General features: G+C 46.1%; 2 protein-coding genes across 3 annotated transcripts; one reads left to right on the plus strand and one right to left on the minus strand.

Annotated features, from left to right (window-relative positions):
* Positions 1–20347: 20347 nt before the first annotated feature.
* Positions 20348–47936, minus strand: PFDN5 (prefoldin subunit 5). The gene is made up of 6 exons (XM_073546199.1): positions 47808–47936; positions 32117–32219; positions 32005–32036; positions 24865–24939; positions 24574–24679; positions 20348–20868 (listed from the first exon to the last, which is right to left on the minus strand). The coding sequence occupies exons 1-6, from the start codon at positions 47877–47879 to the stop codon at positions 20798–20800; spliced, it is 459 nt and encodes a 152-aa protein (XP_073402300.1). The 5' UTR covers positions 47880–47936; the 3' UTR covers positions 20348–20797.
* LOC141049614 (protein kinase C delta type-like) lies at positions 47923–95859 on the plus strand. 2 transcript variants are annotated; one of them, XM_073546197.1, is made up of 8 exons: positions 47923–48126; positions 93746–93837; positions 93951–94013; positions 94166–94304; positions 94393–94587; positions 94700–94828; positions 94922–95109; positions 95339–95859. In XM_073546197.1, the coding sequence occupies exons 1-8, from the start codon at positions 48094–48096 to the stop codon at positions 95403–95405; spliced, it is 906 nt and encodes a 301-aa protein (XP_073402298.1). In that variant the 5' UTR covers positions 47923–48093; the 3' UTR covers positions 95406–95859. The 2 variants fall into 2 exon arrangements, with proteins under 2 accessions (XP_073402298.1, XP_073402297.1); XM_073546196.1 differs by lacking the exon at positions 47923–48126 and adding an exon at positions 49231–49449.
* Positions 95860–132043: the final 36184 nt, after the last annotated feature.

Raw genomic sequence — 132043 nt, forward strand, 5'->3', positions numbered from 1 at the left:
TAGTTTCCAGGTTCCCTTTTACACCCCTTTTTGAATATTGGTACCACATTTGCTTGCCGCCAATCAAAAGGAACAGACCCTGTTTCTATAGAGTCTTTAAATATAAGGAATAGAGGCCTGTCTATCACATTACTTAACTCCCTTAATACCCGAGGGTGAATGCCATCAGGGCCTGGTGATTTGTCAATTTTAATCTTACTAAGGCGGTTCTGCACTTCTTCCTGGGTTAGGCAGGTAATACTTAATGGGGAGTTTACATTATCACTCTGCATTTCCCCTGGCAAATCCTTTTCCTGTGTGAACACTGTTGATAAAAAAGTATTTAAAACATTTGCTTTTCCCACATCGCTATGATTTCACCCTCATTGTTCTTTAAAGGGCCGACACCATCAATTTTAATCTTTTTATTGTTTATATAATTAAAGAATAGTTTGGGGGTTGTTTTACTTTCCTTAGCAATGAGTCTCTCATTTTCCACTTTTGCTAAATGTATTTGTTTTTTGCACATTTTATTTTTTTCTCTATAACTTTTTAACACTTCTTCATTGCCTTCTTGTTTTAGCTTCTTAAATGCCTTGTTCTTGCTATTTATTGCCCTTTTTACATCCTTATTTAGCCACATTGGTGTTCTCCTGTTCCTAGCCCTTTTATTTCTGTACGGTATGGCTAGCTCGCAGTGGGTGGGTAAAACTGATTTAAATATTTCCCATTAATTTTCTGTGCTCCTATTTTTGAGGACATTGTCCCAATCAATTCGGCGAAGGTCCTCTCTAAGCTGATCAAACTTTGCTTACCTGAAATTCAGCGTTTTCGTAACCCCCTTTCAGGGCACCTTACTGAAGGACAAGTGGAATTGTATTATATTGTGGTCACTGTTCCCTAGGTGCCCATCGACTCGTGCTTCTGTTATTCTATCTGGCCTGTTGCTTAAAATTAAATCCAGGAGGGCTGTCCCTCTAGTTGGGCCCTGCACAAGTTGTGACAGATAATTATCTTTGGTCACTGACAGAAATTGGTTTCCTTTCTGAGATACGCAGGTTTCAGTTTCCCAGTCTATGTCGGGGTAGTTGAAGTCCCCCATAATAATCACCTCATTGTGATTTGCTGCTTTGTCTATTTGTTTCAATAATACATTTTCAGTGGTTTCTGTTATATTTGGTGTCTTATAACAAACCCCTATGAGGATTTTATTACTTTTCTCTCCTTGTATCTCCACCCATAGAGACTCCACCTCTTCATTTCCCTCTTGTATATCTTCTCTTAGTGTGGGCTTTAAAGTGGACTTTATATATAGACAGACTCCACCCCCTTTCCTTTTTTTACGATCCCTCCTAAACAAATCATATCCTTGCAAGTTAGCCGCCCAGTCATAGCTGTCGTCTAACCATTGGTGTAAATTACGCCAGAAAAGTATTCCTGTCCTGAGTGGAGTAGTATTACTGGAATAGAATTAGGCGCCTCTTTTTCCATTGTTCCCTTCATTACACAGAATATCCGAAACGTTGTGAAAACAAACGTGCCTAAACACCAACAGTCAGGTATTTGCCACCTGCCTGCCTGCTGTGCACAGAGCGGTGACAGACTGCTCCTGCCCTAGATTCGGCTGCCTCTGCTGACAGCACGTCGACAGAGCGGCGGCTTCTTTTCCGCACTTCTTTGTTGATGGGTGAAATTGCCTACGTCATGCTGATTGCCAGCCAGCGCCCCAGTTAGGCAGCGGAGATCCAGCTGTCAATCAGCATGACGTCGACACTCCTGCCCTGTCGATAGAGCAGGGTGGAAAAGGAGCCGACACTCTGTCGATGTGACTTCAGCAAAGGCAGATAAATCGCCAGCAGGAGCGGTTGGTGACAGCTCTGTGCCAGCAAAAAACGGCGCCGAGCACAACAGGCAGGTAGGTAGCAATTATCTACCTGTTAGTGATTACACACATTTTTTTTTATATACAAGTCCCGGATATGCCCTTGAAGGTTGGCGTCATACAAGCGTATGTTGACTCATGCGACAGAATCAGGCCCGATAATGCAAGTGACACTCAGCTCAAATTGTCAGAGTCTGATTTCAGTGTTAGTGCTCTGATGGTCTCACATGCAAGAATCGCAGCAAAGGTGGGGAGGAGACATTTCGCCATCTACGCCATTCCCGATGTCCGTGGGCATCGAACTGCAATCGGATGACATCCGAGTGCAGTCCGATATTTCACATTCACCCATAGACTTGTATAGGTGAGTGAAATCCGATTCTCAGATGCAATCGCAGCATGCTCCGATTATTTTCTCATGCCAATTCAACCTGAGAAAATAGTCGCAGATGTGAGAGCCCAATAGAATAACATTGGGCCCAGTGCTATCTGATAAGACATTGCATAGCACTCGGCTGTGTTATACTTTAGTGTGAGCGAGCCCTTAGATTGGTGCACAAAACACCAATCTTATTGAACAGGCACAAGATGTCTCGAATGACTAGTGCAAGAAGAGGCAGGTGCCCAGTGACTTCTCCCACACCAGGTGGGTGACAGATCTATCCCTAAATGTATGCCTAAGAGGAGACCTGTCTGTTAGGCCTCATTCACACATCCATATCTAAACGCACTTGGCTTCAGAAGGCTTCTGTGAAACCGAAACGTTGCAATTTGGCCTTAATAAAGTTCACACTTTTTTGCGTATATTTTGGAGCTCTGCCTCTCTTTTTCATATTTTATATACCACAAAAATTGGATATCTGGAGACTTTGCACCTGCTGCATATAATTGTGGCGCTGTTCTATTTTTTTTCTCGCACGCGTATTTAAACACATGTGGAAAAATGGTACCATCACTGTTTTGCATTACTGTACATTCTGTGTGTTTGTTATTACCATCAGTGTCATCCGTGGTTTTCACATATAGATAAAGAAGTAGATAAGTTACAAACTTCTCCTATACATTGCAGTATTAAATATGGGCAGTACACGGACGGCACCTGTGTGCTGTACATGTTATTCACTGACCCATAGACTCGTATTGGCCCTTGTCATCTGTGATACAGAAAAAAAACTGACATTTTCCGTTTTTGGCACAAACACATGGTCTGTGAAAAAACACGGACATGGGATATAACACGTATGTGCAACACAGATGTCTAAATGAGGCCTTAGGAGCGAGTGGGGGAGAAACCACCGGGCATCTGCGTCTGACTAGTCACGAAAAACACAAAATCGCTAGCCCGCACTCCAAGGGTATGTTTTCCCTAAAACGCCTTAGAATTTCAGCGTAAGATGTGTACGGCTCCAATAATGCAGATAATGTTGGCTTCATGTTGCCAGTGGTTTCACCAGCATGAATAACGGAAAAGAGAAGTGAGGAATATTGTTGTTTGTTATTTTAATTCTCTTGCAGATGACAATGGCATCACTGGAATGGGTGATGCAGTAAGTATGGTTTAATTAAGATTTATTAAAGGAGTCTGTGTCATTATTTCAATTAAAGAACTTTATTCTGGGTGTGTTTTTATACAATATGAATTTAGGTTTAGGTTTAATAATGGGACGTCTTATATATGCCTCTCCATTACTAACCTCGGGACTTGATGTCACCTGACAATACAAAGGTGACATCAACCCCCCCAACCATCATCCCACTTGACATGGCATCAGGGCAAGTGGAAAGAGAGAGCACTTCTTATAGATGCGTCTTTTCTGGGGCTGCTGAGAGCTGATGTTTTTAGCCTGGGTGGGGCACCAGTATCCAATGCTCCTAGCCTTTGCTGGTCATTAATTTCTAGGGAGACCTTACATCTTTTTTAATAGCCAGTAAAGGCTAAGTATACAGTTGTGAACTGATATTAATAGCCTGGAAAGCTACATGGGTATTAACACCTTCCTAGGCTATAGACATCTGCCCCCAGTCATCTGCTTTCATTATGCTGGTCAAGAAAGTTACGCAGGAGCCCACGCCATTTTTTTCCAGAATAATCTTTTAATAATGAAATACATGTACAGAAGGCAGCATATGCGCGGTATTAATTGTATATGTCACTGACATCTGTACAGTGAAGAAAAAAATTATTTGATCCCTTGCTGATTTTGTAAGTTTGCCCACTGACAAAGATATGAACAGTCTATAATTTTAAGGGTAGTTTAATTTTAACATTGAGAGATAGAAAAACTAAAATAAAATCCAGAAAATCGCATTGTTTAAATTATATATATTTATTTGCATTTTACAGTGAGAAATAAGTATTTGATCCCTCTGGCAAACAAGATGTACGGTTAATACTTGATGGCAAAACCCTTGTTGGCAGGCACAGCAGTCAGACGTTTTTTGTAGTTGATGATGAGGTTTGCGCACATGTCAAGAGGAATTTTGATCCACTCCTCTTTGCAGATCATCTCTAAATCATTAAGATTTAGAGGCTGTCGCTTGGCAGCTCGGAGCTTCAATTCCCTCCATAAGTTTTCTATGAGATTAAGGTCTGGAGACTAGCTAGACCACTCCATGACCTTAATGTGCTTATTTTTGAGCCACTCCTTGTTGCCTTGGATGTGTGTTTTGGGTCATTGTCTTGCTAGAAGACCCAGTCACGACCTCATTTTTAATGTCCTGGCGGAGGGAAGGAAGTTGTCACTCAGAATTTTAGGGTACATGGCTCCATCCATTCTCCCATTGATACAGTGAAGTAGTCCTGTGACCTTAACAGAGAAACATCCCCAAAACATGTTTCCACCTCCATGCTTGACAGTGGGGATGGTGTTCTTTAGGTAATAGGCAGGATTTCTCTTCCTCCAAACACGGCGAGTTCAGTTAATGCCATAGAGATCAATTATTGTCTCATTTGACCACAGCACCTTCTCCCAATCACTCACAGAATCATCCAGTTGTTCATTGGCAAACTTCATACGGACCTGCTCATGTGCCTTCTTGAGCAGGGGGACCTTGCGGGCACTGCAGGATTTTAAAACTTTACAGCATAATGCGTTGCCAATGGTTTTCTTGGTGACTGTTGTGCCAGTTGCCTGGAGATCATTAATAAGTTCCCCCTGCATAGTTTTAGGCTGATCTCTCACCTTCCTCATGATCAAGGATACCCCACGAAGTGAGATTTTGCATGGTGCCCCAGATCGATATCGATTGACAGTCATTTTGTATTTCTTCCATTTTCTTACTATTGCACCAACATTTGTCTCCTTGTCACCCGTCCTACTTATGGTTTTATAGCCCATTCCAGCTTTGTGCAGGTCTATGATCTTGTCCCTGACATCCTTGTAAAGCTCTTTGGTCTTGCCCATGTTGTAGAGATTAGAGTCTGACTGATTAATTGAGTCTGTGGACAGGAGTCTTTTATAAAGGTAACTATGTAAGACAGCTGTCTTTAATGCAGGTAACGAGTTGATTAGGAGCATCTAACTGGTCTGTAAGAGCCTGAACTCTTAATGGTTAATAGGGGATCAAATACTTATTTCTCACTGCAAAATGCAAATAAATTTATATAATTTATACAATATTATTTTCTGAATTTTATTTTTGATATTCTATCTCTCAATGTTAAAATTAACCTACCCTTAAAATTATAGACTGTTCATGTCTTTGTCAGTGGTCAAACTTACAAAATCAGCAAGGGATCAAATATTTTTTGCCTTCAATGTATATCTATTCTGTGTATATACTGCATGTATTCCATCTATTTTATCCTGCTGGTTAAACTGATTTTACTGTACGCAGCTGCTGAATTGCCGGCTTTTCATCTCTATCTATTCTATATACACACACGTAATCAAAATTGTTGGTACCCCTCGTTTAATGACAGAAAAACCCACAATGGCCACAGAAATAACTTGAATCTGACAAAAGTAATAATAAATAAAAAATCTATGAAAATGACAAATGACAGTCAGACATAGCTTTTCAACCATGATTCCATAGAATCTTTAAAAAAACAAAACTCATGAAATAGGCCAGGACAGAAATTATGGTACCCTTAACTTAACATTTTGTTGCACAACCTTTTGAGGCAATCATTGCAATCAAACGATTCCTGTAACTGTCAATGAGACTTCTGCACCTCTCGACAGGCATTTTGGCCCACTGCTCAAGAGCAAATTGCTCCAGTTGTCTCGTGTTTAAAGGTTGCCTTTTTCAGACGGCATGTTTCAGCTCTTTCCAAAGATGCTCAATAGGATTTAGGTCAGGCTCATAGAAGGCCACTTCAGAATAGTCCAATGTTTTCCTCTTAGGGTACCGTTACACCTAGCGATGCACCAGCGATCCCGACAAGCGATATGACGCGGTCAGGATCGCTGGTGCATCGCTAGGTGGTCGCTAGTGAGCTGCCACACAGGCAGATCTCACCAGCGACATCGCTGGGGATGGGGATCGCTACTTACCTGTCAGACGCGGCGATCCTGCGTCCTCCCGCCCGGCTCCACGCCTCGCTCGCCGGCGCCACAGGAAGCGCCGCAGGAAGTGACCGACGAGGAATGGTCCAGGAGCTTCTCGCGTAATCAGCGATAACCAGCGGGGAGCCGGTCGGAGGTAAGTATCACATGCAGCGATATCGCTAGCAATATCGCTGCAACGTCACAAAATCGGTGACTTTACAGCGATATTGCTAGCGATATCGCAGTGTGTAACGGGGGCTTTAGCCATTCTTGGGTGTTTTTAGCTGTGTGTTTAGGGTCATTATTCTGTTGCAAGACCCATGACCTGTGACTGAGAACAAACTTTCTGTTAGGCGTTGCATTTCTGCGTTTACTCTGCAGGGATCCAGACCCTCACATTCTGCAGTCTCCTGCTGTTTTTCTACTGCAGAGGAGATTGCCTTGCAGCAAATTTCTCCTGAGGCTAAAGGTACTGTCACACTTAGCCATGTACCAGCGATCCCGACCAGCGATATGACGCGGTCAGGATCGCTGGTGCATCGCTAAGTGGTCGCTAGTGAGCTGCCACATAGGCAGATCTCACTAGCGACATCGCTGGGGACGGGGGTCGCTACTTACCTGTCACACCAGGCGATCCTGCGTCCTCCCGCCCGGCTCCACGCGTCGCTCGTCCTCACAGCAGGAAGCGCCGCAGGAAGCTGACGACGAGAAGCGGTCCTGAACGTTCTCGCGCGATCAGCGATAACCAGCGGGGGAGCCGGTCGTAGGTAAGTATCAGACACAGATATATCGCTAGCAATATCGCTATAACGTCACTAGTTATAGCGATATTGCTAGCGATATCTCTTAGTGTGACATGCCCTTAAGTCCTTCTGTCCTCCTACTGAGCATGCTCATGGGACGATCTCCCATTGGAAATCGGGAGTCATGTGCTCAGGTCCCGCTCCAGATCTCATTAGTCCATCTCAGAGATCTGGAAGCCTAAAGAAGGTCCCAGCTGCTATAAAAGGCGCGCATGGCTGTTCCGCCTTGCGCTAGTATAGAATTACTTGCTGCTGTGTGTATGAGGACGGATGTATGATTCTGGTGAATGACTCATTATAAAACCCCTTCCCTCTAATATTACGTATGTGGTTAGGTTAGTTTAGAATCACGCCAGCGCTCCTCTGCTGCAACATCCACAGCTGCTAGCGTCCGACATTGCGCTTGCGCCTTAGCCTTGTTGTTTAGCAGCAGTGTCCACGCCGCGCTGCAGTAGCAGCCCTCCTTGCGTCCGCAGCTGCGACGCTGCGCACACAGTAGGTCTAGACGGACGTAGTGCCGCCGTCTCCGGCTACTCCTGTGACCTGATACCGTGTGTGCGTTTTTACTGAGTACTGTGACTTCAACAGGCTCAGTCTTTTGTATTCGTACTTGTTTGGCATCTCTGTGAATTAATTGAGGTTGCTCTGCGCACCTGGGTGAAGGTTAACCCTGTGCGCATTTCCGCCATATTGCTCCTGCCACCACTTAGCAGCGGTTATATCACCTACTGCACGGTGGACCCCAAGCGGCGAACGCACTTTGTTATTTTTATTTAGTGCATTCCGCCGTTCCTAACATTATACTAGCGCCACGGTCTGGCTAGTGATGGCAGAACAGCAGCAACTGTTACAGTGTATTCGGAAGCTTGAGGGCCGGTTGGCCAATCTTGAGAGGGCTCTCTCAGTTGCACAATCCACCTGTCAAGAGCGTCAGCTTACGCTGAGTCGTTTTCCTTTTGAGTGGACCCTCTGGGCCGTGGCACCCACCCACCTAGGACAAGCTGACCTAGTGAGAACCCACCCCCTATACAGGGAGTGTCAGGGGCAAGACCAAGGGGGTGAGCCACCACAGCAGCTGGACCAGACGGCCGGGTCAGGGGACACTATTGAGTGTCTGGCAACAGAACGGACAGGATACGAAACATAAAGCGAAGTCACAGGGTTTCTTCAGCAAACGTGGTCACACACTTAATTCAGGTGCAAGGCACAAACAGGGAACCAGGCGCAGGGCACAAACGGTGAAACACGGCAAGGTGCGTGCAAGGGCACGCCAAATGTTCCAGACATAACACGTGCTGAAAACATACCAGGGTCCAGGGCAGGGTATGTGTTAGGGTTCACACCAGAGTTCCTAGGAAGGATGTGTGCTAGGACACACTAGAGTCCAAGACAAGGTGCGTGCTAGGAGACACGCCAGAGTCCAAGGCAGAGTGCGTGCAAGGAGACACATCAAGGTCCAAGACATGGTGCATGCAGGATGGTAGGCAAAGGCAAGCTGGCATCGGACTCCGGACATCTGGCAACGATCAACATGATCAGGGCATCAGGCTGCGGACATCAGCTCCGGACATCAGGCCGCAGTCATCAGGCTTACGATCTCTGGCAGCGATCGGCAGGTTCCGGGCATCCGGCAGACAAACCAGGGTTCGATGCAAGGAGACAAGACAAGTTAGAGACACGATGCGTGTTAAGGAACACGCCAGTCCAGGGTCAGGCGAGACAGAGTCCGGCGCGTGCAGAGGGGCACGCCAGGGTCAGGCGAGGCAGAGTCCTGCGTGTGCAGAGAGGCACGCCAGGGTCAGGCGAGGCAGAGTCCTGCGCGTGCAGAGAGGCACGCCAGGGTCAGGCGAGGCAGAGTCCTGCGCGTGCAGAGAGGCACGCCAGGGTCAGGCGAGGCAGAGTCCTGCGCGTGCAGAGAGGCACGCCAGGGTCAGGCGAGGCAGAGTCCTGCGTGTGCAGAGAGGCATGCCAGGGTCAGACGAGGCAGAGTCCTGCGCGTGCAGAGAGGCACGCCAGGGTCAGGCGAGGCAGAGTCCTGCGCGTGCAGAGAGGCACATCAGGGTTCAAGGACAGGGTTAGGACCTGTGCGTGCAAGAGGGCACGACAGGGTACATGGCAAGACCTGCGCGTACTTTTACAGAAGCACGGGGAGGTATGCCAAGGAGCAGGCGAGGGCCTGCGCGTGCTTTAGAGAGCACGTAGAGCGCAGTGCAGAAACAGCGTGAGGTGCAAGGAAGCACAGAGAGCACGGCTGGGGCACTGGCTAGCTGATCGGGCTGCGGCACTGACAGACGGGCAAGACTCCAGCAAACCCGGCTGAGGCATGGCAGGCGACACAGCTGTCACTGACCGACGAGCACGGCTGAGGCTCAAGCAGGCGGGCACGGCTAGGGCGGGAACGGCTGAGGCACAAGCAAGAGGCTAGGAAGGCCAGGCGCATGCAAAGGGCACACGAAGAAACAAACAAGAAACACAGAATACACGCACACCAAGGGTCAGACATACCAGAATAACAGTATAGCTGACAGAGAACCCTGGTAAAGAGTGAGTATAAATACCCCTCCCAGATCCAGAAAGAGGCCACGAACACTTAACCCTGTGAGTGCAGGGCAAGAACCCTGTTCAAACCATGATACCACCGAAGCTGCTGTAAAGGCAATCACAGACGCGGTTTCCCGTAAGTCCACGTCCTCCCCCGCGCCGACAGTTACCCACCTCCTGTTGCTCGATAAATTTTCTGGGGATGGCTCCTCCTGTAGGGGTTTCATCAGTCAGTGCTCTATCCAGCTGGAGCTACTGGCTGCGCGATTCCCTACGGAATGGTCCAAGGTGGGGTTTATTGTTTCCCTTCTGTTGGGCAAGGCGTTGGAGTGGGCTACGCCATTATGGGAGCGTGGTGACTCAGAGGTTCGGACTGCTGCTCAGTTTCTAACAGCTATTAAGCAGGTCTTCCTCGGTCCACGGGTTACGCACGACATCTCTCTTCGGCTTCTTGCTTTGACTCAGGGTTCTCTCTCAGTTAGTCAGTATGCCGTCCGTTTTCGGACACTGGCTTCCGAGCTGGAGTGGTCCGATAAAGCCCTCATCCCTGTGTTTTGGAGAGGTTTGGCGGAGCATGTTAAAGATGCTCTCTCTACCGGAGAGGTTCCTGCAAGTTTGGAAGAGCTGATTGTCATTTCCACCCTCATTGACCTCCATTTTTCGGAGCGCTGTTTGGAGCGTGCTCAATCCAAACGGGTTACCTCGGCTCCCAATTTTTTTGAGCCTCTGGAACTACCCGAGCCAGAGGTTCCACCCCCAGAGCCCATGGAGGTGTCTCGCGGCGTTCTCCAGGCGTGTCCGGCACAAGACTCCAGTTGCGGTTATATTTGTCAACACGCTGGTTCTCAGATCAACAGTGCCCCGCCACAGCCAAATTCTGTGCCGTCGGGCAAGACCCTTGTTCCTCCCCTCCTTCGGCCGAAGGTTCTCGCGTGGGCACATGCATCCAGGAGAGGTGGTCACTGTGGCTATATGCAGACCACAAAACTCCTGGCAGGGTCTTACTGGTGGCCGCACAGGGCTTGGGATGTTAAAAAATATATTCGGGCCTGCGCCTTTTTTGCTCGGAATAGCCTCCTTAAACGAAGGGTGGAGACGCCTGCCGGCACACGGTGGCGTTCCACTGTAACTTCTGCTCCCGTTGTCTCCCACGGGTCCCTTCTGAAACCTGGCGACCTTGCCGCCCCTGATGCCTTCCACTTGTCCCGGGTCTCCTTGTCACCTACCAGGACATCATACTTGCCTTCGGACGAGTCTGAGGCCTATATCTCTGATGGGCACAAGTGGGTGGATCAGAAGGCTCAGGGAGGAGGGGACGCTAGGAGGGGGGTAATGTTAGGCATCGGATTTCTGCGTTTACTCTGCAGGGATCCAGACCCTCACAGTCTGCAGTCTCCTGCTGTTTATCTACTGCAGAGGAAATTGCCGTGCAGCAAATCTCTCCTGAGGCTAAGTCCTTCTGTTCTCCTACTGAGCATGCTCATGGGACGATCTCCCATTGGAGATCCGGAGTCATGTGCTCAGGTCCCGCTCCAGATCTCATTGGTCCATCTCAGAGATCTGGAAGCCTGCGGAAGGTCCCGGCTGCTATAAAAGGTGCGCATGGCTGTTCCGCCATGCGCTAGTATAGACTTGCTGCTGTGTGTATGAGGACGGATGTATGATTCTGGTGAATGACTCATTATAAAACCCCTTCCCTCTGATATTACATATGTGGTTAGGGACTGAGTTTAGAATCAGCGCCAGCGCTCCTCTGTTGCAGCATCCACAGCTGTTAGCATCCGACATTGCGCTTGCGCCTTAGCCTTGTCGTTTAGCGGCAGTGTCCACGCCACGCTGCAGTAGCAGCCCTCCTTGCGTCTGCAGCTGCGACGCTGCGCACGCGGTAGGTCTAGACGGACGTAGTGCCGCCGTCTCGGGCTACTCCTGTGACCTGATACCGTGTGTGTGTTTTTACTGAGTACTGTGACTTCAACAGGCTCAGTCTTTTACATTCGTACTTGTTTGGCATCTCTGTGAATTAACTGAGGTTGCTCTGCGCACCTGGGTGAAGTTTAATCCTGTGCTCATTTCCGCCATATTGCTCCTGCCACCACTTAGCAGCGGTTATATCACCTACTGCACGGTGGACCCCAAGCGGCGAACGCACTTTGTTATTATTTTTATTTAGTGCGTTCCGCCGTTCCTAACTCTTTCTGACACTGGACAGCACATTTCTTTCTAGAATCCCTTGATAGTCTTAAGATTTCATTGCACCCTGCACAGATTCTAGACACCCAGTGCCAGATGCAGCAAAGCAACCCCAGAACATAACAGAGCTTCCTCTATGTTTCACAGTAGGGACAGTGTTCTTTTCTCGATATGATTCATTTTTCCGTCTGTGAATATAGAGCTGATGTGCCTTGTCAAAAAGTTCCATTTTTGTCCCATCTGTCCATAGGACATTCTCCCAGAAGCTTTGTGGCTTGTCAACATGTAGTTTGGCAAATTCCAGTCTGGCTTTGATTTTTTTTTCATCAATGGTGTCCTCCTTGGTCATCTCCCATGAAGTCCACTGTGGCTCATACAACGACGGATGGTGCGGTCTGACACTGATGTTCCTTGAGCTCGAAGTTCACCTTTAATATGTTTAGGTTTTCTGGGCTCTTTTGTTACCATTCGTATTATCCGTCATCAATTTTCCTCCTGCGGCCACATCCAGGGAGGTTGGCTACAGTCCCATGAATCTTAAATTTCTGAGTAATATGTGCAACTGTAGTCACAGAAACATCAAGCTGCTTGGAGATGGTCTTATAACTTTTACTTTTAACATGTTTGTCTATAATTTTCTTTCTAATCTCATGAGACAACTCTTTCCTTCTCTTCCTCTGGTCCATGTTGAGTGTGATACACACCATGTCACCAAACAGCACAGTGAGTATCTGTAGCCCTCTTTACAGGCCCATTCACCGATTCCAAGATTGTAGACACTTGTGATGTTAATTAGTGGACGCACCGTGATTTAACATGTCCCTTTTGTCACATTATTTTCAGGGGTACCATCATTATTATTATTATATTTATATAGCGCCATTTATTCCATGGCGCTTTACACGTGAAAAGGGGAAATATTGACAAGTACAATAAACGTGTAAGACAAGGGACACACAAGTACAGAAGGAGAGAGGACCCTGCCCACGAGGGCTCAGTCTATAGAGATGGGTGAGGGTACACTAGGAGAGGGTAGAGCTGGTTGTGTGGTGGCTCAGTAGACTGAGGATCATTGCAGACTGTAGGCTTGTGGAACAGATGGGTCTTCAGGTTCTTCTTGAAGGTTTCTGTTGTTGATGAGAGTCTGATGTGTTGCGGCAGAGAGTTCCAGAGTATGGGGGAAGCACGGGAGAAGTCTTGTATGCGGTTGTGGGAAGAAGAGATGAGGGGGGAGTAGAGAAGGAGATCTTAAGAGGATCGCAGGTTGCGTGCGGGTAGGTACCGGGAGACCATGTCACAGATGTATGGAGGAGACAGGTTGTGGATGGCTTTGTCATGGTTAGGGTTTTGAACTGGAGCCTCTGGGCATAGGGGGGAGCCTGGGGAATAGCGGGGGACAGGTGGATTAGTCGGGCAGCAGAGTGTAGGATGGACTGGAGTGGTGCCAGAGTGCTGGAGGGGAGGCCAGAGAGTAGGAGGTTGCAGTAGTCGAGGCGGGAGATAAGGACGTGCACTAGTGTTTTTGTGGTATCATGGTTGAGGAATGCGCGGATCCAGGAATTTTTTTTTGAGTTTGAGGTGGCAGGAGAAGGCAAGGGCTTGGATATGTGATTTGAAAGAGAGGGCAGAGTCGAGGATCACCCCAAGGCACCGAGCGTGCGAGACTGGGGAGAGCGAGCAGACATTGATGGATAGGTCTGGTGGAGGGTAGAGTGAGATGGGGGAAAGATGATGAATTCTGTTTTGTCCTTGTTCAGATTGAGAAACCGAGCAGAAAAGAAGGTTGAAATAGCAGACAGACATTGTGGAATTTTGGTCAGTAAAGAGGTGAGGTCAGGTCCAGATAGGTACAGTAGATCTGCGTGTCATCGGCGTAGAGGTGATACTGCAAGCCGTGGGATTCTATTAGCTGTCCCAGGCTGAAGGTGTAGATGGAGAAGAGTAGGGGGTCCTAGGACTGAGTCTTGTGGAACACCGACAGACGGGGCGAGGTGAGGAGGTGGTGTGTGAGAGGGAGACACTAAATGTTCGGTCTGTTAGGTATGAGATCCAGGATAGGACCAAGTCTGTGATGCCAAGAGATGAGAGAATCTGTAGCGGGAGGGAATGGTCCACGGTGTCGAAGGCAGAAGACAGTTCCAGGAGGAGGAGGACAGTAGTGTCGCTTGCTCTTGGTGGTTAGTAGGTCGTTAGCGACTTTAGTTAGGGCAGTTTCAGTTGAGTGATGCTGTCGGAAGCCAGATTGTAACCAGTCAAAGAGGGAACAGGAGGAGAGGTGGGAGGACAGTTCAAGATATACATGCTGTTCCAGTAGTTTTGAGGTGTAAGGGACAAGAGATATCGGGCGATAGACAGAGGCTGGGTCGAGGGAGGGCTTTTTGAGGATGGGTGTGATTGAGGCATGTTTGAAAGATGAGGGAAAGACACCATTTGTAAGTGAAAGGTTGAAGAGGTGGGTTAGGGTTGGGATGAAGACTGGCAAAGTTAGGGATGAGGTGGGACGGGAGCGAGTCAAGCGCGCAAGTGGTGAGGTGTGATCTTGACAGGAGGGTGGAGAGCTGATCTGTCATGGTAGAGAAGCTGGTTTTGGAAGAGGGCTGAGCGGCTAAGAGGGGCATTGGGGGCTGCGGGTCAAAGCTTTCTCTGATCGTATCGATCTTCTGCTTAAAGAAGGAGGCAAAGTCTTCAGCAGAAATGAGAGGAGAGGTAGGAGGTGCTGTGGGATGGAGTAGAGAATCGAAAGTGTTGAAAAGCTGTTTAGGGTTGTGAGACAGGGAGGATATGACAGATGCAAAGTAAGTTTGTTTTGCGGCAGAGAGTGTGTACTTGAAGCTGGCAAGGGACTGCTTGTATGCGTTGAAGTGCTCGGTAGAACGGGTTCTCTTCCATCTCCGCTCAGTGGCCCTGGAAACCCGTCTCAGTTCTTTGGTCAGGCTGGTCAGCCAGGGCTGCCTGTTGATTGTACGAGTTTTGCTCTGCGTGAGGGGACGGCTGAATCAAGTGTTGCTGTTATTGTGGTTATAAAAAGTGGCAGCAGCATCTGTGTCATGAAGGGAAGCTATGTCTGTGAGAGGGAGAAGGGACTCAGAGTGATTGTAAATTGAGGTGTTTGAGATTTCTGCGAGAGTAAGCGAGTTTGTGGAGTGGGGGTTACGCAGTAGGACAGGGAAGAGAATGTCAGTAGGTTGTGGTCAGACAGGGGGAGGGGTGAGATAGTGAGGGAACAGAGACGGGTGAAGATAAGGTCCAGCGTGTGACCATCTTTGTGAGTGGCCGCAGAGGACCATTGAGGGAGTCCAAAGTAGGCAGTCAGTGATAAAAGTTTAGAGGCAGCTGAGGTGGAAGTGTCAATGGGGATGTTGAAATCGCTCATGATGATGGTGGGGATGTCAGCAGAGAGGAAGGAGTAGCCAGGTGGTGAAGTGGTCAAGAAAGGTGGAGATGACTAGTTCTGGGAGGCGGTAGATGACAGCCAATTAGAGGTTGGAGGGGGAATAGATGCAGATGGAGTGCACCTCGAACGAGGGAAGAATAGCGGAGGGTGGAGGTTGAATTGGGGTAAAGGAGCACATATCAGACAGGAGCAAGCCAACTCCTCCACCACGTTTGTTGCAGGGGCGAGGGGCATGAGAGAGATGGAATCCGCCATAGGAGAGCGCAGCTGGAGAGGCTGTGTCAGAGGGAGTGAGCCAGGTTTCAGTGATGGCAAGGAATGAGAGTTTGTTAGTGATAAAGAGGTCAAGCATAAATGACAGCTTGTTGCAGACAGAGCGTGCGTTCCATAGAGCTCCAGGTAAGGGGGCTGGATGAATGGGTATGAGGTTATCATGGTTGCGAAAAAGTGTAGAGGATTGCGGCAGGATGTTAGAAATGAGTGTGGGGATGTGTTGGGGAGGGCCAGGATTTGGGGATACGTCGCCAGCAATGAGGAGTAGCAGACAGAGCGTTAGAAGGTGGAAATAGGATAGAAAATGATATGGCCTTGTGTGTCTGGAGAAAAAGGATTTTATGTGGAGGAACAGTTCTGAGGTGGAGGTGAAATGGCTGGGGAGGATGGAGGGGGAAATGTCTAGTTCCTTACTAGGTGGGGGGATTACAGGAGTTAGAGAAAAATAAAGTAGTATGGGGGTGATAGTAAAAAGGAGCCGAAACATTGTAGTGGTATTATAGTCGGTTACCTTACAGTTAAATTCCAGTCTAATTCACAGTAGTGTAATTAGAAATCTGTAATTTGAAATAGATGGAGCAGACTTCGTCTGGGCACACCCATGGGTCTGAATATACAGTGGGGCAAAAAAGTATTTAGTCAGTCAGCAATAGTGCAAGTTCCACCACTTAAAAAGATGAGAGGCGTCTGTAATTTACATCATAGGTAGACCTCAACTATGGGAGACAAACTGAGAAAAAAAAATCCAGAAAATCACATTGTCTGTTTTTTTTTCATTTTATTTGCATATTATGGTGGAAAATAAGTATTTGGTCAGAAACAAGCAATCAAGATTTCTGGCTCTCACAGACCTGTAACTTCTTCTTTAAGAGTCTCCTCTTTCCTCCACTCATTACCTGTAGTAATGGCACTTGTTTAAACTTGTTATCAGTATAAAAAGACACCTGTGCACACCCTCAAACAGTCTGACTCCAAACTCCACTATGGTGAAGACCAAAGAGCTGTCAAAGGACACCAGAAACAAAATTGTAGCCCTGCACCAGGCTGGGAAGACTGAATCTGCAATAGCCAACCAGCTTGGAGTGAAGAAATCAACTGTGGGAGCAATAATTAGAAAATGGAAGACATACAAGACCACTGATAATCTCCCTCGATCTGGTGCTCCACGCAAAATCCCACCCCGTGGGGTCAGAATGATCACAAGAACGGTGAGCAAAAGTCCCAGAACCATGCGGGGGGACCTAGTGAATGAACTGCAGAGAGCTGGAACCAATGTAACAAGGCCTACCATAAGTAACACACTACGCCACCATGGACTCAGATCCTGCAGTGCCAGACGTGTCCCACTGCTTAAGCCTGTACATGTCCGGGCCCGTCTGAAGTTTGCTAGAGAGCATTTGGATGATCCAGAGGAGTTTTGGGAGAATGTCCTATGGTCTGATGAAACCAAACTGGAACTGTTTGGTAGAAACACAACTTGTCGTGTTTGGAGGAAAAAGAATACTGAGTTGCATCCATCAAACACCATACCTACTGTAAAGCATGGTGGTGGAAACATCATGCTTTGGGGCTGTTTCTCTGCAAAGGGGCCAGGACGACTGATCCGGGTACATGAAAGAATGAATGGGGCCATGTATCGTGAGATTTTGAGTGCAAACCTCCTTCCATCAGCAAGGGCATTGAATATGAAACGTGGCTGGGTCTTTCAACATGACAATGATCCAAAGCACACCGCCAGGGCAACGAAGGAGTGGCTTCGTAAGAAGCATTTCAAGGTCCTGGAGTGGCCTAGCCAGTCTCCAGGTCTCAACCCTATAGAAAACCTTTGGAGGGAGTTGAAAGTCCGTGTTGCCAAGCGAAAAGCCAAAAACATCACTGCTCTAGAGGAGATTTGCATGGAGGAATGGGCCAACATACCAACAACAGTGTGTGGCAACCTTGTGAAGACTTACAGAAAACGTTTGACCTCTTTCATTGCCAACAAAGGATAGATCACAAAGTATTGAGATGAAATTTTGTTTCTGACCAAATACTTATTTTCCACCATAATATGCAAATAAAATGAAAAAAAAACCAGACAATGTGATTTTCTGGATTTTTTTTTCTCAGTTTGTCTCCCATAGTTGAGGTCTACCTATGATGTAAATTACAGACGCCTCTCATCTTTTTAAGTGGTGGAACTTGCACAATTGCTGACTGACTAAATACTTTTTTGCCCCACTGTATGTGCTGCTAAGGACAATCAGGTGTGAGTTAAGCTAAGGTCATTTCTGTCCAGACCTATTTCAGGAGTTTTATTTTTTTAAAAATCTGTGGAAGCATAGTTGAAAAGCAATGTCTGACTTTCATTTGTTCATTTTCATAGATTTTTTATTATTACTTTTGTTAGATTCAAGTGATTTCTGTGACACATTCAGCATCTCCCACTCCCACACTACTTGCTCATACCACCCTCTCTCTGTTGGCGTCCCCCAAGGCTCTGTTCTAGGACCCCTACTCTTCTCAATCTATACATTTGGCCTGGGGCAACTCAAAGTCCCACGGATTCCAGTACCACCTTTATGCCGATGATACTCAGATATACATCTCTGGCCCAGACGTCACCTCTCTGCTCACCATAATCCCGTAGTGTCTATCAGCCATATCCTCCTCCTTCTCCTCCCGCCTCCTCAAACTGAATGTGGACAAATCTGAACTGATCATCTTTCCCCCATCTCACAGATCTTCCTTACCCAATCTTTCTATAACAATTGACGACATCACGCTTTCCCCCGTGGAGAGGTCCGCTGCCTCGGAGTAACCCTTGACTCTGCCCTGTCCTTCAAACTGCACATCCAAGCTCTCTCCACCTCCTGCCGCCTCCAGCTCAATAATATTTCCAGAATCCGTCCCATCCTCAACCCTCTACTAAAATGCTTGTGCATGCCCTCATCATCTCCCGTCTCGACTACTGCAACATCCTTTTCTGTGGCCTCCCTAACACCCTCACACCTCTCCAGTCCATCCTTAACTCTGCTGCCCGACTAATTCATCTATCTACTCGCTACTGCTCCGCTTCTCCCCTCTGCAAATCTCTTCACTGGCTCCCACTCCCTCAGCGTATCCAATTCAAATTACTAATACTGACCTACAAGGCCATCTATAACCTGTCTCCTCCATATGTCTCTGAACTAATCTCCTGAGATCTTCCCTCACGTAATCTCTGATCCTCCCAAGACCTCCTTCTCTCCTCCACACTTATTCGCTCCTCACCCAACCGCCTCCAAGACTTCTCCCGAATAGCCCCCGTCCTCTGGAATTCTTTGCCCCAACTCGTCCGGCTATCAACCACACTCGGATCCTTCAGACGGAACCTGAAAAACCCATCTCTTCAGGAAAGCTTACAGCCTGCAATGATCCCCGCTGCTTCCTCACCACTACTGGAGCTACCTCCTCACCATCAATGGAGCTGCTACAACCCCCCAACCTACTATCTCCTTCCCCACCATCCTGTAGAATGTAAGCCCGAAAGGGCAGGGTCCTCTCCCCTCTATATCAGTTTGTGATTGTTAGTTTGTTTACTGTAAGTGATATCAGTAATTTGTATGTAACCCCTTCTCATGTACAGCACCATGGAATCAATGGCGCTATATAAATAAATAATAATAATAAATGACAGAGAAGTGCTCTATGTAAAAGCTCATGTTAAAATGGCATTGCAATCGAATAGCAATCGCACTGCATTCGGATGTAAATCAAATGCTAAGTGTGAAAAATCAGATTGTTTTCGCATATAAAACGCATGACACATGCATTACACTTGTGCGACCAATTTTTTTATACTTTTAGTGTGAAATCTGCCTTAGAAGCATAGTGCACAAGTGCAAAGTTAAGGAACACCAGCTACACAAACTGGATGTGGCACAATAGGAAACCATCACATATTGCCACCAGATTCCTAAGGAGGCAGCTGGTCAAAAACTCTCAAGTGACTGCAAACAATCTAAACTTTGAATGTCTCTATGTCCGAACTCCATGCTATTGACCACTACTGACTAAAAAGTACAAGACTAGTCAGCTCCAGTATGCTCAAAACTTTATAAAGAATCCACAGAAATTTTGTTATTCTGCACTGAGTAGCAATGAAGCAAAACAAACTTTTCAGGCGTCTGGATCAGTGAGGATGACAAAGAAGTAAGCCTATGCTGAAAAGAACACCCTGCCTACATTAAAGCAGGGTGGTGGCTTGGTGATGCCTATAATAAATTATAATGGCAGCATGGTGATGCTCTGATGTCACTTTATTGCTGTGCACTTGATACTTACCTTTTTGTGGGGGGACATATGGATTCAATTAAATTTGAGGAAACCTTAGGAGAAACGTAATGTCTTTGGTGAGGAAGCTGAATATTGGCCGTTATTGGACCTTCTAAAAACACAATTATTCCAAGTTTACCTCAGAGTTCACCTTCGTTTTAGAAGTAAGTACTTTATGATTCTGGAATGGAAGTCACAGTTGAGACTTGAACCCATAGAAAATCTTTGGATTTGAAGGCAGTTGCAGAATCTAAACCCAAAAATATTATTGAAGTAGAGGCAGTTGCTCATGAATAATGAGCAAACATTCCTCAGGAATGCAGCCAGAAGCCGAGGTGTGACTATCACGTTTGCAACAGGTTGTAAAAGCCAAAAGTGCTCTACTATGTACTCAAGACAATTGTCAGAAAGAGAGTGAATATGTCTCGAGACTGCAGCAGTCCGTAAAAGTGGCATTTTGTGTTGAACCACTTGTTTTATTAGTTAAACTGAGCGATTTAAATGATTGTTTGATCTGTTTATTGCAAACTTCAAAACAATCAGGGGGACCAGCACATCTGCAATAATATTCAGCTTGATCTAGATTGCTGTGGAATGAACTTTTTTCCCTACAAAAGTTGATTGCAACAATAAACAAAATAAAAAAAAGACTAAGGACTCACTGAAGCATAAAAAGACTTGAATCATCTTTTTTCGTTGGATGCCTTTATATCGTTCAAATACAAAAGAAAACAAAAAAATAAGAATAAATTAACCCCTTGGTAGAGGAAACAGTAGATCTGTGTCACACAGTCTCTGAGACGATACTTGGCTGGTGTCGGTGGAGGAGGGGTTTACTGCATTGGCAGATATGACCAGAGATGCTAGTGATCAGCCTTCACTGCAGGAAGATGTTGCAGCATCTTCTGGGATTACTATCTGTAGGGGGCGCTCTCTGTAGACTGGGCTAAGCCTTGGATGTCCCAGCTTGAGCTGCTGTCAACTGCTGGATCTTTATACTCATCATTTCCATTACCGCTGTAGAGAAAGATATAAATGGGATCAAAAACTGTACATAAAGAATGATAGTAATACAAGTGCTTCTCACAAAATTAGAATATCATCAAAAAGTTAATTTCAGTTCTTCAATACAAAAAGTGAAAGTCATATTATATAGAGTCATTACATAGTGATCTATTTCAAGTGTTTTTTCTGTTAAATGTTGATGATTATGGGTTACAACCAATGAAAACCCAAGTCATTATCTCAGTAAATTAGAATAATTAACAAAAAACACCTGCAAAGGCTTCCTAAGCATTTAAAAAGGTCCCTTAAGGTACTGTCACACTTAGCGATGTACCAGCGATCCCGACCAGCGATATGACGCGGTTAGGATCGCTGGTACATCGCTAAGTGGTCGCTAGTGAGCTGCCACATAGGCAGATCTCACTAGCGACATCGCTGGGGACGGGGGTCGCTACTTACCTGTCACACCAGGCGATCCTGCGTCCTCCCGCCCGGCTCCACGCGTCGCTCGTCCTCACAGCAGGAAGCGCCGCAGGAAGTGACCGACGAGAAACAGTCCAGGAAGTTCTCGCGCGATCAGCGATAACCAGCGGGGGAGCCGGTCGTAGGTAAGTATCAGACACAGCGATATCGCTAGCAATATCGCTATAACGTCACTAGTTATAGTGATATTGCTAGCGATATCTCTTAGTGTGACATGCCCTTTAGTCTGTTTCAGTAGGCTCCACAATCGTGGAGAAGACTGCTGACTTGACAGGTGTCCAGAAGGCAGTCACTGACACACTCCACAAGAAGGGTAAGCCACAAAAGTTCATTCCTAAAGAAGCTGGCTGACACAGAGTGCTGTATCCAAGCATATATTAATGGACAGCTGAGTGGAAGGAAAAAGTGTGGTAGAAAAAGGTTCACAAGCAACCGGGATAACCGCAGCCTTGAAAAGATTGTTAAGAAAAGGCCATTCAAAAATTCTGGGGAGATTCACAAGGAGTGGACTGCTGCTGGAGTCATTGCTTCAAGAGCCACCACACACAGACGTATCCAGAACATGGACTACAAGTGTCGCATTCCTTGTGTCAAGCCACTCATGACCAATAGACAACAAGAAGCATCTTACCTGGGCCAAGGAGAAAAGAACTGGACTGTTGCTCAACTGTCCAAGGTTTTGTTTTCAGATTAAAGTAAATTTTGCATTTCATTTGGAAATCCAGGTCCCAGAGTCTTAATGAAGAGTGGAGAGGCCACAATACAAGCTGCTGGAGGTCTAGTGTGTAGTTTCCACAATCAGTGATGGTTTGGGGAGCCATGTCATCTGCTGGTGTAGGTCCACTGTGTTTTATCAAGACCAAAGTCAGCGCAGTCATCTACCAGGAAATTTTAGAGCACTTCATGCTTCCCTCTGCTGACAAGCTTTTTGGAGATGGAAATGTCATTCTCCAGCAGGACATGGCCCCTGTCCACACTGCCAAAAGTACCAATACCTGGATTAAAGACAACAGTATCACTGTGCTTGATTGGACAGCAAATTCGCCTGACCTTAACCCCACAGAGAATCTTGGGGTATTGTCAAGAGGAAGGCGAGAAACACGAGACACAACAATGCAGACGACCTGAAGGCAGCTATCAAAGTAACCTGGGCTTCCATAACCCCTCAGCAGTGCCACAGGCTGATTGGTTCCATGCCACGCCACAATGATGCAAAAGGAGCCCTGACCAAGTATTGAGTGCATTTACCGAACATACATTTCAGTAGGCCAACATTTTGGATTTTAAAATAATTTTTCAAGCTGGTGTTATAAAGTATTCTAATTTACTGAGATAATGACTTGTGGGTTTTCATTGGCTGTAAGCCATAATCATCAACATTAACAGAAATAATCACTTGAAATAGATCACTCTGTAATGACTACATATATGAGTTTCACTTTTTGTATTGAATAACTGAAATAAATTACCTTTTGGTGATGTTCTAATTTTGCGAGACGCACCTGTATATCTGATTTATCAATGCTCACATCCTGTTATGCCCACATACACTATATGTACCGTTTTTTCACCCCCAAACTATTAGCACTGGGTAAGCACCCATTTGGAAAAAAGAAAAAAGAGACAAATTGATCAAACCTAGAGATCAGCGTTTAAATCAAAGAAGTACATTAAAATATTTAAAGTGGACCTCATGTCCAAAATAGTGTACTGATGTATTTCAGAACAATGGGCAGCACAGTGGCTCAGAGGTTAGTTTCTATGTTCTCCACGTGTTTGTGTGGGTTTCCTCTGGGTATTCTGGTTTCATTCCACACTTCAAAGACAAACTGATAGGGAAAATAGATTGTGAGCCCCAATGGGATCAGTGCCGATAAAGTCTGTAAAGCGTTGTGGAATTAATGGCACCATAAGAGTGACCAAAATAAATATTACCAGTGGTTACACTGCACTTAACTCCCTTTCTATTCACATAGCCATTTAAAGAGAACATTTCACCAATTTTTTCATGTTGAACTGGACGCATTATGGAATAATGGCAGCAGAGCAGACCATTTTTTTTATTTTTATTTCACCTCTATGTTTCGGAGATATTAGCAGTCAAACTGTTTGGCACCTAATGAGTTAACATTTCTCAAATCCAAGTGGGCGTTAGTAGCTTTCAATTGCGACCTGTACTTCTCACTGTATGACCAATCACGAGCAAGCAACATACAGGGGAATAAAGAACACGCCCCCACAATAGCTTAGAGCTGGTTTCTCCTGTGTGAGACTTGTGATGACAGTGTACTCTCACTGTGGAGCGGTGTGTGATTACAAAGTGCCAGAAGTAGAGAAGAGATGAGTGTGATTACAAACAACTTTCATTTCACAGCAGTCAGTAAATTAATAGTTTATTTTTTACACTTCTATTTATCACATTGCAGCACTTGTGTTTCTACACCTGCCTACTACTTTTGCACAAAACTGTATGAAATAATATGGTTTACAGATATTTGCAATGTATTTGAGACATAGTGAGATCAAGTTTCAGATGTCGTAACATCTGTTCTGTCATTGTTCTCCCACAGGATCATGTCCATGGGGTGGTTAGGCCTGTTTCACACTTCCGTTTTTGTGTCCGCCAAACGGATCCGTTTCCGTTTTTTTGACGGAAACTGATGCAAACGGATCCGTTTTTTTAAAAACGGATCCGTTTTTTTGACGGATCCGCGGTAACCGTAATGGAAGTCTATGGGACAAAAAAAACGGATCCTGCAAAAAATGGCGGATCCGTTTTTTTACGGAAAACAACGGATTTTGACGGATTTGAAAAAACGGAAGTGTGAAACAGGCCTTATGGAACCTTTAAGTCCTGGGGCCAATGATCCTGAAGTAGCAGCGCATGTTCGCTGTATCCAAACCGCTGCTGTCTATTGAACGCAGGCGAATCCACATATGTTCACTGAACCGTGCGGATTCACAGAGTTCAATACATTCTATGGCTGAAATTGACATGCTGCGGTCTGGATAGACAAGCACATCAGTGTCCGCGGGTGTCTGTGGAGGCATAGCGGACATGGGATTTCTTCAAATAAGTAAACAGCGTCAAACCCACAGCAATTGCTGATTGTTTGCACATACCTTAAAGTTTGTACCTTCTTGTCAGCCTTATGTAGCCAAGCATATTCACATGCTTAGTCTACGGTATTTTGGGAAATCGTTAACCTAGCACAATATAAAGCATGGCATCACCTTGTTTCATGGCATGTTTTTCCTGTAGTGCTGGCTTGATCTTGTCAATTTGTTTCGTAAGGAAATCAATCTTTCTCTTGAAGAAATCTTTGGCATCATCCGCAGTCTGGACAAACATTGAAAATAAGAAGATGTGACAAAGACATCACAGAAAACAGAAGAGACAGAGAGGGTACAAGAGATGTTGGTATATTCTATTCAGCGACATGGAGATAAACATCTCAGCCTGGCCCTGTCTGGTCTCTGACAAATATCCAGTCCCCAGAATCTACAGAGACTGTAATGACTTACCTTCTCAGCATAATACCCAGTACCCACATCTATGAGCACATTGGACACATCGCTAAGTGTACCAGGTACATACATCTGCAGGAATAATTGGTTAAGAAACATATACTAACTGATTGGCTTTTTAAAAAAAATAATATAATATATATTTTTGTTACAGCTCCAGAGCTGAAATCATAGTGTAGCTGTAATCAGAGCATGCAGGTTACTGTATACAATGCAGGGCATGGCAGGTACACCCAAAGACTTACTTTGGTAGGGCACCTGACTTATTTTGCAGTGTTTTTTTTTTTGACTAGCTGCACTTTTTTACCATTTAAAGGGGTTTTCCGGAAATAGAACAAAAAATCATTATAGATTACAAAAACACCATTAATCAGCAAATCACTCTTAGTTTTGTCACGACAGTACATTAAAATGACCGCCCCCTTGTTACAGTGCTAGAATGTTGGAGGGGTATTCCAACACCGCTTACTTTTGCATCAGAGACAGGTGGTGCAGGAGATGTCACATGCATGACACACCCACAATCACCTGGAATTGTGCCAGTGTCCTATTCTAATGAATAGCCAGGTGTATATCGATGTGATGCTAACAGAGCTGTACACCTTTGATGCGGAAGTGAGGAATTCCAGACTGTAGGATAGGAGTAGTACGTAGCACTGCCTTCCTCCCTACATGTTAAGGAACATGTGCTTTCTGTGGAGCTCCCTGTGATTTCTGAGGTAAAAAGAGGCTGCTCACACTGCTGTCCACCCTTTCTAGCTGATCTCATACTGGAGATAACAGAGGTAAGAGGAGGCTGCTCACACTACTGTCCACCTTGTTACTCTGATCTAAAACTGGCGATATCAGAGGAGCTGAGGCAAAAGGCTGTCACACTGCTAGCCACCCTTTCTAGCTGATATCATACTGGAGATAACAGAGGTAAGAGGAGGCTGCTCACACTATTGTCCACCCTGTTACTCTGATCTAATTCTGGAGATACCAGAGGAGCTGAGGCAAGAAGAGGCTGCTCACACTACTGGCCAGGGCTGTGGAGTCGGAGTCGTGGAGTCGGAGCTCATTTTGGTGGAGTCGGAGTTGGTATAAAGTGGTCCGACTCCGACTCCTAAAATATATAATAAATTGGGTACAGTAGTTCAATGCAGAATGTGCTGAATATTTTTTCATAGGAATTTGGGAAAGTTATGAAATGTCCTATAAATGGCTGTTCTATTCCGGATCTAAGGCTACATTCACACACAGCGTTTTTTGAGGATACGTTTTTCAGCTGCAAAAGCAGATCAGCTTTTTAAAAAACCGCATCACCTGAAAGGTTTTTGAGCTCATGGATTATGTTTTCAATAGCAAAAGCAGATTAGAAATCTGCTCTATCTATCCATTTATCCATATCTGTCTATCCATATCTTAGGCCGGTTTCACACTAGCGCATTTTCAACGCGCGCACGGCCGGGGGTAGCTCCGCCCCCGATCCGGCTCTCTGCCCGGCGTGCCCGCCCCTTCCTTGTAGCGCCGCCTCCTAGCGGACAGCGGCGCCTGCGATCGGCGCACCCTATCTTTAGCATAGGGTGCGCCGATCGTGCGCAGGCCGTGCGCTAGTTGCGCTTTGACCTGCGCTGCGCACTTTTGACGGTGCGCCGTGCGCGCCAAAATCAAACTTTTCGGATTTTGGCGCGCACGGCGCACCGTCAAAAGTGCGCAGCGCAGGTCAAAGCGCAACTAGCGCACGGCCTGCGCACGATCGGCGCACCCTATGCTAAAGATAGGGTGCGCCGATCGCAGGCGCCGCTGTCCGATAGGAGGCGGCGCTACAAGGAAGGGGCGGGCACGCCGGGCAGAGAGCCGGCTCGGGGGCGGAGCTACCCCCGGCCGTGCGCGCGCTGAAAATGCGCTAGTGTGAAACCGGCCTTATCTGTACCAAAAAGAATGAAAGCCGGGTAGCACACAGACTAACACTCCTTTTTTTTAGCACCAGTCAGGTACACCTAACAGCTGCCCAAAAGGACGCCCAGGACAGGCATTGCTTGTCTTCAGTAACACATCAACATCAATTGATAGTTGGAATAAATAGACTGCATTCACCACATCTTAAAGTGCAGGCTTTATTTTCAAGTGTAGGGGTGTGCAGTATAAGGTTCTGCAGCAGCTGAGGTGTGCAGCATGAGATTCTGCGGAACAGTATGAGGTTCTGCGCCCCCCTAGTTTTGATCCTGGCTAAAACCGTTTCTTATAGATATGGCGAACCCTCAGGTAACCCTAGATGAAAGTCAATGGACAAGTGGCTGAATTGAAGGAATTGCTTAATCACCTATTTACCGTGACTAAAAAATTACAAGCTGAGGATTTAACTCCTGGCATTTTCATAAGGGAGTGGAAGAACTTGCTATTTTGCCTATCCCAAAGAGATTTAATCGCAGATGGCATTTCTGCTTCAATGAAACGGAGAGAGACACAGCTATTGGAAAATAAAATTTTTCTGGCAGCTGTTTATGTGAATCCGAGTCATCGTATATAGCTTGATGATCAACAGTTTACTATAGGAAAAGAAGCTCTGACTGAGGTAGCAGTTAGGATGAGTGGCCTACAGGAGGACTGCCAGGCGCAAAAGGACTTGGGTCCTGACAGTGCTACTGCTGCCATATCTTCATCCTCATCAGATGAGGAGTTTGATCTTGACAAGTATTTGGATGATATGGAGCAGGCAAAGCGTTGCTGCAAGGAAAAAGATTTCACTCCGTCTCCTATAGCAAGCAGATTGACCATATTTCAGCAAAATGTTTCACTTGCTCTCAAAAAAAAAGAAAAATTCAACCGTTCATCAAAACTGACTGTGCATGAGGCAATTCCTTTATACCCGTAAATTGTTAGAGATGCTGCCCATGTGGTTACGGCTTTGCCTCCAACCCAAGTTAGTGTAGAGAGGTTGTTCTCTGGCCTTAAAATTATTAGGTCAGATTTGAGGTCATCTATGAAGGAGGATCTGATGGAGGCAATTTTATTTCTTAGAACAAATTTATAGACTGCACAAATGTTATTTAGTATGTTTTTGTTGAAAACTGTTTTTTGCCACTTACATAGTTTATTACATAGTGTTATATATATATACTGTATATATATATGTAATCGATATTACATAGTGTATTACATATTTACAATTTATTACAGTTTTGTGTTCTAAAGTTGTATTCCAATAAATATATATTATGTTCTATCTCAATATCTTGATTATTGTATCATAAAAATGATTACATGTCTGATGTTCACATTGTACTACAATACATTTTTCACTTAAATATAAGCAATATACAGTGGGGCAAAAAAGTATTTAGTCAGTCAGCAATAGTGCAAGTTCCACCACTTAAAAAGATGAGAGGCGTCTGTAATTTACATCATAGGTAGACCTCAACTATGGGAGACAAACTGAGAAAAAAAAATCCAGAAAATCACATTGTCTGTTTTTTTTTCCATTTTATTTGCATATTATGGTGGAAAATAAGTATTTGGTCAGAAACAAGCAATCAAGATTTCTGGCTCTCACAGACCTGTAACTTCTTCTTTAAGAGTCTCCTCTTTCCTCCACTCATTACCTGTAGTAATGTCACCTGTTTAAACTTGTTATCAGTATAAAAAGACACCTGTGCACACCCTCAAACAGTCTGACTCCAAACTCCACTATGGTGAAGACCAAAGAGCTGTCAAAGGACACCAGAAACAAAATTGTAGCCCTGCACCAGGCTGGGAAGACTGAATCTGCAATAGCCAACCAGCTTGGAGTGAAGAAATCAACTGTGGGAGCAATAATTAGAAAATGGAAGACATACAAGACCACTGATAATCTCCCTCGATCTGGTGCTCCACGCAAAATCCCACCCCGTGGGGTCAGAATGATCACAAGAACGGTGAGCAAAAATCCCAGAACCACGCGGGGGGACCTAGTGAATGAACTGCAGAGAGCTGGGACCAATGAAACAAGGCCTACCATAAGTAACACACTACGCCACCATGGACTCAGATCCTGCAGTGCCAGACGTGTCCCACTGCTTAAGCCTGTACATGTCCGGGCCCGTCTGAAGTTTGCTAGAGAGCATTTGGATGATCCAGAGGAGTTTTGGGAGAATGTCCTATGGTCTGATGAAACCAAACTGGAACTGTTTGGTAGAAACACAACTTGTCGTGTTTGGAGGAAAAAGAATACTGAGTTGCATCCATCAAACACCATACCTACTGTAAAGCATGGTGGTGGAAACATCATGCTTTGGGGCTGTTTCTCTGCAAAGGGGCCAGGACGACTGATCCGGGTACATGAAAGAATGAATGGGGCCATGTATCGTGAGATTTTGAGTGCAAACCTCCTTCCATCAGCAAGGGCATTGAATATGAAACGTGGCTGGGTCTTTCAACATGACAATGATCCAAAGCACACCGCCAGGGCAACGAAGGAGTGGCTTCGTAAGAAGCATTTCAAGGTCCTGGAGTGGCCTAGCTAGTCTCCAGATCTCAACCCTATAGAAAACCTTTGGAGGGAGTTGAAAGTCCGTGTTGCCAAGCGAAAAGCCAAAAACATCACTGCTCTAGAGGAGATCTGCATGGAGGAATGGGCCAACATACCAACAACAGTGTGTGGCAACCTTGTGAAGACTTACAGAAAACGTTTGACCTCTGTCATTGCCAACAAAGGATATATCACAAAGTATTGAGATGAAATTTTGTTTCTGACCAAATACTTATTTTCCACCATAATATGCAAATAAAATGAAAAAAAAACAGACAATGTGATTTTCTGGATTTTTTTTTCTCAGTTTGTCTCCCATAGTTGAGGTCTACCTATGATGTAAATTACAGACGCCTCTCATCTTTTTAAGTGGTGGAACTTGCACTATTGCTGACTGACTAAATACTTTTTTGCCCCACTGTATGTTGGAGTCGGAATTGTGGAGTTGGTGGAAGGGAAATTGAGGAGACTGAGTCGCAGGTTTGGCTTATCGACTCCACAGCCCTGCTGCTGGCCACCCTTTCTAGCTGATCTCATATTGGAGATACCAGAGGAGCTGAGGCAAGAGCAGTGTCAGGAACACCACACTGCACTTGCTCACTGAGCCAGTGCGTGTGTCCTGAGTAAGTGAAACTGTGCCCTAAGATACCTGTGGAAGCGGGGCAGCAGCAGTGAAGATGCGTGCTAGACCAACAGGACCTGAAGCACGTGACTGCAGGGGGCGTGGCCTAAACTCCAGAGAGCTAGGAGCGGCAGGAAAACTCCTAGAAGGTTAACTATGGGACGAAGTTACCAAGGGGCATAGACAGAGACATAAACAGATCAGGCCGGGGTCAAAGCACGAGACCGCACGACAGTACCAAAGGATTAGACAGAACGGATAGTCAGGATGTAGCCAAGGAGTCAGAAACCAGATATACAGTACAGAATCAACAGGCAAACTCACGTCGGGGGACAGAACCGGGTCAGAAACATATAAGCAAGCTAGAAGACAATCACAAGGCACAGGCACACAGGGGTCACCACACTCGGCCAAAGGCAAAGGTATAACTGACGGGGATTGGAGTTTCCCAGGGCTATAAGAAGCTCTCCCCGAACCAAAGAGAGGCCACAATAATTAACCCCAGGCATGCAGATCAAAGCCTGCACTTGGCTCAAGACATTAACCCCTGACGTGCAGGTCAAAACCTGCACTGGGACCATGATAAGCAGGTTGTTCACACTACTGGCCACCTTGTCTTTCTAAATTTTGGGTGGCTGCAGTGACTTGGAGATAATCTATACCACCTATACCATATGCTGTCAATCTTCAGGATACAGCAATGAAATTCCTATTGCACATGCTCACAAGGACTTGTCCTATTATCACTCTTGAGCCACGTTCACATGTTCTGTACTTGGTGAGTATTTTATATCAGTATTTTTAAGCCAAAACCAGGAATGGATCAATCAGAGGAAAAGTATAAGCACTTAAACAGACGGTCGCATTTCTCGAGCGAGGATCGCATTGCAGTGCACAAACTGGCCAGGTACCGCTCCTGACCTGAATGAGACTGTATGAAGTCTTTCTATGTAGCTGTCATGCTCAGGTCAGAAGTGTCAACGGTCAGTCCGAGGATTCCGATGAGATCCTCGAACGAGAAATATGGCCGTCTACCTGCCCCTTAATAGAAATACGTCCCCACTTCTGGATTTATCACCCACTCCTGGTTTTGGCTTACAAATACTGAGGTAAAATACTGACCAAATACTGAATGTGTGAATGTGACCTAAGACTGGTTTTTGTCAGAGTAACAAGACAGAAGCCATTTTCGTGCACTATAGTGATTACCTCCCTATACCAATCAAGCGTGATTAGCCAATTAACCACTTAAAACTCCATGACTGACATGCGTAATCTATGGTATGAACGGATATGCGGATTTATCATTGACAACAATGGGAGATGGTTTGTAGACGTCTTCAAGCAGATTTTTAGTAGAATAACGAAAAGAAGTATTGTCAGCTCACCATTCTGGACAACAGAATTCCTCCTGCGCACCGAAGCCGTGAGCCAGGAAGACAAGTGGAGAATGAGATAACCCAGCATCAGGGCAGCTCTGGTCTTTCTGAAAACATTCTGCTGGAGGAAAAGCCCATGGATGCTGGGTCCTGTTTTTCCAAGTGGATTTTGTCACAGAATATGTGCTGAAGGTCCCATTCAGACGTCCATTTTTCATGATTGTGTTCAATACGTTTTTTTTTTTTTTAAGGACAGAACATGTATCCCTTATGGTCAGGGGCTGTTCACATATCCATATTGTTTGTGAACTGAATATATATTAAAAAAAAAAAAGAAGACAGTCCATTTTTGACCCCAGGCACAGATCAAACTTGCACATCCAGTTTGTGAAAAACTTGGACAGAACGTGGATGCCATCAGTGGGTTATCCAAGCGCTGTCCTCTTTTTTTTTTTTTTTAACCTTTTTTTGTATACAAGTAAAACAGATGTCATACTGATTGTGAAAACAGATGAAGATGACCCAGCGACTTGCTGTACATTTATGTTAAAGTGAGAGACGTGGCTGAGGATTGCCCCTTACAGCAGTGCGACAAGTTGTCTCGGACACATCACTCCAAGCTCACTGTCAACCAGTGAAAAGGATACAGAATTGGTCAGAGGTACAAGCACTTGTTTTCCTGTCCAAAACAAAAGGATTAACGTTATTCAGTTTAAATAGCCAAAACCAACGTCCGGCTACGACGTGCACCGCACCCACCTTCATTACTCTTATGCAGCACGCTGAGGCTTTCCTTGGCTTCTACATACTTGGTCTGCACCACTTTCAGCTGAGCAATGGAGGAAGACAGGAACTCTACCTCCTACGGAGTAAAAACAGGATCAATAAGGTAAATTGCAGCATTGAAGGGGTATTCCCAATTTTGTTTTGGTTTTTTTTAACCCCTTTACTCCCAAGGGTGGTTTGCATGTTAATGACCGGGTCAATTTTTACAATTCTGACCACTGTCCCTTTATGAAGTAATAACTCTGGAACGCTTCCATGGATCTCGGTGATTCTGACATTGTTTTCTCGTGACATATTGTACTTCATGTTAGGGCAGTTTCACAAGTCCAGATAATTCCGGTACCGGAGCTATCCGTGTCCGTGTGCATACGGAGGTCATCCGTGTGCTATCCGTATGTCCGTGTGTACCATCCGTGTGCTGTCCGTGTTTTTGAAAAATTATTTTTAATCTTAACCCTTTGACTTTTAAAAATGCACACGGATCGCACACGGACAGCATCCGTGTGCGGTACGTGTTTACACGGACCCATTGACTTGTATGGGTCCGTGTGATCCGTGCTGTTGCACAAAAACAGACATGTCAGCGTATTTTGCACATGGACACACGGTCCGTGAAAACACGCTGACATCTGCATAGACACATTCCTGAGAATGTGTCTACGTGTGTCAGTGTCTCCGGTACGTGAGAAAACTGTCACTACCCGTACCAGAGACACTGATGTGTGAAACTGCCCTTAGTGGTAAGATTTCATTCATATAACTTGCGTTTATTTGTGAAAAAAATGGAAATTTGGCGAAAATTTTGAAAATATCGCAATTTTCCAACTTTGAATTTTTATGCTCTTAAATCACAGAGATATGGTACACAAAAAACTTAATAAGTAACATTTCCCACATGTTTACTTTACATCAGCACAATTTGGGAACCACATTTTTTGTTAGGAAGTTATAAGGGTTAAAAATTGACCAGCGATTTCTCATTTTTACAACACCATTTTATTTTTAGGGACCACATCACATTTGAAGTCACTTTGAGGGGTCTATATGATAGAAAATAACCAAAAGAGACACCATTCTAAAAACTGCACCCCTCAAGGTGCGCAAAACCACATTCAAGAAGTTTATTAACCCTTCAGGTGCTTCACTGGAATTTTTGAATGTATAAAAAAAAAAATGAACATTTAACTTTTTTTCACAAAAAAAATTACTTCAGGTTCAATTTTTTTATTTTACCAAGGGTAACAGGAGAAATTAGACGGGAAAAGTTATTGTGCAATTTGTCCTGAGTACGCTGATACCTGATATGTGGGGGGGAACCACTGTTTAGGCGCATGGCAGAGCTCAGAAGGGAAGGAGCGCCGTTTGACTTTTTCAATGCAAAATTGGCTGGAATTCAGATCGTATACCATGTCACGTTTGGACTGGAGAGCTCCTGATGTACCTAAACAGTAGAAACCCCCCACAAGTGACCCCATTTTGGAAACTAGACCCCCCACGGAACTTATCTAGATGTGTGGTGAGCACTTTGAACCCCCAAGGGCTTCACAGAAGTTTATAACGTACAGCCGTACAATTAAAAAATCATATTTTTTCCACAAAAATGATCTTTTCACCCCCAATTTTTATTTTCCCAAGGGTAACAGGACCCCAAAAGTTATTGTGCAATTTTTCCTGAGTACGCCGATACCCCATATGTGGGGGTAAACCACTATTTGGGCGCATGGCAGAGCTTGGAAGGGAAGCAGTGCCATTTGACTTTTTTGGCTGGAATGGAGATTGGACGCCATGTAGCGTTTGGAAAGCCCCTGATGTGCCAAAACAGTGGAAACCCCCCAATTCTAACTCCAGCCCTAACCCTAATGGGAAAATGGAAATAAATACATTTTTTTTATTTTATTATTTTTCCCTAACTAAGGGGGTGATAACGGGGGTTTTATTTACTATTTATAGCGGGTTTTTATATTTGGCAGCTGTCAGACGCTAAAAGACGCTTTTTATTGTAAAAATAATTTTTGCATCCCCACATCTTGAGAGCTATAATTTTTCCATATTTTGACCCACTGAGTCATGTGAGGTCTTGTTTTTTGCGAGACGAGTTGACGTTTCTATTGGTATCATTTTCGGGCACGTGACATTTTTTGATCGCTTTTCATTCCGATTTTTGGGACACAGAATGAACAAAAACCAGCGTTTCATGAATTTCTTTTGGGGGTGCGTTTACAACGTTCCGCGTGTGGTAAAATTTATAAGGTGGTTTTATTCTTCTGGTCAGTACGATTACAGCGATACCTCATTTATATCGTTTTTTGTGTTTTGGCGCTTTTATGCAATGAAAACAATTTTATATAAAAAATAATTATTTTTGCATCGCTTTATTGTGCGAGCTATAACTTTTCTATTTTTTCGCTGATGATGCAGTGTGGCGGCTTGTTTTTTGCAGGACAAGATGACATTTTTAGAGATACCATGGTTATTTATATCCGTCTTTCGCGTTATTGCACTTTTTGTGCAGTATGATGATAAAGCATTATTTTTTGCTTCGTTTTCTATTTTTTAAGGGGATCAATAAAGGGGTTAACTAGTGGGACAGTTTATAGGGCAGGTCGTTTCGGATGCGGCTATACCAAATATGTGTACTTTTGTTTTTTTTTAAAAAATGAATTTATTAGGGAATATTTTTTTTTAAATTTATTTAGCAATTTTTTATAAATTATTTTTACATATTTTTTTTTTTTTTTTTTTTTAACTTTATTACAATGTCCCAGGGGGGACATCACTGTCATGTGACAGATCGCTGATCTGACACATCACAGAGCGCTGTGACAGATCAGCGATCAGACACAGGCACTGCTGCACAAGGCTTCCTCATGCCTGCGCTCTGCAGGCAGTGAGGAAGCCGGCTCCCTGTAGGCCCCCGCCGCCATATTGGATCCGGGGACCTCCAGGGAAGGAGGCCCCCAGAGCAGTGCAGCACATCACGCTGCTCCAGGGGTCTCAGGGAAGCACGGAGGGAGCCCCCTCCCTGCCGATGCTTCCCTAAACCCCCGGTACACTGCGATCATGTTTGATTGCAGTGTTCCAGGGGGTAACGTGCTGGGGCGGTCCGTGACCGCCCCTGACACATAGTGTCGGGTGTCAGCTATGACGTACTATTCCGTCCTTGGGACTTAGGTCCCAGGTCACATGGACGGAATAGTACGTTGAATATAGGAAAGGGGTTAAATTACCATTGAAAAGCTTTCCTCCTACAAGAAGCTAACATTACCACCGGAATCCACTCCCAGCAATGTCGCATCTAGACTCTGCAGCGGACCGGAACAGATGGCTTTACTAACCCTACAGCCAATCAGTGGCCTCAGCAGTGAGGTGACCGCTGATTGTGACATCATCACTTGTGGTCTATCGGAGATCTTTGCAGCAGCACTAGAGCAGAGTATTTTAGAAGGTGCGCCATGCGCGCCGAAATGCAACATGCTGCGTTCGGCGCGCACAGGCGCACCTTAAAAAGTGCGCAGCGCACCCTATGCTAAAGATAGGGTGCGCAGATCGCAAGCGTCCATGTGCGATAGTAGGCAGCGATGACCGGATGGGGCGGGCAGAAAACCGGCAGGGGGCGGGGCTTAGCGGCGCCGTGCGCTGCGTGGAATAAACGCTAGTGTGAAACTAGCCTTAGGCTGGTTTCACATTTGCGCTTTTGTGCGCAGCGCATCGTGCGCACCTATGTTTAACATGGCGTGCGCATGCGGTTTTTTGTCTTTCGCGCCAGACACAACATGTTGCATTTTTTGGTCCACCCTGTCTCGTCAAAAAAACGCATGCGCACGCTTGCGCAAAAACAACACACTGAAGTCTATGGGAGGTAAACAAGTCTGGAATGTGGTCTAGACCAGGGGTCCCCAACCGCCGGTCCGCGGCCCAGCACCGGGCTGCTGCAGTGCCCTTGCCGGTCCGCGGACACAAGGGGAGCCAGGGGCGGTCAGTGGCGTAGCGGGGGCTGGGGCGGCGCGCAGCAATTCTTAAACTGCGTGTAGCGGCGGGCAGGGAGCGATCAAGCAGCTCCGCTGCCTGCAAGAGGGAATAGCAGGAGCGGAGCTGCAAGGACCCGTCCAGCTTCCTGCCCGCCGCCCGCACTTCCAGTCTCTAACTGACACAGAGATGAGCGCGCCGCTGCTGTGTCAGAGCGAGGAAGCGCGGGCGATGCTGCGGACAGGTGAGAGGTGGTGTGTGTATATATGTGTGTGTACATGTATGTGTGTGTGTGTTTGTCTGTGTTTGTGTAGGTGGAGCCTGGCCCTGGAGGAGACCATGATGGGGAGAGAAGGCCATGAGGGGGTAATGGGAGAAGGCCATGATGCCTGGGGTGATGGGAGAAGGCCATGAGGGGGGTAATGGGAGAAGGCCATGAGGGGGTAATGGGAGAAGGCCATGATGCCTGGGGTGATGGGAGAAGGCCATGATGCCTGGGGTGATGGGAGAAGGCCATGATGCCTGGGGTGATGGGAGAAGGCCATGATGCCTGGGGTGATGGGAGAAGGCCATGAGGGGGTAATGGGAGAAGGCCATGATGGGGGTGATGGAGAGACGTCAGTGATGGGGTGAAGGCAATGATGGGGAGAAGGGAGTGATGGGGTAAAGGCAATGATGGAGAGACGGCAGTGATGGGGAGAAGGGAATGATGGGGTGATGGAGCAGGCAAGAATGGGGTGATGGAGCACTCATTCAAAACCTATGGTGAGTTGAGTCACATTATAAATGTTATTTAATTATAAGTATGCACTGCTACACTACAACCGCGTCCACAGCCCCGCCCCCTTATGACCAAAGCCCCACCCCTGCCACACCTCCATCCCCGCCCTGCCGGGCCATGGAAGAATGGTCTTGCTTGAAACCGGTCCCTGGTGCAAAAAAGGTTGGGGACCACTGGTCTAGACAATGGAAAACCACTCCCAAAAACCAAGGTGATAAAAGATTGTGTGGGCACTGGAATTCCCCAATACTCTACAGACTGCTGCAAGACTGAAAACAGCAAAATTGTGAAAATGTGAAATGTCACACCTAAAAACGCATGTGCATAAAAAATGCAAACGCATGCAAAAACACATGTAAACCGCAAGCAACGCTGCGTTTTTTTTGACACATCAGCGTACACATGACGTTAAAAAAACGCGCTTTTGTTTTGTGTTTTTCTTTGCGTTTTTCATGTGCACGATGCGCTGCGCAAAAAAACGCTAATGTGAAACTAGCCTTACATGTACGCGGCACGCTCCCCGCGCACATACGCGGCACACACATACGCGGCACGCTCTCCGCGCACACATTACACGTACGCGGCACGCTCTCCGCACACACATTACACGTACGCGGCACGCTCTCCGCACACACATTACACGTACGCGGCACGCTCTCCGCACACACATTACACGTACGCGGCACGCTCTCCGCACACACATTACACGTACGCGGCACGCTCCCCGAGCACACATTACACGTACGCGGCACGCTCCCCGAGCACACATTACACGTACGCGGCACGCTTTCCGCGCACATATTACACGTACGCGGCACGCTCCCCGCGCACACATTACACGTACGCGGCACGCTCCCCGCGCACACATTACACGTACGCGGCACGCTCCCCGCGCACACATTACACGTACGCGGCACGCTCCCCGCGCACACATTACACGTACGCGGCACGCTCCCCGAGCACACATTACACGTACGCGGCACGCTCCCCGAGCACACATTACACGTACGCGGCACGCTCCCCGAGCACACATTACACGTACGCGGCACGCTTTCCGCGCACACATTACACGTACGCGGCACGCTCCCCGCGCACACATTACACGTACGCGGCACGCTCCCCGCGCACACATTACACGTACGCGGCACGCTCTCCGCGCACACATTACACGTACACGGCACGCTCTCCGCACACACATTGCACGTACGTGGCACGCTCACGGAGCACACATTACACGTACGCGGCACGCTCCCCGAGCACACATTACACGTATGCGGCACGCTCCCCGAGCACACATTACACGTACGCGGCACGCTCCCCGAGCACACATTACACGTACGCGGCACGCTTTCCGCGCACACATTACACGTACGCGGCACGCTCCCCGCGCACACATTAGGCTGGTTTCACATTAGCGCTTTTGTGCGCAGCGCATCGGGCACACCAGTGCGCATGCGCACTGCGCACCTATATTTTACATGATGTGCGCATGGTCTTGCGCATATTTGCGCTTTCGTGCGCATGCGTTTTTTTGTCTTTCGCGCCAGGCGCGTCAGACGCAACATGTTGCATTTTTGGTTCCGCCCTGTCTCGTTAAAACAACGCATGCGCACGGAATGCGCACGGAATGCGCAAAAACACCACATTGGAGCCTATGGGAGCGCAATACTTGCGCATGGTCTTGCGCACGCTTGCGTTTTTATGCGCATGCGTTTTTTAAATAAACATGACTGAAATTTGGTCTAGACAGTAAAAAAAAAAAAAAAAACCAAGGTGATAAAATGGTGTGGGCACTGGGATTCCACAATACTTTAAGGATTGCTCACTAGTGGACACACAGCACAAGCTGCACCAATGTAAGTATGAAAAACCTAATGTCTGGCTGAAATTTCAATACATTTCTATGTACTTATGTCTCTTTTTTTTTTTATTGCAGCATGTCTTCATCTGGTGAAGAATATGTCCCCGGGACAGGGCAAGAGGCAGAAGAAGTGAGTACTATGCTTCCGTATGGATTTGAAAAAATAAAACACATGTGATTAATTTTTTCTGTTTAATTTTCAGACCTCATCCTCCATCACGCCACCACCACCGGAGGAACGGCAGGAGCAGCAAGGCCAAGTGCGGGCGGGTAGACGTGATGTAAGTACAGACGGACTGTTTTTTTTTTTTTTTTTACTTATTTTCTAGTCTGGTTTATTTATTTTTTTTTTTTTTGGTATTTTTTTTTTTTTTTTTTAAATTTTCATGGTTGTTTTTTTCGATGTTTGTTGCTTTTTTTGCATTTATTTTCATTTAAAACAAATAATTTTTTCATGGCTTGTTTATCAATATCTAAAGCTCAAAGTGTGTATGTGTGTGTGTGTGTGTGTGTGTGTGTGTGTGTATGTTTGTTTGTTTGGGTATATGGGCACGGGACTATGGGATGGAGGATATATATGATGGGTATATGGGCATGGGATAGAGGATATGTATGATGGTATATGGGCACGGGACTATGGGATGGCGAATATGTATGATGTGTATATGGGCACAGGCATATGAGATGGCGAATATGTATGATGGGTATATGGGCACAGGACTATGGGATGGAGGATATGTATGATGGAATATGGGCACGGGACTATGGGATGGAGGATATATATGATGGGTATATGGGCATGGGATGGAGGATATGTATGATGGTATATGGGCACGGGACTATGGGATGGCGAATATGTATGATGGGTATATGGGCACAGGCATATGGGATAGCGAATATGTATGATGGGTATATGGGCACAGGACTATGGGATGGAGGATATGTATGATGGAATATGGGCACGGGACTATGGGATGGAGGATAATTTTAAATTTCTATAACTAACCACAGTAGTTACTATGCCCGCGCAGCGCCGGGCTCTTCAGCTAGTTTTCGATATTTTTTATTTTAAAATCTTTCAAAGATTAATGTTTGTCTTTCTTTTCTAGGCTCCACAGCGGGAGGAGGACCTCGCCCTGGACAACGACGAGCTCATCCGTCTAGTCCAGGAGCGAGTCCCGTTGTGGGACACCCGTCACCAACTGCACTCGGACAACGTGGTGATCCGGCGGCTCTGGAACGAGGTGGCCGCATCGCTGATGGATGGCTGGGACAACGCCTCTCCCCGGGTCCGCAAGGATTTTCGTAAGTATTTAAATGCAGTGTGATGCAGCAGTGATCTTGGCCGGGATCACCCAACTGTGTGTGATGCTATTAACTCCATGGAGTTTCTATCATCACACACAGTTGGATGATCACAGCCTCCAGTGCATAGTCTTACTTTTTTTCTTTTTTTTTTTTCCATCACAGTGAACAAAGTCAGAACCCGTTGGCGCTCGATGAAGGACCGCTTCAACAGGGATATCCGTCAGGAGAATAAGGTTCGCAGTGGTGCTGCGGCAAGGACCGGCACGAAGTACCGATACCATCGTGCCTTGGCATTTTTAAGACCGGTCCTTGCCTCCCGAACGTAAGTATTTTCTAGTTGTAATGTGTTTTATTCTGTGCTTTTCTATTCCACAGGAGTTGGCGATTGTTAATTTATGGTAGTAATTTCTTTCTTTTCTTTTCACAGCACCTGGAGCAGCACCCTGCAACCTGGTCCCGAAGCGGTCCTTCATCAAGCTGCCCCGGACCCCTCCCAGCCATCCATCAGCGAGGAAGCACCTTGCAGGTCTGCACCACAGTCATCTGGAGACCAGGAAGCTGGTCGCTCAGGTGTTCCCCTGTCCCAGGTCTCTGCCACTGGTTTTGCGGGCACTTCCCGCCAGCAGCGGCAGAGGACCTTGGACAGGCCTCTCATGCCCGAGTTCGTTGAATTGAGCTCGGTCTTTCAGAGTAGCCTCAAGGCACTCTCCGATAGACTTGAGAGTGGTTTCCTCCTTTTGGACCAACGCTACAAGTCTATCGAGGGTCGCCTTGAGCGCCTGGAAGTCGACCTCGCCAGACCAGCGCATCATTTTTATACCCAAATAGCTCGGGACACGGAGGAACACCTTACCCCTGACCTCCAGTTGACTGTCATGCAGGCCTGCAACAATGCTTTTATGCAGGCTATGCAGCAGAGTAGGATTATGCAGCAGTCAGTGGTGGCATTTCCACCGGTGCCACCACTGACTCGTTTTACAGCATTACCTACTTCTGCTGCATATCACTGCACAGCCACCACACTTCCAAGCCTCGCCGGACACCAATATACCGCCACAAGTCCGAGTGCAGCTGGACACTTACCCGCCAACACCATGCCAAGCGCTGCTCCTGCCTGGCCCACCACTGCTGCCGCCACCACCACTGGATGGCCCGTCGTCACCACCCCTGCCTGTAGCGCCGCCACCACCACCACCAGCGGGAGGACCACCCCGGTATGGACCGCCACAGCCACCACGCCTGCATGGCCCGCCACCACCACCACCACCACCACCACCTCGGAGCAGCATCAGCTGGGGGACCCGCATTCAATATTTACGGCCCCTGCCAGGACATCCACCACCACCAGCATGCCACAGCTGGAACAAGATCCTGGCAGGCGGTCCACAAGCGCCAGGCGGTCCCCCAGCTCCAGCCAGTCCACAGCCTCCAGGCGTTCCAGAGGCTCAAGGCGGTCCAGAGGCTCAAGGCGGTCCCCGGGGTCTAGCCAGTCCTCAGGCTCAAGCGAGGACAGCAGGAAGACGACGGGCCACCGTCCTAAAAAAACAAAGAGGAGGACTCTTACCCTCCCTCCTCCCTCACTTCACAACTTTCCTTGCCTCGGCTCCCTTCCCCCACTTCTTTGGTTCCTCCTTCCCCTAGAACCCCTTACTCCACCCAAAGCCGTTCCTCATCCCTCCACACCCCCCAGTTTCCAGCAACTAAAAAATAAGTTAAATAAATGTTATATTTTTTTTCCAAAATAATGTTTTGTTATTGTGTCTTTCGCCGCCTGCACACACTGCGCCCTACACTATGGTTTGTTTTTCTTTACTTTATACCGGATGGTCAGCCATCCAACTCTGAAAGGGATACTATATTTCATTTTTTTATATATATATATATATATATATATATATATATATATATATATATATATATATATATATAAATAAAAAAAAATGAAATATAGTATCCCTTTCAGAGTTGGATGGCTGACCATCCGGTATAAAGTAAAGAAAGGGAAACCACCAAAAAAAAAAAAAAAATTTATATATATATATATATATATATATATATATATATATATATATATATACAGTGCCTACAAGTAGTATTCAACCCCCTGCAGATTTAGCAGGTTTGATAAGATGCAAATAAGTTAGAGCCTTCAAACTTCACACAAGAGCAGGATTTATTAACAGATGCATAAATCTTACAAACCAAAAAGTTATGTTGCTCAGTTAAATTTTAATAAATTTTAAACATAAAAGTGTGGGTCAATTATTATTCAACCCCTAGGTTTAATATTTTGTGGAATAACCCTTGTTTGCAATTACAGCTAATAATCGTCTTTTATAAGACCTGATCAGGCCGGCACAGGTCTCTGGAGTTATCTTGGCCCACTCCTCCATGCAGATCTTCTCCAAGTTATCTAGGTTCTTTGGGTGTCTCATGTGGACTTTAATCTTGAGCTCCTTCCACAAGTTTTCAATTGGGTTAAGGTCAGGAGACTGACTAGGCCACTCCAACACCTTGATTTTTTGCCTCTTGAACCAGGCCGTGGTTTTCTTGGCTGTGTGCTTTGGGTCGTTGTCTTGTTGGAAGATGAAATGACGACCCATCTTAAGATCCTTGATGGAGGAGCGGAGGTTCTTGGCCAAAATCTCCAGGTAGGCCGTGCTATCCATCTTCCCATGGATGCGGACCAGATGGCCAGGCCCCTTGGCTGAGAAACAGCCCCACAGCATGATGCTGCCACCACCATGCTTGACTGTAGGGATGGTATTCTTGGGGTCGTATGCAGTGCCATCCAGTCTCCAAACGTCACGTGTGTGGTTGGCACCAAAGATCTCGATCTTGGTCTCATCAGAACAGAGAACCTTGAACCAGTCTGTCTCAGAGTCCTCCAAGTGATCATGAGCAAACTGTAGACGAGCCTTGACATGACGCTTTGAAAGTAAAGGTACCTTATGGGCTCGTCTGGAACGGAGACCATTGCGGTGGAGTACGTTACTTATGGTATTGACTGAAACCAATGTCCCCACTGCCATGAGATCTTCCCGGAGCTCCTTCCTTGTTGTCCTTGGGTTAGCCTTGACTCTTCGAACAAGCCTGGCCTCGGCACGGGAGGAAACTTTCAAAGGCGGTCCAGGCCGTGGAAGGCTAACAGTAGTTCCATAAGCCTTCCACTTACGGATGATGCTCCCAACAGTGGAGACAGGTAGGCCCAACTCCTTGGAAAGGGTTTTGTACCCCTTGCCAGCCTTGTGACCCTCCACGATCTTGTCTCTGATGGCCTTGGAATGCTCCTTTGTCTTTCCCATGTTGACCATGTATGAGTGCTGTTCACAAGTTTGGGGAGGGTCTTAAATAGTCAGAAAAGGCTGGAAAAAGAGATAATTAATCCAAACATGTGAAGCTCATTGTTCTTTGTGCCTGAAATACTTCTTAATACTTTAGGGGAACCAAACAGAATTCTGGTGGTTTGAGGGGTTGAATAATAAATGACCCTCTCAATAAACTTTTTACAATTTAAAAAAAAATTAAACAAAGAAATAACATTCTTTTTTGCTGCAGTGCATTTCACACTTCCAGGCTGATCTACAGTCCAAATGTCACAATGCCAAGTTAATTCCGAATGTGTAAACCTGCTAAATCTGCAGGGGGTTGAATACTACTTGTAGGCACTGTATATATATATATTTATTCTTTTTATGGTGGTTTCCCTTTCTTCAATTTAACCTGGGCAGATGAGTAGTGGAGTTTATTAAGACACAGTACACTGGGTACAGGTAGAAAAAACCATGTATTTTATTTTTAACAAACAACAAAACTATTAAACCATTTGATCCTGCCATGCTACACGACCAACATCGGATAAAAAGTAGTCCGCAAATTGGTCCCTCATTTTGGCAACTTCGACTGAGGACCGAAGAGGGTGCTGAGTAAAATCTGGCAAAGGGTTGGCAGCAGGCTCATCCATGTCAAAGTTCGGCCGCTCCTTTGCCATAACAAAATTGTGGAGAACCACGCATGCCTTCACCACCTCATCTACTGTTTCCATTTTGAGATTGATGGCGGTGCTGAGAATTCGCCATCTGGACACTAGAATGCCAAAGGCGCACTCTACAGTCCTGCGAGCCCTCGTAAGCCTGTAGTTGAAAATTTTCTTGCGGTGGTCCAAGTCACGGCTGGAGTATGGCTTCAGCAGGTTTGGGCACATCTGAAATGCCTCATCCCCATCCACTACAAATGGCAGTGGTGGAGTTTGGGTTTGGGGAAGAGGCCGTGCCAGTGGAAAATTGAAATGGTTGCCGTACAACCTCCAGCCCATATCAGAGTTCTTAAAAGTCTGGGAATCGTTGCCCCGTCCGAATGCCCCTATGTCCACCGCCACAAACCGGCAGTCTGCATCCGCAATGGCCATTAGGACTGTGGAAAAGTACTTCTTGTAGTTGTAGTACTCGGAGCCACTTCTTGCGGGTTTTGTGATGCGGATGTGCTTCCCGTCCACCGCTCCTAGGCAGTTCGGGAAATTGCAGACTGCCCAGAATTTCTCCGATATTTGAAGCCACTTTTCGGCAGTGGGCAATGGCAGAAACTCCGGACACAGAACATCCCACAGAGCCCTGCAGGTGTCGGCAACAATCCCGGATAAAGTAGAGATTCCCAGCCGGTACTGGAAATGCAGGGATGAAAGACTCTCTCCAGTTGCCAGGAACCTGCCAAACATAAAAAGAAAAAATAATTGTATTTCTGTCTTGGGTATTACTAAAAACACTGAAAATAAAAAAGTACATGGCCTAACTATTTTGCATGTTTTTTTAATACAACATAGCAAAAAAACATTTTATAAAGGCTTGGGATTAGTACATGACAGAAGAAAAACCATTATGCAAAAAAGCAATTTCCCAAAAATAATGTTCAAATTCAATAGCCAAAAAAAACCAAATTTTTTGGACAAAAAAAAAAAAAAAAAAGAAAAAAGCCAAAAAAATTATGCAAACATAACAACATACATACCGTAAGGTGACAAGGAGCCTTTCTTCGGGAGGAATGGCACGCCGGAGCTGAGTGTCCCTTCTCCGGATGTTTCCTTCAACCATACCCAGCAAGTCAAGGAAGCTTTCCTGGGACATCCGTGTATAGTCAGCAAATTTCTCCGGGTTTTTTCCTGTAGCTCGCTGTACAGCGTGTGATATGCTCCACGGCTTGCCCGGAGTTCGATGATTGGATGCCTCCAAAACCGACGCCGCTGCCGTCTCTGCTGTCTCTCCCTCTCCCTTTCTTGCTGGCAACAAAAGACATACGCCTGAGACAGCGCAATGTCAAGATCCAGCTTGAAGCGGAAATTATCCAGACGCAGGTCCATCTTGACACCGGAAACAGCAGCAAAATCTGATGAATTCAGCAGTACAGGGTCTATAAAACATTCCAATGACACGCCCACTGGTGACCCATTGGTGGTCAAGGATTTTTCTATTGTGAAATGTCACACCTAAAAACGCATGCGCATAAAAAACGCAACCGCATGCAAAAACGCATGTAAAACGCAAGTAACACTGCGTTATTTTGACGCATCAGCGTGCGCATGAAGAAAAAAAAACGCACATTTGTTTTGCGTTTTTCTTTGCGTTTTTTATGCGCACGATGCGCTGCGCAAAAAAACGCTAATGTGAAACTAGCCTTACACGTACGCTGCACGCTCCCCGCGCACACATTACACGTACGCGGCACGCTCCCCGAGCACACATTACACGTACGTGGCACGCTCCCCGAGCACACATTACACGTACGTGGCACGCTCCCCGAGCACACATTACACGTACGTGGCACGCTCCCCGAGCACACATTACACGTACGCGGCACGCTTTCCGCGCACACATTACACGTACGCGGCACGCTCCCCGCACACACATTGCACGTACGTGGCATGCTCACGGAGCACACATTACACGTACGCGGCACGCTCCCCGAGCACACATTACACGTACGCGGCACGCTCCCCGAGCACACATTACACGTACGCGGCACGCTCCCCGAGCACACATTACACGTACGCGGCACGCTCCCCGAGCACACATTACACGTACGCGGCACGCTCTCCGCACACACATTACACGTACACGGCACGCTCTCCGCGCACACATTACACGTACACGGCACGCTCTCCGCGCACACATTACACGTACGCGGCACGCTCCCCGCGCACACATTACACGTACGCGGCACGCTCTCCGCACACACATTACACGTACGCGGTACGCTCTCCGCACACACATTACACGTACGCGGCACGCTCCCCGAGCACACATTACACCTACGCAGCACGCTCTCCGCACACACATTGCACGTACGCGGCACGCTCACGGAGCACACATTACACGTACGCAGCACGCACCCATTACACGTACACGGCACGCTCTCCGCGCACACATTACACGTACGCGGCACGCTCCCCGCGCACACATTACACGTACGCGGCACGCTCCCCGCACACACATTGCACGTACGCGGTACGCTCACGGAGCACACATTACACGTACGCAGCACGCACCCCGCGCACACATTACACGTACGCGGCACGCTCCCCGCACACACATTGCACGTACGCGGTACGCTCACGGAGCACACATTACACGTACGCGGCACGCTCCCCGCACACACATTGCACGTACGCGGTACGCTCACGGAGCACACATTACACGTACGCAGCACGCACCCCGTGCACACATTACACGTACGCGGCACGCTCCCCGCGCACACTTTGGCTAGCTTCACATTAGCGTTTTTTTGCGCAGCGCATCGGGCGCATAAAAAACGCAAAGAAAAACGCAAAACAAACGCGCGTTTTTTTAACGTCATGCACACACTGATGCGTCAAAAAAACGCAGCGTTTGCGTTTTTGCATGCGTTTGCGTTTTTTATGCACATGCGTTTTTAGGTGTGTCATTTTTTCCATTGTCTAGAGAACATTCTAGACTTGTTTAACTCAAAAACGCATGCGCAAAAAAAACGCAACCGTGCGCAAGACCATGCGCACGCATGCGTTCCCATAGACTTCAGTGTGTTGTTTTTGCGCATTCTGTGCGCAAGCGTGCGCATGCATTTTTTTGCCGACACAGGGCGCACCAAAAAATGCAACATGTTGTGTCTGGCGCGCCTGGCGCAAAAGACAAAAAAACGCATGCGCACAAAAACGCTAGTGTACGCAAGACCATGCGCACGTCATGTTAAACATAGGTGCGCAGTGCGCACAATGTGCTGCGCACAAAAGCGCTAATGTGAAACCAGCCTTACATGTACATACACCCTATTTTGGTATCTGGGGCGCTGTCTGCTGACTCCTATCACTGATTGCTGCAAACACTCAGGTCACAGGTGTGAGGCACGTGGTGCAGATAAGCCCCGCCCCATGACTGGCGGTTCCCCCTGTAGCTCCTCCTCTTCCTGCCCTGATCTCCGCGTCTCCTCTCTCCGCCGCATCGCTAGGAAACAAGACAGCAAAGGCGAAGTGAGGGCGGCGCCTCCTCCGCTGCACGTTGTGCCGTCCATACACCCTATAGAACTACAACTCCCAGCATGTCGGGAGGTGCAGACTACTGCTGGGGTATAATGAGTAGCGGGTGCGGCCGAGCTATACATGGACACAGTGCAACTCGTGCTGGAGGAACTAGAAGTCTCAGGCTGCAGGGCACGTCCGCCCCCACAGGAGCTGTGAGGGAGGCGGCCGGGAGCCGTTCACCGCTCGGCAGCAGCGCCTCTACCTGGTCCAGCTGACTTTTCAATCCCTCGAGCTGCTGCAGAGACAGATCCGTGATGTTCACCGTCTGCGCCATCTTGGGGGAGGAGCTAGAAGGAGGCGTGACGTCAGCGGTCACGTGATTGCACTTTCTTCTATAAGTTGGTTACCGGGCAGTGTGAGGAGAGGAGACCGGGAGCGAGGGCGGCGGCTGACAGGTCACAGTGTGACTGCTGGCCTGTGTACAGACACAGCCTCAGGAGGAGCAGAAAGCACCGTGTCACACAGGAAGAAGCCCCGTGTAACAAATTATGTCATTTCGGAAAATATACACTCAGTATTTGGTGAGTGTCTCCATAATGGCCACACTGAAATAAGTTCTCTCACACTGATTGCTTTGAAAAATAACGACAAGTTTGCTGGTTCTGATAATCCCGCCTGAAAAAAATAAAATGAGTTGTTTGTGCCTCCCATGCCACAGCCTTAGTCGCTGCACGCGGGGGCTCCGCTCTTCACAGACACTCGTCCACTCACCTGTCTCAATGGGGCTGGTGATGGCCGCAGATTATTGGCGGCCCGGCGCTGTGATACCGCATCCCCATTGTGCCATGTGAGGTCCCTGGTTTGGCCCGGAGACGTCCAGTCTACTTTAGGGGCCGTTATATTAGCGCTAGTGATGGGCAGTCCGCCTCTTTTTTTGTAATCTGACTTTTCTGGTTCCGCTCACCAAAAAGAGACTGCTCTTTTGGATTCTAAATGGATCCCTATTAAATATGTGTTCACAATAGATCTACACATACCGTGTTTCCCTGAAAGTAAGACCCTGTCTTACATTAATTTTACCCCAAAGAGTCCCACCCTGTCTTACTTTCGGGGGAGGTCTTACATTAGCCGAAAAAAAATGACAATTTCTTTTTAACCAATAAATTAACATTTATTAACATGCTGTTATACCCCATAACAGTGCCGTATCCCACTGCACACAGCCCCACACCCCATAACAGTGCCGTATCCCACTGCACACAGCCCCACACCGCATAACAGTGCCGTATCCCACTGCACACAGCCCCACACCCCATAACAGTGCCGTATCCCACTGCACACAGCCCCACACCCCATAACAGTGCCGTATCCCACTGCACACAGCCCCATACCCCATAACAGTGCCGTATCCCACTGCACACAGCCCCACACCCCATAACAGTGCCGTATCCCACTGCACACAGCCCCACACCCCATAACAGTGCCGTATCCCACTGCACACAGCCCCACACCCCATAACAGTGCCGTATCCCACTGCACACAGCCCCATACCCTATACAGTACATGTTTCCCTACTTGGTTTTTAAATGCTGGACGTTTTCCTCTGCGGTGCGGCTGTGGGTGCGGAAGGCCTGTGCTGCAGGGAACGCTGTGCCAATCAGCAGGGAAACAGCGGTGACGTGGGGCTGGGGCGGCCAATTACAGCCCGAGCTGCTGGACCAATCAGTGCTCGAGCCGGGGGCCGGCGGTGACGTGGGGAACAGGGGTGGCCAATGAGCTGTTGAGCTGGGCGGATTGCGGGGTTAACACGGCGAGTTAACCCCATGAGCGCTGGACCCGCCCAGCTGCACCTGAGGACACCTCTGGAGCCTGGGGACCCAATGGGGGACAGCGGCGGCCCAAAGGTAAGGGCCTTACATTTCACAGCGGCCCCCAACCCTGCCTTACATTCGGGGGAGGCCTTACATTGAAGGACCCCCCCGTAACCCCCACCCTGTCTTACTTTCGGGGGGGTCCTACTTTCGGGGAAACATGGTATTTAAGCTGATGTTATTGCGGCCAAAATTCCACCTACTTGCTCGTAACCAATTAAATTGGTTACGCCGGTGAGAGCCATTCGGAATACTTAGTGGCTCTCACTGGGGTACTCGCTCTTTGTACCAGATTGTTCCTGAATGACCCATCACTAATTAGCTCCTCTTTGTGTTACGTTCCTGCCCCTGCACAGGAGGAATCCCGAGCCTCGCCTTCTGCAATTCCTCTCTGGCCGCAGAGGAGCCTGCTCAGAAAAGATGCCGTTCTCAGCGTCTTGCTTGGTTACTGCTGCTAATAAGGGTTCAGCTATAGTAACCTGCAATAGCCAGCAGCTCCTGGGACTTTCTATCTGTCGGCCCACTGAGCATGCCCGTGGGAAGTCGTCTGAGGTCACATGCTCAGGTCCTATTGCTGCTCCCATTGGACCACTAGGAAGGTCCTGGAAGGACGCTGCTACAAAAGAGTCATATTGCCGCATGGCCATGTGATAGTATAGACAGTAATTGGTAGTGATGTGTGTGATGGATGCTTGTGAACAGCTGAATGACTCATTATGAAACCCCTTCCCTTTGATACGCATGTTGGTAGGGTTTAGAGTTCAGAGTCGGTGCCGAGTTGTGGCGCTGTCTAGCGCCGCAGTGCTCCCAGCACCTCACACATGCTAGCGCCTGTGTGCGCCAATCTACCTAAGGCACTACGCTACCGCAGATACTTCAGCATCAGTTAGTGCAGCGCTGTGCATGTCCTATGCGCTTTCCAGCCCTGCGTTTAGGCTGGTTAGTGGCGTCCGCCAGAGCTGCGCTGTACGGTAAGCAACGTTCAGCTACACCCTGTGACTTCTAACAGGGCACAGCATCCTATGGGTGTCTGTTCAGGCATCGCGGTTGCGGTGCTGAGCGCTAGAGGGGCTCTAACCCTGACTCCTTGGGGCAGAGTCCTGTGTCTTAGCACTTAAGCTCTCTTGCCGAGTCCTGTGAGGATAAACAGGCTCTGGCACTTGTTCCAGCGGCTCTGTGAGGTAACAGAGTTTGCTCCTGTACACACCGGTTCAGCGGTTATCCCCTGGTGTTTAGTGCTCCGCCATTACTGAGCAGCAGTTTCCATCTCTGCACAGTGGACCCCGGGTTGCGATTGGACTTCCTTATATTTTATATTTAGTGCGATCCGCAACCCTAACACATTGCTAGTGAAGAAACACATGCGAGTGCTGTCCGAATTTTACACACCGGTGTCCTTTGAAAAGCCAGCAATTTGTGTGTGGCTACTGTAAAATCACACTGACAGGTTAAAATAGAACAGATAGAATACATATATATACTAGCTGAAGAGCCCGGCGTTGCGCGGGCATAGTAACTAACAGTTATTAAAAATTCTAATTTTTCCTCCATCCCATAGTCCAGTGCCCATATACTCATCATACACATCCTCCATCCCATAGTCCCATGCCCATATACCCATCATACATATCCTCCATCCCACAGTCCAGTGCCCATATACCCATCACACATCCTCTATCCCCTAGTCCTGTGCCCATACACCCATCATACATATCCTCCATTCCATAGTCCCGAGCTGGATGGTGCTGAGCAGGAAGTTCCTGGAGATGTGCTGTTATGTAATTTGGCAGTCTGTCTCTGTGTTCGGCCACTGATGATGCGATTTTCTACGCCAGTAACAATGGAGCACGGCAGTAATGGAGGAGGGGGGTGATACATTTCTGTCATGTGCTCTCTGCTCCTTTCTGGGGGGCAGACAATGGCTGGGAGCTTATGTTCCCGGGGATGCTAGATTTCTCCCACCAGCCCGACAGTGTCTGCCGAGGTGTGTGGAGTGGGAAAACTGTTGCTCATAGCAACCAATCATAGCTCAGCTTTCATCATTTAAACAACTCTGGTGAAATGAAAGATGCTTAGTGATTGGTTGCTATGGGCAACACAAGTAGTGTAACCTGTTGTGGTCAAGAAGATGTGCCTATGAAATAGATATATTTCACAGCGGGTCAGGCTGTGAGGCAACTCAGCATCAGTGACCCGCGCTGAACTCTTGAGCTTGGGAAAATGTCAGTTCATTCTCCTATGCTGCAGAGTTCAGCGCGGGTCAGGCTGGCAGGGAGGGCAGACTCAGTGACGTCAGCGTGTATCTCTGAAGCAAGCGCTGACATCATCTCATTCATTCAGCAGTAGTTTACAGCCGGGACTGTCACGTTTAGCACTGCTCCTGGTTGTAAACTGTATATGGCCCAGATATGGATTACGGCGTGGGACAGGTAAAGTAGCTGCAGTTAATAGATGGCAGCTCATATTCCTGACATATATCGTTCAGCTATAGGGAATTGAGTGAAAATATTGTGATGGGTCCTGTAACCGCACAGAGTGGAAAGTACAGCATCTCCTACCCCCACTAATCCTATATAGGAGCCAGCATTGACACAGCCATAGTCACTAACTCTGCTCCACTTTTGCATTCTCATTGTCACATTGTCAGACAGGATTACTTTCACACTCCCCCAAACTGTGATGTACACACTCCCATCGCTGCTGTTTAACCCCATAAATGCAGCTATTAATCTATGACAACAACATTTAAGAGTTGTGATTCCAGTGGAGAACAATTCACGTGCTTATTGCCCATAGTCCAAAGTGTTGCTACAGGGGCTGATCGATTGTCCTGGAGGCGCCGCCATCTTGGTTCTCCTGTGAAGACCACCCAGAAGCCCAAGGCATCACGGTGGCTCAGTGATTAGAACTGTAGTGCTGAGGTTCTGGGTTCAAATCCCACCAAGGACAACATCTGCAAGGAGTTTGTATGTTCTCTCCATGTTTGCGTGGGTTTCCTTAGATTCATTGGTGTACTCACAATCTCCAAAGACCTACTGATTGGGAGATTAGATTGTGAGCCCCAATGGGGACAGTGATGATGATATCTGTAAAGCACTGTGAAATATGATGGCGCTATATAAGCAAAGCATACTAGAAGCCCATCATTTGCACACAATTCTTCAGTACTGATGCACTGCTTTATATAAATCAAGAGTTCTAACAATTAAAGACTAAAAAATAAAGTAAGAAATAAAAAAAATTGTGCTTTCAAAAATATAAAAGAATTAAAAAAAGTTCTCAGGTTAAAAGTAAAGAAATGAAAAACATAAAGAAGTATATTTGATATTGATAGGTCCATGAAACTCCAATGCAGCAACATTTAAAATTAATGGAAAACTAGAAAAAAGTTGTGGTTGTTGTAAGAGGGGGAGGGGAATGTAAAGTGCAAAAACAAAAAAAATCACCCAGTCATGACCTCAAAATACTGTATGTGATTTCTAAAAGAGCTGATACCGTATCCTGCAGCTCATAGAGGTAGCCGTGGTGCCCACCACCCACATGACTACCCGGGGGCTCCATGTGTCCCCCCTACTCCTGCTATACTGCACATGTATGTAATGATGTGAGTAGATCCATTCTCCATACACCACTGCGTCAAGTCCATAAAGTCAGCCGATACATACAGTGGGGAAAAAAAGTATTTAGTCAGTCAGCAATAGTGCAAGTTCCACCACTTAAAAAGATGAGAGGCGTCTGTAATTTACATCATAGGTAGACCTCAACTATGGGAGACAAACTGAGAAAAAAAAATCCAGAAAATCACATTGTCTGTTTTTTTTTCATTTTATTTGCATATTATGGTGGAAAATAAGTATTTGGTCAGAAACAAGCAATCAAGATTTCTGGCTCTCACAGACCTGTAACTTCTTCTTTAAGAGTCTCCTCTTTCCTCCACTCATTACCTGTAGTAATGGCACCTGTTTAAACTTGTTATCAGTATAAAAAGACACCTGTGCACACCCTCAAACAGTCTGACTCCAAACTCCACTATGGTGAAGACCAAAGAGCTGTCAAAGGACACCAGAAACAAAATTGTAGCCCTGCACCAGGCTGGGAAGACTGAATCTGCAATAGCCAACCAGCTTGGAGTGAAGAAATCAACTGTGGGAGCAATAATTAGAAAATGGAAGACATACAAGACCACTGATAATCTCCCTCGATCTGGTGCTCCACACAAAATCCCACCCTGTGGGGTCAGAATGATCACAAGAACGGTGAGCAAAAATCCCAGAACCACGCGGGGGGACCTAGTGAATGAACTGCAGAGAGCTGGGACCAATGTAACAAGGCCTACCATAAGTAACACACTACGCCACCATGGAGTCAGATCCTGCAGTGCCAGACGTGTCCCACTGCTTAAGCCTGTACATGTCCGGGCCCGTCTGAAGTTTGCTAGAGAGCATTTGGATGATCCAGAGGAGTTTTGGGAGAATGTCCTATGGTCTGATGAAACCAAACTGGAACTGTTTGGTAGAAACACAACTTGTCGTTTTTGGAGGAAAAAGAATACTGAGTTGCATCCATCAAACACCATACCTACTGTAAAGCATGGTGGTGGAAACATCATGCTTTGGGGCTGTTTCTCTGCAAAGGGGCCAGGACGACTGATCCGGGTACATGAAAGAATGAATGGGGCCATGTATCGTGAGATTTTGAGTGCAAACCTCCTTCCATCAGCAAGGGCATTGAAGATGAAACGTGGCTGGGTCTTTCAACATGACAATGATCCAAAGCACACCGCCAGGGCAACGAAGGAGTGGCTTCGTAAGAAGCATTTCAAGGTCCTGGAGTGGCCTAGCCAGTCTCCAGATCTCAACCCTATAGAAAACCTTTGGAGGGAGTTGAAAGTCCGTGTTGCCAAGCGAAAAGCCAAAAACATCACTGCTCTAGAGGAGATCTGCATGGAGGAATGGGCCAACATACCAACAACAGTGTGTGGCAACCTTGAGAAGACTTACAGAAAACGTTTGACCTCTGTCATTGCCAACAAAGGATATATCACAAAGTATTGAGATGAAATTTTGTTTCTGACCAAATACTTATTTTCCACGATAATATGCAAATAAAATGAAAAAAAAACAGACAATGTGATTTTCTGGATTTTTTTTTCTCAGTTTGTCTCCCATAGTTGAGGTCTACCTATGATGTAAATTACAGACGCCTCTCATCTTTTTAAGTGGTGGAACTTGCACTATTGCTGACTGACTAAATACTTTTTTTCCCCACTGTATAACAGACGGACCAGTATGAAGCACACCGTGCAGCTGTGGACTCTCCATCCACTCACTGGGGATTTCTCCATTTCCATTTAGTGTTTCACAATGTTACCTAAAGGTGAAATATCACAAGATGTAACAACCATTGACGGCAATGTGCAGGGGGTCATTGTATTACAACATTCAGTATAGTCTCTATATTATTATGCAGCTTGTCCAATTGGTTCTGATTTACTACTGCAGGGGCCACGTCTGGCATTGAGCGGCAGTGAGCGGTCATTTAAGGGGTTTTAAAGGCTAAGAAAATTCAGTTTTAAGACCACTAATCTGTCCAGTCCGACAATGATCTCTATTTCTTCATGCATCGATGATTTCCCAACCCAGAGACCTCCCACTATGGATTATATAACCCAGGAGTGCCCCTTTATGTATTTGCGTTGTCCATGACATCTCTTTTATACTCTCCCACAATTATTACTGCTCTCATGTGATTCTATCATAACTGTTTTCCTTCGGATTATGAAATTATTGATTTCCTTGATTGTATAATGAAGGTGCATGGTGGGCTTACTGCTCTCCCTCCATTAATAATTTAGTTCTATATTTACGGTCTATTTCTAGAAAGAGCGCCACACTTGTCCCTTGGCCGTGACTTGTATAGCAGCATTTACTTGAATAGCGCTGAGAGATAATACAAGACATAACCCATGGACACGAGTGGTGCTGTTTTTGGAAAAATTTGCTGACTTTTATACAATTTTTTAAAAGGGTTATCCGGGACTATTTTATTTTTTCATATTAGCCTAAGATCTTGCAAACAGGTAATGTTCTGCTAGGTGCTGGCTGAGATTGGTCACGGACCTCTCCTGCCAGTGATTCTTCTGCTTCTATTCCTCTTCTGCTCTGCTCTGTGGACAAGGAGTCACTGCCGACATCATGCTGATTCTAGCAAGACGTCTGCAGTCACGTCCTGTCAACAGAGCAGAGCAGTAAAGGAATAGCTGCTTTATTGACATGAAGTCACCGGAAGGCGCACAATTGCCGGCAGGCACGGTCCATGACTGCTCTCAACCGGCACAGATTAGCGCTGGGCAGAAGTACCTGCCTGTAAGTTGTTAGGCCAATAAGAAAAAAAATAGTCCCGGATAACCCCTTTAACCCTTTAATGCATTTGTGTGCTTTACCTCTCCATCCAATGAGAAACTTACCTGATAATGTCGGTCCAAACCCAGCTAGGCAGATTAGATCGATGTAGAATTCCTCCAACACTCTGCACACTGTGCTCTCAAATTCTGAGCGACATCCAAACGTTGCGTGATGAAGAACCCAGTGTAAGAGGAGATGAGAACTGAAGGTTGGGAATATTGAAATAGAAGATTTGAGTAAGACGAATAAATGAATATGGTGCATGCTGCATCTTGCGCCTATCACTTAGTGCTCCTTCTTTTCTCGGGTCTGGTCTGAATGTTCTGTAATAAATCTTTCCTTTTATACCATATCTGGGCTGGAAGACGTCCATGTAACCAATCTACAGATTCCCTGTGATACTAGATGACCCACTGAGTTTTGACCATGTTTCTTTTATAAAACATTTTCTTTGGTGTTTTTATACTAGTTTTCTTGTCGGCTTTGGTGTCCATATTTTGTTAAAACTATATATAAAGTAGTGAGCTCAAGAATGGTCAGTTCATTCCTTTTTGCTGCTTTGGGGCTTGAGAAGCATGAAATGGGCAAAAGACGCTCAAAAGACTGAATACATGAAGTTGTCTTTACATTGCTTTGCATGTGTTCATTCTTTTTGCCTTTTTTTAGTGTTTAACTGGTTACAGGTGAAATCTGCCTGAAAAAATCATTGTGTGCACATACCCTTCAATGCCACTGTGAAATATGATAGCGGGGGTTAAGTGCTTGTAACCTGGGGTTACTTTTGTGGTCCAATTTGTCCTGTTACCCTTGTGAAAATAAAAAATAGCAGGCTAAAAAATCATTTTTGAGGAAAAAAATGAGTTTTTATTTTCACGGCTCTACGTTTTAAACTTCTGTGAAGTACTTGGGGGTTCAAAGTGCTCACCACACATCTAGATAAGCTCCCTGGGGGTCTAGTTTCCAAAATGGGGTCACTTGTGTAGGGTTTCTACTGTTTAGGCACATCAGGGGCTCTCCAAACGCGACATGGCGTCCAATCTCAATTCCAGCCAATTCTGCATTGAAAAAGTCAAATGGCGCTCCTTCCCTTCTGAGCTCTGCCGTGCGCCCAAACAGTGGTTTACCCCCACATATGGAGTATGGGCGTACTCAGGACAAATTGAACAATAACGTTGGTGGTCAAATTTCTCCTGTTACTCTTGTAAAAATAAATATTTGGGGGCGAAATGATCATTTTTGTCGAAAAAATATGATTTTTTATTTTCACAGCTCTGCGTTATAAACTTTTGTGAAGTACTTGGGGGTTCAAAATGCTCACCTCACATCTAGATAAGCTCCTTGGCGGTCTAGTTTCCAAAATGGGGTCACTTGTGCGGGGTTTCTACTGTTTAGGCACATCAGGGGCTCTCCAAATGCGACATGGCGTCCAATCTCAATTCCAGCCAATTCTGCATTGAAAAAGTCAAACGGCACTCCTTCCCTTCTGAGCTTTGCCATGTGCCCAGACAGTGGTTCCCCCCAAATATGGGGTATCAGCGTACTCCGGACAAATTGCACAACAACTTTTGTGGTCCAATTTCACCTGTTAGCCTTGTGAAAATAAAAAATAGCGGGCTAAAAAAATCATTTTTGAGGAAAAAAATGTTTTTTATTTTCACGGCTCTGCGTTATAAACTTTTGTTAAGCACTTGGGGGTTCAAAGTGCTCACCACACATCTAGATAAGTTCCTTAAGAGGTCTAGTTTCCATAATGGTGTCACTTATGGGAGATTTCCACTGTTTAGGCACATCAGGGGCTCTCCAAACGCGACATGGCGTCCAATCTCAATTCCAGCCAATTCTGCACTGAAAAGGTCAAAGGCCACTCCTTCCCTTCTGAGCTCTGCCGTGCGCCCAAACAGTGGTTTACCCCCACATATGGTGTATGGGCATACTCAGGACAAATTGAACAATAACGTTGGTGGTCAAATTTCTCCTGTTACCCTTGTAAAAATAAATATTTGGGGGCGAAAAGATCATTTTTGTGGAAAAAATATGATTTTTTTATTTTCTCGGCTCTACGATATAAACTTCTGTGAAGCACTTGGAGGTTCAAAGCTCTCACCACACATCTAGATAAGTTCCTTAAGGGGTCTAGTTTCCAAAATGGTGTCACTTGTTGGGGATTTCCACTGTTTAGGCACATCAGAGGCTCTCGAAACACAACATGGCGTCCGATCTCAATTCCAGCCAATTCTGCATTGAAAAAGTCAAACAGCACTCCTTCCATTCCAAGCCCTGCCGTGCGCCCAGACAGTGGTTTACCCCCACATATGGGATATCGACGTATTCAGGAGAAATTGCATAACAAATTTTGTGGTTCATTTTCTCTTTTTACACTTGTGAAAATAAAAAAATTGGTTCTGAAATAAAATGTTTATAAAACAAAGTTAAAGGGGTTGTCCGGGCTTTTCACATAATCTCAGTACATATCTGGGCTGCAGAAATGTGACAATAAGTAATTTACTTTCTGTCTCTAGTTTGCACGGTTTTCTAGATATTCTGAACAGAACGTCCAAGGGAGGGGTGTTATGGCATTGAAATGAGAACTAGTCCTAACCTACTACTCTACTCCAAGCATGCCCTCTATAGCAACAACCCCACCCTCCATAGCTACAGGCCCTCATCACATAGTAACGAATTCTTCCCCTCCAGCAGCCTCAGTGTAGAGAGCAGACCACCCAGCTGCTCCTCCCCCTGACACACGCTGAACAGTGTTCTATCTATGGAAAGTGAAACTAGTGAGGAGGGAAAATCGTCCTGTATTCTGGGCCACTCCATGATTACAATACATAACTCAATATCAGTAATTCCTTCCCTCACTGTCCCAGGCTGCTGGCAGTAGTGAGAACAGACTGTGATGGCCAGTGATGGGGGTCTGCAGCTTCTAATCTGCACAGGGGATGTCAGTCACTGATGTAATCTGTTGTGTGACAAAGCCTCTGCTGTGTGAATGAGAAAGCTCTGTGTCACTGATGTCTTCACACAGCAGCAGATTTGGTGCAGTGTATGTGTGAGCACTGTGTCCCTAATGACACAAATACTGATGGGAGCAGCCTCTCCCAGAATACAGGACGATTTTCCCTCCTCACCAGTTTCACTTTCCATAGATCACTGTTCAGGGTGTGTCTGGGGGAGGAGCAGCTGGGTGGTCTGCTCTCTGCAGTGAGGCTGCTAGAGGGGGAGGATTTGTTACTGTGTGATGAGGGCTTCTTCATGTGGACGGGGAGGGCCTGTAGCTATGGAGGGTGGGGTTGTTGCTATAGAGGGCATGTTTGGAGTAGAGTAGGAGGTTACGACTAGTTCTCATTTCAATGCCATAACACCCCCGCTTGGACGTTCTGTTCAGAATATCTAGAAAACCGTGCAAGCTAGTGACAGAAAGTAAATTACTTATTGTCATAATTCTGCAGCCCAGATATGTACTGAGATTATGTGAAAAGCCCGGACAACCCCTTTAAATGTTAATTTTTTCCTTCCACATTTCTTCAGTTCCTGTGAAGCACGTAAAGGGTCAATAAACTACTTGAATGGGGTTTTGAACACCTTGAGGGGTGCAGTTTTTAGAATGGTGTCACTTTTGGGTATTTTCTGTCTTTTTGACCTCTCAAAGTGACTTCAAATGTGAGGTGGTCCCTAAAAAAAAATGGTTTTGTAAATTTTGTTGTAGAAATGAGAAATCGCTGGTCAACTTTTAACCCTTATAACTTCCTAACAAAACAAAATTTTGGTTCCAAAATTGTTCTGATATAAAGCAGACATGTGGGAAATATTATTTAGTAAGTATTTTTGTGACATATCTCTGACTTAAGGGCATAAAAATTAAAACTTTGAAAATTGCAAAAATTTTAAAATTTTTGAGATATTTCCGTCTTTTTCATAAATAAACGCAAGTCATGTCAAAGAAATTTTACCACTAACATGAAGTACAATATGTCACGGAAAAATGATCTCAGAATCAGTGAGATCCGTTAAAGCGTTCCAAAGTTATAACCTCATAAAGTGACAGTGGTCAGAATTGTAAAAATTGGCCTGTTCATTAAGCTGTAAATTGGCTCCGTCACTAAGGGGTTAATACATTTTTTGACTATTTACATTGTATCTATTACTTACATACTATTTATGATCTTATTTGATCTCTTCTGTTTTTGTCCTATATAGTCGGTATTTGCCATTGATTGGATGCTTGATTCATATATTTATATATACACTCACTGGCCACTTTATTAGGTACACCTGTCCAACTGTGTGTTAAGACTTAATTTCTAATCAGCCAATCACATGGCGGCAACTCAGTGCATTTAGGCATGTAGACATGGTCAAGACAATCTCCTGCAGTTCAAACCGAGCATCAGTATGGGGAAGAAAGGTGATTTGAGTGCCTTTGAACGTGGCATGATTGTTGGTGCCAGAAGGGCTGGTCTGAGAATTTCAGAAACTGCTGATCTACTGGGATTTTCACGCACAACCATCTCTAGGGTTTACAGAGAATGGTCCGAAAAAGAAAAAAAATCCAGTGAGCGGCAGTTCTGTGGCCGGAAATGCCATGTTGATGCCAGAGGTCAGAGGAGAATGGGCAGACTGGTTCGAGCTGATAGAAAGGCAACAGTGACTCAAATTGCCACCCGTTACAACCAAGGTAGGCAGAAGAGCATCTCTGAACGCACAGTGCGTCGAACTTTGAGGCAGATGGGCTACAGCAGCAGAAGACCACACTGGGTACCACTCCTCTCAGCTAAGAACAGGAAACTGAGGCTACAATTTGCACAAGCTCATCGAAATTGGACAGTAGAAGATTGGAAAAACGTTGCCTGGTCTGATGAGTCTCGATTTCTGCTGCGACATTCGGATGGTAGGGTCAGAATTTGGCGTAAACAACATGAAAGCATGGATCCATCCTGCCTTGTATCAACGGTTCAGGCTGGTGGTGGTGGTGTCATGGTGTGGGGAATTTTTTCTGGGCACTCTTTGGGCCCCTTGGTACCAATTGAGCATCGTTGCAACGCCACAGCCTACCTGAGTATTGTTGCTGACCATGTCCATCCCTTTATGACCACAATGTACCCAACATCTGATGGCTACTTTCAGCAGGATAATGCGCCATGTCATAAAGCTCGAATCATCTCAGATTGGTTTCTTGAACATGACAATGAGTTTACTGTACTCAAATAGCCTCCTCAGTCACCAGATCTCAATCCAATAGAGCATCTTTGGGATGTGGTGGAACGGGAGATTCGCATCAGGGATGTGCAGCCGACAAATCTGCACCAACTGTGTGATGCCATCATGTCAATATGGTCCAAAATCTCTGAGGAATGCTTCCAGCACCTTGTTGAATCTCTGCCACGAAGAATTGAGGCAGTTCTGAAGGCAAAAGGGGGTCCAACCCCTTACTAGCATGGTGTACCTAATAAAGTGGCCAGTGAGTGTATATGCATTATGGCCAAATTGGTCCTTTATCTTTCATACAGTTTTGTACTATCCACACAGCATTTGCTTTGTATTCGCTTTATTTATTTTATCATATACTTACCTCCAACATGGTTGCTGTACTAATATTTATACCTAATGGTTCACATTATATGCTCTGTATTTAGGTTTTGTCCTTTTACATATACGCTAGCGGTTAATAAATTGTAAGGAGGGCTGAGATATCTTACGCATGCGCTCATCTAACTAATATATCGCCGTTATCTCATGCTTGTGCTGTAGATCTTATCAAGTATCTGCTTGCAAAAGCACAGTATTGAAATCTTACAGAGCATTCTCAATGTAATGTAGAGGCGCGTGTGTAGTGATTGGTTACACTTTACCTGATGTAACAGTACTGACACCTGCACTCAAGTTATATTCTGTCTAGTTGCGTGTCGGCATCTGTGCACTGATTGATGCTTACTGAATAAAAGAGTAGCGCCTGTGTGATGATTGCTTTACACCAACTTTATTTATATTTTTTGTTTGCGCATGCGCTATTTGCACTTTTAGAAGCCAATTCCCTCCATTACCAATACCATTACACTGTATGTCCTCCACATCTGGTAATGTTTATTTTTATTCTTAATTTATTTCTAATGATGTAGTAGGGACAACCTTTGACTATATACTAACTTTACCCCTGGGGAAGACACTGAGATGGTTGCGAATGCATGGGTATCTTCATCCTTTTTTTTCCTTTATTCACAGCTCCATTTTATATTCAGTCCTCACTTGAGTTTGTGTATTACAGCAGTGACCATTATGATTCTTATTCTGATAAAATACTTGCATTAGTTATTCTTAATGAATTGTATATCAAATGAATTATATTGGCTCCATTGGTGGTGTTCTGTTACAAATAGTTATTCATTCATTTGTAAATAATAGATATTCTTATTGTTTCTAACTTATTTGCAAACTTTTTTTCTGGACATCTATACTTTGGGTATACTGTGGTGGTCTGCAGTAGGAGGATGAGGATAGGTTTTTGTCTTATTTAGACACACCTATTTCGTATCTATGTAGACTACTGGCTGTGTTATATGTATTTAATATGTCTTGATTTGTCCCTTTGTGGCGCCCCCAGGAGTACGGTTGCCACAGTGGCTTTGCCTCCCTCCAGGGGGAGTGATGTCATGCCTGGGAGCTGTGAAAGGATCTCTTTATCAGGTAGTTCCAGCACACAACACCGTTCCTACTCTAGGACAGCAGAGGGAGCTCTGAACCTAACTGCAGAGGAGCTGCTCTCTGTGGTCAAGAATAGGAAGTTAGTTAGTTAGAGTGTAGACAGAGAAGAGTGTGGACATGTGGAGACGAGCTGGGGACTAGAGCTAGAGCAGAGCTCGTCCCTAAGCTGAATCGTAGAGGCCGGACACCAGAGTCCAAGGCTGTGTGGATAGTAAAAGTCCCACAGCAGAAACCAGAGGAACAGAGGCTGTAAATGCTCTGTTTCCAACTGAGACTCGACGACACAGTAGCAACGTGTGAGCCAGAGATGCCATTAAGGGCAGTTCATGAAGGAGGCTACAGCTACCTGTCATGCGAGTGGAGTTCTAAGTAACAGACAGAAAGAGGAACTTTTGTGGAGTTCAGAACTGCAAGTACTTCAGAATAGTGCTAGAAAGGAGACCTCACAACCCATCTGCAAAGAGAGATTCTCAAATTGCTTCCAGGCTGACCAACTCCTGTACCATCTGTAATCTGGATCCTGGACTGTACCTACAAAGCACAGTAAAAGGTAAAAGAAACTGCACTCTGTTGTGTCCTTTGAATTCTTCCTGCATCACCTTCTCAGCACTGCTACATCCCTTGCTCCACACTACATCACCATCTATTCCTAAACATCTTTCTCATCTGCCCTGGGACTCAGCTCTGCCTGTGGAGAGCTATTCCAACTCTGCTGCATCCCACCATCTGTCCCAGAGGATCTGCACTGCAGCGCTGGTCGCCTCTGACCAGATACCACAGGTGGAGTCACGAATACTCTTTACAAAAACTCTTTATTTTTCATCCCTTGTAAATACATCCCTTTTATTGGACGCCCAGGGCCACGGACCGGGTCACCACCGCTGTGACACTGCCCCTTTAAGAAGTGGCCCGGTTCCAAGTACCCCACTTGCCCTGGTGGGCGATCCAACTTGGCGTCACAAACATGATATGGAAGCCCGGTATCACCAGGTTCTGTGTACCATAGACTGTATTAAACTGTATTGAATTGTGCAATTGCCACCTTTACCAAGCCACACGGCGCGGGAAACAGAAGGGGCGTGCCGTCATGGGCGGAACCTAAGAGAGTGTGAAAAGAGAAGTGTTGAGCGCAAAGATATCAGCTGGCGGGAAGCAAGGAGCTGAGGCCTGGAATCCCGGCATGCACTGTTGATCCAGCCTGCGGAGCTACAGCCTGGTAAGCCAATGGAAATTCAGAGCCTGACTAAAGTTAACTGGGGGAGAAGAGAATGTCTGATGCAGGAGAAGATGTAGCAGTGGACGCCACAGTACCCCCCACAGCGCCACAAGATGCAGGTACAAGTGCAACCGCAGCTTCAATTGCGCAGCAGAATCCAGCGGCCAGCGCAGCTCCCAGAGCGCAGCAAGATCAAGCGATCGCCGCCGCAGCCCCCATAATGCTGCTATCAATGCCATATATACCGGGAGCGACCTGGCTACCGCAATACTCAGGGGAGTCACATACCCTGAACGATTTCAAGGAGAGACTGTGCAGTTTATTTGAAGTGTATCCTCTGTCTGAAAGCCAGAAAGTAAACATCCTTATTGGACAGCTAACTGGTGCAGTTCAAAGAGAAGTAAAGTCCAGGACACTGATAAAGAGACTGTTAAGCAAGTTCTGGCTAAGCTGAGGAGCACCTTTGACACCAGAACTGCAGCAGAAGTAAAAATGACGTTCATTGGGTGCAAACAAAGAGTGCAGGACAGTATACGGGACTATGCTCTTACCCTTCAGGAGGCGCTGCGGGCCATCAGGCAGATTGACCCAGACAGCGTGAGGGATGGAGACAAATCGTTAAAGGAGCAGTTTATTGAGGGACTCCTATCCAGCACCCACAGAGCACAGCTGCGCATTATAGCCCTACAGAACCCTGATCTAGACTTCGCACACTTTAAAGACAGGGCTATCCGGGTGCTGCATGAACCAGATGTCAGCTGCCTAGCGCCCCCTAGGTGCCCAACAATTACATACCACCAAGAGGCAGCATCCTTCCCTTAGAGCCCTGTGGAGGCTGATGCACAGACTCTGGATAACGATCCATCTGCGGAACTACGCCTTCAGGTCCAAGAGCTGGCCAAATATATGGCTGCACTTGCCAAAACCGTGCAGTCCATGCAAGTGTCCTCAAAAGAGAAGATCCAGCTGGCCTCCAGTCCAGAGGACGTCCCCTGGCTACGGAAGAAGAAGATCCCACTGCTCAGAGGGAGGGACAATGATCGCTATGACCAGAATGGACGTCCCATCTGCCACTGCTGCAGCAAGGCAGGCCACATCGCAAGATTCTGTTATTTAAACGGCCAACCCCCAGGAGTAGGACAACAAGGCCCAAAGAATTGGCGAGCCAAGTACGTCAGAGGGCGACCAGTACTCCCAGTGGTGATTGATGGCATCCCCACCAACGATTTGCTGGACACCGGCTCTCAGGTGACAACTATGCCATATATCCTTTACAAACGGTATTGGGCTGACTCTGAACTTACTCGTGGTCCAAGTGATGAGCTGACAGTAGTTGCCAGCAATGGTCAGTCTTTGCAGAAAGTGGGATGTAAAGAGATTACCATTAAGGTGGGGCGAGTAGAGTTAAAAAAAACAAAGTCTGATAGTTGTAGACATTGATCGACAAGAATGTAACCCAATAGTAACAGGCACTAATTGTTAGGCGTAGGGTTCCTGCAGCTGCACAGCAGGAATCCAGAGCCATGCAGCCAGCGGTCTCCCATTCCCCTCCGACCTCTCAGGGATCTGCACAGCAATCTCAGCGATCCAGACACCCTGCTCAGACCAGTTCTCTGGGTCTGGTTGTTGCTGCCACCTCTGGACCAGCAATAGTAGCGCAGCCTGCTCTGCAGCAAGCCACTCCAGAGGCTAAGTCCTCTCATCTACTTAGCATGTTCACGAGACGATCTCCCAGTGGAGATCGGGAGTCACGTGCTCAGGTCCTTCTCTTGATCTGATGGGTCCATCTCAGAGATCTGGAACATCCCGGAAACGCACGGCTATAAAAGGCCCGCATGGCCGCTCAGCCATGCGCTAGTATAGACTCTACTTGCTACCTGTGTGAATGATGACGGATGCATGTGCCTGCGAATGACTCATTAAGACTCCCCTCCCTCTGATATTATGTGTGTGGATAGGGACTTAGTATTAGAGTCAGCACCAGTCAGTGGCATGATATAGGCCACAGTGCATATCTTCACCTAACTAGCGTCCGACAGTGCGCCTCCTCTGGGCACTGACGTAAAGCAGCTGAGTCAGTCGCCGTGCTGCAATCAGCAGCATCTGTGGGCGTCCGCGGTAGCGACGCCACACACACGGTAGGTCTAGACGGACCCTGACCCTCTGCTTTGGGTTCAGCTCCTGTGACCATATACCGTGCGTGCAGTTCTCTGAGACCTGTGAGTCCAACAGGCTCAGTATTTACGTTTAAGTTCTAAGCGTCTCTGTGGAGATAACAGAGTATGCCCAGTGCACACCGGGTGACGTTCAACCCGTGAGCGATATACCGCCATATTGTGCGTCTGCCATTATCTAACAGCGGTGTAACACCTACTGCACGGTGGACCCCGGGTGGCGAACGTACTTATTATTATTTATTTATTAGTGCGCTCCGCCATCCCTAACATTATACTAGCTCCAGGGTCTGGCTAGTAATGGCGGACCTGCAGCAGCTACAGTGGTACATTCGGCAGCTGGAGTGCAGGTTGGCGGCTATTGAGAGCTCCACCTCAATTGCGAATGCTACAGTGGCCGCTGCTCAGGCAGTCGCAGAGGCTGTCTTGCGCGTGTCCACACCCACACCTATGCCGACAATAACATGCCTCCCGTTGCCCAATAAGTTTTCCGGTGACAGCACCGCCTGCAGGGGTTTCGTGAGTAAAGGGCCCGTTACACACAGCGATATCGCTAGCAATATCGCTGTAGCGTCACTAATTTTGTGACGCAGCAGCGATATTGCTAGCGATATCGCTACATGTGATGCTAAGCTATTATTTATCCATGACCTCTTTATCACCAACAAACTCTCCTTCCTCGCCATCACTGAAACCTGGCTCACTCCCTCTGACACAGCCTCTCCAGCTGCGCTTTCCTATGGCGGATTCCATCTCTCTCACACCCCTCGCCCCAGCAATAAACATGGTGGAGGAGTTGGCTTGCTCCTGTCTGATACCTGCTCCTTTACCCCAATTCCTCTGCCACCCTCCGCTGTTATGATGAGTCACCGAAGGAGGAAAAAACAAAATACCAGCTAAGTCCAGAAAAACCAGAGAGGTTGGCAGCTATCGGATTGCAGACCCCTGAACCTATCCACAACAACTAGCAGTAGCTGTGGGGGGTTCCTACGGTTCCCTAGACCCCTCGATCACAGCCGGAGAGCTACATAGCCTAAAGACAGAAAGGGGAAAAACTAAACTGCCCCAGAGCAGACCCCAAAGCTATAGGCAGCCCCCAACATATAATGACGGTGAAGCAAGATGAAAACACTAACACAGATAGAAAGATAGGTTGAGCAAATGATGGGGCCCAAGCTAACTACATAGGACAGGATAGGAAAGCTGTTGTCTGCCATCCGCAAAAACCCTATCAAAATGAGCCAACCGACTGATAGGAAAAACAGGCCCTGAAGTCGCTAGGCTTCAAAAGACTATATCAGCACTCAGGTATATTCTGAAGACAGAGCAAAAGATCAACAGATCAGAGACAAAAATGGAATTCAGCTCACCCCCGGCCGGGGATGGCAGAACTCCCAAAAAACAAGGAAAAAACAAAACTGAAGAGTACAAAGCAGAGCAGAAAAACTTAGCTTTGAGACGCAGGAATCAGACTGGTCTCCAAGAATCCAGCAGGAAAATCACCAGCCAGGAAGAAGGGCGTCGGCAGCCTTATATCCAGTCCTCAATTCCAGCCACCCAGTTATCATCTAGCTGCCCAGGTGTTTGGTAATCAGTCTCACTGCCTTCCTTCACCAGAGGAGGGAGTTCATCAGACCTCAATGGTGAAGGGAAAAATGAACTCACAACAGTACCTCCCCCTTGAGGAGGGGTCACCGAACCCTCATCCATGCCACCAGGGCGATTCGGGTGAGCCTGATGAAAGGCATGCACCAATCTTTCGGCATGAATATCAGAGGCAGAGACCCAGGAATTATCCTCCTGACCATAACCCTTCCACTTAACCAAATACTGGAGTCTCCGTCTAGCCAGACAGGAATCCAGTATCTTCTCTACCTCATATTCCATGTTACCTTCAACCAATATAGGGTCAGGAGGTGCCACCACAGGAACTACTGGTTCAACAAACCTCTTCAAAAAGGACTTATGAAACACATTATGAATTTTAAATGTGACAGGACGAGCCAACCGAAAAGAGACCGGATTAATAATCTCCAAAATCTTGTAAGGTCCAATAAATCTAGGCTTAAACTTAGGAGAAGCCACCTTCATAGCGATATTTTTTTATGACAACCAAACCATATCACCCACCTTAAACTGGGGACCAACGGTCCTACGCCGGTTGGAAAACCGCTGGGCCTTTTCCTGGGAGAGAGACAACTTATCCACTACTTGGTCCCAGATCTGGTGCATTCTCTCCACCACAGTGTCAACACCTGGGCAGGCAGAAGGCTCCACCTGCCCTGAAGAAAATTGAGGGTGAAAACCAAAGTTACAAAAAAAAGGTGACATCAAAGTGGCAGAACTAGCTCTATTATTTAAAGCAAATTCGGCCAAGGGCAAAAATGAAACCCAATCATCCTGATCGTCAGAAATAAAACATCTCAAATACGACTCCAAAGTCTGGTTTGTTCTCTCCGTCTGCCCATTGGTCTGAGGGTGAAACGCAGAGGAGAAGGACAACTGAATTCCCAGCTTGGAACAGAAAGTCCTCCAAAATCTAGACACAAACTGAACTCCTCTGTCAGATACAATGTTCTCAGGAATCCTGTGCAAGCGAACCACCTGTTGCAAAAACAAGGGCACCAACTCAGAGGAAGATGGCAACTTAGGGAGTGGTACAAGATGGACCATCTTAGAGAATCTATCACAAATCACCCAAATAACAGTCATTCTCTGAGAGACAGGCATATCAGAGATAAAATCCATTGAAATATGGGTCCATGGCCTCCTGGGCACCGGCAAAGGCATCAACAAGCCACTAGAGCGAGAACAAAGTTTAGACCGGGAGCAAGTCCCACAGGACTGCACAAAATTTCTGACATCACGAGACAAGGCGGGCCACCAAAAAGACCGACTCACCAGATCTCTAGTACCAAAAATACCTGGATGACCAGCCAATGCAGAGCAATGAACTTCAGACATCACTCTCTTCCTCCACTGGTCAGGAACATACAACTTTCCACTGGGACAACGCTCAGTTTTGTCCTCCTGAAACTCTTCCAGAGCACGTCTCAAATCGGGCGAGATGGCAGAAAGAACTACCCCCTCGCCTAAGATGGTAGTAGGCTTAGTCACAACAGGAGAATCAGCAAGGAAACTCCTAGACAGGGCGTCTGCCTTGACATTCTTAGTGCCCGGAAGAAAAGAGACCACAAAATCAAAACGTGTGAAAAACAAGGCACACCTAGCCTGTCTAGGATTCAAGCGCTTGGCCGACTCCAGGTAAATCAAATTCTTGTGGTCAGTAAGGACCACGACTTGGTGTTTGGCTCCCTCCAACCAATGTCTCCACTCCTCAAATGCCCATTTCATGGCCAACAGTTCCCGATTCCCCACATCATAGTTACGTTCGGATGGGGAGAACTTTCGGGAAAAGAAAGCACAAGGATTCATTTTAGATGTCACAGGATCTTTTTGGGACAACACCACTCCTGCACCAATCTCAGAAGCGTCCACCTCCACCTGAACCGGGAGTGAGATATCAGGTTGCCGCAAAACCGGAGCAGAAGTGAATCTTCGCTTCAGCTCCTGAAAGGAAGAAACAGCCTCCGGAGACCAATTCAGCACATCAGCACCCTCCCTAGTCAAATCCGTCAATGGCTTGGCAATACCAGAAAAATTAGCTATAAATTTCCAATAAAAATTAGCAAAAGCCAAAAACTTCTGGAGGGCCTTTAAAGAAGTGGGCTGAACCCAATCATAAATGGCCTGTACCTTGGCCGGGTCCATTTCAATAGTTGACGGAGACAAAATAAATCCCAAAAATGAAACCCTCTGTACCCCAAAAAGGCATTTCGATCCCTTGACATACAGGGAATTCTCCCTCAAAATCCGGAACACAGTCCGAACATGTTCCACATAAGAGTCCCAATTCTTGGAGAAGATCAAAATATCATCCAGATAGATAATCAAAAATTTATGCACAAAGTCTCGGAATATATCGTTCATGAAGCACTGGAAGACAGAAGGGGCATTAGTGAGCCCAAAAGGCATCACCAGGTACTCAAAATGTCCCTCCGGAGTATTAAATGCCGTCTTCCACTCATCCCCATGCTTAATGCGAATAAGATTATACGCCCCCCAGAGGTCAAGCTTGGTAAACCAGCAAGCACCTTTAACTCTGGAGAATAGATCAGAAATCAGGGGTAACGGATACTGATATTTAACAGTAATTTTGTTGAGGGCACGATAGTCAATACAAGGCCTTAATGAACCATCCTTTTTAGCCACGAAAAAAAACCCAGCACCTAAGGGTGAAGAGGATGGTCTAATATGACCCTTCTCCAATGCCTCCTTAATATAGGATCGCATAGCCTCGTGCTCGGGTACAGATAAATTGAAAAGCTGACCCTTGGGGAATTTACACCCCGGGTTCAGCTCAATTGCAGTCATAACTCCTATGAGGAGGCAAAGACGCAGACTCATTCTCACTAAATACATCATAAAAGTCAGCCAAATAGTCAGGAACATCATGCGACTGGGGAGAGGTGGAGAAAACAGGAGCATCACTAAGGGCACACCGACAACCCCAACTCACCACAGACAAAGATTTCCAATCCAGAACTGGATTATGGATTTGCAACCAGGGAAACCCCAGAACAATGGTATCATGCAAATTATGCAACACCAAAAATCTGCAATTTTCTTGATGGTCTGGGGCGACCCGCATTACCACCTGGGTCCAAAACTGAGGTTTATTCTTCACTAAAGGAGTAGCATCAATACCCCTCAAAGGGATAGGCGTCCGCAGAGGTGTCATAGGAAATCCACAACGTTTAGCAAAATCCAAGTCCATCAGGTTCAGAGCTGCTCCTGAATCCACAAAAGCCTTGGTGGAAAATGTGGACAGGGAAGCAGATCAGAGTAATTGCCAGAAGAAACTTAGGTTGAACACCACCCACCCACTCTCGTTTAGGACAGACAGAAACAATATGAGAGGCATCTCCACAAAAAAAACACAGCTTATTACGCCTTCTGAACTCCTGACGTTGCACCCTAGACAAAACTCTATCACATTGCATAGGTTCAGACATTTGTTCAACAGGTGGCAACATCTCTTGTGTAATTTTGCGTTCACGTAAACGCCGATCCACCTGAATGGCTAATGATATAGAATCGTCAAGACCAGAGGGAACAGGAAATCCCACCATAGTATCTTTTACAGTTTCTGACAAACCCTTCCGAAAGAGGGCTGCCAAGGCACCATCATTCCAGGTAGTAAGGACCGCCCACTTTCGGAATTTTTGACAGTACAACTCTGCCGAATCCCGACCCTGGCTTAATGACAACAGGGTCTTTTCAGCTTGATCAATAGCATTAGGTTCATCATACAACAACCCCAAGGCTCGAAAAAATGCATTCACATTATTCAGAATAGGATCATCAGGTTTCAAAGAAAACGCCCAATCCTGGGGATCGCCGCGCAGCAAAGAGATGACAATTTTAACCTGCTGCGTGGAGTTCCCCGACGAGTTAGGCTTCAAGGCAAAAAATAATTTACAATTATTCTTGAAATTCAAGAATTTAGACCGATCCCCAAAAAACACATCAGGAGTAGGAATCTTTGGTTCAGCAGCATGTGAATGAGCAAGATAGGCGGAAATTCCCCGCACTTCAGCAGCGAGCTGCTCCACACGATCAGACAATTGCTTCATCTCCATTGAGAGAAAAATTCCCCCTACGGCCTCAGAGATATAGAGGAAAAAATATGCACACACAAAAAAAAAAAAAATTCTGACACTTTTTTTTTTTTTTTTTACAATTCTCTCCTGCTATTGAGTACCCTAGGATCTGCGGTATGGCTGGTGATTCTGTTATGATGAGTCACCGAAGGAGGAGAAAACAAATACCAGCTAAGTCCAGAAAAACCAGAGAGGTTGGCAGCTATCGGATTGCAGACCCCTGAACCTATCCACAACAACTAGCAGTAGCTGTAGGGGGGTTCCTACGGTGCCCTAGACCCCTCGATCACAGCCGGAGAGCTACATAGTCTAAAGACAGAAAGGGGAAAAACTAAACTGCCCCAGAGCAGACCCCAAAGCAATAGGCAGCCCCCAACATAAAATGACGGTGAAGCAAGATGAAAACACTAACACAGATAGAAAGATAGGTTGAGCAAATGATGGGGCCCAAGCTAACTACATAGGACAGGATAGGAAAGCTGTTGTCTGCCATCCGCAAAAACCCTATCAAAATGAGCCAACCGACTGATAGGAAAAACAGGCCCTGAAGTCGCTAGGCTTCAAAAGACTATATCAGCACTCAGGTATATTCTGAAGACAGAGCAAAAGATCAACAGATCAGAGACAAAAATGGAATTCAGCTCACCCCCGGCCGGGGATGGCAGAACTCCCAAAAAACAAGGAAAAAACAAAAACAAAACTGAAGAGTACAAAGTAGAGCAGAAAAACTTAGCTTTGAGACGCAGGTATCAGACTGGTCTCCAAGAATCCAGCAGGAAAATCACCAGCCAGGAAGAAGGGCGTCGGCAGCCTTATATCCAGTCCTCAATTCCAGCCACCCAGTTATCACCTAGCTGCCCAGGTGTTTGGTAATCAGTCTCACTACCTTCCTTCACCAGAGGAGGGAGTTCATCAGACCTCAATGGTGAAGGGAAAAATGAACTCACAACACTCCGCTACTCTTCCCTCATTTGAGGTGCACTCCGTCCGCATCTTCTCCCCCTCCAACCTCCAGCTGGCTGTCATCTACCACCCCTCAGAACTAGCCATCTCCACCTTTCTCGACCACGTCACCACCTGGCTACTCCATTTCCTTTCTGCTGACATCCCCACCATCATCATGGGCGACTTCACCATCCCCATTGACATTTCCACCCCGACTGCCTCTAAACTTCTATCGCTCACGGCTTCTCTTGGCCTCACTCAATGGTCCTCTGTGGCCACTCACAAAGATGGTCACACGCTGGACCTTATCTTCACCCGTCTCTGTTCCCTCACTAATCTCAATAACTCACCCCTCCCCCTGTCTGACCACAACCTACTGACATTCTCTTCCCTCTCCTCTCCCACTGAGCAACCCCCGCTCCATAAACTTGCTCACCCTCGCAGGAATCTCAAACACCTCAATTTACAATCACTCTCTGAATCCCTTCTCCCCCTTACAGACATAGCTTCCCTTCACGACACAGATGCTGCTGCCACTTTTTATAACACCACAATAACAGCAACACTTGATTTGGCTGCCCCCCTCACGCAGAGCAAAACTCGACCAATCAACAGGCAGCCCTGGCTGACCAGCCTGACCAAAGAACTGAGACGGGTTTCCAGGGCTGCTGAGTGGAGATGGAAGAGAACCCATTCTACTGAAAACTTCAACGCATACAAGCAGTCCCTTGCCAGCTTTAAGTCCACGCTCTCGGCCGCAAAGCAAACTTACTTCGCATCTCTCATATCCTCCCTGTCACATAACCCTAAACAGCTCTTCAACACTTTCAATTCTCTACTCCACTCCACAGCACCTCCTCCTCTCATCTCTGCTGAAGACTTTGCCTCCTTCTTTAAGCAGAAGATCGACACGATCAGACAAAACTTTGGCCCGCAGCCCCCAATGCCCCTCTTAACCGCTCAGCCCTGTTCTGAAAAAGCCATCTTCTCCACCATGACAGAAGATCAGCTCTCCACCCTTCTGTCAAGATCACACCTCACCACTTGTGCCCTCGACCCACTCCCGTCCCACCTCATCCCTAACTTGGCCACAGTCCTCATCCCATCTCTAACACACCTATTCAACCTTTCACTTACAAATGGTGTCTTTCCCTCATCCTTCAAACATGCCTCAATCACACCCATCCCCAAAAAGCCCTCCCTTGACCCATCCTCTGTGTCTAACTATCGCCCGATATCTCTTCTCCCTTACGCCTCAAAACTACTGGAACAGCATGTATATCTTGTCCTCCCACATCTCCTCCTGTTCCCTCTTTGACCGGTTACAATCTGGCTTCCGACCGCATCACTCAACTGAAACTGCCCTAACTAAAGTCACTAACGACTTACTAACCGCCAAGAGCAAGCGACACTACTCTGTCCTCCTTCTCCTGGACCTGTTCTCTGCCTTCGACACCGTAGACCATTCCCTCCTGCTACACATTCTCTCATCTCTTGGCATCACAGACTTGGCCCTATCCTGGATCTCATCATACCTAACGGACCGTACATTCACTGACTCCCTCTCACACACCACCTCCTCACCTCGCCCCCTGTCTGTCGGTGTTCCCCAAGGCTCTGTCCTAGGACCCCTACTATTCTCCATCTATACCTTCGGCTTGGGACAGCTCATAGAATCCCACTGTCAGGGTCAAGCCGGCGTACAGCCTCCGCTAAGCAGGGACTCACCCGCACCTGGGGACAAGAACAGCCAGAAAATAAAGATGCACAGGACCTGAATGTAGAAGTTTAGCAAGCCTGCACAGGACCTACGGTCATATGAACGGTCATGTGACTGCAAGGGGGCAGGGCTTAGTGTCCTGCTTTCAAAGAAGGTAGAAAACTCAAAGTCGGGCAAAGCGGGGGTCATGCACAGTACAGGCAAGCGAGGTACAGGAGGGATAAACAGACGGGAGGTCAGGCAAAGCCAATGGCGATACACAAGATATCAGTAAAGTACCAGGGTTGAGACAGAACGGATAGTCAGGGCCAAGCAGAGATCAAAACCAAACAGACGTAGAAGGTACCAGGCAGAATCCAAAGCAAAATCCAGAGAACAGACCGAGTCGTACACAGAGAATCAAGCAACCAGAACATAGCACTAACACACTCAGGGGTCACCACACAATGCCAAGGGCGAAAGTATAACTGACGGGGGATGGGAGCTTCCTGAGGCTATAAGAAGCCTCCCCAGAACCAATGAGAGGCCACCATAATAGGTCCCAGGTGTGCAGGTGAGAGTCTGCACTGAGGTCAGAACATTAACCCCAGCAGTGCCGGTCACCCAGCACTGGTATCATGACACCCACGGTTTGCAGAATCACCTCTATGCCGATGACACGCAGATCTACCTATCTGGACCCGACCTCGCCTCCTTACTGACTGACATCCCACAATGTCTGTCTGCTATCTCAGCCTTCTCTGCTCACTTTCTCAAACTGAACATGGACAAAACAGAATTCATCATCTTTCCCCCATCTCACTCTACCCCTCCACCAGACCTATCCATCAATGTCAACGGCTGCTCTCTTTCCCCAGTCCCGCATGCCCGGTGCCTTGGGGTGATCCTCGACTCTGCACTCTTTCAAAAAACATATCCAAGCGCTCGCCTCCTCCTGCCGCCTCAAACCCAAAAATATTTCCCGGATCCGCTCATTCCTCAACCACGAAACCACAAAAACACTAGTGCACGCTCTTATCATCTCTCGCCTTGACTACTACAACCTCCTACTCTCTGGCCTCCCCTCTAGCACCACTCCAGTCCATCTTACACTCTGCTGCCCGACTAATCCACCTGTCTCCCCGCTATTCCCCAGCCTCCCCCCTATGCCAGGCCCTTCTCTGGCTACCTATTGCCCAGAGGATTCAATTCAAAACCCTAACCATGACATACAAAGCCATGCACAACATATCTCCTCCATACATCTGTGACATGGTCTCAAGGTACCTACCCGCACGCAACCTTCGATTGTCCCAAGATCTCCTTCTCTACTCCCCCCTTCTCTCTTCTTCCCACAACCGCATACAAGACTTCTCCCGTGCTTCCCCCATACTCTGGAACTCCCTACCGCAACACATCAGACTCTCACCATCAACGGAAACCTTCAAGAAGAACCTGAAGACCCACCTGTTCCGACAAGCCTACAGCCTGCAATGATCCTCTGTCTACTGAACCACTGCACGACCTGCTCTACCCTCTCCTACTGTATCCTCACCCATCCCTGTAGACTGTGAGCCCTTGCAGGCAGGGTCCCCTCTCCTTATGTACATGTGTGTCCCTTGTCCCTTGTCTTACACTTGTATATATTACACTTGTCTATATTTCCCCTTTTCACATGTAAAGCGCCATGGAATAAATGGCGCTATATAAATGCATAATAATAATAATAATAATAATAATAATAACTTACCTCTGACCGGCTCCCCCACTGATTATCGCTGATCGTGCGAGAACGTCCTGGACCATTTCTCGTCGGGCGCTTCCTGCTGGGCTTTCTGTGGCGCCGACGAGCGACGTGTGGACGTGGACGGGAGGACGTCAGGATTGCCGCGTCTGACAGGTAAGTAGCAACCCCCGACCACTGCTATGTCGCTAGTGAGATCTGCCTGTGTGGCAGCTCACTAGCGACCACTTAGCGATGCACCAGCAATCCATATCGTTGTCGGGATCGCTGGTGCATCACTAAGTGTAACGCTACCCTTAGTGCTCTACCCAGCTTGAGTTACTGGCCACGCGATTTCCTACAGAGCGGGCTAAGGTGGGGTTTATTGTTTCTCTCCTGTCAGGCAGGGCGTTAGCGTGGGCGACGCCATTGTGGGAGCGTGATGACCCTGTGGTTCAGGGCGCTGCTCAGTTCCTCACAGCCCTGAAGCAGGTCGTTTTGGGACCACGGATCACGCACGACACCTCTCTCCAATTATTGGCCCTAACACAGGGGTCTCTCTCGGTCAGCCATTATGCCATCCGATTCCGGACATTGGCTTCCGAACTGGAGTGGCCTGATAAACACAGGGACGATTGCTTTTGGGGTTAGCGGAGCATGTCAAAGATGCTCTAGCAACCAGTGAGGTCCCCATAAGTCTGGAGGAATTAATTGCCATCTCTACCCGCATTGATCTCCGGTTTATGGAGCGCGGGCTGGAACTTGCGCAATCCAGACGAAGGGTTAACTTGGCTCCCACGTTCTCCGAGCCGCTAAGATTTCCCGCTCAGGAGCTTACACCTTCTGAACCTATGGAGATGTCTCGCGCCGGCCCCAAGCCACATCCGGTGCGAAGCCCCGAACGTTGTTACCAGTGCCTGCAGTTTGGTCACTCGGCTAGTACGTGTCCTCTGCGGTCGAAAAAACGATCACGTCCAGTGGTCGTAGGTGGTGGTCTAACTAATATAAAACCCTTTTCTCCCAAACCAGTATTCCAAGGGACCTTAGATAGCGGGGCTTCCACCTGGGAGGTAGAGGTCACGGTCGATTCTGGGGCAGAAGGGAACTTTATGTCCTTGACCTTCATAGATTAAATCATAGAATCGTAGAGTTGGAAGGGACCTCCTGGGCCATCTGGTCCAACCCCCTGCTCAAAGCAGGATTCGCTAAATCATCCCAGACAGATGTCTGTCCAGCCTCTGTTTGAAGACTTCCATTGAAGGAGAACTCACCACTTCTCGTGGCAGCTTGTTCCACTCATTGATCTCTCTAACTGTCAAAAAGTTTTTTCTAATATCTAATCTGTCTCCTCCCATTCAGTTTCATCCCATTGCTTCTAGTCTTTCCTTGTGCAAATGAGAATAAAGTTGATCCTTCTACAATGTGACAGCCCTTTAGATATTTGTAGACAGCTATTAAGTCTCCTCTCAGTTTTCTCTTTTGCAAGCTAAACAATCCCAAATCCTGCAACCTTTCCTCATAAGACAGGGTTTGCAGACCGGTCACCATTCTGGTTGCTCTTTTCTGAACTTGTTCCAGTTTGTTGATGTCTTTTTTAAAATGTGGTGCCCAAAACTGGACACAATATTCCAGATGAGGTCTGACCAAAGAGGAGTAGAGGGAAATTATGACTTCACGTGATCTAGACTGTATGTTTCTGTTAATACATCCTAGAATTGCATTTGCCTTTTTTGCTGCTACATCACACTGTTGACTCATATTCAGTCTGTGATCTATTAGTATACCCAAGTCTTTTTCATATGTGCTGTTGCTTAGGACTATTCCTCCCATTCTGTATATTCTTTGCCCTAAAGAATGCTATTCCTCTGGTGTTACTGCCCCAACTCCTGACCATCAGGGTGGTTAATGGTGCACCTTTACCATCTCAGGTGACCCACCAGACAGCACCACTCGGTCTCTCAATCTCACCGTCCCACTGTGAGATTTTGTCCTTGTTCATTTTGCCTGATGGCATTGACCAGTTGCTTCTCGGAGTTCCCTTGCTCCGTTGCCATTCCCCTTATATTGATTGGGCTTCGGGGAATATACTGGGTTGGAGCAAGGACTGTAAGGTAAGGTGCCTGAGGGGCAGTGTTCAGGTAGCTTCCACTGAAGTACCCGCGGATATCTCCGCGCTTCCCAAACTGTACCATCAGTACGTGGACGTCTTCTCTAAAAAATCTGCGGAGACACTTCCACCGCACCGTCCTTACGATTGTCCGATAGATCTATTGCCAGGCACGGAACCTCCTAGAGGCTGCGTGTATCCGCTATCACTCCCCGAGACGGTGGCTATGTCTCAATATATCCGGGAGAACCTTCCAAGAGGTTTTGTCATGCCCGCCATGTCTGCTATGCCACATGACTCCTGGAGCAGTGTGCACGTGCACTGAACTATCATGCCCATTATGTCTTATGCTGCAAGATCCCTGGAAGCAGTGTGCACACGCACCTCGTGACTGTTGTGCTGCAAGATGCCTGGAGCAGTGTGCATGCACGCCTCATCTCATGGCTGCCTGCCACTGCCAGTGCGCATGTGCGTTTTACCTTATGGCTACACGCCGTTGTGTGACCAGCCGTCTCTGCTCTGCCTGCAGAAGTCCTCTCTGTATTCCTGGAGCCCCTGATCATGCGACCTTTCCTATGTTCCAGCACAGTCTGATCCAGCAATCCTCTCAATGGTCTTGGAGGTCCTGATCATGTGACCTTCTCTATGGTCCAGCCCAGTCTGATCTAGCAATGCTCTCTATGATCCTGGAGGACTGAACCGGAAGTCCTTTCCTGGTCCTGACCCGGAAGTGCAGGTGCTAATGCCCTATATCAGACCGCCCCTTCCTATGGGTGGGGCCTGAGTATCTTGTTGCTTTCCTGCATGCCTGCTTGGTCTGCTCGGTCGCTCCCTGTATTCTGTGCCTTTGCACTCTGCCCTGTAGTGCTTCTCTGCAAACGCTCTGTGCTTGTATTCTGCCTCTGGTCTCGTGCTATGTCTTGTGTTGTCTTTTGTGCCATGTTTTATCTCTGCTATCCTTGGACTTGTAGTACTTCCTATGTTCTCTGCCTTTGCCTGTTTTCACCATGTCTTGTCCTTGCTATGCTTTGCCTTGTAGTACTTCCTTTGATCTCTGCCTTACCTGTTTCGCCATGTCTGGCCTTTGCTATTCTGAGCCTTGTAGTACTTCCACGTTCTCTGTCTCTGCCTGGTTTTCCGTACTCTGTCTTATGGTGCTCTCTTGCACATTCCATGTCTAGTCTCAAGGTTCTGTCTTGACCTGGCTCTGGGCTTCAGCCTACGCTCTGCTGCTAGACTCTGTCCTATCGTGCTCTCTAGCACATTTCATGGCTAGTCTCAAGGTTCTCCCTTGACCCGGCTCTGGGCTTCGGCCTACGCTCCGCTGCTAGTCCTTTACTCTCTCTGACCCCGCTCTGTGCTTCTGCCTACGTTCCGCTCCTTGTTCCGTACCTTGTCTAGCTTTGCCTTGTCTCTTGCCTTGCCTTGCCTTGTTTCTTCTTGTGCCCTTTGCATGTGCCTGGCCTTCCTAGCCTCCTGTCTGTGCCTCAGCCGTGCCCGCCCTAGCCGTGCCCACCTGCTTGTGCCTCAGCCGTGCTCGTCGGCCAGTGACAGCTGTGTTGCCTGTTATGCCCCAGCCTGGTTCGCCGGAGTCTTGCCCGCCTCTCTGTGCCTCAGCCCGACCAGCTAGCCAGTGCCCCAGCCGTGCTCTCTGTGCTTCCTTGCACCCACGCTGTCTCTGCACTGTGCTTTGCATGCTTCTCTGATAGCACGTGCAGGCCCTAGCCTGCTCCTTGGCATACCTCCCTGTGCTTCTGTAAAAGTACACGCAGGTCTTGCCATGTACCCTGTCATGCCCTCTTGCACGCACAGGCCCTAGCTTGTACCCTGTCATGCCCTCTTGCACGCACAGGTCCTAGCCTGTACCCTGGCGTGCCTCCTAGCACGCGCAGGCCCTTGTCTTAGCCTGAACCCTGGCGTGTCTCTTAGCACACACCCTGACTTGAACCTGACCCTGGCGTGTCCCTCGGCATGTGCAGGACCTTGCCTTGAACCCTTACCCTGGCGTGTCCCTCGGCACGCACAGGACCTTGCGTTTAACCCTGACCCTGGCGTGTCCCTCGGCACGCGCAGGACCTTGCCTTGAACCCTGACCCTGGCGTGTCCCTCGGCACGCGCAGGACCTTGCCTTGGACCTTGAACCCTGGCGTGTCCCTGCACACGCACCATGTCTTGTACTCTTGTACTTTGAACTTTGAACCCTGGCGTGTCCCCTACACACGCACCGTGTTTTGTACTTTGAACCTGGCGTGTCCCCTACACACGCACCATGCCCTGGACCCTGGTGTGCCCCTAGCACGCACCCTACCTGGAACCTTGCCTTGGACCTTGGCGTGTTCCCTAACACGCATCATGTCTGGAGATCTGTCGTGCCTCCTTGCCTGAACCCTGGTTTGCCTGCCATATGCCCGGAACCTGCCGATCGCTGCAAGAGATTGTAAGCCTGATGTCTGCGGCCTGATGTCCGGAGCTGATGTCCGCAGCCTGATGCCCTGATGCTGTCGATCGTTGCCAGTTGTCCGGAGTCCGATGCCATTGAGCCCTTGCCTGTACCTAGGCGTGCCACCTGGCACGTACCATGCCATGGACCTTGGCGTGCCACACACGCACCTTGCTGTGTTTTGCCTGTTATCACGTTTTGCACCTGATGTTACCCTGAGTTTGCCTTAATGAAGATACCTTGAATTCACGTCTTGTCTTGTTTCCTGCACGTCCTTTGTCGTCAGACAATCATACTTAGTGTCTACCTGAGCCGGCCGTCTGGTCCCAGCTGTCGTGGTGGCTCACGCCCCTGGTCTTGCCCCTGACACTCCCTATATAGGGGGTGGTTCCTCACAAGGTCAGCTCATCCTAGGTGGGTGGGTGCCACGACCCAGTGCAGGGTTCTTCTTCGTGCAGAAGAAGAGTGGAGAGTTACGTCCCTGCATTCATTACAGAGGTTTCAACGCCATAACGGTTAAAAATAAGTACCCTTTTCCGTTGATCTATGAGTTATTTGACAGGTTGCGAGGGGCCCGGATCAATACAAAATTAAATCTACGGGGGCGTACAACATGATCCGCAATCGCGAAGGAGACGAATGGAAGACAGCATTTAGCACCAGGGACGGCCATTATGAATATCTGGTCATGCCCTTCGGCCTCTGTAATGCGCCTGCTGTCTTCCAGGATTTTGTTAACGACGTCTTCCGCGATATGCTCACTACCTCGGTGGTGGTCTATCTGGATGGCATCCTCATCTTTTTGCCAGATTTGACCTCCCACCGGAGAGACGTCTGCAGGGTCTTCGACCGTCTGCGGGCGAACTCTCTTTTCGCCAAGCTGGAGAAGTGCCAGTTTGAGCAGGAGTCCTTGCCGTTCCTGGGCTACATCATCTCGGCCCAGAGGTTGGCTATGGATCCGGCCAAACTGCAAGCGGTAATGGACTGGCAGGAACCACATTCACTCAAAGCGGTGTAGCGCTTTTTGGGGTTCGTCAACTATTATCGCCAGTTCATCCCCGACTTCTCCACACTGGTAGCTCCTCTGGTTGCTCTCACAATGAAAGGAGCTTATCCTAAGGCTTGGTCTGAACAAGTCTCCAAGGCCTTCTCGTCTCTAAAATCCCATTTTGCTGGCGCTCCCATCTTACACTGTCCCGATGTGGATAAACCTTTTATCCTAGAGGTAGATGCTTCTTCCATCGGTGCAGGAGCAGTCCTTTTCCAGAAGGATGCTCAAGGTCGGAAGCATCCCTGCTTCTTCTTCTAAGAAGACCTTCTCACCGGCGGAGAAGAACTACATCGGGGACAGGGAGCTGCTGGCAATGAAGTTGGCCTTTTCCGAGTGGAGACATCTCCTGGAGGGAGCCCGGTTTCCCTTCCATGTGTATATGGACCATAATATCTGGTCTATTTACAAACGTCCCAGCGCTTGAACTCTCGTCAAGCTAGGTGGTCGCTCTTCTTCTCCCGCTTCCGCTTCACCTTGCACTATCTCTCTGGAGAGAAGAACGTCTGTCCGGATGCTCTCTCGCGCTTGGTGGTTTCAGCGGCGGAAGAGGAGGCTGAGCCTCGGCTACTTCTCCCTACTGAGAGTTTTAGGACCATGGCTCCAGTTGCTCTCGAGTCAGTGCCGCCGGGCAAGACCTTTGTCCCTCAGCTACGGCCGGAGGTTCTCGCGTGGGCACACGTGTCCAGGGTGGGTGGTCACTTCGGCAATAAGCAGACCACAGAACTCCTGGCAAGGTCTTATTGGTGGCCGCACATGGCTTGAGACACGAAGGAATACATACAGGCATGCGTCTCGTGTGCGTGGAACAGGTCCTCTAGACAGAGGCCGGCTGGGTTATTGTATCCTCTGCTGGTGGCAGACAGACTTTGGAAGATGGTTGGCATGGATTTTGTGGTTGACCTGCCCAAGTCTGGTGGCAGTACGGTCATCTGGGTAGTCACCGACCATTTTTCTAAAATGGTGCATCTGGTGCCACTCACGCGGTTGCCTTCCGCTCGTGGTCTTGCCACACTGTTCATAAAACATGTATTCCGTTTGCATGGCATGCCGGACAAAATTGGCAGTGACCGAGGTCCCCAATTCATGTCCCGGTTTTGGAGGGAGCTCTACAGCCTACTCAGCATTGAGCTAAACCTGTCCTCCGCTTATCACCCTGAGACGAACGGGTTGGTTGAGAGAGCCAACCAAACCTTGGTCACGTACCTGCGGCATTTTGTCTCTGCCAGGCAGGATGACTGGGCATCCTTGCTACCATGGGCTGAATTTGCCCTGTATAATGCAGTGGCTGATTCCACTGGTCAGACGCCGTTCCTTCTTAATTACAGCCAGCATCCACGTGTCCCTGTCCCGATGCCAGTGTCCTCCACTGATTCCAGGGTGGCAGACCGGGCAGTGGAGGCTCGCAACATTTGGGATCGCACCCAGGATGCTATTCGAGCCTCTAAAGAAAGAATGAGGGCATCCGCCGACACATATCGGCGTCCCGCTCCAACCTTTTCCCCCGGCGACTTGGTGTGGCTCTCTGCTCGAAATATCAAGCTGCGGGCCGAGTCTACCAAGTTCGCGCCGCGATACATCAGACCTTTTAAGGTTCTCGAGCGAATCAGCTCGGTGGTCTACCGCCTGGCTCTTCCACCACATTTGGCCATCTCTAACGTCTTCCACGTGTCCCTTCTCAAACCTGTTCACACGGCCCGGTTCTCCGAGTCATCTGCCAGCTCATCAGACTTGCCTTCGGATGAGTTTGAGGTTAATGCCATTGTGGGACGCAGGATTGTGCGTGGCAAAAAATTTTATTTGGTGGACTGGAAGGGTCATGGTCCAGAGGCCCGGACCTGGGAGCCAGTGGAGAACATCCACGCTCCTCTCCTGATCGCGGCCTTTGAGCGTAGCAAGGCTCAGAGGGGGGGCAATGTTAGGCGTTGGGTTTCTGCAGCTGCACAGCAGGAATCCAGAGTGATGCAGCCAGCGGTCTCCCTTTCCCTTCTGACCTCTCAGAGACCTGCACAGCAATCTTGGCGATCCAGACGCCCTGCTCAGACCAGTTCTCTGGGTCTGGTTGTTGCTGCCACCTCTGGACCAGCAATAGTAGCGCAGCCTGCTCTGCAGCAAGCCACTCCAGAGGCTAAGTCCTCTTGCCGCGCTACTGGTTTTGCTCACGAGACGATCTCCCAGTGGAGATCGGGAGTCACGTGCTCAGGTCTTTCTCCTGATCTGATTGGTCCATCTCAGATCTGGAAGGTCCCGGAAGCGCACGGCTATAAAAGGCCCGCATGGCCGCTCGGCCATGCGCTAGTATAGACTCTACTTGCTACCTGTGTGAATGATGACGGATGCATGTGCCTGCGAATGACTCATTAAGACTCCCCTCCCTCTGATATTACGTGTGTGGATAGGGACTTAGTATTAGAGTCAGCGCCAGTCAGTGGCATGATACAGGCCACAGTGCATATCTTCACCTAACTAGCGTCCGACAGTGCGCCTCCTCTGGGCACTGACGTATAGCGGCTGAGTCAGTCGCCGCGCTGCAATCAGCAGCATCTGTGGGCGTCCGCGGTAGCGATGCCGCACACATGGTAGCTCTAGACGGACCCTGACCATCTGCTTTGAGTTCAACTCCTGAGACCATATACCGTGCGTGCAGTTCTCTAAGACCTGTGAGTCCAACAGGCTCAGTATTTACGTTTAAGTTCTAAGCGTCTCTGTGGAGATAACAGAGTACGCTCAGTGCACACCGGGTGACGTTCAACCCGTGTGCGATATACCGCCATGTTGTGCGTCTGCCATTTTCTAGCAGCGGTGTAACACCTACTGCACGGTGGACCCCGGGTGGCGAACGCACTTATTATTATTTATTTATTAGTGCGTTCCGCCATCCCTAACACTAATGTGATGGAAAATTGTCTTGCAGAGGTTATTGTTTTGTTGCAACAGGTAGCTGAAACTGCTGGTTCCAGTGAACAGCGGGTCCTGCAAAAGAAGATCAAGGCCCTCATGCAAAGACAGCAGGTAGAGCTATCTGGCAGAGAAATTGGCAGTGTCAGAGTGAGTGATCCATTCCCACTGCAATACCCCCAAGAAGTAAAATGTTAATTTGGTGTCGGGAAGCCATAGACCTCAGAGGAAGAGATTACCAAGCCCTGGTAGAACCAGTGTACTCTGATAGCAGGCCCACTGTCCTGACAGCCAGAGGGGTAGTTGATGTCTGCAAGGGAGGGTACCTGTATGCATCTTGAATTGTGGGGAGGAGGAGGCCACAATCCCTCAGTTTGCCACAGTTGCTAAGCTGTTGACTGTCAATAACAATGTAATCTAGACAGCAGAGCCCTTGGTCTCATCCAACCAGGCAGAGGACAATGGCTCTGTAAAACAGCTGAAGGAGTGGTGTCAGCAGCTACATGTGGGCACTGATTCCAACCCTTCATTCCAAAAGAATGGGGTTTACCGAGTGGCTCAAGAGTATGAGCGGGTATTCAGCAAACATCCTCTAGACTTTGGGAAGGCAAAAGGGGTCCAACACTATATCCCCACTGGAGATCATGCACCCATTAAAGAGAGATACGGGCCTATACCCCCAACACAATATCAGTGTGCCAAAAGCATGTTGTAGGAGATGAAGGAAGCTTGGGTGATCAGAGATAATTGTAGCCCCTGGGCAGCTCCAATAGTCTTTGTGAAAAAGAAAGATGGTACCATGAGAATGTGTGTTGATTACAGGAAAATTAACAGCATTACACATAAGGATGCCTACCCATTACCCAGAATTGAAAAGTCATCAGCTGCACTGAAAACTGCTAACTATTTTTCCACCTTGGATCTCACTAGTGGGTATTGGCGGGTTCCCGTGGCAGAGGCAGACAAAGAGAAAACAGCGTTTACTACACCAATGGGTCTCTGTGAGTTTAATAGCATGCCGTTTGGGCTCAGCACAGCCCCAAGGACGTTTCAACGGCTAATGGAGTGCTGTCTTGGACATAAGAACTTCGAGACAGTTCTGTGGTACCTTCTCCAAGACTTATGAAGACCATTTGGAGCACCTGGCTGAGGTGTTTGAAGCTCTGTCCAATTTTGGCCTGAAAGTGAAGCCATCCAAATGCCACCTCCTGAAGCCCAAGGTTCAGTACCTCGGTCATGTAGTGAGTGCAGAAGGTGTGGCACCGGATCCTGACAAAGTCACAGTCATCCGGGACTGGCAGAAGCCCAGCAACCTCCATGAAGTATGTCAATTCCTCGGGCTGGTAGGCTACTACCGAAGGTTCATCAAAGGCTTTACTGAAATAGCTGCACCCTTGCATAACCTTCTCGTGGGCCAGCCCAAGAAAGCCAGAAAGAAGAATCCTACATTTGACTGGAATGAGGAACTGGAAAGGTCCTTACTTGATTGAAGATTGCTCTCCCAGGAGATGAAGTTCTGCCCTACCCTGACTATGACCAACCATTTGTCCTTTATACTGATGCCAGCAACGTGGGACTGGGAGCGGTACTGTCACAGGTACAGAATGGCAAAGAAAGGGTGATCTCCTACGCCAGCAGAAAGCTTCGTCCCACTGAAAGGAACCCTGACAACTACAGTTCTTTTAAACTGGAGTTCCTCGCCATAGCCTGGGCTGTGACTAAATGATTCAAATATTACCTAGCTGCGGCCAAGTTTACCATCTTCACGGGCAACAGCCCGCTGACTCACTTGGAAACTGCAAAACTAGGTACGCTGGAGCAGCGATAGATGGCCCGGTTGTCCAACTATGAGTTTACCATCAAATAACGAGCGGGGCACAAGACTGCCAATGCTGATGCACTGTCCAGAATGCCCAATCTGCCAGATGGGGGAGAAGATCCTGAAGCACTCGAATAAATCGAGTTACCTGCCTTTCACCAACCAATTGCAGCCCAACGCGCTCAAGGACTGAAAAACAAGTGCTACATCGTGAAAGAGGCCACCATAACCCATTGCCTCATCATGAGTGGCCAGAAAAGCAGGATAGTGACCCAGCAGTCCGCCTGGTAAAGGAGCTACTGGCACAAGCTGACTCGCGCCCTGGTCCAGATGCTCCTGAAGAGACTCAACAGTTGTGGAAGAAAAGGGGCAGGCTGTTCATCTACGAGGGAAAGCTGTGTTGGAGGAGTGTCAATGCCCGAACTCATGAGCTGGTCTGGCAGGTGGTAGTCCCAAAGCGAGATGCATCAATGGTCTTGAATGCATACCATGATGGAGCAGGACACTTCGGATGGAAGAAGTTGGAGACCCTACTCCGAGAGAGATTTTACTGGGCTGGTATGAGGAAGGCCATTGAAAATTGGTGTCGAGAGTGTGGAGCATGCAACCTGCACAGGAAGGACCGTAACAGCCAGCAAGCCCCATTACAGCCAATAATCACCAAACAGCCACTGGAGTTGGTAGCCTTAGACCGTATGAAGCTGGTCCCAAGCCATTCAGGCTATGTCAATGCCCTCACCATCATTGACCAGTACTCAAGATTCCTGGTAGTTGTGCCTGTAAAGGATCAAACAACCAAGACAGCAGCCAAAGCATCCCAACAACACTTTTGTCGACCACACGGTTACCCTGTACGAGTGCTTTGTGACCAAGGCCCAGCCTTTGAAGCAGAAATGTTTCAGGAGTTCTGCAACTTGTACGGCTGCAATAAAATCGGGACAACAACGTATCATCCACAGACCAATGGTATGTGCGAGAAAATGAACCAAGTGGTAATCGACCTATTGAAGACCTTGCCCTTGGAAGAGTATTAGGAATTGTGGTCACTTCTTCCTCATGTGTGTGATGTGAAGCAGTAATATGTCTCTTTAAACATCTGCTTCATATCTTCTCATTACATCTCATGGCAGCACAGGCCTGTCCTCCAGGTCTAATGTTCTCTATCCTGTAGGTCATGTTGGCCACACATCAGGCCTGCCAACAACAACTGGCAGTGAAGATGGTAAAGAAGAGGCTCCTACTTAAGGACTTAAGTGACAATGTTCTGATAGAGCGTCAGGTCCTGGAGATGACAAGGAAGAGTCCATTCATTACTCGGGTTTTTGCCACCTTCCACGCCTAAGTAAGAGGCTTATAATCAAACAGCTCTGAGTTTTCTATGTATTCGATGAATGACGGTCTATGTGCCAATCTGTCTGCAATGTTCTTCTTGGTCACTACCATAGTATTACATGTATTATAAGATTACAGACAGTGCCCTGTTATGAATGGGAAACCGAGGAGAAAAAACAAGACAACAAGCTAAGTCTCAGAAAACCAGAGAAGTTGGTAACTATGCAGATTGCAGATCCCTGATCTTAACTGCACAACTAGAAGCAGTCGTGGAGCGTTCCTACGTTGGTCCTAGACGCCTCGTCACAACCGGAGAACTACATAAGCCTAAAGCAGAAAAAGAGGAAAACTAACTGCCCCAGAGCAGACCCCAAAGGAAAGACAACCCCCCACATGTATTGACGGTGAACAAGATGAAAATACAAACAAAGGCAGGAAAATAGGCTGAGCAAACGATGGGGCCCGGCTAACTAAAAAGGACAGAAAAGGAAAGACACTGTCTGCAATCTGTCAAAAACAACCTACAAAAATAATGTCCAACACTTCTGATCGCAAAATTAACCCTGAAGTCACTAGACTTCTAAACCTATATCAGCACTCTGAAATATTCTGAGACAGAGCAAAAAAGAGGCCAATTTAATAAGGGACAAAAAGCAGATTGGCAAATACTGAATAATAGGAGTGGAATTTCAGCATAGCCCCAGCAGGGGCAGGCTGATTACACAACAAACTGAATTGACCAACAAGCGCAAGTGTGAACATTAGCAAAAAGCAAACTTAACTTGAGAAGACTGGAAGAGAGCTGAAGTCCAGGAACTGAGAAGCATACTGAATCACCAGCACCCAGAGATCCAATCGTTATCTTCTTCATCAGGTGGCAGATCACTACCACTTAAACCAACCGCACTACCTCCTGTCACCACCAGAGGGAGAACGGAAGGGGAACTCTCAACTAGTGGAGCAGAAAATCAGTTCATGACAGTACCCCCCCTTGAGGAGGGGTCACCGAACCCTCTTCCATGCCACCAGGCCTATCAGGATGGGCCCGGTGAAAAGCACGAACCAATTTATTGGCATGAATATCAGAGGCAGAGACCCAAGAATTATCCTCCTGGCCATAACCCTTCCATTTGACCAAATACTGGAGTCTCCGTCTAACCAAACGAGAATCCAATATTTTCTCTACCTCATATTCCACATTGCCTTTAACCAATACAGGTTCAGGAGGTGCCGCCACATTAACTACTGGCTCAACAAACCTCTTCAACAGTGACTTGTGAAATATGTTATGGATTTTGAACGTAACTGGAAGAGCCACTCGAAAAGAAACAGGATTAAGAATCTCCAAAATCTTATAAGGTCCAATAAATCTTGGCTTAAATTTTGGAGATGCAACCTTCATAGGAATATTCTTAGACGACAGCCAAACCATATCACCCACTTTAAGCCGGGCACCAATGGTCCTACGCCGGTTGATAAAATGCTGGGCCTTTTCCTGAGAGAGTGACAACTTATTCACCACTTGGTCCCATATCGGCTGCATTCTCACAACCACAGTGTCCACACCTGGACAGGATGAAGATACCACTTGACCTAAAGAGAATCGAGGATGAAACCCAAAATTACAGAAAAAGGGTGACATCAGAGTGGCAGAACTAGCTCTATTGTTCAGCGCAAATTCGGCCAAGGGCAAAAATGAGACCCAATCATCTTGATCAGCAGATATAAAACATCTTAAATAAGACTCCAGGGTCTCGTCTGGTTTGTTCTCTCAGTCTGCCCATTGGTCTGGGGATGAAACGCGGAGGAGAAGGATAACTGAATTCCCAGATTGGAACAAAAGGCTTTCCAAAATCTGGAAACAAACTGGACCCCTCTATCGGACACAATGTTCTCAGGAATCCCGTGTAACCGAACCACCTGTTGTAAAAACAGGGGCACCAACTCAGCGGAAGATGGCAACTTTGGGAGTGGTACAAGATGGACCATCTTTGAAAATCTATCACAAATCACCCAGATAACAGTCATTCTCTGAGAGACAGGAAGATCAGAAATAAAATCCATTTAGATATGGGTCCATGGCCTCTTGGGCCCCGGCAGGGGCATCAGCAATCCACTAGAATGAGAACAGGGTTTAGACCGAGAACAAGTACCACAGGACTGTACAAAATTCCTGACATCACGAAATAAGGCAGGCCACCAAAACGACCGACTCACCAAATCTCTGGTACCAAAAATACCCGGATGACCAGCCAATGCGGAGCAATGGTCTTCAGACATCACTCTCTTTCTCCACTGGTCAGGAACATACAATCTTCCCATAGGGCAACGCTCAGGTTTATCCTCCTGAAATTCCTCCAGGGCGCGTCTCAAATCGGGCGAAATGGCAGAAGGAACTACCCCCTCACCTAGGATAGTAGTAGGCTCGGTCACATTAAGAGAATCAGCAAAGAAACTCCTAGAAAGGGCGTCTGCCTTAACATTCTTAGTGCCCGGAAGAAAAGAGACCACAAAATTAAAACGCTTGAAAACCAAGGCACATCTAGCCTGTCTAGGATTCAAGCGTTTGGCAAACTCCAGATAAATCAAATTCTTGTGATCGGTGAGGACCACAAATTGATGTCTAGCTCCCTCCAACCAATGTCTCCACTCCTCAAATGCCCATTTCATGGCCAACAATTCCCGATTCCCCACGTCATAGTTGCGTTCAGATGGGGAAAACTTTCAAGAAAAGAAGGCACAGGGATTCATCTTTGAAGTCACAGGGTCTTTTTGGGACAACACAGCTCCTGCACCAATCTCAGAAGCGTCCACCTCCACTTGAAATGGAAGTGAGACATCAGGTTGCCATAAAACTGGAGCTGAAGTAAATCTCCGCTTAAGCTCCTGAAATGCTGAGACAGCCTCAGGAGACCAATTCAGCACATCAGCTCCCTTCTTGGTTAGATCAGTCAGTGGTTGGACAATACTAGAAAAATTACCTATAAATTTACGATAGAAATTAGAAAAACCCAAAAACTTCTGGAGAGCCTTCAAAGAAGTAGGCTGAACCCAATCATAAATGGCCTGTACCTTGGCCGGGTCCATTTCAATAGTCGATGGAGACAAGATAAATCCCAAAAATGAAATCCTCTGTACACCAAAGAGGCACTTCGATCCCTTAACAAACAGGGAATTCTCCCTCAAAATCCGGAACACAGTCCGGACATGTTCCTCATGGGAATCCCAATCACTAGAAAAGATCAAAATATCATCCAGATAGATGATCAAAAACTTAACCACAAAGTCTCGGAAAATATCATTCATAAAGGATTGGAAGATAGAAGGGGCATTAGAGAGCCCAAAAGGCATCACCAGGTACTCAAAATGTCCCTCCGGAGTATTAAACGCCGTCTTCCATTCATCCCCGTGCTTGATGCGAATAAGATTATACGCCCCCCTGAGGTCAAGCTTAGTAAACCAGCAGGCACTCTTAACTCTGGAGAATAAATCAGACATCAGAGGTAACGGGTACTGATATTTAACCGTCATCTTGTTAAGGGAATGATAATCAATACGCGGTCTTAATGAACCATCTTTCTTGGCCACATAAAACCCAGCACCTAACGGTGACGAGGATGGTCTAATATGACCCTTCTCCAATGACTCCTTAATATAGGATCGCATAGCATCATGTTCGGGTACAGATAAGTTGAAAAGCTGACCCTTGGGAAATCTACACCCAGGCATCAACTCAATTGCACAGTCATAACTCCTATGAAGAGGCAAAGACGCAGACTTACTCTCACTAAAAACATCAGAGAAACCAGCCAGATAATCAGGAATATCACGAGACTGAGGAGAGGTGGAGAAAACAGGAGCGTCCTTAAGAGCACACTGACAACCCCAACTCACCACAGACACAGATTTCCAATCCAAGACTGGGTTATGAGTTTGCAACCAGGGGAACCCCAGAACAATAGTATCATGCAAATTATGCAGCACCAAAAATCTACAATTTTCTTGGTGGTCTGGGGCAACTCACATTATCACCTGGGTCCAAAACTGAGGTTTATTCTCCGTCAAAGGAGTGGCATCAATACCCCTCAAAGGAATGGGCGTCAGCAGGGGCGTCATGGACAAACCACAACGTTTAGCAAAGTCCAAATCCATCAGATTCAGAGCTGCTCCTGAATCCACAAAAGCCTTAGTGGAAAATGTGGACAAGGAGCAGATCAGAGTAATTGCCAAAAGGAACTTAGGTTTTATACTGCCTACAGCAAATGTTTGTGCAAAACGTTTCTCTCGTTTAGGGCAGACAGAAATATTATGAGAGGCGTCTCCACAGAAAAAACACAGCTTATTTCGCCTTCTAAACTCCCGATGTTGCGCCCTAGACAAAACCCCATCACATTGCATAGGTTCAGACATTTGTTCAAAAGGTGGCAGCGCCTCCCGTGTAGTTTTACGTTCACGTAAACGCCGATCAACTTGAATGGCTAATGACATAGAGCCATCCAGACCAGAGGGAACAGGAAATCCCACCATAACATCTTTTACGGTCTCTGACAAACCTTTCCGAAAGAGAGCTGCCAATGCACTATCATTCCATGTAGTAAGGACCGCCCACTTTTGGAATTTTTGACAGTACAACTCTGCACAATCCTGACCCTGGTTTAATGCCAACAGGGTTCTCTCAGTTTGATCAACGGTATTAGGTTCATCATACAATAACCCCAAGGACTGATAAAATGCATCCACATTAGTCAGAATAGGATTTTCAGGTGTCAGAGAAAAAGCCCAATCTTGGGGATCGCCACGCAGCAAGGAGATGACAATTTTAACCTGCTGCACAGAGCTCCCTGATGAGTTAGGCTTCAAAGCAAGAAATAATTTACAATTATTCTTAAAATTCAGAAATTTAGACCGATCCCCAGAAAACACATCAGGAGTAGGAATCTTGGGTTCAGCAGCATGTGACTGAATAAGGTAGGTGGAAATTCCCTGTACTTCAGCAGCAAGCTGCTCCACACGATCAGACAGTTGCTTAATCTCCATTAGGCAAAAAAAAATCCTCCTACAGCCCCAGAAAAAAAAGAGGAAAAAATACATTAAAAAAAAATAATTCTGAAATTTTTTTTTTCTTTCTTTAACAATTCTTTCCTGAATCTGCAGTATGGCTGGTGATTCTGTTATGAATGGGAAGCCGAGGAGAAAAAACAAGACAAAAAGCTAAGTCTCAGAAAACCAGAGAATTTGGTAACTATGCAGATTGCAGATCCCTGATCTTAATCGCACAACTAGAAGCAGTCGTGGAGCGTTCCTACGTTGGTCCTAGACGCCTCGTCACAACCGGAGAACTACATAAGCCTAAAGCAGGAAAAGAGGAAAACTAACTGCCCCAGAGCAGACCCCAAAGGAAAAAGCCCCCCACATGTATTGACGGTGAACAAGATGAAAATACAAACAAAGGCAGGAAAATAGGCTGAGCAAACGATGGGGCCCGGCTAACTAAAAAGGACAGAAAAGGAAAGACACTGTCTGCAATCTGCCAAAAACAACCTACAAAAATAATGTCCAACACTTCTGATAGCAAAATTAACCCTGAAGTCACTAGACTTCTAAACCTATATCAGCACTCTGAAATATTCTGAGACAGAGCAAAAAAAGAGGCCAATCTAATAAGGGACAAAAAGCAGATTGGCAAATACTGAATAATAGGAGTGGAATTTCAGCATAGCCCCAGCAGGGGCAGGCTCATTACACAACAAACTGAATTGACCAACAAGCGCAAGTGTGAACATTAGCAAAAAACAAACTTAACTTGAGAAGACTGGAAGAGAGCTGAAGTCCAGGAACTGAGAAGCAGACTGAATCACCAGCACCCGGATAGGGCGTCGGCTGTCTTATATCCAGTCTGATACTCCAGAGATCCAATCGTTATCTTCCTCATCAGGTGGCAGATCACTACCACTTAAACCAACCGCACTGCCTCCTGTCACCACCAGAGGGAGAACGGAAGGGGAACTCTCAACTAGTGGAGCAGAAAATGAGTTCATGACAGTGCCCCATATCTAGAATATACCATTAACCTCTATTATGTCCTCTGTTTTATCACAGGACTACGTCTTGTATGTCTTGGAATATCTCAGTAGAGGAACCCTTAGAGGCTTCATGGCAACAAGTGCCCCATTTCCCATTCCAGCCATCAGGTAAGACAGAATGTAGATGTATTAGATGAAGACAATGGTTGTCTGGAACAGCTGGTTTTATGTTAGTGGATGAAATGTTGGTGGTTGATTATTTTCTATTTTTTTCTCATCAGATTTATTGCGGCTGAGATAATTTGTGGGCTACAGTTTCTCCACTCCAGAGGAATCATACACAGGTAACGTCTTCTTCTGTGTAGACTTGGTATAATTACTCCTATATGCTTATCCTTATGCCCCCTGTAGACACTTGGTATCTCTGGCCATCATTTGGTCCTCAGCCCAAATAATCTAATAATTATGGTATTTTATAATTTATTTCCTTTACCAGAGATATAAAGCCAGAGAATATCTTACTGTACAGCATTGGTCACTTAAAGATTGCTGATTTTGGTCTCGCCGTGATGAACATGTTTGGTGACTCAAAGACATCAGGTTGGGTGGGGAGTCTTTTATACATGGCTCCTGAGGTGAGGAATCATCTACATATTGCTGCGTACAAGCCTGGACATTTCCATGTCTTCTGCTGTCTGAATAAAGTTCTTCATGTCTTCACAGATTCTTCAAGGGAAGCCCTACGACACAGCAGTGGACTGGTTCTCTACTGGTGTGGTGATATATGAGATGGCAACTGCCAGATATCCATTCTATATAAGTGAATTCGATGACACCACCATAGAGGCATGGATCAATGATGATCCCGCAGCCTTCCCAAAAGGATTAGACCCCCAAGCCAAATCCATCATAGAGGTGGTGAGTATAAATACACATCTCAGTTACAAAGGGAATAAATATAACAAAAAACACAATAATCAAAATGAAAACAACTGTAGACTGAATAATCGTCTTCATTATTTGTTTTCAGCTCTTGAGTAAGTCACCAGAGAGTCGGCAGGTAGCTGTGGACAACATCAGGGCTCATCCATTCTTTATGGAGATCAACTGGACAGATATAGAAGGGTCCAGAGCGCGTCCACCATTCCAACTACCACCTGTAAGTATATCACCCAGAGAAGATGGGGGAAGCTGTACATCTCTATTGTGTGTATTCTTTATGACCACAGGTTCTTGTATCCCCTCTCCGCAGCCACCTGTGATGACATCAGATATAATGAAAGATGTCCTATCCCTCACTGATGCCATTAAGCCACCAATGGCCGAAACAGATCAAAACCTATTTTGTGGATTCACATTTGCCAGTGATGGATGGAAGGTCATAAATCAGACATCAACACCTGTGATACTTAATCGAGGACCTGCAATACACCATCACAGGTGAGTCAGTATAAATGGGTCAGGAATTAGGGAGCTTTTTAAGACTCTTCTCTTTTTCTGTGAATCTGTCCGCAGAGTGTAGTATGGAAACCTCTTACTGACTGCTGCTTACCCTCTGCTGATGGGCCCACAGGGCAATACTGGAGGGGTTTTCCTATTAGTATAACCCCATGACACATGCCTTATTGGGATATAAGAATAATTTCTAACCTATTATCTCTCCTGGTAGAACATTTGGCAGTATTGTGAAGGACACCTTCCACAGATTCTGGAGGAGGATAAAATGCTGGAAGTGAGCAGCTTTTAAAACCGCTGTTCACTGGTTCCTATTACACCATCATCACTAGGAGCATCCTAAGGGCGGTGACCTGCGGCCATACATAATCCTCCTCCCTGCTGTAATATGGGCTGGGGGATTTGCTGGATTATGGCATTCTACAGTGTCCAAATACAAGAAGAAACTGGAGACCATGAAAATCCTACCGGGAGTCAATAAAATGACCGTGGACCAGCGCTTCTAGACGACATGTTGCCTCGTGCTCCCAGGGAAGGGCACTTATTCTTAAGCCATGGTTCACTAGAGGTTTGCACCACAGGGTTTTTTTCCTCTCCTGAGTGCCGACGGATAAACACAACAAGAAAATTGCAACTTGTCGCCCTCTGCCCTCGGTGTAGCTCACACCAACCAGTAGTCGCATAGAGGAACCTAAGAGGACATTTACCAGCAATAAACTGGACCATTCACCATCATGTGCTAGTAGTAGATTTATTTTATATCCAAGCAGAGTCGGACTGGGTTGCCAAGGCCCACCAGTAACATTGACTTTGGGGGCCCACTTTTCACCTGCATACAAATATTACACTACCCTAGTTCACAAATTTGCCTATATCTCTATATAATAATAAACTGGGTAGTGGTTAATGAATTAATAGATGCTGCTTTTTTCTGTACAGAGTGAATCATCATGAATTATGCCAAGTACTGCCCATACAGTGGGGTTGGGGGTCAAGATCTGCAGAGGGGCCCACCGGGGAATTCCACTGTTACCCTATGGGCCAGTCCGAGAATGTAGCAGAGTTGGATAGGCCAGGCGGCACACAAAACAGGCTAATTAGAGCTAGATATGCAGGAAGGTACGAGGATCAGCAGAGCTGGAGTTATGGACGGGTACTTTGTTATAGTAGAGCTGAGTGTATGGACACTACCTTGGAGTGGCAGGGTAATTTAATGTACGTAGTCAGCCACCTTGGTGCTGCAAAGAGTGCAAAATAGCAGCCTTTAGCAACAGGGCAATGTGCATATCCAGTCTCATGAGCACAGCAGAATGAAGAATGCAAGCAGGACCTTAGAAGGGGTTATTAGTGTTTAGGCCGGGGTCACACTGGCGAGGAATACGGCCGAGTGAGAGGCGCTAAAAGCACGCATTAGACACGGACCAATGATTCTCTATGGGGTCCCTCGCACCAGCCGTATATTTCTCATCCGTATTCTACGCTCCGTGCCAATCGCAGCATGCTGCGATTGTCAGCGTACTACGCCCATAATACGCCAATGCAAGTCTATGGGTGCGCAAAAAATACGGATTACACACGGACCAGACGTGTGACTTGCGAGAAATACGCACCAGGTGTCTTTTAGCAAAGCCGGCAATTCAGTGCGCTATACAGTAAACTCACACTGACAGGTTTAATAAAGAAACGAAAGAATAGATATAGACACATAGAATACATATATATATATAAATATATATATATATGCATTCTATGTGTCTATATCTATTCTTTGGTTTCTGTTAGATTGTTGATTTTTTTTCTTAAACGCATGTATTTGGGCTTAAAAACAACTTTTGCAATTGGGTTTCACTACAAATTTTTGTACAGTTTGGCTTTTATGGGTGTTTTGTTTCCCTGAACATTCAACATTGTTGTGTGTGGTCTGTGACTGTAAATCAGCTGAGAGGATTTAAAAAAAAAAAAAAGATAATAGAGTTGCACTTTCCAGTTAGACCATCAGAATGAGGTCACTGACAGAATGTCAGTTAACTTTGTAGTCAGCACTTCGTGTAAAATTTTTAATGAAAATCAATTGAACAATTATTTTTAACTCCAAAAACATGCATTTGGTTAAATAAAAACGTCTCCTAAGGTTGACAATACCTTTCGCTCTGATGAGTTTGTGCATTGTGTTGGGGTCCACTTGTGATGGCTGTATCTGTTGGAATTCAATCCAATGGATAGATTCAAACTAGGCAATTTGATATATGTGTGGCAATTGTAATAATATTCAACTCTGCAGCACTGCCCCTCAACCCACACTGAGGAGAGCTAAAATTACACTCGGGTCTGCTGTGCTCCAGCATGTTATCACACTGCAGTGAGGAGAGCAGACTGCTGTCTTAAAAGGAATCTGTCACCTCATTTTTGCCCTATAAGCTGCGGCCACCGCCGTCAGGGGCTTATCTACAGCATTCTGTAATGCTGTAGATAAGCCACTGGTGTAACCTGAAAGATAACAAAAACAAGTTAGATTATACTCATCTGGGGGGCGGTCCGATGTGGTGGGAGTCGCGGTCCGGCGCCTCCCATTTTCTAGTGATGACATCCTCCTCCTTCTGCTGCGGCTCGTGCGCAGGCATACTTTATCTGCCCTGTTGAGGACAGAGCAGAGTACTGCAGTGCGCAGGCGCCGGACCTCTCTGACCTTTCCCGGCGCCTGCACAATGCACTACTCTGCTCTGCCCTCAACAGGGCAGATAAAGTACGCCTGCGCAGGAGTCGCGGCAGAAGTAAGGAGGGGACGTCATCGCTAGAAGATGGGAGGCGTCGGACCGCGACACCCATCGGACTGGACCGGACCCCTGGGTGAGTATAATATAACTCGTTTTTCTTATCTTTCAGGTTACATCGGGAGCTTATCGACAGCATTACAAAATGCTGTAGATAAGCCCCTAATGGTGGTGGCCGTAGCTTATAGGCCAAAAATGAGGTGACAGATTCCCTGTAATGTCTCACCATGGGTCTGTCATGAGCTGTGGTGGGGCCCTGTTCCTCTTTCCCTAGTGTGTTGCTGCCTGATATGGTTGGACATCAAAAGCAAGAGTACCTGCTGCCAGTAAAATCTCTTTAGTAATGCCCAATTAAAATGAACTGTTTAGGTTTCAAATACTTTCATAACTAATAACTCTGCAACGGAGAGCGGAAATAATGCAAAATAATTCTGCTCTTCAGTGTCTATTATATTGTGTATCCAGTTCAAAATGAAAATTTAGTGAAACTTGCTCTTAAGAACCTAGTGTTCAGTTTTGTACATTTATATTCAACATCCTTCAGCTCCATCTTGAGCCATGGTGACATGATGGGTTAATAATCATGTAGGAAGATCCATCTTGTGCAGGCCTAGATAGGTCCACCAGGGTTTTCTCTGCCGTTAATATGATTGCATCAAGCCATCGGGTTGCTGGTCTTCCTCTTCGCCTTGTTCCTTCTATTCTTCCCACCATGATGTCCTTCTCCAGTGATTGCTCTCTTCGTCTGATGTGTCCAAAGTAGGCAAGTTGTAGCTTCGTGATCCTTGCTTTGAGTGACATGTCTGGCTTGATTTGTTCCAAAATTGATCTTTGTTTTGTTCGTCTTGCCATCCACAATATTGATATCATCCTTCTCCAGCAACACATTTCAAAGGTGTTGACACTTCTTTCTTGTTTATCATCCAGGTTTTGCATCCCTATGACACCACAGAAAAGACCAAATTATGTAGAAGCCGTGTCTTTGTCACTGGTGAAATGTTCTTCAATATGAAGACCTTGCCTAGTGACTTCATTGTTGATTTGCCCATAGCTATTCTCCTATTGACTTCTGGTGTCGTCGCTGCATCTTGAGTGATCATCAGTCCAAGTAGGTTGAAGTCCTTTATAACTTCCAGTTTGTTGCTGTCCAGCTTAAATGTATCCTGGTCGTCCCTGGCAGAGTAGTCAATATCTTTTTCTTTGTGTTGAGTAGCAGTCCCATGTTCGAGCTTTCCAGCTTGACAGTCCATAATAATTTGTTCATTCCATCTATGCTTATTGCTATCAATGTTGTATCGTCTGCATATTTAGATTGTTGATGATTCATCCAGCAATTTTGATTCCGTCTTCTTTTTCAGCAAGGTAACCAAAGAAGGGAAAATAGGGAAACCCAGATAATAAAATATAACAATCTTTATTGAGAAATTATTTATTAAAAAAAACCCAGTAAAATTAGTTGCAAATTACAGGGAATAGCAACAAGCGCAGAGTGAAACCCAGCCAACAGTCACACTAGAAATTAGGCAAATGTTTGCTACAGGGACACCCACAGAAACTAGAGAAAATATCATAAAATAGATTGAAATTATATGTTAAAGCCATCTAGTGGGCACACAATATAATGGCAAGTGTTCAGAGAGACCCAGTGCTGGACATACATACAGTATATAGCAAGGTAAGGCTATATGCACATGTTGTAGATTTTGATGCGGATCCACAGCTTTATTGGACGCGCGGAATTGCATCAAATCTGCAGTGTAGTGCACATCCAATGTTAATCAATGGGAAGTTCATCATTGATGTGCACATGCTGCGGAAAAATACGCACGGATTTGCAGTGTTTTATTTTCCGCAGCATGGTCAATTGTTTTTGTGGATCTGCAGCATTTCTGCACCCATTGACTTCCATTGAGTCAGTCAAATCCGCAGGTGTAAAAAGATTTGCAGTTTTGCTGCGGAGTTGCGTGCGAAAAATGCTGCAGATTGGGAGTAGGAAGAGTGTGTGGGCGGAGGCTATGTGTGTGGAGAAAGTGAACAGGTCTGTCTGCGGGTGGCTGTGTGTATCTGTGTGTGTGTGGGGGTCTGTGGGTGTGTTCGCGGCTGTGTGTGAGGGTCTGTGTGTAGGCAGGCATCGTCCGATAGGACTACTAGTCCCATCCGGCTATGTCGATGATGGGACAGTAGTAGTTCCATCATCTGGCTACTGTGTTGAATAGTAAAAAAAAACACATACACACATACAGTGCACATACTCACCATACAACCAATCCCCGACGCCCTAGATCACCTGCAAAAAAAATAAAATAATAAACCAACACAAATACTCCCTGTTCTGACGTAATCCATTTAATAACGATTGTGCCACAGCGATCTCCCGTGTAGAGCTGTCATATCAAGAGATGTTACCGCTCTACAGGGGCTCCGGTGTACAGTGACCGGAAATAATCCTCCTGCAGTGTATCACTCCACCTCCTAGAGGTCACCGGAGTTCATCCTGCCACTTGTGGCACCGCTGCGTGAGAAAATTCTCACACAGCAGTGGTGCCTTAAAGTCTGAGCACAAACTCCGGCGAAGTACACTACGGGAGGATTATCACCTCTAGGCGGCGTACGGGGACCCCACATCATTTTTTGGGGGGCTCCCCTATTTTAATAGCCAGTAAAGGCTATAATTATACAGCTGTGAGCAGATATTAATAGCCTGGGAAGATCCATGCGTATTACCCCCTTCCCAGGCTATAAACATAGGCCCTCGGTCGCTGGCTTTCCCTGTTCTGATTTTGAAAATTGTGCGGGAGCCCACGTCATTTTTTCCCCCTTTTTTAATTAAACAGATATTGTGTTTAATGCAGATTTTGTGTGTGTCTTTATTTAACTGTTTATGTACCATTAAAATATGTTCATTACTAAACATCGGCCTTGGTATTATATATGGATCTATCTATCTATCTATCTATCTATAGATATTCACTTATTTTCTTTTGTGTACATTATATGTGAACATGGTATGTGATGATATGGTATTCAATGGAGTATGTAAAAGAAGAGGTTGGAGAAAAAAATGACATCACAATTCTTTTTTTTTTGTTAAATAATATATCTTTATTTCGCTTACAAAAATGCATACAAATCCGCATGAAAAAAACGCATCAAAGGCTACTTTCACACTTGCGTTTTTTTGTAGTGCATTTTTTGCGCACACAAGCGCATTAAAAAAACGCATACAAACTCTGCGTTTTTTTCAAGCATTTTTATGCGCATGCAGGAAAAAAACGCAGCGTCTGTATGCGTTTTTAGTGCGTTTGCGTTTTTTTGCACATTGTTTGTCCTCACCCAAAAAAAAATCTAGATAACAATCTTGCAACACACACGACCAATGGGACGTCAGTGGCGGTGTGGTATGTTAATATATAGACCCTGTCTACGGTATTCTTCACATTTGCTTGATTTTTCTCGTGTCAACATGGATCTGCGCTGAAAGAGTTTTCACTTCAACTTGGATTTGGACATCGCGATGGCTAGGGCATATGCAGTTGCTTGCCATGAACTAAGGAAGAGAGAGAGATAGCGAAGACGGCAGCGACGGCGTATGTGGATACATCCGATTGTTGAACTCCGGGAGAGCCGTGGGGCGTACCACACCCTCTACAGTGAGATACAGGCAAACCCGGAGAAATTTACAGATTATATCCGGATGTCCCAAGAAAGCTTCAGGGATTTGCTTGCTCGTGTCCAAGAATCCATCCGGAGACAGGACACACAGCTCCGTCGTGCGATTCCTCCTGAGGAACTGCTCCTGGTGACATTACGGTACGAAATATTTAAAAACCAAGGGGTGGGGTGATGGTTTTTTTTTTTTTTTACATGTACTATTCAAAACCTGGGCTAATTATTTTTTGTGAATGTACTAATTTTTTATTTTATAGTTTTAAAAAACCATATACAGAAATATTAATTTTACTTCTTTCTCTGTTTCACAGATTCCTGGCGACTGGAGAGACCCTATCTTCACTACACTTCCAGTACCATATTGGAATCTCTACCTTGTCTGGAATTGTTGAGGACACCTGCTGGGCTCTCTGGAACGTTCTTTGTCCCGAATTTATGCCCTGCCCACCGCTGAAAAGTGGATGGAAATTGCTGACAAATTCTGGAGAGTCTGCAATTTCCCCAACTGTTTGGGAGCTGTTGATGGTAAACACATACGGATCATCAAACCCAAAAGAACTGGATCTGAGTACTATAATTACAAAAAGTACTTTTCAATAGTACTCATGGCCATTGCGGATGCCGGATGTATATTTGTAGCAGTGGACATTGGAGCATTTGGCCATGGTAATGACTCCCAGGCTTTTAAAAACTCAGACATGGGCCGGAGGTTGTATGGCAACCAATTTAATTTCCCTATGCCACGGTCTCTTCCCCACACCGAAGCTCCGCCACTGCCCTTTGTAATAGTTGGGGATGAGGCTTTTCAAATGTGCGCAAACCTACTGAAACCCTACTCCAGCCGTGACTTGGACCACACCAAAAAAATCTTTAATTACAGGCTGACCAGGGCCAGAAGAACTGTAGAGTGTGCTTTTGGGATTCTTGTCTCCAGATGGCGAATTCTCGGCACAGCCATTAATCTTAAACTTGAAACAGTGGATGAGGTGGTGAAGGCGTGTGTGGTTCTACATAATTTTGTGATGGCTAAAGAGCACCCGACCTTTGAACTCGATGATGCTGCTCCTAACCCATTGCCTGAATTCACTCAACACCCTCTCAGGTCATCCGTTGAAGTTGGCCAAATGAGGGACCAATTTGCGGCCTACTTTATCTCTGATGTAGGACGGGTGCACTGGCAAGATGAAATGGTGTAAAAATGTTTTCGTGTGTATATGTTAATAAAAAACCTGTTTTGATACCAGTACCGAGTGCACTATGTTTTTTACACTCCAATAAAATAAAAAACTTCCCATGTATACCTGTGAATTCATGATGTTCTCACACCTGGGCAGGTAAATACACATATGAGTTAAACTGCAGCATCGCTAGTCTGCGTGAAATATATTGGTACGTAAGCAACGTTGCAGGTTAAATATGATATGTGTATTAACCAGGCCATGATTGGTAAATAGTTATGATTAGAGTTGAGCGATACCGTCCGATACTTCAAAGTATAACATGCCAATGCGCACGTATGTGCACCCATGTTAAATATAGGGGAAAAAACGCATGTGCACGTATGCGCAAAATCGCAGAGCAAAAAAACGCATATGTGAAACCAGCCAAAGACACATCAAATCCGCGTGGATTCTTACCTGCGTTTTCTGCCAAGCGAAGAAGAATCCGCAACGTGTGCACATACCCTTAGTCAGAGTTGCAGTAAAAATCCACAGCGGTACATCTCAATAATTAATACTACTTTATTGCATCCCGATGTCAATACAGCTGTAATAAAAGTGATATGTGCAAAATTAGCTCGTTTTTAGCCTAGTCTATATTGATCATTTTGATTACTAAAAATGAAAAAATATGCAAAAAACACTATACATTCGTGTGGATATGTAATAATACGGCCGAGGGGTAGACACATCAGCACATCCCTTACTCACTGTACTAACTGCTGCTTCATCCCTGGTGCGTCCCACATTCTTCCTGGAGCCCAGGATAACTTCAAACGATAAAGATTTATTTTCTTCGGACACAGCACATATTGTGAGTTTTGCGCCATTTGCTGACCGATCACCTGTTGAGTCGAGTCACATCGTGACAAATGGCATCAGATAGCGCATACTGCTTTATCCAGCGCCTTTTTGCTGAAGACACTGTGTGCAAATTTGTCTTCAACAAAATGACGCTGGACATTTTGCAAGGTGCAGACGCTGACTCCAACGCCACATTCCTCCGCCAGCATCGCTGAAGATCGCAGTATGTCCTCATGGAGCCGGAGATCGTGGTATGATGTCAGCACCTACGCAAACTGCGATATCCGGCATCACACTACTCTATCCTTGTCCCCGCCCTGTCACCACTGTATGTGTCTTGGAATAAAAATATGTTCCACAATTGGATTTGTTCATGTCCTGAGATAATCTTATAATTGTGCTCCTCGAGAGACCGCTACGTCATCAGAGGTCATTTGCGCAATGCATCCCTGGGAACGGAAGTTGCCACCAGCGCCAGTGAGGACTCCGGGGGCCGACAGAGGGTAAGTATATCCCGATTTTTTATTTTAATTCTATTTTTTACAGGAATATGGTCCTCCAGACCCTGGGTACCATCAGCATGCGAAGCGCTCACTTTACGCATGGTGGGCATAGCGTTTCAATGCAATCCTATGGCGGCGGAATCGCAGCAATTCCGCAGAATTAATGGACATGCTTCGGATTTTACCGCGATGCGATTCCGCAGCCGTAAAATCCGCAGCATGGGCACAGCAATTGCGGAGTCCCATAGGATTGCATGGGTTGCGTTTTTTAAGTTTCCGTGGCGGCAAAAATGCAACATGGGCACACAGCCTAAATGTTCATGTGCAGACATTTTTTTAATTAGAATTGTCATGTGCGAATATAGTTGTAAAGGGTAGCCACACGCTATCTTATTTGTTGGCGAATTTCTGCAGGCTCCTGATCCACCGGAAAAAGAATTATGATGTGTTCACTTGCCGTCGTCACTTTCCCTTTTTTGCTGCTATTTTACAAACATGTGAATCCGTTCATTCCATTCCCTTTGTGTAACACCCTAAGTAACACAAGTAAAACTACATGACAATTTTCAGAAACACATTTGTTTTTTTCAAATGTGAAAACCTGGATAAGATTGAAGATGAGAAAATATAGCCGTATATAATATTTTTTAATTGAAGTAAAGTAACTTCAAAACTAAACACTAGAGGTCCCTAATGTACACATTTTAAGATCTGCAATGACGAATAGAAAATGATGAACCTACAGAAGGACATAGGATGGTCGCTTCAGTACTGCCATTGTCGCAAAAAGCATAATGTAGCTAAAGTAAAACATGTCACTGTTTGAATAATTTTTTTTTATCCCTTTATTTTATAACAATGGGCCCAATTGCTATTGCTTTTGTCTTTTTTCTCAAGTTTTTGGTTTGCATCCTATTCATTTTTTTCATTTGCTCTTTTTTGAAAGTCTTTTTTATGTGTTTATCTTGTTTTTTTCTAGATCGCCACTGTAGGTGCATTTAGTTGTTTTCATCTGATTCATCATTTGTGACTTTTCGAAAACTCGCAACATTTTTCAGAATTGTACTCCAGTACCCCCACCCTCCTACAGAGTAATTTTTAGATATTCTTGAAATTTTGGAGCAATTTTTCCATTATTGTAACAGGACATTGAAAGTGGAAAGTTAACCGCAGCACTCTATAAGGATTTCCAGGAACCAGGTGATCATACCCACACCGACGCTGCGTCCTGATCTCCAAGGAGCTCACGTGGATAAAGTAATCATCTGTACAATAATAGAAGGACGGCAGCCAAAACTGAGTGAAGTAAAAAATCTTTTTTTTATTCTGCCAAATACAGTGCAACGTTTCGACAATACCAATACCATGCTTTATATAGACGTGTATTGTTGAAACTTTGCACTGTTTGGCAGAGTAAAAAGATTTTTTACTTCACTCAGGTTTGGATGCCGTCCTTCTGTTCTACTGATTCTAACGGGACATGTGTTAATTTTTTTGTATTAAAAAGTCACATAACAGGTTAAAACAAAAATGAAGAGCATTTTTTAATATTGGGCCAAATTAACTCCTTGATGGCATATCGATTTTCCATTTTTTATTTTTTTTTATTTTTCGTTTTTTCATTCCCCTTCTTCCAAGAGCCATAACTTTTTTTATTTTTTTCGTCAATATAGCCATATGAAGGCTTGTTTTTTTGCAGGATGAGTTGTAATTTTGAATGGCACCATTTATTCTACCACATACTGTAGTGGAAAATGTGGAAGAAATTCCAAGTGTGTTGAAATTTTTTTAAAAAAGTGCAATGTCGTAATTGTTTTTTTGTTTTCCTGGTTCAGTAAACTGACCTGGCAATATGATTCCCCTGGCCAGTATGAGCATGCAGGTACCAAACATGTATATTTTTTTTTATTTAATCAGTGGAAAAAAATCGGAAATTTGTAAAAAAAAAAAAAAAAGTTTTGCCTTTATAGACATTTTCCGAGACCCGTAACAACTATTTTTTGGGACATGCGCCTGAGTGATGGCTTTTTTTTTAACCCTGAGATGATGTTTTTATTGATACCATCTTGGTTACATACTTTCTTTTGATCGCCAATTGTAGCATTTTATTGTAATTTTGCGTTGGCGAAAAATCCGTAATTATATTTTGTTAGATCAGACTTTTACAAATTCAGTGATACCAAATGTGTGTATATTTTATTATTTTAATTGTTTTATTTTAATGGGGCAAGCGGGGCATGATTTGAACTTTTGTGTTTATTGGGTTTTTTTCAACTTTTTTTCACTTTTTCATTTTTTACTGCATCTGATTAGCACTGCTATGTATAGAGAAAATCATGATGTATGAACTCCAGCCAATGGAGGATTGTTAACTTTCTAAGAAGAGAAGCTTATCCATTTGAAGTCTATAGGACCAAAGTATGGTGTCAAGCAGCAGGATTGCAGCAGTTCATAGCTGGAGAAAGAAAGTGGTCCGGGAAAGTACAGGGCGCAGATTCTTTAGCATGTGGCAGATCATTGCATGGGCTGATGCTCTTAAAACTGGGGCGAAACGGACTAAGGAATCCCCAAGCACAGTGAGTCTGAACAGGGAGGACACTGCAGTACCGCCTAAGGCGCTATTACCCCATAATGTACTTAAGGACGTGGAACTGAGTGCAGGGCAAGAGCAGAATGAGAACTGCATGGAACTTGCTGATGATGTTATTACTAACAAGAATGTGCTGCCAATTTGTACCAGTAAAGTTTGACTTGTTGCATTTGAACTGGACTGTGTCTCAATTCTTGCGAAACCAATTGCAGCAAGGCTTCAGCACCACAGTGGAATCCCTGATGGCATAGTAAGAGAAGACACAGGTATTGTGACGCTTTCGCCTTGGCAGGTTGGCGCGAGCCGGGGGGTTGTGGCCCCACTGTGTCACAAACCAGACTACCCTGGAAGGGGCGTGACTACGACAGCTACCTCAGTCTTCGCTGGAGCATCTGATGGTGAGGTCCGGCTTGTGCGGCAGATAGCTGCCAGGTGCCACTCGAGGGTGGTGTCTGGCTGTGGCTGCTGATCCCACTTGGGGACAAGGCGCTTGGACAGGTGCGACTGACAGGCAGGCAGGTAGGCAAGGCAGGTACGGCTGGTACCCAGGCACACACGGCGTAGACACAGGGCAGGCTGGCACAGCTTGAAGCACAGGGCAGATGGGCATGGCTTGAGACACAGGGCAGACGGGCACGGCTTGAGACAGGACTAGCCGGCAAGGCTGGGACATGGGGCAGGCAGGTGTGGTGTATGAAGGAACAGGTAGAGAACTGTTCACACAGCAGGTGCTGGTACTGGAACAGACAGAAGGGAGTGGAGTATAACGGGACAGGTTTAGACCTGTTCACACAGGAGGTGCAGGTACGGGTACTGACAGGAGGGAGGTGGAATATGACGGAGCAGGTTTGGACCTGTTCACACTGGAGGTGAAGGTATGGATACAGGCAGGAATGGTGTATGGAGGAACAGGTAGAGATCTGTTCACACAGGAAGAGCAAGTACAAATACAGACAGAGCCGCAAGATTGCGGAGTACAGGCAGAGTGCCGCAAGAGTGCGGAGTACAGGCTGAGCCGCAAGGGTGCGGAGTACAGGCAGACAGAGAGGACACAAGGAAAGACATAGCAGGGAAAGAAAACAAGGAGACAGACAAAGGTAGGACAGAGTTCAGACAGGGTAACAGTACGAGACAAGGTACAGGGGCAAGGACACAGGGTCCAGAGTATACACAGATATAAAGCAAGGCTAGGAGCTACAGCACAGGGACCAGGAAATACTGCCTCCCGAAGGGCGGCAAAACAGGTACGAGACAAGGCTGGGACAAAGACAGAGACCAGGATATTCTGCCTCCGGGAGGGCAGACAGAGAACCAAGCAAGGCTAGGAGAAAGACCTCCTGAGAAGGAGATACACAGGAAAGGGCCTGACAGGCTCAGTAGCAAGATACTAACTGAGTTAACACATTGCACAGGCCAGGTTCAGTGGGTGGAGCAGCCCTAAATACTGGAGGGCTCTTGGTAATTGGCCAGGGACAGATTAGACAGGTGCACCCTGACTCCATAAGAACCAGATAGTTCAGGCGCTGCCCCCTATACGCACAGCCAGGAAACATACAGAGAGCAGACATGAGACAGAGCATGGAGCTGGCAGCAGACAGAAATCACAGCATGGCCTGGAGCAGTGAGAAAGTTGGTGAATGGGGAATGGGAGGCCATGCAGCGATGCCAGCAGGGCTGTTATAGGTATGATGGTGAGAAAATGCTGTTTTCATGTAAGAGGAGGCCAGGGCTCAGATGCGCAAGAGTGCTCGGCCATGACTACGGTCCTGGACCTCCCTTACAGAATGACGGCCCATATCATCACATATAATGTCTGCTATGACATCATTGTTCTTATTTTTCCCACGCTGTGAAATCACTGTGTATTGTTTTTATTGAGTTAGATCATTGTATGCCAGTAATGTAATATCAATGTGTGTACTGTTCCTGGCAAAGTTAGGTATACAATTCCTACTTTTTTTCAGTAAAATTATGGGCCCCATAACAGAAACCTGATGTACTTTATAATAAGTCAATGGGGTCCATCATATGACTGATCCATCCCTAACATACATTTCTTTATTCTGTTCTTGAAGAATTATTCCCAGATTTAAAAGTGGGACCCTCAATGATCCTGAAATATGGGTTCTAGAGCCCCATCTTGAATATGGGTTGGACCACAGTGATCAGTAAATTATTCCCTATGGATAAGGTATGCTTTTATTTCTGGGAATAACTCTTTAATACAGAACTAAATAAAAAAATTCATAATGGTTATCAGGGCCGACTCCAGGTTTTCGTGGGTCCCGGGGAGCAAAAGACTCTTAGTGGTCCCCTCTAACACATACCATGATTCATGATGTACAGTTAAGAAATATAGGTATAGTAGAATGCCAAAGATTTCCCTTATTTCTTACATTAAATGAGTGATATATATTGTAAACTCTATAATAGCTCAGAAACCAATGACTCCTCACAGTGCAAAGTGCGTGCCCTGGGGGGATTCAAAAGTCTGCAGTCACACAAAGTGACTGTATTATTATGTACATTATCCCTATACAGTGACATCAATGTGTGCATTATCCTATAATGTATTATTATGCACATTATCCCTGTACTGTGACATCACTGTGTGTATTATTCTATAGTGTATTACTATGTATATTATCCCTGTACTGTGACATCACTGTGTGTATTATTCTATAATATATTATTATCTACATTATCCGTATACTGTGACATCACTGTGTGTAGTATCCTATAATGCATTATTATGTATATTATTCCGGTACTGTGACATCACTGTGTGTATTATACTATAATATAACATTTGTTCTATGAGCAAAGGATGGACCAGCACTGGAAAAATAATAAAATTAGATAAAAAGTAAAATAGTGTGAAACTGTATTTTTATTATATATGAAGTGCAAAAAAAAAATTAAGAACATTTAAAAAGGTGGGAAAATGGGGGTTAAGACTAGACCACCTGTACAGAGTCCATATTATGATAAAATAAAATGGACTAAACAATCTCCCATATAATCCAGCAATATGAAACACATATAAGTATTATAAGATATATGTAGAATACTATGAATACAATAGATGGTAAATATATAAACATATGGTATGTATCTCTGCCAGGGATAAAAATCTGTAGGTAAATATAACATTAATGTCAAATGATAAACCTGCCCTACAAAGATGAAGCATGACCAAGAGGTCCAAGGAAGAAAGACATCATGTTTGTACTGTAACATTACTATTTGCATTTGTATTAATGCAGTATGTACGGTACTTTATTCCTGTACTGTGACATCACTATGTATATAATCCCCATACTGGTACACCATTGTGTGCAGTATTCCCGTGGCGTGCCAACTGCCAACTATTGCTGTGGGTTTACTGGAATTGTTGACCCCAGGCTAGTTTCTTGGCCATGTTGAGGCTTCCATATCAGCTATCATTGTAGCTTGTGCCTTTTGGAAGCTCCTACATGACTTGTAGTGGCTATCTCCCATCTTCTTCCAAAGTTAATTTCTCACCACAGGATATGATTTTTCTTTTGTGAATTGTGTTATGGTTTTACTGAATGGATGACTTTTCCCCTATGTTTATATTTCACGTCGTGCCCCTTCTATGTCAGCAATCTGTATAGTTTTACTGTGGTTAGTTTATTTTTATCTCTTGTAAAGTTTCTTGTTTGTTTTCTATGGTTGGTATTACTTTATTACTGATGGTGATGGGAATTCACTTTTTATTGACATTGGGCTGAAATAATTTTATAGTCCCCATTTTGTCCTTGAAGGTTACTGATAATGGATACAAATGCTGGGAAACTATCCACTTTTTTCAGATTAACTCACTGATTCTTTTCATCCAGCCATGAACTGAAGAACAAGACCACATTCACTTGATCCTCCTACACTTTCCGAGGTACTGGGAGTATTACTGGAACATGCAAATATCCATTGGATTTCCTAAAAATGGAGAATTATCTACAGCATCTTGCACAATCTTGGAGCTGCTGGATTGTTACTCGTCAGCCTGCCTGCTAATAAACGGCTGAGAAGCTGAAATGGCTAAATGATTTTAATAATGAGCAGGATAAGCTTAGTTTTTAATTACCTTGTCAAAATATGTCACCAATCCAAATGCCAACTTAGGCCGATGTCTGCCTATAAACAAGCACCGATTGAATACAGGGTGGGCTATTTATATTGATACACCTAAACTTTTCAAGATGGGTGGTGACCATGGCGGCCATTTTGAAGTCGGTCATTTTGGATCCAACTTTATTTTTTCCAATGGGAAGAGGGTCATGTGACACATCAAATTTATTGAGAATTTCACAAGAAAAACAATGGTGTGCTTGGTTTTAACATAACTTTATTCTTTCATGAGTTATTTACAAGTTTATGACCACTTATAAAATGTGTTCAAAGTGCTGCCCATTGTGTTGGATTGTCTTGACACACTGATAGCAACACTGCAGAAGAAATACTAGTCTAAGGGGGTCAGATTCCTTGTAGGAATGCTCGGACCTGACACCCATAATGTGGTGGTGCACCATCTTGCTGGAAAAACTCAGGGAACGTGCCTTCTTCAGTGCATAAAGAGGGTAACACATCATCATGTAGCATTTTCAGATGTTGAGTGGTATTGAGGTTTCCATTGGTGAAGAATGGCCCCACTATCTGTGTACCCCATATACCACACCATACCATCAATTATGGGTGTCAGGTCTGAGCATTCCTACGTGAACAGTTTCCTGGAAAGTGGAATGGACATCGTGTGCTAGTTGAATGGCCACCAAGGTCTCCCGATCTGACCCCCTTACACTTTTATCTTTGGGGTCATATGAAGGCAATTGTCTATGCTGTGAAGATACGAGATGTGCAGCTTCTGAAACAACGGATACTGGAAGCCTGTGCTAGCATTTCTTCTGCGGTGTTGCTATCAGTGTTTCAAGAGTGGGAGAAGAGGGTTGCCTTGACAATCCAACACAATGGGCAGCACTTCGAACACATTTTATAAGTGACCATAAACTTGTAAATAACTCGTGAAAGAATAAAGATATGTTAAAACCAAGCACACCATTGTTTTTCTTGTGAAATTTGATGTGTCACATGACCCTCTTACCACTGAAAAAAATAAAGTTGGATCCAAAATGGCTGCCATGGTCACCACCCATCTTGAAAAATTTCCCCCCTCCCATTTACTAATGTGCTACAAACAGGAAGTTGATATCACCAACCATTCCCATTTTATTTAGGTGTATCCATATAAATGGCCCACCCTGTTTATTAAAGTCAAATGCCTCTCGTTTGTGGGACCCTTCGCTTGGGCTGACAAAATTGGATGGGGACACAGCAAATGTTACAGTAACATGATTGTTCTGTCTGTATACAGTGTGCATGTTGTTGGCAGCTCACAGGGTTGCCGATTGTCCATAAATGCAAACAACAATGCTTTATAGGGAATCTGACAGAGGTTTCATGCCGCTTGAAGCAAGGGCAGCTACAATATTGCAGTCGTGTTTGTTTTACTTTGTGGCATTTCAGAGAGAACACTAGTTTTCTGGCTGCTGACCACATGTCACAGATGACTAATCTAAAGCCCCCCCATACACATAAGTTGGCGGTCAGCAGAGCGATGAGTTGGCCGGCTGGCTTTCACATACACATGAGCGCGCATTCGGCATAGTGCTCCCCTGTTCTCCATGAGACAGCCATCACCAGACATCTAGTACAGCATCTTATCTCAAGAAAAGCGAAGGGATTGTCAGTCCTTCATTGAACATGCAAAATTCATATTTCCCTGGGAATAAATTGTCCGTGGCTCCCGTTCACATTAGACTGTTAGCCAAAACCATCGATTTTGGTGAGTTTTTCTGACGTTTGTCTAACGTGTGTGATGGCATAAGAGAAAGGTCGATGGCCCGCTTCTCCTCACTGCATGCACCTTGTCGGAAAGGTCTCTTCCTACAGGTGTTTATAAGATGAAACCTGTCAGTCAAGGTCAGCAGGGTGGAGACAAGACATTGGAGGCCTACCTTTTAGACTAGTTATCTGGGCCACATAGATGCCGATTCATTATGGTAATCATGCAAGAATTCTGGTGTAAAACACTTTGAAGGGCGTAGCATAGGTGCACCCACTTTTTAGATTCAAGAAAAGTTACGGCACTTTAGTGACACAACTTATTCCAGGACTGTACACCAGTCTCAGTCTAGAGCACATTTCTGAAGAAGACACACGGTAGTTAAGAGTTTCATCCAAGTGGTGTGTGTCTCTTAATGAATTGGACCCATCGTACTACAGCAAGAACGTCCAGCAATACTGGCGTGGGCAAAGCCAGACTTATGGAGTAAGTTCCATATTCCCAGCAGGTGTTTTAACATAAGATTTCTCAGAAACTTACGGCACAAAGCTGCAATAACTGAGATAACTGGATAGACACGCAGCATTTTGCTGTGATTAAGTGACAGTACATGCGTGTCTTCTCTACTGACCTCTTTATGCTTAGCCCAGTTTTTAGGTTGACCCACGCATAATCTGAGGTTTTCTGGTTATTGTGCAGATTTTCAGATGTGTTTTGCATTGACAGCTGTGTACTGTAAAATCCTACAATGTAGATACAGTATTGGATTATCGTTCATTGCGTGTGTGCAAATGTTATCTGCGCTATAAGACAAAAACGTTCCAGAATTGCCAGTTTGCCCATGGTTTCCTTAGGCATCGGTCCTGGAATATTTGGCAGAACTGGGCTGTGTATACAGAATGTGTCCACTGGATGTGCTACTTCACCACAGAGGAAACAATTTAATTAACTGGCGACAGAAGGACCAGCCACAAAACCCTTTTCGGGAGTAAAGAGAGCGAGTGGAGGCGAGAGCCCCTGGGGTTAGAAGGGGGGCTCCAGCAGCTTCTGTATGTGCCGAAATTCACACAAACTTTTCAATCATTTGTCTTGGACTATCTTGAGAGACTTTCTTCTCTGTGCAGTCCTGACATGCACAGGTTGTTTTTCCAATTTCAGGTGATGTGAAAATTATTTCTGTCACTTTACTGAGAGTGTCCTGTCATCTGCCTTCTCTGGAGGTCACCTCAGCAATTATAGACTTTACAGGTCACAGCATTTAGTGTTAATCTGGTCACAATGATGGAAACCCTGATGAACCGGTGGACCCAACTGAGGTAAATGAAGTGTATGGTTTGGTATGTAGGCTGTTGGATGACAACTCCAAACAACGAGTTGTTCCTAGAAGTTGCATTATCTGTTTTTCTCATAATTCACAATTATCCATATTTCTTTGTGAAAACGAACCTGTCATGTCAATCATGCACTCCGATCTGGAGGCATCAAGTAATAAAGCAGCAGATGCTGAGCAGACTGATATATACACCCCACATTTCTTCCTGTGACGCCCACAAACTTAAATGTATTTTATTTGGATTTTATGTGATATACAATCGCAAAGTAGAATTTGTGAAGTGTAAAGGAAATAATATATATTTTGTAAATTACCATATTTTTTGGACTATAAGATGCATCTTTTTCCTCCAAAAATGTGGAGGAAAATGGGGGGTGCGTCTTATAGTCCAGATATACCGGCTCTGGCTGTGGTGGGGAGGTGGGGAAGCAGCATCAGCGGAGCAGAGGGTCACAGGAGGCTGGAGCCAGCAGCTGCGGCTAACTCCTGTTCTCGCTGCTAAAGAGAAATGAAAATTAATTCCCTTCCACACCCATGCAATGAATATTCATTTCTCTTTCATTGCATATTGGCCTTCAACCCTGGTCCTGGTATGCATGGCCCCATCCGAAAACATGAAAAAAACAAACCATTACGCTTACCTTGAATATTCATTTCTCTTAAGCCGCGGCACATGTGATCGTCAGCAGCAGCAGGAAACCAGTGGCTGACACTGAGCGCTACTGAAAAGCAATGAATATTCACTGCTCTCTGCGCCCACAGTCCAGGCAAATAATCCAGCAGCTGTGCTCTGCTTGTGAGCAGCACAAGACATCCCTGCCATGCGCTGCTTATAAGCATAAAGCAGTTGTTGACACTGGAGCAGGACGCTGTAAGAGAGCGCCGGGTAGGTAACTGTAATGTTTTTTTTAATGTTTTCTGATAGGACCATGCATACCAGGATGGGGGTGGGGGCCAATTATAAGGATGGGGCCATTCATACCAGAATAGGGATTGGGCCCTGCATACTAGGACGAGATGGGGGGCCCTGGATACCAAGATAAGGATGGGGACCATGCATACTACGACGAGATGGGGGTACTGCATACCAGGATAAGGATAGGGGCCATGCATACCAGGATAGGGATGGGGCCATGCATACTAAGACAAGATGGGGGCCTTACATACCAGAATAGGGAGGGGGTCATGCATACTAGGATGAGATGTGGGCCAATCATACCAGAATAAGGATGGGGCCATGCATACTAGGACAAGATGAAGGCCCTGTATACCAGGATAGGGATGGGGCCATGCATACCAGGATAGGGATGGGGCCATGCATACTAGGATAAGATGTGGGCCAATCATACCAGAATAAGGATGGGGGTCATGCATACTAGGACGACAAGAAGGCCCTGCATACCAGGATAGGGATGGGGCCATGCATACTAGTACCAGATAGGGGCCCTGCACACCAGGATGGGGATGGGGCCATGCATACTAGGATGAGATGTGGGCCAATCGTACCAGAATAAGGATGGGGGCCATGCATACTAGGGCGAGAAGAAGGCCCTGCATACCAGTCTTGGGATGGGGCCATGTATACTAGTATAGGGATGATGGAAATCATTCTTGCCAGGATAGGGATGAGGCATCCATGCATACCATGGTAGGGATGAGGGGGCCATGTGTATCAGGATGGGGGTGAGGGCACCATATGTATCAAAATAGGAGATATTAAGTACAGAATTGACCACATTTTTTGCTTCAATTTTTTTTCCTAATTTCCTCCTCTAAAACCTAGGTGCATCTTATGGTCCAAAAAATACAGTACTTTAAAAACATATATCTGAAAAATTGTGACATGAAATTGTATGCAGCCCACTGAGTCACTACTTTGTAGGACCACCTTTCTCTGCAATTACTGGTGCAAGTCTTCTGGGGAATGTCTCCACCATCTTTGCACATCTAGAGGCTGAAATTCGTGCCCATTCTTCTGGTCAAACTATCTCTAGCTCAGTGAGATCAGATGGAGGCATCTGTGAACAGTAATTTTCAAGTCTTGCCACAGATTCTCATTGGGATTTAGGTCTGGACTTTGACGTGGCCATTCAAGCACATTAATATTCTTTGATCTAAACCAAGGGTGGGGAACCTCAGGTCCCTCATCCTGTATTAATGTCCCCCATCCTGGTATAAATGTCCCCCATCCTGGGCCCCTTCCTGGTGTGTATTTCACAAATCCTGGTATATTTGTCCCCAATCCTGTGCCCCTTCTGGTATATATGTCCCCCATCCTGGAACCAATTTATTAAGGACGCCACTCCGCTGCCTCCAATCGTCAGTATAATTATGCAATTGATTGACGAGCGATGGACAACGGCTCTTTCCATGACTAGGCCAGTTATTGGGGAACTCCCAGTGAGCGTATGGTATATACACCTCCGATTCAGAGGCATCGAATATACATATATGTACCCTGATACAATCACTGCCAACTCCACAATAACAAAAGGAACTACTGGCTGCCACCACCAATCGTTTATACAGGCCAATTGGACACCCGTTACAGGTAGCGTATGGCTTCAGGGATGCAGTTAACATGGTAAGGGGAATGGAACTATTCAACTTTATTTACCGTATATACCTGTGTATAAGCCGAGTTTTTCAGCACATTTTTTTGTGCTGAAAATGCCCCCCTCGGCATAAACACGAGTCATTGTCCAGAAAGACGGCAGGAGAGAGGGAGCGGCGGAGCAGAGGGTCACAGAGGCAGGAGCCGGTGGCTGTGGTTAAAGCCTGTGCCGCTGCTAAAGAGAAATGAATATTTGTGGCGCCCCCAGGAGTATGGTCGCCACAGTGGCATTACCTTCCTCCTAGGGAGGGTGATGTCATGCTTGGAAGCAATGAAGGATCTCTCTGTCAGGTAAATCTAGCACCCAGCACAGTTCCCACTCCAGGCCAGCAGAGGGAGCTCTGAACCAAACTTCTGAGGAGCTGCTCTCTGGGGGCCAGGAAAGGGAAGTTAGTGGAGTTCATGTGAAGAAGGTGAAGTGTGTGGACGTTCAAAAGAGGAGCTGGAGGATTGAGCAGAATTCAGGCTCACTTCTAGCTGTAGCGCATGGTCCAGAGTCCGGTATCCGAGGTTGTATGGATGCTGATGGTCCTGCCGCAGAAACCGGAGGAACGAGAGGCTGTAAATGCTCCATTCCCAACTAAGACTTGGAAGCACAGCAGCAACTTGTGTGAGCCAGAAAGAGGAGACTATGGCTGCCTGCATACGAGAGGAGTTCTAAAAGAGAGCAAGCAGGAGGAACTTCAGTGTAACTCAGTACTGCAAGTGCCTCAGATAAGCGCTAGGAAGGAGACTACACAACCCATCTGCATAGAGAGATTCCTAAGTTGCTTTCAGGCTGATCAGCTCCTGTTCCATCTGTAATCTGGATGCTGGACTGCACTTACAAAGCAAAGTAAAGGTAAAGGAAACAGCACCCTGTTGTGTCATTGCCTTGTCCCTGCAACCCCTTCAGCACTGCTACATCTCTGTGCCTAACACTGCACCCTCTTCCTCAACACCTATTCGCACAGCCCTGGGACTACAGCTCTACCTGTGGGGAGCCCTTACATCTTGCTGCCTTATACCATCTGTCCCAGAGGATCTGCCTTCAGTGTCGGCTTAACCCCTTCATTGCCGAGCACCACAGGTGGCGTCACGTATCATCCACCAATAAACTTTATTCAGCCACGGTTCACCCCTTTTGCATGGACGCCCAGGGCCACGGACTGGGTCACCGCCACTGTGACACATCCCTCTGAGACACCGGCCCACTACCGAGTAACCCCACTGCCCTGGCGGGTGATCCATATTCATTTCTCTGTAATAGCGCACAGTGATAGCCACAGCCGCCGGCTTCCAGCACACATCCTGCTTATCTTCCTGCATGCCCTCGCTGCATCTCGTTCATTCCGGCGCCAGCGGCTCTTCCGGCCAAGCGATCACATGACCCCGCTCACTAAGGTAATGAATATTCAGGCCTCTTTTCTCCCATAGGCGTGGAGTGAATACAGTATTCATTACCTTAATGAGCGGGGCCATGTGATCGCTTGGCAGGAAGAGCTGCTGGCGCCGGAACGAGATGCAGTGAGGGCGCGCAGGGAAGGTAGGATTTTTTTTTTGTATAAGAACATACAATGCATACAAGGATAGGGGATAAGGAGCCATGCCTACAAGGATAGGTGATAAAGAGCCATTCATACAAGGACAGGGATGGGGGAGCCATGCATACCAGGATAGGGATGAGGGGACAATGCATACCTACCCGGATTGTACTCGAACAGTAAGTTTACCCAATTTTTCGTGGCAAAATTAGGTGCCTCATCTTATACTCGGGTTGACTTATACTCGAGTATATATGGTATTTAATCCAGAAAGGTAGGCAGTGTTTATAAAAAATATACATAAATATTTAAAGATGTTACAAAATGGGAAGAAAACAATACTGTATATACAATCACATGGCATAAAAGGGATAACAGAAGAAAGAGTATTAAACCTGTGTCATGAAAATGTCTCAGAGCTTAGCGGAATGGGGTACTCTTTTTAGGAAAACTCCTTAGAGCAACAAACAGAACCACAGCAAGTTGTATCTTCCAGGACAGACAGGATATCTTCACCCCTGGAAGTCCCAAACGGGAGATATTATTGTCATGTTTCCTATCAAGATTTTACCTTTCCAAAGAGGTGAGACATAGCATGGATAGCATGATACATATGACAATATTAGCTTGGAGGTGTTTGGCCGGTCTTATGGTGATGTGAGTGAATGCATTATGTTTGTCTCTTTGCTATGATGCCGAAAATATATCTTACATAAATATCAAATGAATGAAAACCCCAATATTCATCACTGACCACTGGCTCCAGTCTGAGATAATTCCTTTGAACATAGGAAGCTCTTACCATGGGAATTGCACTTTTCTACCCCTGAGTGTATGAATCCTGTCTGTTATGAATGGGTCACGAGGAGGATAGCAGGCCCAGGCTAAGCCACAGAAAACCAGAGAGGTTGGTAACTAAGCGGATGCAGACCCCTGATCCATTCCACACAACTAGCAGTAGCCGTTCAGCGTACCTACGATGATCCTAGACGCCTCGGCACAGCCGGAGAACTAACAGCCTAAAGCAAGAAAGGGGAAATCTAAACTGCCCCAGAGCAGACCCCAAAGGAATAGATAGCCCCCAAACATATATTGTCGGTGAGACAAGATGAAAACACAAACGCAGGCAGAAAAATAGACTGAGCAAACGATGGGGCCCACACTGACTAGACAGGACAGGAAAGGAAAGACACTGTCTGCAATCACGCAAAAAACCCTGCAAAAGTCCAAGACGTCTGATGCAAAAAACACTGAAGTAACACGACTTCGCCCCCCCACTATATCAGCACTCTGGTATAGTCTGAAAGCAAAGCAAAAAGAGATCAATATAAAAGGGGACAAAACAAACTGGCACATGCAGTAACATACAGTGCCTACAAGTAGTATTCAACCCCCTGCAGATTTAGCAGGTTTGATAAGATGCAAATAAGTTAGAGCCTTCAAACTTCACACAAGAGCAGGATTTATTAACAGATGCATAAATCTTACAAACCAAAAAGTTATGTTGCTCAGTTAAATTTTAATAAATTTTAAACATAAAAGTGTGGGTCAATTATTATTCAACCCCTAGGTTTAATTTTTTGTGGAATAACCCTTGTTTGCAATTACAGCTAATAATCATCTTTTATAAGACCTGATCAGGCCGGCACAGGTCTCTGGAGTTATCTTGGCCCACTCCTCCATGCAGATCTTCTCCAAGTTATCTAGGTTCTTTGGGTGTCTCATGTGGACTTTAATCTTGAGCTCCTTCCACAAGTTTTCAATTGGGTTAAGGTCAGGAGACTGACTAGGCCACTCCAACACCTTGATTTTTTGCCTCTTGAACCAGGCCTTGGTTTTCTTGTTTGTGTGCTTTGGGTCGTTGTCTTGTTGGAAGATGAAATGATGACCCATCTTAAGATCCTTGATGGAGGAGCGGAGGTTCTTGGCCAAAATCTCCAGGTAGGCCGTGCTATCCATCTTCCCATGGATGCGGACCAGATGGCCAGGCCCCTTGGCTGAGAAACAGCCCCACAGCATGATGCTGCCACCACCATGCTTGACTGTAGGGATGGTATTCTTGGGGTCGTATGCAGTGCCATCCAGTCTCCAAACGTCACGTGTGTGGTTGGCACCAAAGATCTCGATCTTGGTCTCATCAGACCAGAGAACCTTGAACCAGTCTGTCTCAGAGTCCTCCAAGTGATCATGAGCAAACTGTAGACGAGCCTTGACATGACGCTTTGAAAGTAAAGGTACCTTACGGGCTCGTCTGGAATGGAGACCATTGCGGTGGAGTACGTTACTTATGGTATTGACTGAAACCAATGTCCCCACTGCCATGAGATCTTCCAGGAGCTCCTTCCTTGTTGTCCTTGGGTTAGCCTTGACTCTTCGGACAAGCCTGGCCTCGGCACGGGAGGAAACTTTCAAAGGCTGTCCAGGCTGTGGAAGGCTAACAGTAGTTCCATAAGCCTTCCACTTCCGGATGATGCTCCCAACAGTGGAGACAGGTAGGCCCAACTCCTTGGAAAGGGTTTTGTACCCCTTGCCAGCCTTGTGACCCTCCACGATCTTGTCTCTGATGGCCTTGGAATGCTCCTTTGTCTTTCCCATGTTGACCATGTATGAGTGCTGTTCACAAGTTTGGGGAGGGTCTTAAATAGTCAGAAAAGACTGGAAAAAGAGATAATTAATCCAAACATGTGAAGCTCATTGTTCTTTGTGCCTGAAATACTTCTTAATACTTTAGGGGAACCAAACAGAAATCTGGTGGTTTGAGGGGTTGAATAATAAATGACCCTCTGAATAAACTTTTCACAATTTAAAAAAAAATTAAACAAAGAAATAACATTCTTTTTTGCTGCAGTGCATTTCACACTTCCAGGCTGATCTACAGTCCAAATGTCACAATGCCAAGTTAATTCCCAATGTGTAAACCTGCTAAATCTGCAGGGGGTTGAATACTACTTGTAGGCACTGTATGGGCGGTGATTCAGCACAGCCCCAGCCGGAGCTAGCTGACCCGCACAAAGCAGAGATAAACAAAACCAGATCAAATGCAAACAGAATAGCAAATAAACCACTTAGCTGAACATGCAGGGAAAGAGCAGGAGACATCAGACCTCAGGAGCAACAGGAAAAAAATCACCAGCAGGGATAGAGGGAGTCAGCTGTCTTAAATCCCAATCAGAAACCCCAGATCTCCAATCGTCTTCCTCATTATCAGGTGGCAAGCCTCTGTCAATCAGATCAGCTCCACTACCTCCAGTAACCACCAGAGGGAGCCCAGAAAGAGAACTCTCAATCTGATCAGCTCCACTATCTTCAGTAATCACCAGATGGAAGCCAGAGAGAGAATTCACAACAGTACCCCCCTTTGAGGAGGGGTCACCGAACCCTCATCCACGCCACCAGGCCAGTCAGGATGGGCCCGGTGAAAAGTACGAACCAATCTTTTGGCATGAATGTCAGAAGCAGAGATCCAAGAATTATCCTCCTGGCCATAACCCTTCCATTTGAGCATGTACTGGAGTCTCCGTCCAGCCAAACGAGAATCCAATATTTTGTCTACCTCATACTCCAAATTACCTTTATCCAATACATGGTCAGGAGGCAGCGCCATGGGGATTACTGGCTCTACAAACCTCTTCAACAAGGATTTATGGAACACGTTATGAATCTTAAACGTAACTGGAAGAGCCAAACGGAAAGAAACGGGATTAAGGATTTCCAAAATCTTATAAGGTCCAATAAATCTTGGCTTGAATTTTGGAGATGCAACCTTCATAGGAATATTCTTTGAAGACAACCAAACCATATCACCCACTTTAAACCGGGGACCAATGGTCCCATGCCGGTTGGAAAACCGTTGGGCTTTTTCCTGAGAGTGGGACAACTTATCCACCACTTGGTCCCAAATCTGCTGCATTCTCTCTACCACAGAATCCACACTTGGGCAGGCCGAAGATTCCAGCTACCCTGAAGAAAATCGAGGATGAAACCCAAAGTTACAGAAAAAGGGCGACATCAAAGTGGCAGAACTAGCCCTATTGTTTAGCGCAAATTCGGCCAAGTGCAAAATTGAGACCCAGTCATCCTAATCAGTAGATATGAAACATCTCAAATAGGATTCCAAAGTCTGGTTTGTTATCTCAGTCCGCCCATTGGTCTGAGGATGAAATGCAGAGGAGAAAGATAACTGAATTCCCAGTTTGGAACAAAAAGCTCTCCAAAATCTGGAAACAAACTGGACTCCTCTGTCCGACACAATGTTCTCAGGAATCCCGTGCAACCGAACCACCTGTTGTAAAAACAAGGGCACCAACGCAGAAGAAGATGGCAACTTTGGGAGTGGTACAAGATGGACCATCTTAGAAAATCTATCACAGATCACCCAGATAACAGTCATTCTCTGAGAGACAGGAAGATCAGAAATAAAATCCATTGAGATATGAGTCCATGGCCTCCTGGGCACCGGCAGGGGCAGCAACAACCCACTAGAATGAAAACAGGGCTTGGACCGAGAATAAGTCCCACAGGACAGCGCAAAATTCCTGACATCACGAGATAAGGCAGGCCACCAAAAAGACCGACTCACCAAATCTCTGGTACCAAAAATACCTGGATGACCAGCCAACGCGGAGCAATGAATTTTAGACATTACTCTTTTCCTCCACTGGTCAGTGACATACAATTTTCCCATATGGGAACGTTCAGGTTTGTCCTCCTGAAATTTCTCCAGGGCACGTCTCAAATCGGGTGAGATGGCGGAAAGAACTACACCCTCATTTAGAATGGTAGTAGGCTCGGTCACATCAAGAGAATCTGCAAAGAAACTCCTAGAAAGGGCGTCCGCCTTAACATTCTTAGTGCCCGGAAGAAAAGAGACCACAAAATTAAAATGCGTGAAAAACAAGGCCCACCTAGCCTGTCTAGGATTCAAGCGTTTGGCTGATTCAAGATAAATCAAATTCTTGTGGTCGGTGAGGACCACAACTTGATGTCTAGCTCCCTCCAACCAATGTCTCCACTCTTCTAATGTCTATTTCATGGCCAACAATTCCAGATTCCCCATGTCATAGTTACATTCAGATGGGGAGAATTTTCGAGAAAAGAAGGCACAGGGATTCATCTTAGAAGTCACCGGATCTCTTTGGGACAAAACGGCTCCTGCGCCAATCTCAGAAGCATCTACCTCCATCTGAAATCGGAGTGAGGCATCAGGTTGCCGTAGAACCGGAGCAGAAGTGAATCTCCGCTTAAGCTCCTGAAATGCCGAAACTGCCTCTGGAGACCAATTCACCACATCAGCGTCCTTTTTGGTCAAATCAGTCAGTGGTTTAACAATACGAGAAAAATTACTTATAAAATTACGTGAAAAATTAGCAAAACCCAAAAACTTCTGGAGAGCCTTCAAAGAAGTGGGCTGAACCCAATCATAAATGGCCTGTAGCTTGGCTGAGTCCATTTCAATAGCCGATGGGGACAAAATGAATCCCAAAAATGAAATCCTCTGTACACCAAAGAGGCACTTCGATCCCTTAACATACAGAGAATTTTCCCTCAAAATCCGGAACACAGTCCGGACATGTTCCACATGAGAATCCCAATCACTGGAAAAGATCAAAATATCATCCAGATAAAAGATCAAAAACTTATCCACAAAGTCCCGGAAAATATCATTCATAAAAGACTGGAAGACAGAAGGGGCATTAGTGAGCCCAAAAGGCATCACCAGGTACTCAAAATGTCCCTCCGGAGTATTAAACGCCGTCTTCCATTCACCCCGTGCTTGATGCGAATAAGATTATATGCCCCCCTGAGGTCAAGCTTGGTAAACCAACAGGCACTTTTAACTCTGGAAAATAAATCAGAAATCAGGGGTAACGGGTACTGATATTTAACAGTGATTTCGTTAAGGGAACGATAGTCAATACTTGGCCTTAATAAACCATCTGGGCATTAACTCAATTGCACAGTCATAACTCCTATGAGGAGGCAAAGACGCAGACTTACTCTCACTGAATACATCAGAAAAATCAGCCAAATAGTCAAGAATATCATGAGACTGGGGAGAGGTGGAGAAAACAGGAGTGTCACTAAGAACACATTGACAACCCCAACTCACCACAGACACAGATTTCCAATCTAAAACAGGATTATGAGTTTGCCACCAAAGGAAACCCAGAACAATAGTATCATGCAAATTGTCCAACACCAAAAATTTCCAATTTTCTTGGTGGTTTGGGGCGACCCGCATTATCACCTGGGTCCAAAACTGGGGTTTATTCTCTGCCAAGGGAGTAGCATCAATACCCCTCAAAGGGATAGGAGTCCACAGGGGTATCATGGGAAAACCACATCGTTTAGCAAAGTCCAAATCCATCAGATTCAAAGCTGCTCCTGAATCAACAAAAGCCTTAGCAGAAAATGTAGACAAGAAGCAGATCAGGGTAATCGCCAAAAGGAACTTAGGCAGTACACTGCCCACCGCAAATGTGTGAGCAAAACGCTTTTCTTGTTTAGAACAGACGGCAATATTATGAGAGGCGTCCCCACAGAAAAAACACAACTTATTACGCCTTCTAAACTCCTGACTTTGCGCCCTAGACAAAACCCTATCACATTGCATGGGTTCAGAAGTTCGTTTGAAAGGCGGCAATGCCTCTCGTGTAGTTTTACGTTCACGTAAACGCCGATCAATTTGAATGGCCAATGACATAGAGTCGTCAAGACCAGAGGGAACAGGAAATCCCATCATAACATCTTTTACGGTTTCTGCCGAACCCTTCTGAAAGAGAGCTGCTAGGGCATCATAATTCCATTTAGTAAGAACCGGCCACTTTCGGAATTTTTGACAATATAACTCTGCAGAATCCTGACCCTGGTTCAATGCCAATAGTTTTCTCAGCTTGATCAATAGCATTAGGTTCATCATACAACAACCCCAAGGCTTGAAAAAACGCGTCCACATTAGCCAGAATAGGATCTCCGGGTGTCAAAGAAAAGGCCCAATCCTGGGGATCGCCGCGTAGCAGGGAGATGACAATTTTAACCTGCTGCACAGAGCTCCCCGATGAGTTAGATTTCAAAGCAAAAAATAATTTACAATTCTTAAAATTCAAAAATTTAGACCGATCCCCAGAAACCACATCAGGAGTAGGGATTTTTGGTTCAACAGCAGATGATTGAGCGAGATAGGCAGAAATTCCCCGCACTTCAGCAACGAGGCGCTCAACATGATCAGACAATTGCTTAGTCTCCATTTAGACAAAAAAAAGTATTCTCCTACAGCCCCAGAAAAAAAAGAGGAAAACATATATATAAAAAAAATTCTGACACTTTTTTTTTCTTCTTTAAATTCTTTCCTGCTTTAGAGTACCCCAGAGTCTACAGTTAGGCTGGTAATTCTGTTATGAATGGGTCACCGAGGAGGAGAGCAGGCCCAGGCTAAGCCACAGAAAACCAGAGAGGTTGGTAACTAAGGCCTGTTTCACACTTCCGTTTTTGTCATCAGTCAAAATCTGCCAGTTTTATAAAAAAAGGATCTGCCAAAAAAGGGGCGGATCCGTTTTTTCCCCATAGACTAACATTAGTGGCGGATTTTGACTGACGGTCGTCCGTCTCACCCGTTTTTTGACTGATCTGCCAAGATTTTAGCGGCTCCCAGGCGGACCTGACGGACAATGCAACGTTTTTTTGGGTTGACGGTCCGCTATGTTTAACTGCGCATGCCCGGAAGATGTTCTCCAGGAGCGTTTTTAACCATGTAATGCCATTCCGGGAGCTGCTAAAAAACTCTCACTCTCCCCTCCCGATCTCACCCCTCCTGATCTCACCCCTCCCGAGAAGTCGAACGATTCCAATCACGTCCTCGCCTTACATGCCGTGGAAGACATCGATGCCGCAAGATCGCGGCCATGACATCAATGCCGCGAAATCGCGGCCATGACATCGATGCCGCGAGATCACCGCCATGACATCGATGCCACGAGATCGCGGCCAAGAGATCGATGCCGCGAGATCGCGGCGACGGCATCAATGCCGCCGTCCATGACATATCGCGGCGATGAGCAATACCGAGGAATCACACCGAACTTCCAGCCCGTGGTCACTTTAAATCATGCTGCTTTCCTTCTTCCACGGATCCGTGCTGCAACGTGGTCCACTGTCATCCATAAGTCACAAAACGGCGACGGATCAGTTGTTTGGAACCTTTGGCAAATTTCAGCTGACCGCCGACAACGTAAGTGTGAAACAGGCCTAAGTGGATGCAGACCCCTGATCCTGTCCACACAACTAGCAGTAGCCGTGGAGCGTACCTACGATGATCCTAGACACCTCGGCACAGCCGGAGAACTAACTAAGCCTAAAGCAAGAAAGGGGAAATCTAAACTGCCCCGGAGCAGACCCCAAAGGAATAGATAGCCCCCAAACATATATTGCCGGTGAGACAAGATGAAAACACAAACACAGGCAGAAAAATAGACTGAGCAAACGATGGGGCCCAAACTGACTAGACAGAACAGGAAAGGAAAGACACTGTCTGCAATCACGCAAAAAACCCTGCAAAAGTCCTACACATCTGATGCAAAAAACACTGAAGTCACACGACTTCGCCCCCCACTATATCAGCACTCTGGTATAGTCTGAAAGCAAAGCAAAAAGAGACCAGTATAAAAGGGGACAAAACAAACTGGCACATGCAGTAACATATGGGCGGTGATTCAGCACAGCCCCAGCCGGAGCTAGCTGACCCGCACAAAGCAGAGATAAACAAAACCAGATCAAATGCAAACATAATAGCAAATGAACCACTTAGCTGAACATGCAGGGAAAGAGCAGGAGACATCAGACCTCAGGAGGAACAGGAAAAAAAATCACCAGCACGGATAGAGGGAGTCAGCTGTCTTAAATCATAGAATCATAGAATCATAGAATCGTAGAGTTGGAAGGGACCTCCTGGGCCATCTGGTCCAACCCCCTGCTCAAAGCAGGATTCGCTAAATCATCCCAGTCAGATGTCTGTTCAGCCTCTGTTTGAAGACTTCCATTGAAGGAGAACTCACCACTTCTCGTGGCAGCCTGTTCCACTCATTGATCACTCTAACTGTCAAAAAGTTTTTTCTAATATCTAATCTGTGTCTCCTCCCATTCAGTTTCATCCCATTGCTTCTAGTCTTTCCTTGTGCAAATGAGAATAAAGTTGATCCTTCTACAGTGTGACAGCCCTTTAGATATTTATAGACAGCTATTAAGTCTCCTCTCAGTCTTCTCTTTTGCAAACTAAACATTCCCAAATCCTGCAACCTTTCCTCATAAGACAGGGTTTGCAGACCGGTCACCATTCTGGTCGCTCTTTTCTGAACTTGCTCCAGTTTGTTGATGTCTTTTTTAAAATGTGGTGCCCAAAACTGGACACAATATTCCAGATGAGGTCTGACCAAAGAGGAGTAGAGGGAAATAATGACTTCACGTGATCTAGACTGTATGCTTCTGTTAATACATCCTAGAATTGCATTTGCCTTTTTTGCTGCTGCATCACACTGTTGACTCATATTCAGTCTGTGATCTATTAGTATACCCAAGTCTTTTTCACATGTGCTGTCACTTAGCCCTATTCCTCCCATTCTGTATATGCTTTTTTCATTTTTATTGCCCAGATGTAGTACTTTGCATTTCTCCCTGTTAGAAACCATTCTGTTAGTTGCTGCCCACTTCTCCAGTTTATTTATATCTTTTTGAATCCTCTCTCTCTCTTCTCTAGTATTAGCTATCCCTCCTAGCTTTGTGTCATCAGCAAATTTAATCAGTTTACCCTCAATTCCTTCATCTAAATTGTTGATAAAGATGTTGAACAATACAGGGCCCAGGACAGAGCCCTGTGGTACCCCACTTGAGACATTCTTCCAACTGGATGTGCAGCCATTTACGACCACTCTTTGGGTCCGATCACTAAGCCAGTTATGAATCCACCTAACAGTTGCCTTGTCCATTCCATACTTAGTCATTTTTTCAATAAGGATTGTATGAGAGACTTTGTCAAATGCTTTGCTGAAGTCAAGATATACTATATCTACAGCATTTCCTTGATCCACCCAAACAGTGATTCCGTCATAGAAGGAAATTAAGTTAGTCTGACATGACTTATTAGTTACAAACCCATGCTGACTCTGTTTAATCACTTCATTCTTATCCAGGTACTGACATACATGTTGTTTAATAATTTGTTCAAAGATCTTTCCTGGTATAGAAGTCAGACTCACCGGCCTATAGTTGCCTGGGTCCACCTTCTTCCCCTTTTTGAAGATAGGAACAACATTTGCTCTTCTCCAGTCTTCTGGCACTTCTCCTGTTCTCCAAGAATTTTCAAAGATTATGGAGAGGGGTTCAAAAATTTCTTCTGCTATCTCCTTCAGTACTCTGGGGTGTAATTCATCTGGACCTGGAGACTTGAATTCATTTAGGTTAGCTAAGTGTTTCCTCACTATCTTTCTGTTTATAGATATCCTGGATTCTTCTATTCCCTTAATAGGACAGTGAAGAACAGTTGATGTTACATTTCCTTTGTCAGAGAAAACAGATGCAAAATAGGAATTTAAAAGTTCATCCTTCTCAGCATCCTGTCTTACCATTTCATCATTTTCATTCTGTAAAAATCCTATAGCATCTTTGACTTTTCTTTTACTTTTGACATATCCCCAAAATCCTTTATTATTGCTTTTGACATCTCTTGCAATCCCAATCAGAAACCCCAGATCTCCAATCGTTTTCCTCATTATCAGGTGGCAAGCCTCTGTCAATCAGGTCAGCTCCACTACCTCCAGTAACCACCAGAGGGAGTCCAGAAAGAGATCTCTCAATCTGACCAGCTCCACTATCTTCAGTTATCACCAGAGGGAAGCCAGAGAGAGAATTCACAACACCTATCCTTCTTGGCCGGTTCTTATCAGATCCCCTGTGGTAATTGTCCATTTATGGCATGAGGTCCTACTTCAATGCAGGTTGAAGTTTCAGCTCTTTCTGACTTCCCCAGTAATAATTAATCCCATATGTTCAATTTGAGGATGATATGTCCTCTCTCTGGAGATATCTTTATGGATTTTATCATTTTTTTCTCTATGACGCCTCCCTCTTTTAGAGGTGGCATAGGGGACTGATTTACAGGATGAAAATGATGAAATGGTAAGACAGGATGTTGAGAAGGCTGAACTTTTAAATTCCTATTTTGCATCTGTTTTCTCTCAGAAAGGAAATGTAACATCAACTGTTATTCACTGTCATATTAAGGGAATAGAAGAATCCAGGATATCTATAAACAGAAAGATAGTGAGAAAACACTTAGCTAACCTAAATGAATTCAAGTCTCCAAGTCCAGATGAATTACACCCCAGAGTACTGAAGGAGATAGCAGAAGAAATTTTTGAACCCCTCTCCATAATCTTTGAAAATTCTTGGAGAACAGGAGAAGTGCCAGAAGACTGGAGAAGAGCAAATGTTGTTCCTATCTTCAAAAAGGGGAAGAAGGTGGACCCAGGCAACTATAGGCCGGTGAGTCTGACTTCTATACCAGGAAAGATCTTTGAACAAATTATTAAACAACATGTATGTCAATACCTGGATAAGAATGAAGTGATTAAACAGAGTCAGCATGGGTTTGTAAGTAATAAGTCATGTCAGACTAACTTAATTTCCTTCTATGACGGTATCACTGATTGGGTGGATCAAGGAAATGCTGTAGATATAGTATATCTTGACTTCAGCAAAGCATTTGACAAAGTCTCTCATACAATCCTTATTGAAAAAATGACTAAGTATGGAATGGACAAGGCAACTGTTAGGTGGATTCATAACTGGCTTAGTGATCGGACCCAAAGAGTGGTCGTAAATGGCTGCACATCCAGTTGGAAGAATGTCTCAAGTGGGGTACCACAGGGCTCTGTCCTGGGCCCTGTATTGTTCAACATCTTTATCAACGATTTAGATGAAGGAATTGAGGGTAAACTGATTAAATTTGCTGATGACACAAAGCTAGGAGGGATAGCTAATACTAGAGAAGAGAGAGAGAGGATTCAAAAAGATTTAAATAAACTGGAGAAGTGGGCAGCAACTAACAGAATGGTTTTTAACAGGGAGAAATGCAAAGTACTACATCTGGGCAATAAAAATGAAAAAAGTATATATAGAATGGGAGGAATAGGGCTAAGTGACAGCACATGTGAAAAAGACTTGGGTATACTAATAGATCACAGACTGAATATGAGTCAACAGTGTGATGCAGCAGCAAAAAAGGCAAATGCAATACTAGGATGTATTAACAGAAGCATACAGTCTAGATCACGTGAAGTCATTATTTCCCTCTACTCCTCTTTGGTCAGACCTCATCTGGAATATTGTGTCCAGTTTTGGGCACCACATTTTAAAAAAGACATCAACAAACTGGAGCAAGTTCAGAAAAGAGCGACCAGAATGGTGACCGGTCTGCAAACCCTGTCTTATGAGGAAAGGTTGCAGGATTTGGGAATGTTTAGTTTGCAAAAGAGAAGACTGAGAGGAGACTTAATAGCTGTCTACAAATATCTAAAGGGCTGTCACATTGTAGAAGGATCAACTTTATTCTCATTTGCACAAGGAAAGACTAGAAGCAATGGGATGAAACTGAATGGGAGGAGACACAGATTAGATATTAGAAAAAACTTTTTGACAGTTAGAGTGATCAATGAGTGGAACAGGCTGCCACGAGAAGTGGTGAGTTCTCCTTCAATGGAAGTCTTCAAACAGAGGCTGGACAGACAACTGACTGGGATGATTTAGTGAATCCTGCTTTGAGCAGGGGGTTGGACCAGATGGCCCAGGAGGTCCCTTCCAACTCTACGATTCTATGATTCTATGATTCTACAGCTTGTCTCCAAAGCCTATCTTCCTAGCATCTCCCTGGTGGAACATTCCTTCAGCATTGCCATGTTTGCTACCCCTCTTGTGCTGAATGGTAAAATAATATTGCTGTAGAGCCAAGCTCCACCGCAGTAATTTATAATTGTCAACAGCCACCCAGCGCAGCCAGCTGAGAGGGTTGTGGTCTGTCACTATGGTGAAGTTGGGCTGTTGGCAGCGGATAATTCAGGATACTCTCCAAGCGTGTGACAGCAGAGCTTCTTTATTCAGGAACAATCAGGAACAATATATAATAAGCTTAATAGATCAGGAACTGATACTGTTGAGAAAGGGCATTGGCATATGCAACAGAAATGGACTTATTGTTTATGTAAAGGAGGGCTTTACACTAGCCTGACAGCAGATGGCAATAGTGTGAAGTTAAATGTTTGCTGTATTGTGGGGAGGGAAGCTCTCTTGTTGTTGTTACTTTTTCTTTCGCTTTTGAGTGTATTATACCAGCAGCACGGGCTGTGTGCTTCTGAATTCTCTTATCTCATGTTTACACATATGAAGTAAATACTGTTTATTCAAGATAACTTGCTCAGTGAAGGTCTCTTATGTTCTGGTGGATTCTCAAAAGATACACTCTGCTACAGTTGTTGCACCAAACATATTCCAACATGGGCTTGTATAGGTAAGGCTGCAGTTTCCGCAGGGCCCAGACTATGGTATAACACTCCTTCTCCACAGTGGCGGAGGCCAGTTCTCGGGGAAAGAGCTTGCAGCTGAGGAGCATCACTGGATGCTCTTCTCCCTCCCCATTTATCTGGCTGAGCATAGCACCTAGACCAAATGCACTGGAATCTGTTTGAACTACAAACCGCTGGGTGAAGTCTGGGGCTTGTAGAACTGAGGAACCAGCAAGGGCTGCTTTCAGTGCTCTGAAGGGTTGCTGACAGTCAGACATCAAGTTGACTGTTTGCGGTAGCTTCTTTTGGGTGAGGTTGGACATGCAACTTCGTACAGTACCTAGCCGAACCTAAGAAGGACGTCATCTGCTTCTTGTTCTTGGGAGTAGGCCAGGAGATGATAGCATCAACCTTCCTGGACTCTTGTTTCAGAGTTCTGCTACCTACTCCGTGACAGATGTACTGCACCTCCATTATGCCTA

This window comes from Dendrobates tinctorius, unplaced genomic scaffold (genome assembly GCF_039654945.1).
Source record: "Dendrobates tinctorius isolate UK_male_01 unplaced genomic scaffold, ASM3965494v1 ptg000145l, whole genome shotgun sequence".
Classification (NCBI taxonomy): domain Eukaryota; kingdom Metazoa; phylum Chordata; class Amphibia; order Anura; family Dendrobatidae; genus Dendrobates; species Dendrobates tinctorius.

Excerpts from the sequence above, each read along its gene's own strand:
- LOC141049614 (XM_073546196.1), top strand. The coding sequence starts at position 49,369 with ATGAGCGCTGGACCCGCCCAGCTGCACCTGAGGACACCTCTGGAGCCT. Across the intron at positions 93,838-93,950 it reads TTTCCCATTCCAGCCATCAG|ATTTATTGCGGCTGAGATAA; the intron begins GTAAGACAGAAT and ends TTTTCTCATCAG. Across the intron at positions 94,588-94,699 it reads CCAAATCCATCATAGAGGTG|CTCTTGAGTAAGTCACCAGA; the intron begins GTGAGTATAAAT and ends ATTTGTTTTCAG.
- PFDN5 (XM_073546199.1), bottom strand. The coding sequence starts at position 47,879 with ATGGCGCAGACGGTGAACATCACGGATCTGTCTCTGCAGCAGCTCGAG. Across the intron at positions 24,940-32,004 it reads TTGTACCTCTGACCAATTCT|ATGTATGTACCTGGTACACT; the intron begins GTATCCTTTTCA and ends TTATTCCTGCAG. Across the intron at positions 24,680-24,864 it reads CTGGGTATTATGCTGAGAAG|ACTGCGGATGATGCCAAAGA; the intron begins GTAAGTCATTAC and ends ATGTTTGTCCAG.